The 144179-nt window shown below is 41.4% G+C and overlaps 2 protein-coding genes across 4 annotated transcripts; one reads left to right on the top strand and one right to left on the bottom strand.

Annotated features, from left to right (window-relative positions):
* Nucleotides 1-30918: 30918 nt before the first annotated feature.
* On the bottom strand, nucleotides 30919-52310 carry LOC118665145 (APAF1 interacting protein). Its single transcript, XM_036326247.1, has 7 exons — nucleotides 52144-52310; nucleotides 43667-43767; nucleotides 38627-38675; nucleotides 37252-37369; nucleotides 35833-35968; nucleotides 31845-32012; nucleotides 30919-31223 (listed from the first exon to the last, which is right to left on the bottom strand). The coding sequence occupies exons 1-7, from the start codon at nucleotides 52198-52200 to the stop codon at nucleotides 31124-31126; spliced, it is 729 nt and encodes a 242-aa protein (XP_036182140.1). The 5' UTR covers nucleotides 52201-52310; the 3' UTR covers nucleotides 30919-31123.
* A 201-nt stretch (nucleotides 52311-52511) lies between these two features.
* Nucleotides 52512-109606, top strand: PDHX (pyruvate dehydrogenase complex component X). 3 transcript variants are annotated; one of them, XR_004970553.1, is made up of 12 exons: nucleotides 52512-52721; nucleotides 62259-62339; nucleotides 72326-72426; nucleotides 78656-78855; nucleotides 79141-79239; nucleotides 80735-80909; nucleotides 83925-84072; nucleotides 86723-86781; nucleotides 89477-89635; nucleotides 92329-92393; nucleotides 106143-108220; nucleotides 109293-109606. XR_004970553.1 is itself a non-coding variant. In XM_036326245.1 (11 exons), the coding sequence occupies exons 1-11, from the start codon at nucleotides 52562-52564 to the stop codon at nucleotides 103235-103237; spliced, it is 1287 nt and encodes a 428-aa protein (XP_036182138.1). In that variant the 5' UTR covers nucleotides 52512-52561; the 3' UTR covers nucleotides 103238-103252. The 3 variants fall into 3 exon arrangements, 2 of the variants coding, with proteins under 2 accessions (XP_036182138.1, XP_036182137.1); XM_036326245.1 differs by lacking the exons at nucleotides 106143-108220; nucleotides 109293-109606 and adding an exon at nucleotides 103198-103252; XM_036326244.1 differs by lacking the exons at nucleotides 106143-108220; nucleotides 109293-109606 and adding an exon at nucleotides 93166-94017 and having other exon boundaries at nucleotides 52513-52721.
* Nucleotides 109607-144179: the final 34573 nt, after the last annotated feature.

Genomic DNA, 144179 nt, shown 5'->3' with positions numbered 1-144179 from the left:
AGCTGGGGCGGCCCTGTGGAGGAGCCCTGAATTAAGGCAGAAGAGTTGGGTCTTTGCATCCCCATCTGTCAGTCACTGGCTGCAGACCACCCCTGGGAAGGCATGACCTTGGGGGAGCTGTTTCCAGTGAGGAATGCAGCATGTGATATTCCCAGATGCTGGAGATGGAGACAACAGCTCTAAAGAGGAGGTCTGGACAGATCACTATAGTATCCACCTAAGAATCTGTTCATAGAGTAGTATATGTGAATCTCTCTCTCTCTCTCTCTCTCTCTCTCTCTCTTTGAGGATTGTGTGCCCCCACATGTTATACTGTAGGTCATGACTTCCAGAAAATTTGAAGACTATTAATTTAGAGCTGGGGTACCCAATTAATAAAAGGACCCCTTTTTATCAATTCACACCCACACTTCCATTTCCATAGGAGTCCCATGTTTCAAAAAAGGTCCTCTCAAACTGCTACATTAAGCAATGCATGTCTTTCCCTATTTTGAAAGTCATAAAAGACAAAAACAATGGTGGGCAATGGAAAGCAGGACAGGGAACAACCAAATCCCCTCTGATTTGGACTTCTGATGTGACTAACTTTTAGTTAATACAGTTGTTAAGAGTCTGGGTTTGGAGCCTGGCTATCTGGGTTCAGATACCAGTTCTACTACTTACTATGTGAACTTGAGCAAGCTGGTTAACTCTCCTCATTCCTGTTTTCTCATCGATAAAACAAGAATAACATAGCACTTACTTCATGGGATTATTGTGAGGATTAAGTGAACTAATGCATGTAAAGTGCTTAAGACAGTGTCTGAGACATAGTAAGCATTCAACAGATATTACTCAGTATCATTAACCTATGTGGTTTTTCACCAGGGAAATGGAGGATTTGGGCTTTTGAAACTATTGTGGAGTCCCTTGTATTGGTTAAGATTTGGGTTAACTATGAGTGATTAAAAAAAAAAAAACTTGAAGTAAGAGGTACAAGTTTATTTCCCTTTCATGGTATGCATTTCCAGCTAGTATGGCATCTCCAAAGAGCAAAAATTCTTTAAGCGTGTTGCATGTTAACTTCAACATGAAGATCCTACCGCATGGCCCAGTCTGGCTGCTCCAGCCCCAGCCATCATGCCTGCATTCTAAGTCAGTTGGAAGGAGAAGGGAATGCTTCCTGTCTTTAAGAACATTTCATAGACATTGCACACTTGCTGCATTCATCCTTTGGGCTAGAACAGCACTTCTCAACCTGTGGGTCGCGACCCCTTTGGGGGTCGAAGGACCCTTTCACAGGGGTCGCCTAAGACCATCAGAAAACACATATATAATTACATATTGTTTTGTGATTAATCACTATGCTTTCATTATGTTCAATCTGTAACAATGAAATTGGGGGTCACCACAACATGAGGAACTGTATTAAAGGGTCACGGCATTAGGAAGGTTGAGATCCACTGGGCTAGAACTTAGTCTCATGGCAGAGCTGAGCTGCAAGGGAGGTTGGGAAATGTAGTCTGAGTAGCTGAGTAGCTGCAAGTTCAACTAAAATGTGGAGTGGGGACCTATTGCTTCGGAAGGAGGAGAGAAGAAATATCAGAGAACAATTAGCAATTTCTGCCAAATGTCCTGACTTTGCTCTTAACATCAGAAGGGCAGGAAGGCACAGCCCATTGCCCACGATATTTCACTGATAACTAATGGTGAACTCAGGAGGATATAAAGAACTGCTCCTTCCTGTGTCTGAAGCTGACCACTGTGATCCCTGGGGACCCACCTTTGTCATAGACTCAGGAATGCATCCTGCCTGAGCCATCATTTGAAGGGCTTCTCCTCTCCTGGCCCCTCAGTGAACCTTTCTCCTCTGGAGGCATCCAAATCATTCACCCCCCGAGTCCTGGGACCCCCTAAATCCCATCTTTTCCCTTCCTTGGCCATTAAGCTGGTTGTTCAGCGACTCCTTGTCATCTGATTTCCAGTGTTGTGGGCATTTTCCCTCAGAGACTAGAGGCCTTAGGATGACTGCGCTCCAGGACAGGAGGGGGAGGAGGTAAACTTGACCACAGGCACCAGCTCTGCCCAGACTTGTATTAGACACAGATGTGTTAGCCGCACAGGGACTGCCTCGTACAGCCACTCCTGTTGTTATTCAGGGCCATCTCAGCCTCTTGTCCACCTGGGCATACTTTTGACACAAGTCCCTCTCATTAGCATGCCGGGGGTGGCTGCCCCAGAAGGAGTTGGTGGTGGGTTCTCAGCTGGTCCCATCCTAGGACATGTCACCCACTGCCCCCTTCAGGGACCACTGAGGATTCCAACTGAGAGCTGTGTATGGCACTAGCAGAGTCGAAGTTACTCCTGTAACTCCCAGGGGGCAGTAGACTTTATTCCTTATCAAGGCCCAGACAATTGCCCAGCCCTGCCAACCCTTGTATGACCTTTTACAATAATTTATTACTAAAGGGACTAATAGTTCCTGGGTATCCACTATGTCCCAGGAACTCTGCCAGGGACATAAATTAGTTCATTAAATCCTTCAAACAGCTTTTTGAGTTGGGAGCTTTAGCTCCATTTACAAATGAGGAAACTAAAGCTCAGAGAGGTTGAGTAATGACCCCAAGTTTATAGTTCTTGAAAGTTATGTGGCGTGGCCTGGACTAGAACTCAGGTCTGAGTCCCAGACTATGTTCTTTATCCTGTAAGAGTTGCCCCTCACTTAAATGCATTTGATAATTTGGTGGTGTGCATGGGGGTGTGGGGAATCAACAAAATTAATGCAGCAAATATTTACTGAGCCTCTACTAAGTGCTAGTTATTGAGGATATGAAGATGAATAAGACACAACCCCTCAAGGAATATTAGTAGAGCCAGGGAGACAGTCATAGATACCAGCTATTTTGAGTCAGGAGCAAAGATGTAACAGAATATGATGGATAATCCATATCTGGGGACGACAGTGGACTGCTGCAAACTTAGCCAACGAATACCCCCAGATGCAGCTGCTTTTTACTAGAAGAGACGAACACATCCTAATGTATATGGCAGGCAGCTCTCCAGTTTTAAGTTCCCACCAGAAAGGAGGTTCAGAAGGAGCTGACATATGTATGCCATTAACAACTATATACGTTCACAGTTTCATCTCAGGGCTGTGTTCTCTTCTGCCCTCTCTGTCATGATGCAGTCCAAAGGAACCTACACCACCTGACAATCATGCAGAACGTCCCCTCGGTCCACTGTAATGATGAGACCATGTTATCCAAACCTGATGAGAGGTGGCCAATTCACCGGATGCCTTGGCAACATACATGTGCTTCTAGGAATGGGAGATAAACACTACAAAGATTCAGTGACTTGCCCCATTGGGGCAGTTTTTAGGTGGCCAGGGATCCAAGGCATGCTGAATTATCCTCTCTAAAATCAAGGTCTATTTTCTTGTACAAGGGTTGAGCATTGACCCATGAAGCAGGAGGTCATGGTTCTATTCCTGTGAGGGCACATGCCCAGGTTGCAGGCTCAATCCCCAGTAGAAGGCATGGAGAAGGCATCTGATCAATGATTCTCTCTCATCATTGATGTTTCTGTCTCTTTCCCTCTCTCTTCCTCTCTGCAATCAATAAAAATATATATTTTAAAATATTTTTAATTGATTTTTTATAGAGAGGAAGGGAGAGGGATAAAGAGTTAGAAACATCGATGAGAGAGAAGCATTGATCAGCTGCCTCCTGCACACCCCCTACTGGGATGTGCCCGCAACCAAGGTACATGCCCTTGACCGGAATTGAACCTGGGACCCTTCAGTCCGCAGGCCGACGCTCTATCCACTGAGCCAAACCAGTTAGGGCTATAAAAATATAATTTAAAAAAGAAAGAAGCACAGTGCTTGATAGGCCTGTTTGGTTTAGGAGGTAGCATGCTCCACGCTGGGATACTGGTGGTTTTCAGGGTAACACAGAAGGAGCCTAGATTGAATGGGGTCTACAACACTTTTCCAATTAATCTCTTAAAGTAGAACTCTCATCTCAGGCTCTGTTCCAGGAAACCCGGACTGAGACAGGTACTTCTGAAGAGAACAAGTTGTTCAGAGCCAGGAGACAGAATGCCTGGGGTTTAGTTCTACTGAGTTTTCTTCTGGCTGAATGACCTAGGTGTGTTCTTTTGCTTCTCTTAAGCCTTCATGTTCTCATCTGTAAAATGTGGAATTTGTGTTGGTTCAGCATGTCTGCCATCAGATAACAGACATGACAGATAAGATCTACATGCCTGACACACTCCCAAGGGCGTGCCCCTGGGCACCCATAAGAGAGGCTGCGGGTTATGTGCACTTCCCAGCAGGCTGGCTGTAACCCCACCCTTCCCTCCCACTCAGGAAAGGACATTGCAATGGGGTAAGAGTGAAATGATAGTAGGATAACCTAGATGCTGTCCTAATACATTTTTGTAAAACATCCTTTGAAATCTATGGCACTTTCGTGTGTGTTAAACGTTACTGTTAATGCCCAGCTGGTGTGGCTTAATGGTTGAGCATTGACCTATGAACCAGGAGGTCACAGTTCAATTTGGGTCAGGACCTATGCCTGGGTTGCGGGCTCAGTCCCCAGTGTGGGGCATGCAGGAAGCAGCTGATCAATGATTCTCATCATTGATATTTTTTTCTCTCTCTCCCTCTCCCTTTCTCTCTGAAATCAATATAAATATATTTTTAAAAAATAAAATAAATAATATGATTTCTTTATTGCAGAACTTCTTAAAGCCTTTAATCTAGTCTGTTAATAGATCTTGTAAATCTCCAGGAGAAAAATTTAGTCTTTCCCAAAGATCTTGAAGGTAGAATCCATAGAACAATAGTTCCCAGGAAAAGACTGTAGAAAAGTCTGTCTGCCAGCAATACCAGGTTTCAGTGGTTCTCAGTGATGTTATGCTGAATATTCTGCAGTGATATCATGCTGGCTTACTCACCACCAATAGAATATGCTCTTCAGTGAAGTGCAGTGCTGTCTACTGAATGTGCTTCACCCCCTTCCTCATTACTTCCTTCCCATCTATAGTCCAGATTCCACAGAAGCAAACATACAGTGGCTCCACTCTACAAAGTCTATTGTTGCCCTTCTCAGGGACTGACAGACACTTGTCGGGTAATGGACCAGTGGTCAAAACACCCAGATCTGAACCTTGCTCTGGCACCTAGTAGAGAGGCAACCAGGAATAAGAAACTAAGATTTAATGAGATACAATAATTAAAATAAGAATGCTTATGTCTGTGCAATGAGCTGATAATTTTTTTTAATGTTGCTTATAGATGTATTTTTGGTTAAATAAAATAAAAAGCCTATAGTATTTCCAGGTACACAGTCTTGAAGATGGAAACCTGGAAAGTAATGTATTAATGGTCTCATTTATTAAACACTCTATGCTTGAACTGTGCTAATGTTTTACACTCAGACCTTTGCTCTCATGCTACTTTCTCAAAGAGGCCCATCCTGGCTGTTCTTTCTCAAATAGACTCCCTGTCACTCTCCACACCCTATCCAGGCTTTCTGCTTTATGGACTTTATCCCTGCCCAACATTCTATTATTTTTATGCTTATTGTTTGTTTCCCCAACTAGAATTTAAGCTCCGTGAGGACAGAGGTTTTATATATTTGATATATGCTGTAACCCTAACATCTAGAATAGTGCTTGGAACATTACAGGCCCTCAGTAAAGTATTCATACAAGAAAGGCATGAATGAATGATCAGGTGGAATCCTAACCACCACCCTATGAGCTGAGTGCTATTACTATAGCCATTTGGTAATTGAGGAGACTGGACCACAAAGAGACTAAGTCCCTTGCTTAAGGACAAAGTAAGTGGTAGAGCCTGTATTCAGAACTAGGTGTGACTTACAGCCTTAGCTAGCAGGCTATTCATGAACCCAGTGCTGCTTCTCAGAAGGTGGTATCTGGTCTCTGGAGGGACCAGTTAAAATGTAGATTATTGGGGTTCACTTTTATATATTGAAACAGAATGGGTGGAGGGACGGCTGGGAGAAATCATGGGGTAGGGAAAGGGAGGAGGAAGAAAGAGAAAAGAATCATATCTATCTCAGATATCAGTTCCCAAACAGACCAGTCTGACCCCTGGGGACTCTTGTCTGATCCCTCCCAGAGAGAGGCAAGAAGGAGGTGTTTTCACAAGGGGGTCCGTGAGAACCGGTATGCTTTGATGTCCAGGTGAAAAGATAGTACCAAGTTGGCCCCTTTCTGGCTAGCAGCTCGGTAGCACCATGAGACACAGCCTTGACCCAGACAAAAGGTTTGTCATGGAGACCATGGGGGGAATCTTGGGAACCAGACATTGTCAGCGCAGAGCTAGAATGGAAAACAGCCAGCTTGTATGTAAATGCCTATGGAACATCCCAGCAAACCTTGCAAAGTGGGCAGAATTTTCTAGAGTCTGATGCCTCGTGTTCATGTAAGTGTGGGCAAGTGCTAGCTACTGACATGTGAATTGTTATTGTTATAATGATTCCACTAGTATCTACAAATATTTTTTTCCTCTTTCAAGATGCCTGCTTTCCTTGGTCTGGTTGGGCCTGGGTGGTTCTGCTCCCTCAGGCCATGCTGGCCTATTGGGCTTTTATCCTGGCATGAGCCAGAGGGCAAGACAGATGGGCAGCATTGATCTTTTCTTCTCTATAACTATCTATAATTCTCTGCTGATTTTATTTTATTTTTTAATACATTTTTTAAAAATTAGTTTTTTGTTAATCCTCACCCGAGAATAATTTTCCATTGATTTTTAGAGAGAGTGGAAGGGAGGGGGAGTGATAGAGAGAAACATCAATGTGAGAGAGACACATTAATTGGTTGCATCCACACACATCCCAACCAAGGGTCAGGGATCTAGCCTGCAACCGAGTTATGTGCCCTTGACTGGAATTGAACCTGGGACTCTTCAGTCCTCAGGCCGACGCTCTATCAGCTGAGCCAAACCTGCTAGGGCATCTCTGCTGATTTTAAATAGGGAAAAACTAAGTCCAGAATAGATACTACATGGGAGGATTCAGAATCTGCCCTGGAGTCCCACCTCCTGGCATCCCATCTCTATGGACATGGGTGAGCTCCTGAGAGAGAAAGGAACCCTTTGTCCTCCCCTTGGTACAGGCCCAACTACCTCGCTGTGCCTAAATTCCAGTGTCACAGGATTTGAGTGAAGTTTCCCTTGATTTCTGGTAGCTGAGCTTTCTGGAGAGGCCCCTCCAGTTTTGAGCTATTCACTCACCACTCCTTTATTTACATATAGTTGGGTGAAGTACACCCACTCAGATTGTGAAACACCATTCATTGTTTTTGGCGAGTTGCTCTTTAGGTGTAGTCAAGAAGTCTTATTCTTAGGGGTTCAAAAGTGTTTCATAGCAATGTCAACTCCGTAGTTATGGCCTTAAGTAAAAACCTTGACCTGAGAAATGAGGAAAATCTGCCAATCGGTGAGGTAAGTGATTAAGCAAAGGACTGGATTTTATTGTGTAAATTACACCACATTTACTGTGACGCTAAACTTCCAATAACCCTTATAAAGTCCTCATGGGTAATGACTGAACCATGAATAGAGATCCAGGGCTGCAGAACAGAACACGTTTGTCCTTTAAATGCTATTGGGAAAGAGAAACTGGATTAAAATGGAAAACAGCAGTGTTCCCAGTCTCTAGTCATTGAAGATTTGGCTTGGGTTCAGGGGTGGAATCCTGGTTTTCCCCCCAAACCTCCCCAGTCCCGGGTTATGCAAATCTTAGGTGTATCAAGAGTTGAGCATGAAATCGGTTGCAGTTTGGAATGTTTGTAGCATACACGCCACTTGGTAGAATATTCTCCCTCTCTTCTCCTTGGCCATTTTGCTCCTTATTTCCCTGGAACTGAGAGGCATGTGACCATTGCTTTTAGAACCACAAGGGTTACTTCCTAAATATGGAAATTGTGTGCACAACTCCAGGAAGCACCATGACCTTATGTGAATGTTGCCCCCTAGAGTTGTGCAAAGCACCAACCCTGATTCCTTTATAATGGGGCCATTCATACAAGTGCCTGCAAAAACCGTGTTCATGTCCTTCTGGATATTCCGTTCTAGTGTTCTCGTCCCACCACCTGGTTCAGGTTAAATGATGTTGCTAGTCTCAAGTCTATTTTCACCTTTTCCTGTTCACCCTTCATAGATGGGTCCTTTCATCCATGTCCACGACCAAGGGTTGTAATATGCAACATCTAGCACAAGGGAGATGGGGGGATGGGGAGGGGGATGAAAAAGAGAAAAAGTCCTAAGTGGCGCCAAAGAAGCTGGAAAACGTGTGAGAATTTGTTCTGGAAAAGATGTGATCATTGGCTTTGTGATAGAAAATAGTATTTTAGACCCCATAGCTTGTGTCTGGTGTTGAGATGAAATGAAGGGCATGGCGTTGCTGGCAGATGATGAGAAAAGTGATGTATTCCCCTCACCCCCAGGTCCCTTTTTCTTGCAGGAAAGCAGGTTTTTTGTTCTTTTTGCAACGGGTGCCTACTTACAAAAACAGCTGGTTCTCTTACGAAGTATGCATCCGACTAATCTTCCACATAAATACTTAGCCTCAACAGAGAAAATAAGTTTGCCACGTTCAGCATAAAACTTGATTGCACTTGTCTCTGGGCCTTTGAGCAAACAGGGCTACTTTGCCCATTAGGCACTATAGGCATAGTGCCTAGGCTGGGGCCCAAGAACATTTCAAGAGCCGATTAAAATACCTTAGACCTAGGAGGAAAAAAAAAAGAGAAAGGAAAAGGAAATGTTTTGCTTCCTAAATATGGAATTGTGAAATAAGAATTTTAAAATGTTAATGGCATAGCTGCAAAGTTATAGCATACGTCATCTTCATCAGTTATTAAGTTCAATATTTATAAGCATCACGTTATAATTAGAAATAATTTGTGGGTTAGATTTTCTTAATATTTCTCATGGGTATCCAATGATTGCTGAGAAGGCATGATCTAGTGTGAATCAAAGGAATTACTCATAAAAAATAATTTCAAGAAAGTCAAATTAGAAAATGCTTTTCAAGTTTTTTTTGTCCCAAAATTATGGTGGATGTGGGTATATTGAATGTGTTTGATAAGATATGGGTGGCGCTGCCTAATACTAAAGAGGATCTTCAAGTGGCTGGGTGGGTGGGTCGTTTCCCCTCCCTGGGTTTAATTGTCTTCTACAACCCATGTTCTTTGATTTAAACGTTTAAAGCAGCGGTTCTCAACCTGTGGGTCGCGACCCTTTGGGGGTCGAACGACCCTTTCACAGGGGTCGCCTAAGACCATCGGAAAACACATATATAATTACATATTGTTTTTGTGATTAATCACTATGCTTTAATTATGTTCAATTTGTAACAATGAAATTGGGGGTCACCAACATGAGGAACTGTATTAAAGGGTCGCAGCATTAGGAAGGTTGAGAACCACTGGTTTAAAGGAAACTCCCCAAGAATGTTCCTTTGTTCTGTTCCACTGGTCTCCTTGACTATTTCTTTAGCAATCACACATTGAAGGGCTTTGTGTTTACTTGTGTTATAGACCCCTTACCTTCCTTTATTGTTATTTTTGAGGGCTTTCTTACATTTATTTTATGTATTTATGTTCTATTTAAACTAAAGTGAGAGCTTTGAAAGGGAAAGCATTTATTCATTCATTTATCGATTCAACGAAGCTACCACGTGCTGCTTGGGATAAAGTTGAGGGAAGCACAGTGTCTGTCCACTTCCTGCGAGACTTTGCAGTCTAGGAAAGAAGGTAGAAAAGAAAGCAGGTAAATTATAGCATGGCCGCCTCCTGGAGGATTATTCTCTGTTGCTTGAATTGGCACAGGGCTCAATATGTTTTTATTTATTTCATAAGTGTTTTGTGTATCGGGTACTGTTCTCAACAAGGTGCTATTTAATACTTTTGCAAATATTAACCCATTTAATTCTCAAGGCAGTGCTATGTAGCATTATCATTATCCCCATTTACAGATGAGGACATTGAATGATACTTGAATTGCTTTGTATGAAACGGGATTTTGCCCAACAGATAAATTTGAAGTATAGGATGAAGAATTGCATTCCAAATAGATAGAATAGCCTATGCCATAGTCTATAGGTATAAACAAACGAACAGATATGATGCCTTGTTTCCAAATAATCTACATGGCTGGAACTTGATGTGCTGGGAGAGGATGTGCAGAGATCAGAGTTGAAAGGAAAGCAAGAAAAACCTAAGCCCTTGGTTATTTTGAGGAGTTTGCCTTTTAGTCAGTTTTGACTTTGGTGGGTTGAATGTTAATGGCCTCCCCCAGCTTCTACTGCTTTGAAACCATGAAAGAAATGCTTACTAAATTTAATTATGCAAAGGAAGATTTTTAGTATGCAGGGAAAGAAATGACACAAAGTCAAAAGTCAAACAATAACTTAGGTTAAAATATTTGCTCTGCACAATACAGTCAATCTTTCTTAATTTACTAAGTGTGTTTACAAGTCAATGAGGGAATTATGTGTGGTGATGGATGTTAACTGGACTCATTGTGGTGATCATTTCACAACACTTACAAATATCGAGTCATTATGTTGTACACCTGAAACTGACAGAATGTTATAGGTCAATTTTGTCAAAAATATATAAATAAGGGGGAAAAAGACCAACAAATTAAGAGACAAAGGACGTGAACAGATAGTCCAAAGAAAAAGCATGTAAACATTTCTGAAGGTGTTCTATATAATAAGAGAAATGCACATGAAAATAAGAGTAAGATAAAATTGTCACTGTTGGGTTTGGCAAAGGTAAAAGGTTTGATGACACACTAGCCCGGCCGCGGTTTGGGGAGACATCCACTCTCATACGTTGCTGGTAGGAGGGTAAATTGGCTCAACCTCTGTGAGGGCAATTGGGCAACATCTATCAAAATTACGTATGTGCACACTTGTTAACCTGACAGTTTCACTCTCAGGAGTTTATTCTGCAGGGATACTAACACATGGACATGATGTTGTACATATAAGAATATGTCCTTCACTAGGAACTGGCTAAGTCCATACCACTCCCTAGAATTCTTCGATGTCTTTAAGAAGAGCAAGTCTGTGCTATATGTACTGATGAGGAAGGAACTATATGTCTTTTCAACTACATGTTTTTTCAATATATAGTGAAAAAAACAAAGTACACAACAGTGGGTTGGGTTTGTTACCATCGTATGTGCATGTGTGTTTAAGGAAACGTATACGTATAGGCTTGAATATGCATTAAACACTTCTAGAAGAATCAGAAGAGCTGATACTACCAATTGCCTCTAGGGAAGGAAACTAGGTAGCTGTGAAATACTATGAAGATATACTTTTCATAGTATGATTTTGGTGTCTTTTGAGTTTTTTTAAACCATGTTTCCTTTTTATTTATTTACATATTTTAATGTATTTTTATTGATTTCAGAGAGGAAGGGAGAGGGAGAGAGAGATAGAAACATCAATGATGAGAGAGAATCATTGATTGGGAGCCTCCTGCATGCCCCCCACTGGATATTGAGCCCACAACCCAGTCATATGCCCTGACCAGGAATTGAACCATGACTTCCTGGTTCATAGGTCGATGCTCAACCAGTAAGCCATGCTGGCTGGGTGATGTGTTTCCTTTTTAAAAAATTTTTTGCCATGTGTTATTTTATTTTTAATTAACTTTTAAAATGTTGGGTTGACACGCCTCATCTTAAACCATTGCATTGTGATGCATTTGGTAGAAGGATCAATTGATACATTTCATAGATTTAATCCTATATAATAAAAGGCTAGTATGCAAATCGACCAAACGGCAGAACGACTGGTCGCTATGACACGCACTGACCACCAGGGAGCAGACGCTCAACACAGGAGCTGCCCCCTGGTGGTCAGTGTGCTCCCACAGGGGGAGCACCACTCAGCCAGAAGCCAGGCTCACAGGCTGGCGAGTGAAGCGGTGGTGGTGGAAGCCTCTCCAGCCTCTACGGCAGCACCAAGGATGTCCGACTGATGGCTTAGGCCCATTCCCCGTGGGGGTGGGTCTAAGCCATCAGTCAGGCATCCTCCAAGGGCTCCCGCACTGTGAGAGGGCACAATCCGGGCTGAGGGACCCCTTGAGTGCCTGAATTTTGTGCATTGGGCCTCTAGTTTTTTATAAAACTCTAAATTAAGTTATGTCCTTGAGGAAGGGAGAGGAGAGAAGGGTGTGGCCATGATAAGCAGGAGCCTCAGGTTGAAGTTGGCTTGGAGAGGTGGCTGCTCTGTCCACCTTCTGCTGTGAGGTTCGATCATCGGCCTCCCTGCAGGACCAGCCGGTGGGAGAGATTGTGCATCCAGGGAAGGTGTGCAGCAGAGATTGTTGGAGGACTTTTATTTAAACACCTTCCCAAAGGCTGGCTTTGTGGTTACTTAAGCCCAGAGATAAAGGTTGTGAAATCCTTCTGGCCTCAGTTTTGGTTACAGCCCTGGGTTTGTGCTCACTGACACATTCTGGCATGCACATAATCCTCGCTGACCCTAATTGCAGCAAGGCTCAGTGTGGCTGAAAGGAATGAATTCGTATATCTATTTTTAGTGAGTGTCTGGTATCAATCTGCGTTGCTCTAATATGCTTATGTAACCTCCCTGAAGGACTGATGCCCTCAGTTAAGAAGGGTGAGTGAGGAAGACCTGTGTGCCCATTTAAAGAGTCTGTGTTCAGACCTCTCAAGGTCTAATTTATAAAGAGAATAAAGGACCAAAGATTACTTCAACTGACAAGGGCAGGCCCTTCTAATTATGAAAACTGCCCAGTTGCCCTGCAATATTTTCTTTGCCAGGAGACAACTCCTATCCCAAAAGTTTAAGTGACTTCTTGCTGAGCTGGTTTCGGAGGATTAAGCTCAGTGTAATTTCATCTTTCCCAGGTGTGAGACGCTTGTGTGAGCAGTAATATGATTCTGTGCTGTCAGGGAAAACAGTGCGTCTTTGTCAGCTCTGCCTGACAGTGTCAAACCCCTGAATCATGACCTCACTCTCAGCAAGTGTGGTCACTACTTGCCCTTTTGCTGAGAAATGCGAGGGCTCAGCTGCAGCCACACGGCCACCCTGGTCAGCAGAGTGGAGGTGTGTGCCAGTGACCAGGCTGGACTTCAGAAAGCATTTCCAGTCCCATTCCTTTGGATTCAGATCCTAAGTGGTGAACAATACTATCTCTGTTTTCATCCAGGGTGAAAACAAAATGCTTAGTAATTAATCTGTGTTTGCTTTAGCTAGTCGTTGGGTCAATTATATCTCAGATGCTTTGAGTCATGTCCTCAATAATGGTTTCCTGCTGAATGTTGGCATTTTTGATAAATAATATGTACTCTGAAATATAAAATATTAGCTACCATTTATCTATAATAATAAAAGTGTAATATGCTAATTATACCAGACAGCCAAACGACCTTCTGGATGTCCTTCCGGATGTTCTTCCAGACAACCTTCCTGACAAAGCTACGGTGGCAGTGGCTGTGGCAGGCAGTGGCCGAGGCAGAGATAGTTAGGGGCGATGAGACAGGCAGGTGAGTGGTTAGAGGAGATGAGGCAGGCAGGCAGAGGTGGTTAAGGGCAATCAGGCAGGCAGCCAAGCGGTTAAGAGCCAGCAGTCCGGGATTGTGAGAGGGATGTCCGACTACCAGTTTAGGCCCTATCCCAAAGGGATCCCTGTGGGATTGGGCCTAAACTGGTAGTCGGACATCCCCCAAGGGGTCCTGGATCGCCAGAGGGTACAGACCAGGTTGAGGGACCCTCCTCCCCCTGCCACCCGTGCATGAATTTCATGTACTGGACCTCTAGTTAATAATAATAACGATGAACTGTCATTGAGGTATAAGAGTCATGTACTGCTACCATCTACATGGATTATTGCCTTTGAGACATGTCTCTACAATTAACATGTCCATTTTACAGATTGAAAAGTGAAATGCAGGTGATGCTAAGTAACCTGACCAAGGATTGGTTATAGGATTCAAACCCAGGAGTCTGAGTCTAGCATTTTTTCACATAACGACAAAGGTATCTACTTCCCACACCAATCGTGGGATACAAAGGTGAACTACCAAATGCCAGAGTGAGAGAAGGATAGTCAATGCAAAGGAGAAGGATAGTCAATGTAAAGTTAATGCAACAGTACGTGCCTGTCACTTTATAAGGTATCATGCCCCTTAAACAACAGCCCTTCTAAATGGCCCATTGGCTGTGCTGGGCTGTTTTCTGGAACACTGCCTCCTACTCAAGTGATCTAAATAAGATTCCTGGACACTAATGGGGATATGCCTTCCAATGACCTCTATGACATCAACATCTTTGGATTCTTTTTCTCTGATATTGACAAGTGTGACTTTTTGTGCTCTTTGAGATGTAGGTTCCAAGGTTTGAGTTTGTGTTTAGGAGTAAGAAAACCATGTCACCCAGATTTGGATATTTATGAGTCATCAGGCCAAAGAACTGTGATAATGTCACTGCTTATTAGCAGTTCATTACAAGGTCCCCATTGGGCTGGTTTTATATTAAACAAAAAAGAGTTCCAATCTTTCCAATCTTTTAGACATGTTTGCTGAAACAGTTGCAGATGATATGATGTCCATGGTTTGCTTCAAAATAATACTGAAGGAAGGGAAGATGGGCCATGAGTTTATATCAGTTGAACGGGATGATAGGTACTTAGGTGTTCATTATATCACTCTCTCTACCTGTATATATGTTTAAAATATTCTATAATAGCCCTAGCCAGTTTTCTCAGTAGTTAAAAGAGTGTTGGCCCACAGACTGAAGGGTCTCAGGTTCAATTCTGGTCAAGGGCACATCCCTCAATTATAGCCTCGATCCTGGGCCCCCATCCAGGCACATGCAGGGAACAACCAATCAATGTGTCTCTCTCACATCAATGTTTTTCTTCCTCCAATTCTCCTTCCATTCTCTCTAAAAGTCAATGGGGAAAAAATATTCTCATGTAGATAAAAAAAAAAGAGGTATCTACTTCCATAGGTTATATGGCAGACACATGAACACCCAGAGGGGTGGTGATGGTCATTCCCACTTTATAGATGGACAATAGGGTCTAAGAGAAATAAGTTACCCAGCTCCCGCAGGTAGAGAAAGGTTAATGCTAGTGAGCTCAGATCCAAATCTGAGCTCTTAACTCACAAATTATCTGATGGAGAAAGGTGAATCTATTCTTATCTTGTCCACATGGCGCCTAGCACAAGCGATGAGTAGAAAGATATGGGCCATATTGCCACTTGTCTGCACCTGTCCATACAGAGAAGCGTTGGAAGTAAGCTGGGGATTATAGAAACTTGTTACTCTGAGTCTTGCTGCCTTACTCTGAGTCTTCTTATAGCAAAAGAAGAGTCTTGAAGGGGTAGAACTTTAAATATCATAGGTCAAACCCCATAATTTCACAGATAAGGAGCTACCACTTCAGAGATAGAAAGCAACTTATGCGAAATCACAGAGGAAATGTTAGTGGCCTTGCTGGGGTTAGAGCCAGAGTCTCCTGACACCCGGTCTAGTGATCTCTCTTTTACACCTTTTTGTTACCACAGAGCTTTACTCGTATCGCGAAAGTATTATTTGGGCGTGGTTTCCTATTGTGTAGTTTCGGGTCAGTCCTGTTCTTTAATATCACACTTTAAAGTTCTTTATCTGAAGTCTCTATACCCAAAGCCCGAATTTGCTGCTTTTATGGTACAAAAGATTGAATATAATCAACTTCTTACAATTCTACCTGATAGTTTTTAATTTAGCAAGTACCAACTAGTATAGACTGCCTGGAATTTAGTAAATCAGGAAAGCATGTTCTTGCCCTCACTGGCTTGGCTCAGTGGATAGAGCATCAGCCGGAGGACTGAAAGGTCCCGGGTTCAATTTCAATTAAAGGGCACGTACCTCGATTGCAGGCTCGATCCCTGGCCCTGGTTGGGCCCATGCAGGAGGCAACCAATCGATGTGTCTCATATTGGTGTTTCTCTTTCTCTGTCTCTCTTCCACTCTTTCTAAAAATCAATGAGAAAATATCCTCAGGTAAGTATTAACAATAACAACAACAACAAAAATAATAATAGAGCATGTTCTCTTATTGGATCACTTCTTCATCCAAATACATCGCCTAAACCTATGTGGATGCTTTCTAGTCTTCCCTGTCCATCCAGAGGAAACATTAAACAACTCAAGAAGAGTAGAGGAGGGGCACCATCGCTAAGACTTTCCCAAGGTTCCCAAGTTTGATGAGTTGGGAATGTCCTCTGTGTTCTTGGCAATTAACTTTGATATTCCTTAACTCCATCATCATGACCACCAAAACCAGGTCAAACTTCTTCATCTTATATTCACATGGCACCCCATAGCTCTCTTTTGCAGCATTTACACTTTTCTATTGACTTGTAAAATGATTTGACAACTTCTTCTGGCTCCATTAGAGCAGGAACCTGACCGGTTTTGCTCATATTGCACTTCCAACACTTCGTACAGTGTCCAGCACATAGTAGGGGCTCAACAAATTCAATGTTAAATGAAGAACGAACAAAAAATAAAAACATAATGCTTTGTTTTATTCCTTCCCTCACCACCCAGTAACCTAATATCAGAATGTTTTGTTTAAATTGAACAATGAAATCTGTAGAACAAGTCCATCTTATCACTTTGAGAGATTTACCTGCCCCATGCCAGCCAATGAACTACACCCAGTATCAATGTACTCACAAAGCAGCTCTGGCAAGGACTCCACTTGAAATTTCTTTGTATGACCATGAGGTGAGTAGTACACAGATTAACTTAAATTTTGAAATCTCAAGCTTTAGGAGGCTTTAAAACCCATCAGCCAGACATCACCATAAACATTTGGTCATTACGCTTTCTGACCATTCTGCCAATTTCCCTTACTATCCTGGCTAGCATATATGCACACACAGCAGATCAAAGGCAGACCCATGTGGACACAGGCTGGTAGAGCCACTCCTCCTAACTAGGGCAGGGATTGGAAGTAAGAGGAGCATAAATGGAAGGTCCAGTCTCCCCGTGTTCACTAGGGGCTAAGTTAGGACCATTGTGACACAGTAGAAGCTGCTCAGAAATTGATTTGAATGGGACAGGGGTCTTAAGAATGTTGAATCAAACCATAGTCTTTGACCCCCATCACCGTGCAGTCCTTCTTCGAGAAAGTTATCTGACCCTAGAGTGATTCATAGCCTGTCAGTAACTGGGAAAGCTAAATCCGCACAGATGACCTAGTTGTTGCCCTACGTGCATCCCGGAACGTGACATGAAACCTGGTGTTACTGCAGAGACTAGAACTTTTAGTGATTGCTTTATTTGTTTAAGCCAAGGCATAGAAAGAATGATCTCTCCCCAGGTGGAAAAAGGACAGTGTGACTTGGCACCTTAACTGCTCTTAAATGCTTTGCAATCTTCTAGTCAAGATCATTATCTGCAGGCTGGGTGTACCAGAAAGTAGAGTCGTCTCCATTGACATCTCAGCAGGGATTATGATCCTTTCTGCTTATGGAACCTGAGAAAGCCAGGCCCTGGGAAAGAGCCGAGACAGATTGCTTGCTTGAGAAACCAATTCATCAAACAGGACTTAGTTTAAGTACATGGTCTAAGCTTAGGTCAGGGGTGGGCAACCCCTGGCACGCGTGCCACACATGGCACGCCAGTAACTTTTGCTGGCACGCGAAACGCTCTCTTATAATCTTCCATTTACAGTTTTTTTCTTAATATCGACATTTTTATTTTTCAGATAAATTCAATGTAGGTGCATCTTAGATAAATAAATAATTTTCTATAACAAGTTATCTTAAAGACCATAGACATGGATTGACGAGAGAGGGGAAGAGCAATTTCTATGCCTCTGCCTTAACTCTCCCTGCCTTCCTAGATCTGACCAGTGTTTTGGTTTCATCCACATATGCTTGTGAATCTTTGTTCTCAGTGATGAATTTTGTTAAGTCTCATAATAGGAGTAGCCTGACGGATGAAAGTAGTAGCTCGTGCATATCTCTGAAGGTCACGAAATATAAACCTGATGTAAAATCTCTATCATCAGTGATGCAGCAGCAAAAGTCCCATTGGTAATATCAAACCGAGTCATAAAGTTTTCTGTCGGACTATCATGTACATGTATACATTAAAAAATAAATGTATTTTCATCATCATATACTGTGTTTTTGTCGCTCAAATGAATTTTATTATTTCTTCAAGGTTCTTCACATACATACACCTTAAGAGATATCAAGTAGGTATAACATGTTCTCAAAAAATTAGGGTTGGCACGCAGAAGAATTTTGAGTCAGAGATTTTGCTGGTTTTGGCACGCACTCACAAAAAGGTTGCCCACCCCTGGCTTAGGCTGAAGTTGACAGTTGCACAGTCGGAATTTCCTGTGTCTCTGTATTTTTACTACCAAACTTCTCCAGTGAGTGGTCTGTGCATACGTCTCTAGGTCTTCTCCTTTACCCTCTGACATCTGGCTTCCATTTTTCAGTCCTCCCAAGCTCAGCCATCTCCCCCTTTGGATCTGGGTTTGCCAGGACATTCTACAGTTGCCTCTGATGTTTCTCTTAAAGGTTCCCTACTACTATCCCTTCCTCTAAGGTCCAAGTAAGGGCAAGAGGAAAATGGTTTGTAGCCTTCTCACTTGGCTGACTCTGATGATTGATTGATTGATTTGTATGCTGTGGAAGACAGAGTCAATTCAGCCCCAAGTTCTGAGTTTTGAGAGCCTGAGTATCTATTTTGCTTACGTTTCCAGCTGTGTGGCTGACCACATGCTCTCAGCGAAAAGTTTGAGGCATCTGGGCACTAGTTGGTGGCCCTAAATTACTATCAAACTTTCCCCTTTTGCCCTGACCAGTTTGGCTCAGTGGATAGAGCGTCGGCCTGCAGACTGAGGGGTCCCAGGTTCGATTCCGGTCAAGGGCATGTACCTGGGTTGCGGGCACATCCCCAGTAGGGGGTGTGCAGGAGGCAACTGGTCGATGTTTCTCTCTCATCGATGTCTCTAACTCTCTATCCCTCTCCTCTCCTCTCTGTAAAAAATCAATAAAATATGTTAAAAAGAAAAAAATTTCCCCTTTATTTTCTTTCTTCTTATGTCTGATCAGAAGGGTGCGCAGCGAAAGGGTGCATAGTGAGATGCATAGACAGTGGCAGGTTTTACGAACATGTTTGTTGGATTTTAAAGACATTAGGCAAATTTCCTAGGATTCACCAATTCTCCTTTTTGCAAATTCAAAGGTGCCCCCCCAAACTTAAAAAGCTGAAAAACTAAACCTCTATTTTTGTATATAATCTCATTTACATAACCTTATTGGAGGCATTTTCATCCCCATCAAAATCATATCAACAATCAGTGGTGAAGGTAGGACTCATAGTTACGTTTTTCTGAAGCTATAATCCATATTCTTAATATTATACTATACTTTTCCCCCCTCAGTCATACTCTTGATTTTTTAGCAGTAGGTGATATTTTATTTTCTTTCTTCCTTTTGAAACTCTCACATCTTAAACTAAATGTTATGCTCTTCTAGTTTTCTACCTATTTCCTCTTTCTCTACTTCCTTTGCTGGTTTATTTTCTCTTTTTTACATGTTAGAATGTGCCCCAAAGCTTAGTGTTTCTTCAAACCTTGGAAAGATTGTCTATACTCATAGTTTCAATTAACACTTTGACAATACCACCAGATTCTAAATACCCCGATAAAAGAGACCAGTTCTGTCATATTCCCTGGAAAATTTTGAACATCTTGCAGAGTTCCTGACATATAGTAGGTAGTCAACGAATATTGTTGACTAAATAAATGGCTGAATGGATGGATGAATCACTCATTGGCTGAGATACTGTTTTTCCCAAAGTCTAAACCCATATTTTCAGCTATCCACTGAATATTGCCACCTTAGTGTCCTGCCCTTGCTATGAAATGGTAGTAAGAGTTTGGTGGAACTACTGGGGGTTTTAATAATTTGCTGGGGCAGCCACACCAGTTTAACTCTTTCATGTTTTCCTTTTGGAGGAAGCTGTATTACCAAGGTGGATTATAAACCTCCTACAGGAAATACCAGTAATAGAAACCTGGTCCCTTCCAATGACATGAGTTTGAGCTCCTTAGGGAGTGTCTCAGTGTAGCTACCAAATGGCATCCTTGCTAAGTAGACATAGATGGAGAATATTTTCTGCATCTTAAGCAAATGGTAGCTCGTTTGAGGGTGGGAGTATCACCACTCTCAGTGGGTAAATGCAGCCTAATGTTGAGTGCCCAGGGAAGCTTAATTCCAGGGCTGAGGCAGAGGTGGTTAGGAGCGATCAGGTAGGCAGGCAGAGGTGGTTAGGGGTGATCAGGCAGGCAGGCAGAGGTGGTTAGGGAGAATCAGGCAGGCAGGTAAGTGGTTAGGGGTGATCAGGCAGGCAGGCAGGTTAGCGGTTAGGAGCCAGCGATCCCAGATTGCGAGAGGGATGTCCGACTGACAGTTTAGGGTGCAGGCCAGGCTGAGGGACCCCACACCCCACTCCATGCACAAATTTCATGCACCGGGTCTCTAATATTATTAATAAAAATGCTAAAGCAGTTAGCTCTCTTCCAGTGTTTGCTCTTAGTATTACTGTTAAGCATTTACTTCCTTATAATTACATCTGAAGCCTCCTTCATAATCCATTGTTCTATGTAGTTGGGGGGGGGGGGGCGGGCGGGGAGAGGGGAGGAAGTTGTCTTCTTAGTGTCTTCATCCATGGCTGTTCCAGACAGCTCAGCAGAGTGAAAACACCGAGGGCTTGCAAAGTTACTAAATGAGCCTTTTTATTTATTCATTTTGTAATGAAAAACTGCAGATGTTCAGCTCCCTGCCCCAAGGTTTCCTATTTTCTTTTCTTTTTCTAAAATAAAGTCTGTTTTTTTTGTGTGTTTGTGTTTTTTTAAATATATTTTTATTGATTTCAGAGAGGAAGGGAGAGGGAGAGAGAGCTAGAAACATCAATGATGAGAGAGAATCATTGATCAAGTGCCTTCTTGCACACCCCACACTGGGGATGGAGCCTGAGACCCAGGCATATGCCCTGACCGGGAATTGAACCCTGACCTCCTGGTTCATATGTAGATGCTCAGCCATTGAGCCACACTGGCTGGGCAGGTTTCCTATTTTCTAAAGCTTTCTCAATTGTGAGAGCTTGCCCCAATGGCTCTAACACAATGTGCTGAGAAAAAATGTGTATGAACCCACACCACTTTCAGTGATGCCAATATATCAACATCATTTATCTATTTACCAATCCTGTATGAAGTGCCTAAAATACTGTGGTCTCATCTACATTAATGTGAGTTAGCCTTTTATTTTGTGTAATTGAATAGCATCTATTAGTTGGGCTTTTCTATCAGCTAAGACTGTTAGGAAAGAACCCATCTTGAAACAATAAGTCAAAAAAAAGCATATTTGTTCATCCCTTCTGACTCAAAGGCTGAAGGTGAATTCAAGGGCTTGGCTGGATCTAAGTACGGAACGTCACTTTTTCCATAGATACTTCTCTATTAGAACTCTATTTCTATAGCAGCTTTTCCTGCTTCTCTTTGTGTGTTGGTTTCAATCTCTTCAGCAGGAGACAGGTTTCCTGTGCCTGGCAGTGTGGGAGAAGGGCCCTGACAGCTCTCTCTGAATCAGGAACCTCATACTTGAAACTATCTCTGTGGGCAGGGGATGGGTGTGCCATGATTGGCCAAGCCTGGGTCATGTGCTTATACCTGCATCCAGAGGGCAGGCAGGACATTGTGATTGACAGCTATGCCAGAACTTCATAGAATAGGAGGTTGGGTGAAAGTGGATTCAATGAATGAGGGGGAAACAACGATTTACTACTACATAATACCAATATGTATAATAATACGAAGTATAAAAGAAAAATAGCTGAAATTAGGAATTAAAAGATCCTTAGGAAATAGCCAAAAAAAAAAAAAAAAGAAAGAAAGTTTAAGTGATTCTGCTCAAGGTCAATGCAAAAATACTCAAAGTGCTAATGTGTTAAGAATATAGGTGTCAGGAGAGAAAGTATGCCAGGGCAGAAAGATAATAGTAAAAAAACAAAAGATATATGTTTAAAGAACAAAAAGAAAGAGAAACAAGAAAAGGCAAAGGGAGAAAAAAGTAATAAAGCAATAAATAAAATCACCCTAATTAAGAATGGATGAGCAGAAGGAATTGGTGAAAAGGAAACCGAGTAGGAAAACCTCAGTCATGGGGTGTGAAAGCTTTGTTGTTGTTGTTGTTGTTGTTAATCCTCACCCAAGGATATTTTTCCATTGGTTTTTAGGGAGAGGAAACGAGAGAGAGAAACACAATCGATTGGTTGCCTCCTGCAGGAGACCTGACCAGGACCTGGGCCATGGAGGAGCCTGCAACTAAGGTACATACCCTTGACCAGAATCAAACCTGGGACCCTTTGGTCGGCAGGCTGGCGCCCTATCCACTAAGCCAAACTGGCTAAGGCATGTGAAAACTTTAAAAAAAGATTACAAGCGATAACATACTTTAAGGTAATGTGGATATGGTTTACAGTAATGTTTTTATTTCATATTGGAACTATAGGTGGTGATTTGTTTCTTAAGTAAATAAAAAAAATGCCTGAAGAATATGTGAATGCCATTGAATGATTGAAGATTAACAGCTAGAAGTAGTTAAGGCCTGGGTTAAAATCACACTTTTTTGTAAGCTTGGTGAGTCAGAATGATTGTAAGTGCTAAATGGCAATTCTTATGAAGTTCCCTGGGGCAAAAGTAATATCTTTCACAATGCCAGCTTTCACAACATAAGGTTTTAACCATGTCATTGGAGGTTGGGAAGGGAGATCAGCCACTTGAAGTAAGTGGATCAGAAGAGGCAAGGGAGAAAATTACAATAGGTTCTGAAACTCAGGAAAATGGAGGAAAGAAGTCTTTTTCAAAGAATTGCTATAAAAAGCACACATGGATTGCTGAATATGACATTAATGAATGTCGATCAAAATGAGTTAATTCATTCCATTGTGTGATAAGATCACTACTTAGAGATGCCAAGCAATTAAATGAACTGCAATAATTGCTAAACACCAGGGAATTTAAAGGGAAGAATTATACCTGATATCCTGTAAAAGGAATGGCTTTTTTTTTTTTTTAAGTGCCATTGGAAAGTGTCACTTAGGTGCCAAGCCCGTAGAGGTTTGAATTGAAAACAGAATCAACACATTTCTAGTTCCATGAGGCAGAGGTTACCAGGATTCTCCTAGCCATGAACAACTACTAGAATCCAGTGGAAAGACAGGGATGTGCAGGCTCATCAGCGTGTATAAATAAGCTCATTCTTAAGAATTGTAGAGGGAAGTAGGGAAATAATTGCTTCTTTAATAATATCCTAATACTCTAACATTTTGATGTTATTCATCTATATAAGTATTGTTAAAATGTTTTATTAAACACTAGAGGCCCAATGCACAAATTCATGCATGGGCAGGGTCCAGCTGGCCCACCCCGATCAGGGCCAATTGAGCCAGGCTGGCGGGGGGGAAGGGCCACAGGCAGTTGGCTGGTGGCCCTGCCCCCTGGTCAAACTCCCAGTTGAAGTACTGGTTGAGGGAACAATTTGCATATTAGCTTTTTATTATATAGGATATTTTAGTTTTATATTAAACATACTTTAGTTTTAGTAAAATGTCAGAAAGAATATACCCAAAATTTATATAAACAATGAAAATAGATATATCAACCTGAAAATGTCCCTGTGTACATTACCTTGAACAATTTAAGAATTAACCAATCAAATGCATAGATCAGCATTAGCTGAGATAGTTGCTTATCCAGGTTGGGCAAATGCCACAGAAATTAGAGCCAAAGACCTGAAATTTAGAGATAAATCCCCACCTCTACCACTTATAGGCACTGGGCAAGTTAATGTTCATGAACCTACATTTTCATTTGTAACTTGGGAATTTATTCAGAAAACAAATATTTCGATTGTCTGCTATGTGTGGGCACAGGTATGGAAGTTGATAAAACATTGCCGCCTGGTTCACCAGATGCTTATATTTTTTTGGCAAATGGTGATAACATTATAATCATGGGTTTGTTGAGAAGTTGATGAGAAGAATCAATGTGTTTACTAAACTATAGATTTTATCTAATTATTATTTATTATTAAATATAGTTAATGAATAGTGACTCATAGTTTGCTAATGGAAAGACTAAAAACATAAAGACATTCAATAGATACCAGATAAGCTTTTTTTCTCTATTTAATAATCCTATTCTTCCCTTCCTTTTCAATGTAATATGTTATTGATTTATTGATTTATAACTTCCCCTCCTAATTCTGTCCTAAACAGGGATTTAAGACTTTTCCAATGCTATTCCACTCAGCACCATGACCAATTATGTCTATAATATAAAAGCTAACATGACAGTTATTCTTCCCAGGCTCAGTTCTCTCCATATGGAATTGGGAGGTGAGGCAGACATTCCATTTTACTTGGAAGAGCCATCTGCTTTACTATTGCTGGGAGGCCAGGAAATATTCATTCAACTTCTACTGACATCTACTTACTATCCTAGGTTTGCAGCTATCATTTGAAGGGTAAAGGCTCCCTACCCGGGAACATTTAGTGCCCTGGCGATGTCTACGCCATTTTTTCTTGCTGTTGTATCCTTGTGGTTTCTTTTAGAACATTGGCATCAAACCGATAAGTTTACAGATGGTCATCAGTGCTTCCACTAGCGAGACTTACATTTGACACCAACACAACTAACTGCCTGCTTCAAGAGACTACTTGTTACACTAATACATTGTATTTCCTTGGGGTAGGGCATTTTGCTTTTCAGATTTTATAAAATAATACTAGCCTAAATGAACATAAGATTACACACACACAAACACAATCTTTTTATGTTCAGAGCACGGGAAAGAAAAGTTTGTTAATTGGAAAGTTCAACCATGCATGAGAAAAGAGAAATAATCTTAGCTAGTTAGTGAGTTCCAATCACAGTGGTATTGAATCATGTTAAAGTAACTTACAGGGGTTCTATACTAGGACAATATCCCTTTTTCCTTAATTATATTAAATGTGATGGATGCAATTAAGTGTGAAACCAATAGAAAAATTGTGATTTTAAAACACATCACTTGCCAAAACCGGTTTAGCTCGGTGGATAGAGTGTCGGCCTGCGGACTGAAGGGTCCCAGGTTCGATTCCGGTCAAGGGCATGTACCTTGGTTGCGGGCACATCCCCAGTGGGAGGTGTGCAGGAGGCAGCTGGTCGATGTTTCTCTCTCATCGATGTTTCTAACTCTCTATCCCTCTCCCTTCCTCTCTGTAAAAAAATCAATAAAAATATATTTTAAAATAAATAAATAAATAAATAAATAAATAAATAAATAAATAAATAAAACACATCACTCAAATAGTAGATAAGTGGTCAATTATGGCTTCATCTATACCCTCAAGAAAGGAAAAAAACTATTATTAACTGAGAGCCATAGATAACACTCCTGAAAGAATGAAAGGAATTAGGTTAAATTTACAAATCACATATATAGTACTGCACTGTATGGGTGATTTAAAGAATTTTTTATGGTACTTATGATTATTGAAAATTTATACTTTACTGGTTAACTTTCAAACCTAAGATGCAGCTGTACTATCCTATCTAATAAAAGAGAAACATGGTAATTAGCCGTACATCTGCTACCCTTCCCATTGGCTAATCAGGGTGATATGCAAATTAACTGCCAGCCAAGATGGCGGCCAGCAGCCAGGCAGCTTGAAGCTAACATGAGGCTTGCTTGCTTCAGTGACGGAGGAAACCAATGTTCCCCGCCTGCCTTGCCGGCCTCTGATTTTGCAGTTTGAAACATTGTTACAAATATAGAAGCTAAACAAAACCCCAGAAACCTGCTTTCAGCCAGTCGGGATCTCAGAGCTGGAGTTGATACAGTGTTTCGATTGTAGAACCCAAACAAACCAGATACCTGCTTTCAGCAGCAGAGGCCTCAGAGCTGGAGCCAGAGCTAAAGCTGGCCCAGAATAAAAAAGAAAAGAAAAAAAGGAGCAGTTGGGAGCTTCAGTCACCTGCCAGCCTGAAAACAGCCCTCAGCCCCTCACCCAGACTGGCCAGGCACCCCAATGGGGACCCTCACCCTGAAGTGTGTGTGACCAGCTGCAAACAGCCATCATCCTCTCATCCAGGCTGGCCAGGCACCCCAGTGGGGACCCCCACCCTGATCCAGGACACCCTTCAGGGCAAACCAGCTGGCCCCCACCCATGCACCAGGCCTCTATCCTATATAGTAAAAGGGTAATATACCTCCCAGCACCGGGATCAGCGGAGCCACATGGCCTCCCAGCACTGGGATCAGCAGAGCCAAGAGGCCTCCCAGCACCGGGATCAGCGTGACAGGGGGCAGCGCCCAAATCCCCTGATTGCTCTGCGGCTCTGTGTGTGACAGGGGGCGGGGCCACAACCTCCCTATCTGCCCTGCTCTGTGCGTGACAGGGGAAGGCACCCCAACCCCCTGATCAGCCCTGCTCTGTGCCTGATAGGGGGGAGCTCCCCAACCCCCTGATCACCCTGCAGCTCTGTGTGTGACAGGGTGCGGCGCCTGAACACCCCCCCTCCCCCACGGGCCCTGCTCTGTGTGTGATGGGGTAGAGCCATAACCTCCCCATCAGCCCTGCCCTGAGTGTGAGAGTGGCGGCACCCCAAACCCCTGATTGGCCCTGCTCTGTGGGTGATAGAGGGCGGCACCACCCCCCCATGGGCCCTGCTCTGTGTGTGATGGGGTAGAGCCATAACTTCCCCATCGGCCCTGCCCTGAGTGTGACAGTGGCAGCACCCCAACCCCCTGATCCGCCCTGCTCTGTGTGTGACAGGGGGCGGTGCCCCAACTCTTCTATCGGCCCTACTCTGTGAGTGACAGGGGGGAGCTCCTCAACCCCCTGATGGGCCCTGCTCTGTGCATGACAGGGGGCAGCGCCCCAACCCCCTGATTGGCCCTGCTCTGTGCTTGACAGGGGTGGCGCCGCAACCTCCCTATCTATCGACCCTGCCTTGAGTGTAACAGGGGGCGGTGCCCCAACCCCCCAATCAGCCCTACCCTGAGCGTGACTGAGGGTGGCATCGCAACCTCCCAATCCGCCCTGCTCTGTGCATGACAGGGGGTGGCGCCCCAACTCCCCAATCAGCCCTGCTCTGAGACCGACCAGGGGCTGTACCTAGGGATTGGGCCTGCCCTCTGCCACCTTGGGAGCAGGCCTAAGCCAGCAGGTCGTTATCTCCCGAAGGGTCCCAGACTGCACAAATTTTTGTGCACCGGGCCTCTAGTCTATATATATAAAAGTCCAGCAACCATTATTGCGGAATGACCGAAACGACCAGAATGACTGGTTGCTATGACACGCACTCACCACCCGGGAGCAGACGCTCAACACAGAAGCTGCCCCCTTGTGGTCAGTGAGCTCCCACAGGGGAAGCGCCACTCAGCCAGAAGCTGGGCTCATGGCTGGCGAGCACAGCGGTGGTGGCGGGAGCCTCTCCTGACTCTACGGCAGCGCTAAGGAGCAGCAAGCCAAGCTATAAGGAGTGAGCAGGTGGGCGGTAAGGAGTAAGCAGGGAGGCATTTAGGAACAAGGGGTCCTGGATTGTGAGAGGGATGTCTCACTGCCAGTTTAGGCCCAACTGGACATCCCCCGAGGGGTCCCAGTAGGACATCCCTTGAGGAGTCCCAGATTGCAAGAGGGCACAGGTGGGCCGAGGGCCCCTGCCCACTGTGCACAAATTTCGTGCATTGGGCCTCTAGTTTATAAAAAGAAAGTCCGTGGTTTTATTTGCAAAGATATGGCCCTCATTGTAGTAAAAAGTAGTATCAAGCCCTAACTGGTTTGGCTCAGTGGATAGAGAATAGGTCCGAATACTGAAGGGTCCCGGGTTCGATTCCAGTCAAGGACAGGCACCTCGGTTGCAGGCTCGATCCCCGGCCCTGGTCGGGGCTTGTGTGTGAGGCAACCAATCAACATTTCTCTCTCACATTGATGTTTCTTTCTCTGTGTCCCTCCCCTTCCCTTCCACTCTCTCTGGAAAAATATCCTAGAGTGAGGATTAACAACAAAATAGTATCAAGTAGGAAAGTAAAAGGTACTTAGTAAAATTATAAGTAAAATAACAGAATTCTATATATTTAAAAGAATAAAAATTAATCATACAGTTCAATAATAAAAAGAAACCTAATATATCACCAACAAGTGGTCTCCAAAGAAATTTTGGGAAACATTCGTTTGGTAAAGCCAAAGTTGCTTCTTTGTGGACATATCAAAAATTCTGCTGGAGCCCTAAGTCCCTAATGCCTGTCTCGGAACCCACGTATGCTCTAAGACAGTGGGTGGCAAACTGAGGCTCGCGGGCCACATGCGGCTCTTTGGCCCCTTGAGTGTGGCTCTTCCACAAAATACCACGTGCGGGCGTGCATGTACAGTGCGATTGAAACTTCATGGCCCATGCGCAGAAGTCGGTATTTTGTGGAAGAGCCACACTCAAGGGGCCAAAGAGCCGCATGTGTCTCGCGAGCCCCAGTTTGCCGACCACTGCTCTAAGAGGACATTCTCTTTACACCCATTAGAGCAAATAGTATCATATTGGTGAGGTAAAGCTGAGCTAATGCAGGAAAGTGCAGAGGGCTCACTGAGTGACATTGGTAACATTTAAAATTTTACTTGGGTAATATGACTTCTGAATTTCCTTTTCTTCATCTGGAAAATGGGGTAATACCTTCAAGCGTTATTATAAGAATTAGATGTAAAGGATTGTTTTTAAAGGTCTTTACTACAGTGTGTGGGCTCCTAAAGAACAGAATGCTAGGATGACCACAATTACACCCGGCCTGTGCGAGGTGCCGATCTAATGACATAAATTCATTTTACCCTCTGAACCTTTAACTACTTCTAACTCAGAAAGTTTCAAGAACCATCATAGAGGAGACTGATACAGCATTCATGATAAAAACTGGCTTGCTTATTTTCTGGCCTCTAGAAGTCTGATAATGAAAACCTTGCAGAAATTTAAACAAGGAGGAAGTAAACAGACAAAAACTATACATAGGCATTCGGTCAGGTATAATTTTCAGGAACTATACTTTCAAACAATAAAATCACACCAATAGAACTGTAAAAGAGATGAGCACTGCTTTTAATTTCTAATCACAAAGGACTCCTATTTCAGTGATTATCATCCAAAACGTGAGGATTCAGTGATTAGAAACACAGATCAGGGAAATAAAAACCAACTTCCCGCTCTCGTGGCCATGTTTTACGGCATCATGGTGGGAGAATTTGAATTGCTTCTTGAAAAATGCTATAAATGTTTCTAGTCCCACATTTGACCCCCTGACTAGAACTGCTGATGAAAGCTTCAGTTTTCTTCACCGAAAGGGAAATCGTTGAGCACACAGAAATATAAGATAAAACTCGCTACAAGGTCACGACCTTGCCATTCTGGTTGCGTGGGACATTCTCTGGGGAACTATATTATTTTGAAGTACATCCAAAAAAAGAGACCTGGGAGGGAACAGAGGGCTCTAAAATCATTTCAGAAACAACTGACACGAACTCTTGACTGAAATATGTTAATCCCTTATTCAGTCTGAGAGAGGAATGTCCTGCACTTAATGGAATAAAAGTGTTTGATCTAGATCTCTTACCAGTTTAATCCTCCATTCATAACATTTCCCCTTATTTAAAGAAGGGGACTGACCCAGAGAACAACAGTCAGAAGGGCATGGGGAGAATGCCCGCTGCCCCTTCCACAAACACACACTGAGCACCATGTGCCAGGCACCGAGAATAAGCCCTCCCAGGGCTGTGTCTGTATTCACCTTTGGACCTCAGCTCCCAGCAATCACAGTGTGGAGATCACTTTCTCCTGAATAAAAACCCAAGTAGCACATAGACTGCCACCTGCCATTCCCTCCTCCCCCACCTTTAAATCAGGTTTTTGTAAAATCTGCATTTTCAGGGAAGAAACATACAAAGGTGTTTAAATGAATATTCTTTCATCTATGCTATCCCATTCATGAGCTCCATTCTAGAAACAAGGAAAATGAGATTCTTCTCCGATGAAAAGACCCTCCACCAAGAACCCAGGAGACAGGAATTTACTGAGTGGCTTACGATGTGTCAGGATTTTCCTCAGTAATAGTGAACAAAACAGAGGTCTGTGAGAGGTTTTTGGCACTTGCATTCAGAAAAGGTTTGGAGGTGACAGGTTATTGGTTTATAGGGAAGAAAAGTCAACAGCATTGTTTTAGGCACTGGCAGGTTTAAAATTCCAATTAGGCATCCAAATGCTGAGAAGTAGGAGTTGGAGAGAAGTCTGGAATGTAGGGATATCTGGGCCGGGGCTGAAAGCTGCCAGGCATTAGCATATAGATAATACTTAAAGCTAGGACACTGCATAAGATTTCCTCCGGGGGTGGGGGGTGAGGGGGGGGGGGTGGGGGGGTGGGGGGGAGTGTAGATGAAGACGTGGCTAAGGGCAGAGAGCCCTGAGGCCCCCTAACATTTCGAAATCTGATAAAGGAGAAAAATTCAAGAACCACAAAGCATGTGTGAGGGAAGTAGAAAATCACAGTGTCATGGACGCCGAGAGAAAAATGTTTCAGGCGGGAGTGATCACTAGTCATGCTACTGTAAAGTCAAGTAAAATACAGAGAACTGACCACTAGTTTTGGCAAAAGCAATGTGCTCATCTCATAATTAAGTGGAAATTTCCCAATGAATTCTATTATTACCAGCAACTTTGAAGAATAAGAGGAATTCTTTGGGAGTGTATATAAAAAGGGGAATTAATTTAAAGGGAAATATTTTGCTGTTATGGATTTAAAAATAAACAGAGGCATTCATTATAAAATTTTTATTCTACTGCATTGTCATTTAAAATGACAAGAATTTAAGCAAATACCATCCAGTGTCAGAAGATATTCAGGGTGGTCATCTGCAGTAGTTAGTGGCAAATTAATGACAGCAGGTTCAATTTTTTAAAAGTCAGGTTTCATTTAAGTAACAGTTAAGATAAGGTCTCTGTATATAAACGTCCATTTGGCTTATACAATCCCATTTTCTCCAACTGGAAGCTGTGTAGGATCCAGTCCGACTTTCTTCATTGATACGGCGATATCAAACAAATAGTCATAACACTCACACCTATGAAGGAAAAGGCAAAAAGGACTTAAGGTCGATAGAGAAACAGAGTTATTCAAACCCAATCATCACACTTCTCCTCTCCATAAGTTAACCCTGTTCCTAGCTGGGTTAGAAATTTCTCTCAGTTTCAAAAAGCTACATTTTTCTTATTTTGCCCCCACCATTGTTAAAACATGGAAAGGGTCAATCTTGAACCATGCAACCATATTAAATAATTCTCAGGATATAAAAGGAAATTTTAAATATACCACTTATATAAATTTAAGTTTGTTACTATGTGCCACTTTTTGAAATAAATGTAGCAAACCATTATATAACTTGGATTTGTTCTGTTCTCCCTTCCAGCCTTAAACTCCAAGAACAAGATCTGACTCCTTTTTTGTATCAAAGTGCATAGTGCCTTTCCAAATAATAGTTCATCCAATAAATATTCCTTATTAAATGAATACACAATGCAAATCAAATATCTAGAAACGATAAAAAAATATTTAAATTTAAATCAATTTGACCAATAACACATAAAAAAAATCACACTTCATTTGAAATCTTAAGACATAGTTTGTTCTCTTTCACAGTTAGAGTGTGGTGACTTGAACCAAATGTTCTCTGATTTATGCTTACATGGTTTTAGCCTTCTCCCACGTTTCTCCCCAGACATAGACTCCATGACGTCTGACCAGTACCGCAGAGGAGTCTGGGTATTCATTCATTGCACGAGCCATTCGTTCTTTGAGGTCCTTCTCCTCAGGCGTATTCTCAATAATGGGTACCACCAACATATCATCGTATCTACAGGATGAAACAAGCCGTTTTTCCCTCCATTAAAACAAAAGCATTCACATGTAAAATTTACAGTTTTTTCAAGCAACCAGTTAGACGTCCTCTTTGTATCTGGAAAGCTACTCCAAGTTATGAACAAGATGCTGCATGTTAATTCTTTGTATCTTGCACAAACATCTGTATCAAAAGATGCTTTGGGAATTTAGCAGGCATTATTCCAATCCCAAGACTAAGTGGCAGAAATTTGTATAGGTTACCAAAACCTTACAAAAAAAATTATCAAGATCATACAAGTATTTCCGTGTAGCAGAGGCAATCAAAATATATTCAACAGGAAATGGGAAATGAGAGATTTCAGAATCAGAACTGAAGGAGGGATTAACAATTGAACTACTTATGAAATAGGAATTTTTCAAAGATACAAAACATTTTATTTAACTCTGTAGGACCCGAAGTGTCTCAGACCAATAAATACAGGTGTGGTCTGTGGCACTGGGTTAGCAAGAAACTTAAATAGTGCACTATTAAAGGTCTGATACCATTTCAGAACATTCTTAAGAACTTCATTTATTCCACCTTGTTTAATTAAGTACATACATGTAATGAAATTAGAATGTGTGTTTCTTTCTATTCATGTAATAACATTTAAGCAAATAACTTAATTACTGTAAAGTTTAAGCCTATCCCTGAGGTCATTTATAACCAGTCGAAACTCAGACATGTTTCCTTTTTACATGAATTTCTCTTGCCTTGGTAATAGAACATCTGCTTTTTCACTCCCTCCGTAATGGCTAAACTTAATCAAAAAGCTCTGCTACAGCATTAACAGAAATTGCTACGTTAGGGCAGGCACAGGCTAAGTAGCTGTCGTGTGTAACTTGGCCAACCATTATTATTAACAGTATGGAGTTGCTCGTTACTTCATTTAAGTAAAGTAGACGTAGTTATAAAATATCCTTCAATATGGAAAGAATGAATCCCTAGTTCCAAATCTTTCCTAATATTAGCCAGGAAAACCACAAGCTTACATTTTCCTCTAGCATATACTGAATAGTCAGACATATTTTCAGGGGCAAAATTATTTCACAGCAAAAGAAGACCTGAAAGCTAATTCAAACCAGGCCACCCACTTTAAAGCTGGAACACAAATCCTTACCAGTTAAATGAGGGACAGAGCAAGGTTAGTCCATGATCACCCAACTGTGTTCTTTCCATTCTACCATATACATGCATTTGCTTCCAAAAGGAAAGGCAAGCAATTTAAACTAGAGGCCCGGTGCACGAAATTCCTGCACTGGGGGGGAGGGGGGGAGGGAGTGGTGGGAGAGGGGGGGAGGTGAGGGGCCTGTGCCCTCTCACAGTCCAGGAACCCTCAGGGGATGTCCGACTGGCAGTTTAGGCCTGCTCCCCAGTCGGACATCCTTAGTGCTGCCGTGGAAGCGGGAGAAGCTCCCACCACTGCCACCGCACTTGCCAGCTGTGAGCCCAGCTTCTGGCTGAGCAGCGCTCCCCCTGTGGGAGCGCACTGGCCACCAGGGAGAAGCTCCTGCGTTGAGCGGGATCAGGCCGAAAATGGCTCTCCAACATCCCCCAAGGGGTTCCGGATTACGAGAGGGTGCAGGCCAGGCCAAGGGACCCCACCGGTGCATGATTGGGGCCAGGGACGGATGCAGGAGGTTGGCCAGCTGGGGAGGAACCGCGGGAGGGCTCCAGGGCATGTCCGGCCCACCTAGCTTAGTCCCGATCAGCCAAACCCCAACAGCAAGCTAACTTACCAGTTGGAGTGTCTGCCCCCTGGTGGTCAGTGCATGTCATAGCGAGCAGTTGAGCAGCCTTAGTATATATCATTAGCATATTACGCTTTAATTGGTTGAATGGACAACTGGACGCTTAGCATATAAGGCTTTTATTATACAGAATATGGTAACCTCCCCTGATAAGAGCTGGATATGTGAAATTTTTTTTTCTCAAGATGGACTTTTAAAAATAGAGTAGAGAATATCAGAATCCTCCTTTCTTTCTTCATCCATGTTCCTTTGCTCCTTCTTTGGAAAACTGGACTCTCAGGATTCTCCCCAAACTCTGATAAACTATCACTCCCCCTTGAGCTGCAATAATGACTATGTTACTGATTTCCCAGCCAGGCTCACATAAAAATCACAAAGGACGTCTCAAAAACAATTGTATTCTTTAAATTCTGAAACATTCACAAGAACATACTAAATGTGTATGTTACAATACATAAGACATGGCATCTTTTAAAAAAACTCATGTCTTTTTTCTCTCACAGAATTCAAAAGCTCTCTCTTGTGTTCTGTTCCTCTACCCACCCTTTCATGTTCTTTTATTTTTATTCCTTCACCAAAGCAACCAAATACTGATGAAATTGATATCACACATAATGCCTTTCCTTCAAGACTCAGATATGGAAAAGGCAGCTATACTTTCTTTAGTATGTATACTTTCATAATATAAATATTTAACTTTTGTAAATAGGTATTTCATGGTGCTGAGGAATGCTCTAGGCACACAATAAATATTAACTACAATCAAATAAAATTAATTTCTCAGCACACTAGTTTAAACATGTACTTTCTATTACATGCAGCAACAATAAGATATTGCTGTAAGGACATTTTATAAAAACTGGCACCCCTTTTCCCTAAACAAGGCCCTTTAGGAAATGAAGACTCAGGAGTAAGGATGCCGATACATTCAAATAAAATTCTGAGCTTGTACCCAAGCCCCAAGAACATGTTTCCTCATGTCACTATATTCTAGATGTATGAATAACTACTACATTTTTGTGGGCTAGTGAATTTATATGATTTTATCTAGGCCTTTGTTCTATACTATCTATGCCACTTTCCAGACTGAAAAATTATAAAAATATGGAGATCTACTTAATGGAAATAATTATAAAACTTTTATAAATATGAACATACTAGATGCTCAGTGCACAAAATTCCTGCACTCGGGGGGGGGGGTTCCCCTCAGCCCAGCCTGCACCCCTGAGTGCAGGAATTTTGTGCACTGAGCATCTAGTATGTTCATATTTATAAAAGTTTTATAATTATTTCCATTAAGTAGATCTCCAGATTGTGAGGGGGCACAGGCCAATCCAAGGACCCCACCAGTACACAATTGGGGCCGGGGAAGGACATGGGATGTTGGCCAGCCGAGGACGGACCGTGGGAGGGTTCCAGGGCATGTCTGGCCTGTTTCACTCAGTCCCGATCAGCCGAACCCCAGCAGTAAGCTAACCTACTGGTCGGAGCGTCTGCCCCCTGGAGGTCAGTGCATGTCATAGCAAGCAGTTGAGCGGTCTTAGCATATCATTAGCATATTACACTTTGATTTGTTGAATAGCCAACTGGATGACTGGACACTTAGCATATTAGACTTTTATTATATAGGATTCTAGAAATACAAAATCAAATAAAAATGAAGTGAAAACTTTTGCAGGGGCTGACACTTCCTGCAGACATAGTGAAGGTGGGGATACCTTGCTCTCTGGGTGCTTCAGTGTAGGGACATAATCTTTCCATCTCTACAGAAGTCTCAGCCAAGGTCTTGTCATTTCGCTCTGACAATCATTTCATTATTCATGTTGCTAATCATTTACCAAGGCTGCAGTGAAAGGGGTTGGGGGAGGCATCTGATCTGTGTCACTAAGAAGAGATCTGGAAGTATAATATCAAGTGGGGTATTACCGAACACAGATTCCACAACATCTCATTAAATGCATTAAAAAATCAGTAGCCTGTTTATAAAAAAAAAAGGAAAAATGCTTTTCAAATTTTTTCAGGAAAAGTAGAGAAGAAAATACCTATAACACCCTCCCGAGGTACACTTCCTTATTCCTTTTATCATCTCTTGATGTGTAATTTTAAACTCCTGTCCTGGAAAGAGAAGGGTGGCCATGACCGCGGCTTTAGAGTGGGTGTGAATCACTGCGCCTGCTCCTGGGGAGGAAAGAAAAGTCACATGTGAGGTGAAAGCTTAATTATACCTTAAAATTAAGAAAAAATACACACATGCACACACACACACGCACGTACAAACGCACATTTATATATGCACTTGTTGTTCTAGGTATGGAATAAGGTGGCAGCAGGTAGTAAGGTAGGAGGGAGGGAGGAAAATAGAAATACTAATAGAGGAGTCAGAAAGCAAAAAAAAATTACACTTTCCCCAGCCTCAGAACAATTCATTATATTTTACATGTGCCCATGAACTATCTCTTAGATGCTCTGAAGTGCAGCTATAATGATCATGGAGATCGCAATACTACTATCACCTACTTAGGACTTCCTATGTGCCAGGTACCTACTTAGGGATCCCCTTTTTATGTTATCTCTTCGCATCATCACAATTACCACAGAGGTCACCATTTAATGGTCAGTGGAAACTCGGAGAAGTTAAAAAACGTGCCCATGGTTCATGGACAGTAGGAAAAACACTTGAATTTGAACCCAGGACCACCTGACCCCTGATCACCAAGTTAGGCCTCATAGCACAGGACGTACCTTGGTAGCATAAGGGTTGACTTTAAGGCGTAGATGTAATGAAATTAGGTACAAAGGACTTGTATCTTATAAAAGTCAGTAAGTTTATTTAGCTTTTATGCTAGGAAAGCTTCACGCTGTGAGAAGCTACTCCTTCAGCTCTATCCTCTCAGTCAGAGCTGACAGTGTTCAGGAACAGAGAGCAAGGTGGCTTACTCAATGCTGATTTCATTAAAGCAAAGTTCTATGACTTGACTGCTGTGGCTGAGCCAGTACTTCAGTCATAATTTCCTATTTTCACAATGTCCTCTACGTTCAACCTTTATAGGCTGTTTTCTATCACAGCTTTGGGGAATTAAAATAAGACTCCTATTTTTATCACACAGTACATTTTTCAAAAGGAGATTTACTTCTACTACAAGTTCCTGGAGGTATAACTCCAAACTGAGAGTGGGAACCTGATTGCAAACATAATCTTTAGTCAACTTGACAATCTACTAGAGTCCCACAGATCTGGGTTGGAATTCTGGACCCAAAATGCTCACTAGCTGTCTTCTCATCAGTAAAATGGACTAATAATAGACCTTCCACATAGGCTGCTGCGAGGACTGAAGGGGTTAACACATGAAAGTTTGGGTATGTAGTAGATACCCAAGAAATGTTAACTGCAGCAATAATTGGCATTATTTAGGGGAGCCTACTCTGGAAATATTCTTTATATCAAATACATTTCTGCCTACCTCTCATAGTGTAAGCATTCATAAAAAGAGGAGTACACTGGCTTTTTCTTAGATTCTTATATGATGGAGGTCCGCTTATGTCACGTTCATTGATGTCACAAACAAACATGTCTTCAGGCTATTTACAGAGAGCAAAAAAGAAAAAATGTTTACACAATATCATCAGAAATGTCCCCTTTCTTATGTATACAGGGGCGGGGGAAAGTAGATTTATAGTTGTGAATATGAAAAAGAGTTTATTCTTGTATTATTATTTATTAATTATTGTACTATCTTTGTATTATAAATGTAAACCTACTTTTGCTCATTCCTGTATATAGTATACACTCACATGCAGAGTGATATAATTACACATATTCAACTCATAATTTTAAATATTCATATAATTGTAATTTCTCTCAAAAATTTTACCCATTTTAAGAATAAAAAATATTTTACAGTAATGAAAATATTCTAAAGAAAGCTAAAAAGAAAAAAATCTCCCTTGAAAATCCGAAGAAGAAACTGATATGGAATATTTAACATGTATGCAATGATGTTGCTGTCATTTCATCAATTTAGGTGCTCAATTTAGCCCTGTAATTTCACAACTATATTTCAGAGAGACTATATAAAGAAACCATTATCCTAAGATGGGTGTTATAATTTCATAATATAAAAAAAAGAATACTACAGAGTAAAATTTTCTTATTCCAAGATGCTTAATAGGCACTCTCAGATGTTAATCTCAATAAGGTATATTATTCTGAAAGTTGTAAGGAATTATGTAGGGCCACAGACATTTCCTAGTAATGTGTGCATATTTCTGACTTGTCACTTTCATTTTCCAGGTGTATTACAAACTACAAACTACAGGGTTTGTTACAAATGTTTTATTAATGAAGCATTATGCCACAGACAGATGTTAAGTATTATGTGGTTGTTTTAAATAGATTTTAGGTATTATTCTAGCATTAATACTTTTGAAATAAGTTTTACGACTTTAAATTGGAATAGCTTTGCCATCATTAAATAGAAATCAGCTTCATACATTTGAGACCATCAACCTGATTATCCTACTAGCCTGATAAAGATGGTGTTATAATGCTACAAAGTTAGAATACCTTTTTATTATATGACTTAAGATTGTGCTATTCACTTTTGCCCTCTAGAGGTTGAATGAGGATTCAAACCATACTGATTGCATGGAGGACACTTGGGACCTTAAAAAAAATTAATGGCTACTCAACAAATGTTTGTTGATTAGTTATTTAAATTATCATCATATTACCATCTTTCAAAACTAACATTTCTTTTATAACTAATTCCATTTCACAAAACAATAGTTAGTAGAGAAGAAAAGACGTCTGGGTTTAAAAAGAACCCTTTGCCATACCTGAATCCGTTCCTTTTGCACTCCTGAAGGAGCAATGTAGATTTCATTGCTGGTAACACAAAATATAGAAATTGGTATTTAATTAACTCTATTGCTCTGCTTTTGCACAAAGAAAAACGTATCCTTGCAGTCCAATCATTAATGTTCTGCGTAAATGAAGTCATACAAGTAGCAGCTTGATTTAATTAATGGTATAGGCCATATAGAAAGAATACAAATACTTTAATGCTTTTGTAATGCTGGTGACAGCGTAAAATGTTGATAGTTGCGTTAGTCTTCTATATTTTTTATGTGTATTTCTTTCCATGGGGCAAAATCATTGGTAATCAGGCTTTCATCTGGGTTGGAGAAATACAATCTGAAAACACAAGTCTTAATTTGAATCTTGAAGCATGAATGAGCAGAGTTTATCCTAGCATACGTGGAATGCAGTTATTCTGAAGTCCAATCAGGGGAAACATGCTCACTAGGAGCAGCTGTCCCTCTGGCACGCTCTCATTAGAAAACATGAAGCTCAGAGACCTCTGCTGGGCAGTTCGTTAAATTACAGTTTATTAAACTGCAGCATTAACAGGCTACTTTTGGGGTGGAACAGTATGCTTCCTGTTTGAAAAACACATCTACCTTAAGAAAATATTTGGAAATAAAAGCTAAAACAAGTGCAAAAGTTACAAGTGTAAAAGGCATGGCTACATCTGGAGATCGCTCTGTTATAGGATGTTGTGCTATACCCTATCCTTCACAAGGTGCTCTCAAATTTGATTTGGAAATTAATCTCAAAGTCTTCTCTAAATTCTCTCCCCCACTCAAGAAAGATCCTTTGGCTCATTTATCAGTTTCAGTGGCTTCCAGAGGGTATCAGAGTGGCCAGACATACAAGCGAAGGAAACACATGCATGTTCTAGCTCAGGGGTGGGCAAACTTTTTGACTCGAGGGCCACAATGGGTTCTTAAACTGGACCGGAGGGCCGGAACAAAAGCATGGGTGGAGTGTTTGCATGAACTAATATAAATTCAAAGTAAACATCATTACATAAAAGGGTACGGTCTTTTTTTTTTTAGTTTTATTCATTTCAAACGGCTCCTCTAGCTTCTGCCCCTGAAGCATGGACACTGAATAAATACTGTTTCATAGTGAAAATGAGGACGACAGCCTCTATTGAATCCAGCTGTCAAAGTTGGGGTCACTAGTAAACCTATAGACTTGGGACTGATGAAGATGTAAGGAAATGAAAGGTTTTTTAATGGCCCACTGGTAAATTAAGGTCTAGGAAATAAAGCCCTGGTTTGATCATGGCAGTGAAATCCAAAGCACATTCAAACATCTGTTTTCACCAAGTAGCTAGTGCTTTAGAGCTTCATTGCATAAGAGAACCATAGAGTGCCATTCCTCTAGAGCAGCGGTCGCCAACCTTTCGGACCTCGAGGACCACTGGGACCAGTGGTTGGCGGTTGGCGACCGCTGTTCCAAAGGTTTCCTTAAACCAGCGGTCGCCGATCTTCCGGACCTCATGGACCACCAGTGGTCTGCGGACCACCGGTTGGCGACCACTGCTCTAGAGCAGGGGTGGGGAACATCCAGCCCGCGGGCCTTAGAGAGCCCGGGAAATCATTTGGTTTGGCCCTGCCAAGGCATGAGGGGTGAGTTAATTAAATGTTTGACCAAGTATAGTAGGCTAGTTTTTAAGTAGATAATTTTGTATGGCCTGCAAATGATGTCATAAATATCCAAATGGCCCTTGGCAGAAGAAAGGACCGCCCCTATCCCTGCTGTAGAACTAGTGGGAGTGGGCAGGGGGTGACAGAGTTAAATGGGGCCCTTTACAACTACCAGGGATCCAAATATTTTGTCCTGTGTCACATGGAAGAAACTCTAGAATCATGCGTGGTATGGAGTCCAATGACCCCCAGTGGGAAGTGGACTGGCAGGTCTTCTTATGTGGGAGAAACTTAGGCAGTCCTGGGAACAGAGCCAAGTAAAGTACAAAACAGTCTGCTGGTAAATAAAACCCATCCACAAAGTAGGAAAACCCAGGGTATTTATCCTGTTTATTCAAGTGATTTGGTACACCAAGCCTGTTTTCAGTACTGCCTTTGTAAAAAGGAAATTAGTTTAGACTTTGGTCAACATTGTTCATTAAAAGATTAGGTAAATAGATTTTAGAAAAAAATATTTTTACACCTACAAAGGAGATATCTGGATAAAAATGCAAAGATGACAGAGCTTTTATCTTAGGAGGGAAATATGCCAAAGACTAAAAGTGAAGTATTTACCTGGTGCTGTAAGCCACAAACAAAAAGCATTTTGAATTTCAAGGTATTAAGTTTTGGAATTTACTTCTCTAAACTCCCTGCTCTTTCTTAAGTGTAAAGCAGACAGACAAAACTCGAGAGTCCATAATACATCTATTTTTATTTATTGTCTAGTCATTTGAATCTTACTATGCCTTAATTATTTTGTCCATATATGGGTTTATCAACTTTAAGTCTAATAGCATGCAACAGGATTAGTATCTCTGACATATAATATTACAGCCGAGAAAACAGGAAATGCTAAATGTGAATGGTAGGACCCAACCTAAACACAATGGCTTCTGAGTATCTTAGGATTACCTTGCTCACTGTCATTTTCTTGGTCCTCCATTTCCTCCTTCTGATTTAATTCTTATATGTGTCTTAAGCTCTTTTACATACATCTTTTGGTATCACACATCAGTAGCATAATCTGGAATAGTATCAGCCAAACCTTGGAATCAGTAAATAATTTTATATTCCTAAAGAGCTTATTGTCAGTATTTTTGTAGAAACATAATCTATTGGGTGTGTATTTCATTCCTAAGCATCAGACAAAGAAAACCAAACTTTCCCTAATAACATGAGAATAATATTGCTGACAAAGTAGTTGATGTGGGCTTCTGAAGTCATTTAAGTATCAGGAAAAAATGGAATATTTTTAGTACAAATTACTTATTTTACTATGTAAGGCACAAATTTAATAAGATTCCAAATACAGGGCCAGAAAATTGTGGCTGTTTCCACTTACGAACCCCAGGAGGAGCTCCTCAGCCATTAAGAATCTAAGACAAATTTTCACGACGCAACTTTCCTACAAATAGACTGTAGTGCTATAAAAGCCACTGAATTTTTAAAAGATGTGAGTATTTTAGGGTGAGAACACAACTCAGTATATGGATTAGTAAAATTCTTCTAGGAAGAACATAGTCTTTTATGTCTATACTAGAGGCCCGGTGCACAGATTCGTGCACTGGTGGTGTCCCTCGGCCTGACCTGTGCCATCTCGCAATCTGGGACCCCTTGGGGGATGTCAGAGGCCCAGTGCACAGATTCAGTCCAATCCCCGCAGGCCAGGCCAAGGGACCCCACTGATGCACGAATCCGTGCACCAGGCCTCTAGTATGCATATAAGATCTTTGGTTAATCTCTTCCTGCCTTCCCCCTTCCCTCTTCCCTCTGAGATTCATCAGTCTGTTCCATGTTTCCATGCCTACGAGTTGAGTGTCTGCCCCCTGGTGGTCAGTGTGCGTCATAGCTACCAGTCGAATGGTCACTTAGGCTTTTTAATATATACAGGTATATATTTTTAAAACCCTCTTTAGATTTGCAGTGACCCTTTATCTGCATTCTATTTTTAACTTTTCTTTCTTTCTTTTTTCTAAAGAGCCAGTTAAAAATGGTTATTTTAGCTCAGTTTGGTAGAAAGCTCTATTTTGTTCTATGCCCATGAACAAATATTACCATGAACACAAACTACTTCTGCCTATACAAATAAAAAGTAGTTAACTAAGGGCAATGCTTAGAATAATACAGCTGAGAAACCAATGCTAGGACTCAACTCCTAACTGCATGAAATAAGAACAAATGTTGTTTTCATAGGACTTTGCTAGAATCAGGTCATCTCAAAAGTTTTGGCAAAAGAACCCAAAAGCCTGCCCAATGCTGACTTGACACATTGGTACTGGGTTGATGGTAAGGAAAGAGGCATAGATGAATGTTCGATGCGCCACACGGAATGTGACCTTCCCGGACCGAGTGCGTCCCCCACACAGAACTGTTGACTAAGACCCCTGCTGTTACTTCCCACACTTCAATTACTATTTCATGAGCTCCTCGGTAATTTGAATCAGATGAATTACAATGGCATCATCTCATCTTGCAGTGTGCCATAAAATCCCTTTTGTTCCAAATGTCTTGACTATATTTTACATCTCATTTCTTTCACACAACACAGTCTCCTAGTAATGCTATATATACTCAATATCATATAAATGTTGTAGTAATCCAATTTTGTTAAAGTAAGTGAATTATGGTAAAAAAATAAATCAAGTTACTCAGTTTAACAGTCAGCCTCCAGACAATAATATTCTTAACCATTTCAGGAGAAAAAACACTTGAGAGAATGAGATTCCTTAACCTCTCTTTTCATTGTCAGTAAGTTGCTTATTTCTTCATCCTCTTGGAGGAAAGACACTGAATAATCGAATGAAGTATTATAAAATATTCATTCCTCCTGTTTCTGGTTCAGAAGCTCTTGTTTTGTCCTGCGCCTCATGGACCATCAGGTGCTACCTCCATTAATAATGATACATGTGCTTGGAAAGGCATATTGCCTTTCTTTTGACTCAATAACATGTAATTTTCAGGATTTCGAGTTAGTAATCTGTATTTAAGTGGCTTTAAAATATGTATCTGGACCTTTAAGACACATCCTGTCTACCCTGGCAATTCCAGACATAGGAACATACCTGGCAGCATGGCATTTACGGTTGGTACTCCAAACACCGAGGACCAGATTATTCTGGTTAGAAACTGTGTTCCCAAATCCTTAGGTATTTATTATATTACAACCTGGGCATACTTGTTCCATTCTGTTACGCAAATATCTACTTCTCCAGGTGGAAATGAAATACCTTCAGTGTCACATAAAACTGCATCAGTTGTTCTTTGGACATATGTGCATTAGGCTCCCCATGGTCTACTTCTACGAGGAATTCCCAGAAATGAAACCAGCCGAAAACTTACCCATGCTTCAAGCTAATTCCTCCTCCAGTCCCAGTGACCCAGCCCAAATGGTAAAACTGTTTGCACAGCTCTGGGATCAGGTATCTTGGGTGTTCCTTGTCCTTAAAAAGAGGAACATGATTTTTCAAATAGACATTATTTTATCAAGTCACTATTGTAGCTGGTATCTCTATTAATAAGCCAATTTAAGGAAGTTTAAGAAAAATCTACCACAGAGAGGGAACTATCAGAGAGAAAACTATTATAAAACATGCTTTGTTTTTAGTTTTCAGAAAGTGGATCTATTATATTATTTGGAATTATTCAGAATAAGGCCTACAGTCCATTACTGAAACAGGCTGCAAGAACAAAGTGGGGAAATGTCCAGTATACAGTATATTACGAAGTGTCTATTGAGATGGCTGAAATTAAAAAAAATCTAGTGTTGAAAGGAACATGCTTGTCATCTAGCGAATTTCTTTACACAAAGCAATTCAGGAAGGCCCTATATATAGGATATACTATAACAGCTATATGTTCATATTCTGTGTGTTGGTTCAATTTTTTTATTGACTATATTATTTTCTCTTAGTATAAAAACAATATATACTCATTATGAAATATAAAGTCAAGAAAATAACATAGAAACCATTTACTCAGAAACAATCACATTTCTATGAAGATAGGTGTGCTCAGGAAAATATATATGTTCAATTGGGATGACTGAGCCTTATTTATTTATTTTTATTGAGGTATAACTGATATACAACACATTAGTTTCCAGTGTATAACATAATTACTTGATATTTCTATATACTGTGAAATAATCAGCACAATAAGTCTAGTTAAAATAAGAGCCTTATTTTTATATAAGTCTAATAATTGCTTTTTTAGGGAAAAGCACACCAATGTTTCCCCCTGTTTTTAAAAGTTAAAATTAATGAAACAAAAATAAAGAAATACAATGAATCCCATTTTTGGCAGCATGATATACAGCCTTAACTTTGAAAACAACTAAAATGCTGCATAAATTATTTTTTAAAATATTTCAAAATAAATTGTTGAGCTGTCAAAAAAGTAAGGTCTCATACTAGTAGAGGCCATAAAAGAAATGAGAATACCCTGGCTGGTGTGGCTCAGTTGGTTGGGCAATGTCCTGTGCACTGAGAGGTCACCATTTCGATTCCTGGTCAGGACCCATGCCCAGGTTGCAGGCTTGATCCCCAGTAGGGGCGATAGATGCAGGAGGAAGCCAATCAATGTTTCTTCTTTCTCTCTCAAATCAATAAAAAATATATTAAAAAAAAGAAAGAAATAACAGTAAGTCTACCTGAAAGGAAAGTGAGTTCCAAAGCCATTATTTCCCTGAAGGTATTTGCAAAACTCTGGTGACCTTGAGCTTCAATTTTGATAGCTAAGCAAACTGCTAGAAACGGATAAAACCTAGGGCATGCCCAAAATTCGGCATCTAACAGAAAATTGCTATATACACAAGAGACTCCAAGGGGTTATTCCCTCTATCTAAAATAGACCCACTGAGCAGCAAAGCACAGCTAGGAAGCTTGCCTACAAAATCTTGGTACTGGGTAAAAAGGATGAAAACATCTTTGAATCCAAATTATTGTTGAACAGACTGAATTTTCAGCTACTTAACTGGATTTCTGAAATCATAGTTTTTCACACTCACCTTTTAATATTAGATATACACATTTTATTTTAGGTAAGTATTATAAACTAGAGGCCTGGTGCACGAAAATTCATGCACTGGTTGCGGGGGGTGGGGGGCCCCTCAGCTCGGCCTGTGCCCTCTCACAAGTCCAGGAGCCCTCAGGGGACATACTTAGCACTGCCACTGAGGCTGGAGAGGCTCCTGCCACCGCTGCTCTGCTTGCCAGCCATGCGCCTGGCTTCTGGCTGAGTGGCGCTCCCCCTGTGGAGTGCACTGACCACCAAGGGGCAGCCCATGTGTTAAGTGTCTGCCCCCTGGTGGTCAGTGCGTGTCATAGCAATCAGTCGGTCTGACGTTTGGTTGATTTGCATATTAGCCTTTTATTATATAGGATGATAATTTGATGGAATAGATTCAAAATATAAAATTAAGAACATGGGAATACTGACATTCTTTTAAGTTCTGATCCAACATATGTCTTAGGAGTAAATGGACATACATTCAAATCCACCTTACATAATTTTATGCTTACATGACTTTGAGTTTCAGTTTACTGATCCATAAAACGAGAACATTGTGAGAGTTAAAATGAGATCAAATGAATATAAAGCACCCAGCACAATATGTGACAGTCAATGTTAGTTTCCTTCCCATTTTAATGAGTTAAAAATTCTTGAATTAAAATGAATAGTCAAGCGATGGTGGTTTTTTTTACATCTGTCCTTACTAAATCTAGCCAAGTTATCCATACCCTGTATAATTTGCTATTTCCTTTTTTAGAGATACAAATGTTATTTTAATTATATAGTAAAGTACAGCTAATGAGAAGACTCCTGTAGTTTTCCAATCCTTAGAACCACCCATTTTCACAGCAAGTTACAAACATTATAGAAAATGGTCTGTTATTAAGGGTCTCCCTTTGCCCTTTTGTCTTTTCCAGTACTGAGGTATTATAGCAATTAGCCAGCTTCGTTCTACAGGAATAACAATGAGAAGCCAGCTGTTGTTAATGAAATTTCATTTAATCGTTCAAACCCACAAAATTACAATTTCAAGAAGAATAAGCACTTAGCAGGGGGAACCAACAGAGACATATTTGGTAAAAATGCAATCATTTAAGTTGTCCAAAGTAAAAATCACAATATATATTTTTAACAAGAATTGACAGAAAGGAAAGATTTAGTATTTAGTTTTCCTCTGAATGTCAATGACATAACTTGTCTATTATTGTTACATCTGGTTTTCAAGTAGAATAAGAATTTAGAAGGACATATCTTAAGATGGATTACAATCAACTGCTTATAGTAGAGGTCCTACTCTAAGCGAGGGAGGAACATTTACCAGTATACAGTGTTTTGTATATATTAAAGACATTAAAGTCTAAGGTTTCTGAATCAGTATTTTCTTTTTCCAATTTTTCAATCTAGCTTTTTAAGGAAATCAGCCTCAATTGTCACTGAGATACCTGACAGCCAACCATGGCTCTAATCCCTTCCTCTACTTTTTGTTTCAATCTCAGCATAGTAGAGGCTTGTATTGCTCAGACAGGTTTTCTTGGGGACTCTAATACAAATGTAAAATAAACCTGTGTTAAGGATATTATTTAACTCATCAATTAATGAGGGAACCAGAAAGATGTCACAACTGCTATCACAATTCAACTTTCATCTCTATGAACAATAATCATCTGCACTGCTGTCAGTAATCTACAATTCAGAGTTGTAAAATAGCTCAAAGATGGCCCCAAGTCAGCTAGCGATCTCTTTTGCTCATTTCAGTCTTTCACAATTTTTCCTGACACTGGCCTCAGGAAGGGACTGGATGCAGATAGAGCAAAACTGTCAGCATTGTTTGTCTCTGGTTTTTGCTGCTTTCTGCACATTTGTTTCATTGTCCTCTATGTGCATATTGGTTTTCTTTGCAACATCACCTTCACTCAAAGCCCGTTGCCACACTTAAAAACTCTTCTTCACATTAGACAAGCCCTAACTAGAAATCAGAAGACCCTAAGGCAAGTCAGTGACCCTTTCTGTGTATCAGTTTTTTTATATTAATAATTTGGACCAGTGATTCTCAGACTAGTGAGGTTCAAGATCAGTAGTTGTATTTTTAAATTTTAGGGACTGAGATAAGGTTGCCAAGTGATAGCATTAATTATACTTAACAATTACTATCACCTTCTTTCAAAAATAAAGTACATTTTTTAAAATGTATTTTTATTGATTTCAGGGAGGAAGGGAGAGGGAGAGAGAGATAGAAACGTCAATGATGAGAGAGAATCACTGATTGGCTGCCTCCTGCACGTCCCCTACTAGGGATCGGGCCCGCAACCCGGCATGTGCCCTTGACCAGAGTCAAACCTGGGACCCTCCAGTCCACAGGCAGACGCTCTATCCACTGAGCCAAACCAGCTGGGGTAATAAAGTACATTTTTAACATAAGAAAAGTAGAAAGGATAATCTCAGAATGAAAGCCAATCCTTGAAATGAAATGCAATTAATTTTGTGAACTTCACTCTTTCAATGTCCTTATTTTGGAGCAGTTGAGTAAAAATTCTTTCAGAGACTGATATCTGGGGAGGATTAAGATGATCTTTTCCTATTTGGTCTCCTTGCCTACGATTTCTCCTTCTCCAGCTTACCCTTCACTCTACTATTAGTACTAAAATAATAAACTATTTTGATCATTGAACTCCGCTCCTTACATCATCAAATGGCAAAACACTACCTTTTTAGTCTAAGTCCTTCTGCTTTCTTGCCCTAATTTAACTTTTCAAATATTTCCACTTTTTTTCCATAAATCTCCCAGTCTTATTCAACCTAGCTGTGGATGTCAACCATCAGGAAGGCTCTTAAAGACCCCCTGGTGTTCACACCATGGTATATAGTTCCTCTCCTACACTGTACCAGGGTTGGTCTGTATGCCCAACAGACTACTGCCGAATGGTACTATATCACTTGGGATTAGGCTATAAGACTATAGCTTCCATCTTGGTTGTCCTCTCTCCTTCAGTTCACTTGGTGCTCGAGATACTCAGACAGACTATGCAAAGGCCACGTGGTGAAGAACTGAGACCTGTGGTCAAAAATCAGTGAGGAACAGAGGCCTGCCAACAACTACATGAGGGGCTTGGACACTCACTCTAGCTGAAGTCAAGTCTTGAGATCAACTGTAGCTCCAGCCGACAGCCTGGCTCTCAACTCATGACAGACCCTGAGCCAGAACCTCAAACTAAACTCTCCTGGATTCCTAAGCCTCAGAAATTGGGACACCCAATGTTTGTGTTTTAAGCTTAAGTTCTGGGATACTTGTTATGCAGCAATAGGTAACTAAGACATTTTCTTGCCAGCCAAGAATACTTTGTCTTTGCACTGTTATTGCTTATGCTGGATCCCTAATAATCCCAGCTCTAACTGCCAGATTCCTGCTTGTCAGCCTTTACACCAGGCCCCCTACCCACTTCACCTATATTCCTTCTCTCATGGTAGCAAGGATCACTCCTTCCTTGGACTCTGTGACACAGCATTTGCTCTATGTACCTTTCTTTTGGTATTAATTATGGAGCCCTCTCATTCATTCATTCATTCATTCATCCAGCAACTTTTACGGAAGGCCCCAAAGAAATGAATACGAGGAAAATAAAATTCTTACCCTTGAGGAACTCACAATCTGGTAAAGAAGTTAACAGTTATGAAGTGACAAAGCAACATACAATACAAGCTGGTCCTGGGCATTGCGGGAGCAGAAAGCTCTGGGTGGGAGGGAGCAGTAGTTAGGAAAAGCTTCATACAGGAGGGGATGGGTGTGCTAAGTCTTAATGGACTGGGAATAAGCTGGGTAGGTAGAGAGAAAGGGCATTTCAGTCAGAGAGAACTCCAGTAGTTGGAACTGGTTCTAAATTAGGTTCTATGGAATGGAGGGGAGAGGGAGGCAGATGCACAGGAGTTTGGACTTTATGTTATAGGTACGTGAAAACCACTGAGCAGTTTTAGATAGAGGCCCTGACCAGATCTTGGGTTGGCAACATTTCTACAGTGGCAGTGAAGCATAGTAACCTCCATCTTGTATAAAAACTGCTGTTTGAAATTCTCTGCTATTGTTAGATAGTCCCTTGTTCTGTAAACTCTGTCATTTTCAGACAGTCTCTTATTCTATGAAATAACTGTTTTAGTTTGAATAACAGAAAAAGATAAAAACTTAACTGTCTGACCTTGCAAGCTAGCCATCTAATGTAATGGACTAATACTGATAATAATTCCCATATTCTTATGCCAAATGTTTGTTCTTTATGCATCCAAGATTACCAACTGCCTGTAACAATAACTCACACAGAGCTCTTTGTAAAATCTGCAAAGAAGCTCAAAAGATATAAATGCAGGAAACTTCCTGTGTGACTTCGCTCAGAGATTTGGAAGAAACACCTCCCTCCTAATCAGTTGGCTCATTAAGGCGTCTGTGTCTCACTCGCTGATTTACGATACAACATCAGTGGAAAGAAGAGGATGAAGGTGGTGACCAAGGAAGCAAGAGACCAGACCAGTAAGGAAGCCGTGGAAAGAGTTTGTAAAGGAAATTGCAAGGAAGTGATGGTGGAGATGGACTTGGAAGGTATTTTAGAAGTTAAAAAGAAAGGATTAACTTTGGGTGAGAACACTGAAGAAAACTCAGGGTCATTTGTGAAACAGGCTTGGGGCAGAGGATGAGGATAGATGGTGAGGTTTGGGGGTAGCCACTTAGGGGGACGTGAGAGGAAGCTCCCCAGAGGCCCGCCTGAGGTGCTCAGAGGCTAGCAGTAGGACATCAGAATACCTGGAGAGAAACGTCAGGGGTTCAGAACAGGCCTCCCCAAGATGTGCCACGTTGGCACCAGAATAATTTTGAGCGGAAGCCAATCGAGACCCTGCAGACTCAAGAGAAACATTTATTTCTCCCTTAGAGAATTTAAAGTTGGGGCCTTACCCATAAGCGTTATTACCAGAAATAACTTTTCATGACCTGTTTATAAGGCAGGGTAAGCTTCTAATTACAGTGGGGCCTTGACTTACGAGTGTCCCGGCTAACGAGTTTTTTGAGATACCAGCTGTCTCTTGGCTGATTTTTTGCATTGAGTTGACAGAGTAATTTGAGTTTATGAGCTCCTTAACGAGCTCAGTCTCGGAACGAATTAAACTCGTAAATCAAGGCCCCACTGTACTTAACATCTGCTCTTCTTATTCTAAGAATGACCTTCCTCTACACTCTGAAGCTCCATGGCATCTTACCTCAACTCAGAAAGTCATCTCTGCCTCATTTTACCTTTCTGTCTCTGAACCTCTCGTGTATGGTGGGGGAGGTGCTCTGGCTCTTATGTATATGGGGTTCCCTTATGTACTGCGTAATTTAATTTGGTTATTTTCTCTTATTAATCTGTCTCATGTTAATTTAATTATAGGACCAGCCAAAAGAACCTAGAAGGGTAGAGGAAAATCTCACCTCCCCAAGTATTTCACAAACTCTCTGGCTGGTTATTACTTTTTAATTGGGACCTTCAGCCTTAAGAAAGAATAATGGGGGAGAGAAAGGGGGGCTAATTTGATCTCTGCTTCATAAGCAAGGTTTCTCACAATGTATGGAAGTTGTTTATTTGCCTGGTATTCCTACACCTTAGGCCAGTGGTTGGTAAACTCATTAGTCAACAGAGCCTAATATCAATAGTACAATGATTGAAATTTCTTTTGAGAGCCAAATTTTTTAAACTTAAACTATATAGGTAGGTACACTGTTATTAACTTAATTAGGGTACTCCTAAGGCTTAGGAAGAGCCACCCTCAAGGGGCCAAAGAGCCGCATGTGGCTCGTGAGCCGCAGTTTGCCGACCACAGCCCTAGGCCATCTGTCTTAATCATCACTGCACCAATGAGCACATAGGTGCTTCATAAAACTGTTGCGTGTGTCTAAGTAAATGAAAAGCATACACAGGCCCAGGGTGGATTTTTCCTTTGACCTCATTTAGGGAAGAATCGTGTCTATGGCCATCCCATCATCACTCTAAACCAGTGGTTCTCAACCTTTCTAATGCCGAGACCTTTTAATACAGGTCCTCATGTTGTGCTGACCCCCTCAACCATAAAATTATTTTCGTTGCTACTTCATAACTGTAATTTTGCTACTGTTATGAATCGTAATGTAAATATCTGATATGCAGGATGTATTTTCATTGTTACAAATTAAACATAATTAAAGCATAGTGATTAATCACAAAAACAATATGTAATTATATGTTTTTTCCGATGGTCTTAGGCGACCCCTATGAAAGGGTCGTCCGACCCCCATAGGGGTCGCGATGCACAGGTTGAGAACCGCTGCGAGTCTAAACTGAGGCAGAAAAACTGCTCAGAGGGAAGGTGCTGGCTACTGAGGCACAGCTCCAGTCCAGGCGAAGGTTCCCCGTGTGCCTAGGCCCTAGGGCGTGCTTTGGGAACATCGGGCTGGTCGCCATGGCGCACAGGGACGCCAGAGAGCTCAGTCTTTGCTCCAGTTCACTTCAGGGCTGCAAGTTTCCTCGACTGGCCTGTCTTCCTGATGATAATGATAAGCTGCTTTGAAACACACACTGAAGGCTCTCCTCCGTTATTTTTCCTTTCCTTAACGTTTCAGGTGCCCAGCTCCCGCTGTGGGACACAGCCCAGCCACGGGCGCGGCGCGAGCCTGCAGGTCGCCCGGTAGAGCGTGGGCTGCAGCGCGCGGGGGTCGCGTGGGGATTGCGCCCCAGCCGCCCGGAAGCCTCCGCCGCGTCCCCCCCATCGCCTCGCCTCTTCGGAATAAAAGGCACTGGCGGCCCCGCCCCTACCTGCGCGCAGCTTCGCCGCCGGCAGCAGTCTCCCTCCTGAGCGGGACCGTCAGACATGGCCCAGACTAAGGGGACCAGGGACCTTCAACCAATATTCGCGCGCCCTTGCTCCCAGCGACCCGCCTGGACGACCGAGGCGAGATCTGAAATACAATCAGGCGGATCTGAGGACAGCACAGGGGCGGGGCGAACCAGGCGAGGGGCGGGCCTCGCTGACTGGGGAGCCTGCGGCGCTGCAGCCTGGCCGGGAGGCGGGGCCAACGAGGCTGGGGGCGGGGCTAAGAGGCTTTAACGGAGACTCAAGGGCGCGACTGGAACTTAGGGGGCGTGGCTAGAAGGGTGAGAGGCGGGGCCTGGGAGGGGCTTGAGACTGAGTGAGCAGGCAGCGCCGTGGGGAGCCTGCGAAAAGGCCGGAAAGATGGCGGCCTCCTGGAGGCTAGGCTGTGGCCGGCGGATGCTGCGCTCTCTCCTAGGCTTCGGCGCCCGGCGAGGCCTGGGGCTGGTTACGGGGGCTGCTGGGTGGCCTGCCGGCGGCGGGGCTGCTTGGAGATGGCTTCACAGCACGCAGTGGCTGCGGGGTGAGTGGTCGCGGCTCGCTCGGCTTCTCTGTGGAGCTGAACGCTGGGCCTGGGTCAGGCAAGGGCTGTTCCTTGGAGGGCCTGCATTTGGGTGCGGAGGGACTCGGGCTCTCTGTTCCCTACTCGGGCTCTCTGATCCCTGGGCCTTCTCTCGGGACGGGGGTCAGCTGACTTGGCCGCCTGGTAAGTGCATGCCCCGAAGGGCTTCCTTGGGAGCTGGGAGAGCCTGACTGTCTGGGGCCCCCGGGTTGGTATGGCTTCCCTTGACCTTGCCTTGGAATTTGGGTGTTTGTTTCTTTGGAAAGGCGCGAAGATAAGTCCCAAACGCCCTTCCCTCAGGCCCCTTCCCAGTCGCGGCTCGGGTTCCTTTAGGGTCGTCAGGCGTCCCCGTCAGGGAAAAGCTGCCGAGGTTGCTGAGGTTCAAAAAGCCACTTTGGGCTGTCGTTCGTTCTTGCGGCGCTTGTGGAGCGGGAGGTCTTCTCTGCTAGGCCCTCGGGTTGCTCCGCGCGACGCCGGCAAAGGACTTGGTTTGTAAACGCCTCCCGCGCCCCGGCCATAGGTCCGGCCAAGCGTGAGCGTGAAAGAGTGAAAAATTAGGCGGGGACATCAGATCATGAAGTTTATTATAGGAAACCCGCATTTATTAATGATGATTGACATAATTAACAATTCTTCCGGTACTTAACCGTGTATGCATAAGGCATTATTTTTTCTTTACACGTGGGTGGGGCGGGGTCCTAGGACTAACATTTTTTGAAAGTCATCATTCTGGCGCTACACAGAATGAATTTTAATCTAAAAAAATTAGGTGCAGTAGATATTTGCCTACATTCTGGGCTACCCTAGGCTCAGGGGGGTAAAAAAAAAAAAAAGTTACACAAAGCGACACGGTAAGATGAGTACACTCAGATTTCTAAGGATTTGGTGATGGGAACGACTTATTTCAGTTTCTTCAGATTAATGTTTCATAAAGTACTTAGAACAATGTTTTGTTTTGTTTTTAACTGTGTCTAGACTTTTCTTTCCTCCCAGTTTATTAACTATTGAACTTTTCCTACAGCCCCCAGAGAGATGTCTGGGGTTGGATGAGTTTTGATGTTTTGTGTTGGTGTTTGTTGGGCTTACACTTTGAGACGGACTCACTGCCTTAGAGAAATCATGGACTAGTAAAAGCCCAGGGTTGGAAATAACCTGGGAAGAGTGTGTTTAACCTTGTCTGTAAAACAGATCCTTTTGAGAATGGTTTGGATGCTCTAGTCCCGATCGTCTCCACAGAGAAAGGGGCCTGTGTTCATGCAGGTTCAGAGGTGTTCCTTGAGCCCAGCTGAAGGACGCATGCCTTCAGAAACTCACTTAGGCGATCCTTATCTGATGTGTGGTGACATTTGACCCTCCCCCTACCCCCCACCCGGTGAACACTACCTCTGCTTGAGCATCCTCTGTAAGGAACAGGACGCTGCACCCCAAGGAAGCTGTATTCTTTTCCTAGGCCGCCCTGTTGCACATATAAAGACCCTTGTGGTTACATTGGGCCCGCGTGGGTAATATAGGATGCTTTCCGGTGTCAAGGTCAGCTGTTGAGCAACTTTAGCTCCTTCTTAAACCTTAACTCGCAACCTTAACTCGCCCTTGCTGTGTAACGTAACATATTCACAGGTTCTGGTTGTTAGGACCTGGCCATCTTTCATGGGGTGGCAGTGAAGGGGGGCTGTGGACGTTGTTCTGCCCACCACAGAAGCTGATTGTGTTGTTGGGTAGCTCCAAGTTATTTGAAGTTTTGGATTTTCTTTTTTTTTCCCTCTAATACTGAGCCAAAATTTGTCTCCTACCTTTTCACCTGCATGCTTTTGTTTTGCCATGCTCCTGGAGCTGCAGCCCTAACTTCTGTTACAGGCCTTATTCTTAAGGTGGGTATAGTCTTCTTGGGGAAGTAAAGAATAATGGTATGATTTCAATAGTGTGTGTAGTGAGCTCTGAGAGGTAAGTTGAGGATAGTAAGGGAGAACATAAGGCTTCCTAAAGGTGGCAGCCCTCCCAGGCTAAAAGCACAGCAGATGCAAAGGCCCAGATGCCAGATGTGTATTTACATACGTGACATAGCATCTGTAAACAGGTTTTCAAACTAGTCTAGGCAGTTAATTTTGAAGAGCTTCCATCGCTGCCCTTTTAGACTGAATGGCATGATTTTGAATTTAATTAATAACTAAGATGTTAATATTGGTTTTAAGTTCTTCCTGAGGAATACATGTTAAATTTAAAATAACGTGAGGAGAAAAATGAATGAGGCTCAACCTTTGTAGTGCTTTTGCCTAATATATAGCTACAGGCCTTGCGTATTTTGGGTGTTAAATAAACATCTAGGGAAACTAAAAATCTGAAAAGTTATAAAAGAATACAGAGCTCCACACTATGATTGCAAATTGGCAGCCAATGAACTGACCTATATCATTTTAGGAGAAAATTAAATTTATTGACAACATTTACAAACTAGAAACTTTGCCCTCGCTGGTTTCTCAGTGGTTAGAGAGTCGCCCTCAGACTGAAGGGTTGAGGGTTCGATTCCAGTCAAGGGCATCATGTACCTTGATTGCAGGGGTTGGTTCCCAGCCCCTGGTCAGGACGGGTGTGGGAGGCAACCAATCCATGTGTCTCTCTCACATGGATGTTTCTCTCTCTCTGTCTCTTCCCTCCCTTCCACCCTTTCTAAAAATCAATGGCAGAAAAAACATCCTTGGGCGAGGATTAATCCCAGATAGATAGATAGATAAAATAAAAAATTTTTATGTAAAAATCTAGATTTTTGTCTTTTCTTGAAAATTTAAATTTAGGGTCTATATCAGTGATGGCAAACCTATGACACGCGTGTCAGAGGTGACACGCGAACTCATTTTTTTTTTTGGTTGATTTTTCTTTGTTAAATGGCATTTAAATATATAAAATAAATATCAAAAATATAAGTCTTTGTTTTACTATGTTTGCAAATATCAAAAAATTTCTATATGTGGCATGGCACCAGGGTTTTTCAAAATGCTGACATGCCGAGCTCAAAAGGTTCACCATCACTGGTCTATATGGTGACAGTTAGTTAAAACTGAGTAACGATTGTTCTCTTTAGGTAGTAAATTACTTTCTAGTTTACCACCTTCCACTATTACTTCCCAGCCAGCAAGGCTGTATGTGCCTTGGTATATGTCATCACCTCTAGTTGTCATTTCTTTCTTGTATCTTTATCTGTTGTAGAAAGCAGAAGACAAAAGGTAGACCAGGAAAAGTAGCAGAGGACAGATACTGTGTGTATAGAAGGGAAGAGAGTTTTTACAGATTTAATATAAACATAAAGCATGTCTAGATCTAAAGAAAAAAGCATTAGATGTTGCTAGCCCATTTCTTTCACCTGATTATTCCCTGTAGCCGTGGTTGGCAAACTTCGGCTCGCGAGCCACATGCGGCTCTTTGGCCCCTTGAGTGTGGCTCTTCCTAAGCTTTAGGAGTACCCTAATTAAATTAACAACAGTGTACCTACCTATATAGTGTAAGTTTAAAAAATTTGGCTCTCAAAAGAAATTTCAATTGTACTGTTGACATTTGGCTCTGTTGACTAATGAGTTTGCCGACCACTGCCCTGTAAGCATCTGAGTTTTTTTGTGTGTTTTTTAATATATATATATATATATATATATATATATATATATTTTTTTTTTTTTTTTTTTTTTTTTTTTTTTACAGAGAGGAAGGGAGAGGGATAGAAAATTAGAAACATCAATGAGAGAGAAACATCGATCAGCTGCCTCCTGCACACCCCCTACTAGGGATGTGCCAGCAACCAAGGTACATGCCCTTGACCGGAATCGAACCTGGGACCCTTCAGTCTGCAGGCCGACACTCTATCCACTGAGCCAAACCAGTTAGGGCGGCATCTGAGTTTTTGATAGCAGTTCCGTGACAGGCAGATTCTTTGATAAGAGTTAATGGTACAGTATTTCTGCCAAAGCATGAATACCATTTTAGGCCTGATCCTTATTAAGTGCTTCTATGCTAATACTGATAAGACTGATACTGTTCTTTGAATAAATGTGGCAACAAACAGAATAGCTGAAGTAAAAATAAGATTTATTATAAGGATATGGTAGCACATATATGAAGTGCTGCTGGGCCATGGGGGAACTATGATGATTTCATCCATTTCTTCTATGGTTCCCAATGTCCGTCTTTCTCTCTTTCTTTGATTTACTTTGTTTTTCTTCGTAAACTTGCGAATCTGTTTACTCATGGCTTTCCTTTCTTTATAATGTCAGCTTGTCTTGCCTTAATGCTGATTCAGGCCCTATGCCGCACGCTCTTTCAGTTTAGTTTAAGTGGGCACTACCTCTTTGATCTAATTCCAGATTCCCTGGAGTGAAGCTGTTGACCCAATGTAGGCTAATCGTACCAGAGCACATAGAGCAGATTCTTTCAAAGGCTGTGGTTTGGACATTTTCTTTTTAAAAAGGAAGTATGAGTTGGGAATCACTGATTGGCATGTCTGTTACTATGACAGGTAAATTAAAGTACAACAGTAGTGAAGTGCTTCTTAATTTTAATTGTTTCTAGGGTAAGTAATGGCTAAGTATGATCATCTAAGCAAAGCAAATCTAGGCTAGTCAGTAGTTGAGAGACGCCCCTTCTTTTCTCCCTGACCTTGTGGGTTTGTGTTTAAAAATAACAAAAACAAAAGTAAACTTTTTTTTAGATGTTAGATAAGTTTGGGGAGAAAGTGAAATTAGGTAAATTTATTGTAGAAAGTTAACATCCTATATAATAAAAGCCTAATATTCTAAGTGTCCAATCGGCCATTCAACCAAAGCGTAATAGGCTAATGATATGCTAAGGCTGCTCAACCGCTTGCTATGATGTGCACTGACCACCAGGGGGCAGACACTCCAACCGGTAGGTTAGCTTGCTGCTGGGGCCCGGCCTATTGGAACTGAGCTAGACAGGCTGGACACGCCTGGAGCCCTCCCACAGTCCCTCCCCGGCTGGCCAACCTCTCCGGCCCCAATCATGCACCAGTGGGGGTCCCTCAACCTGGCCTGCACCCTCTCGTAGTCCAGGACCCCTCAGGGGATGTTGGAGAGCCGGTTTGGGCCGGTTCCCACAGGCCAGGCCAAGGGACCCCACTAGTGCATGCATTCGTGCACCAGGCCTCTAGTGTAGGCTATAAAAAACAAAGGTAATGAAAACCACTTAGAACAGTGATTCTCAACCTGTGGGTCGCGACCCTTTTGGTGGTCGAACGACCCTTTCACAGGGGCCGCCTAAGACCATTGGAAAAGACATATATAATTACATACTGTTTTTGTGATTAATCACTATGCTTTAATTATGTTCAATCTGTAACAATGAAATTGGGTGTCACCACAACATGAGGAACTGTATTAAAGGGTCGCGGCATTAGGAAGGTTGAGAACCACTGACTTAGAATAATATCACCATCTAGATATATCTATTATTGTCATTTTGGAGTATATCCTTTCAGTCTTTTTGTACAAGCTGAGCAGGTAGTAGAAATTAGATTATGCCATATATACTGTTTGGGGCATCTCTTACATGTTTTTGTACCATGCCAAGACTTATAAATGCTATTTTCATACAGACTGTTATGCATGCATTTTCTATTGTCATCCATTGATATTTTCAATGTGTTTTTATTACCCCTATACTCCGTTCTGCTTTATTTTATTCAGCCTGCAGGTGGCAGAATTGTTTTCTTTGTATGGAAGTTTTAAAGGTTCAATTAAACTTAATGAGTTCTTGCCTTGAAAAGAGAGGTAATTAAATGAGCAGTATCTCTCCCTATTAGAGAAGCAAATTAATGTTAGGAACAGGGAGCCATACTAAGAAAGTACTGGGTAATTTCCTTCTTCATTGGTCTATCTGCATTTCATGATTTTTGTGTTTGGATTCTAGTGGTATAAACGGGCCAGAATAACTCTCGAGCTGTACCCTGTATAAACTGCTGACTTCCTTAATTACTCTAGTCAGCATAATGGAGCTAAGATCTGCTTCATGTTAGCCATAAAGCAATTTGATCTGCATTTGTATGCGTATATTATCTTTTTTCCTTTTTTTTTTTTTTAGTCTGGAGAACTTTTAGAACTGATCTAGATCATCAATTTAAAGCTTTGATATACACGTAATTGATTTTGCCTTGAAGTAGAAGTGTTTTGCTCTTAGGGCAAAATAAATACTTTAAGGAATAAGAAACTAGAATTTTATCCGTGTACTGTATTTGATGTGGAAGGCAGAATTATGCTGTAGAAAGATTGGAAGAGCAAATTTGAAGAAATGTAAGAATTGCTTAGAGAGCTGCTATACAATTCAGTGATTGAAAGATTGCTTGTGTGCCTGATGTAGCAGGTAAAGCAGCAATATGCTAAGCAAAACAGTTTAATTTTTTGTGTCATTCATTTGATGAAAAAGAAAAAAGATTAAGACAGTTTGAATGACTTCGGAGACTCTACTTTTAAAATCAGCATATAGCCCTGCTGGTGTGGCTCAGTAGTTGTTGACCCAAGAACCGAGTCGCCGGTTGCATGCCCGGGTTGTGGGCTCAATCCCCAGTAGGGGGCGTGCAGGAGACAGCCAATTAATGTTTCTCTCCCTCTCCCTTCTCTCTCTAAAAATCAACGAAAATATATTTTTAAAAATTAAAAATCAAATCATAATATATATTTAATTTACATATAGTCTGAAAATGTGCATTACTGTAGTTACTTTGAATATTTTTTAAATTGCTACAGAAGGACAGACTTTATTAGCCATTAGTGTAGTTTGTTAGCTTGATAGAAAGGAATAGACCACTAAAATGACTTCAAAGGGATTAAATTCTAACAAAAAATTGGGGGTATTTTTTAAAGTTAATTGTGGCGTTTTTACTAATTGAAATAGCCTGAATGACCAGCAGGAGGGGGGGAGACCACACTTCCTTTATTCTTACCCAAGAGTGTGCCCAGTTTTTCATAGGAAATATAACTTGGTGCACATTTCAAGGCCTCCTCAATTTGACAGGAGAAGGGTAGAATGTACTGCTTACTGGGATGAAAAGGGAAGCTATATTTGATTTCTATTGAGATTAAACAATATTAGGTATAGGTTAAAATTCTGAGAGGCCTAGAAAAGCCCACATACTATCTCTGGAATTTATGGCAACCATAAAGGGCGGATATTAATTATGTGCAGCTCTGTCACTCAAAGCCGATATTATGCTTGTATAATTACTTTTCCACTGGAAAAATACATTTGAAAAAGATGTGTATAATGTTCCAGTTGAAAGAGGATATATATTAGAATGAAATATGTACCATTATTGATAAATTAATGCTTATGTTTGAAATTATTTTCCAACATGACAGTTTGAGGATAGATTAGTTAGATTAATCAGAAAATACAAATGGAGGAAAAAAGGAGACATATATAATAGTTTAAACAATAAAGAATTTTTAAAAAAGTAAATACATTGCACATTTTACTTTCCATAGTAAGCCAGTATGATCAATCAAAAGATATTACTGAATAATGGAGATGTCTAAAATGTCTGTCTTTGTTTTTTGTCACCTTCATTTCAGAATAAGGATAGTGATTTATTACACAATTTTTATATTTTATCGTTATTATTCAGAGAAGCAATTTCAATTCATCCATGAAGGCTGGCTGTATTAGGAATGATTATATTCTTTTTATTTTAAAATATGAACAATTTTGTGGCTTTTGATGTGGTAATTTTGAAAACAATAATAAATGCAGAAGTTTTATAATATAGTCCTTAATGTCAGGAATAATGGAAATGTGAAGGTCTGTTAGGTGAGAGATTATAATGGCAGAAAAAATCATAAAACAAATATGAATTGTATCACGGCAGCTAGAACCAAGATGTAAAAATATTGAAGACAGACTTTGTTTTGAGAAAATTGATTTAGTGTTTGTCATAAATTAGAATCTGGACTCAGAAGCAATGAGGTCCATTTATTTTGCTTCTTTGAAGTGGAACTCTATTTGATATAAATTTAATATGTATGTGCCTATGAAATATTCTCTCATAATGCCAGCCTTGACCTTTTTCTTAGAAGCAACAAACTGGGATTTGTTTTAAGCTGTCTCTTTCAAGGAGAGGCTGGCCTCTTATCATGGTGCTATTAGATTGTAGGTTTATTTATATTGGTTTTCATTTTCAAAACCTGATTCTCAAAAATTAAATGCTCAGGCTTAGGCTGGCTGGACATTCTGTAGGCAAATGTGCTTGTTTGTTTTTCATTACGCCATGTAAACATTTTCATTTCATGTAAAAAGTGAAAAAGGTGATATATGTACCTAGCGGTACCCCTCCAAGTAGGCAGTTCTTAAAAGAAAATGAGGAAAAGACAAAGGCAAGTATTCACTCAGGTCTTTTTCCCAGACCTTTAGAGAGGAAGGGGTGAAAAGGGACAAGGACAGAAGCTTCCTTCCAAATGCTTCAGAGGAATTCCTTTATCATGAAGCTGTTGGAACTCTTCATTTGAAATTATAGTAAAATTCCTTCAGTTTCCCAAAGAAAATAATTAACTTCATTTAATATTAGCGGTAAAATATTCCACATTTGAAATATGGTAGATACGCAGTTGTGTTTTGATTGCTGAATAATCTGAGGAGAGAATAGGTTCTATGAAAGATTTCATGGACTATAATTTGTTACCATGGCTACTGCTAGAGCTGGAGCATGCTGTTAACAATTTTATTAGTATAAACTTTATATAAATTGTGATCTTGCAGCTGTGTGCTCTATGAACATGGTCCTGTTTAGTGGGTGACTATTGGGAAGCACATCTGGGCAAATATATAGGGCATCTCCTTTTCTGATATCTAAGGAAAAGCTGTGCTTCATTGAGAGGTCACCCTGGTTTGAGTCTACCTTTTTGTATCCCCAGTTGAATGGTGGTATGGAACACAATCTGAGGTTAATTTAACTAACCACTTAGGTTCACTTGCCTGGTCAAGCTTGACAAAGCATACCTTTCCTTTCACATATACTAGCAAGAACCTTTGATTCTTGAATAATATAATATTAGAGGAAAATAAAAACACAACTAGTTTGTTAAAGTCTAATCTTGATTATTTTTTGTAGGTTATCAGAACCCTAGATACTTCTTCTTATCTTTCTCTTTGATCATTTTATTTGTAAATATTTTTTTGCATCAACAAAAAGGGATGGAGAAAATGAAACATAAATCAACTTTTCTATTTTTTAATCTTATAAACATCTGGCTTAAAAATATGCACAGAGTACTGGGGAACTATGAGAAAGGAGTTGAAAATAATTCAAAAAAATTTATTTTTAAAAAGTTGAGAATTTCATGTTTCTATACTATTTCCTGGATACTTAGTTTGACCAGGTGGGAGTCTTTTCAACTTTGGAATATTTTCTTTCTCAAATTGAATTTGATATTAATTTACTTGAACTTTCTATTGATGCTTTGTAAGGTGCATTGTATGTTTGTGGCTAATCTTTCCTTTTTTCAATTTTAGCTGATCCTATTAAGATACTAATGCCATCCCTGTCTCCGACAATGGAAGAAGGGAACATTGTGAAATGGCTGAAAAAGGAAGGTGAGCAAGTACATTACTACTGTCTTGTGTTATTTGATTATTTTTAAAAATCAGAGGCAGAGCAACATCGAACAGACTGTCAAACTACAGCGGGAAGGCTGGGGAAGGTTGGGGGGTGGGGGGGTAAGAGATTAACCAAAGGACTTGTATGCATGCATACGAGCATAACCAATGGACACAAGACACTGGGGGGCATGGGAGGCTAGGGGAGGGTCCAGGGGAGAAAAAAAAGGGAGACATATATAATACTCTTTGTAATACTTTAAGCAATAAAACAATTTTAAAAAATCAGTTGTATTACATAGTACATGGTAAATGCAGTAAATTGGGTTCCTCTTCTAGTTAAGTTTGTTTAAACAAAATTTTTCCATGTTAGTGTAGCAGAAGTTTTCTGGGTTCAGCCTATAACCTTCCATAAGCTGAGAATGGTAAAATATTTTAAGGTTTTTTTCCTCCCAAGTTTTAGTCCTTATACTTAACTTTTAGTTTCCACATTATAAATTTGTTTCTAGAATTTGAGAAAGACATGTCGTATAATTGAAACAGCCAGTGCTTCAATAGGAAGAACATTGAGTATTTGGCTCTGCATGGCTGTTGCCATCATTTAAAATTGTTATCAGTATCTAAGAAAGTTTCATCTTTATAAAAAAAAATGTAATTACTTGGAATCTATTTTTAAATTTCCTTTTCCTGATAAATTGCAGAGCTTTGGCTATTTCCATGTTCAGTATGATAGAGTGTTGGTATCATTAAATAGTAATTGAGACAAGAACAGCCTTTCAGGGTTACTATAAAAGATTAAATTTTTTCACACTTTGAGAACTGATAGGCAAGTAGATAAGAGGATTCTTTTGACCACATTTATCTCTCAGACTTCTAGCTCACTGGTGATCTGATAAGTTATTCACAACCATTATATGGAGAGTATGATGAAGAGCCAAGAGCCAAATTGTCTCATCATTCTGTTCTTTTTTCCTTTTGATTACAATGTGCGATTTTAGATAGGACAAGCCAAGATGTACTTTAAGCCCATGGAGCACATTTTCAAGGAGATTGCTCTTAAAATTCCATGTCCTGTTAACTGAGGAGGAATGTTTCTTTGCTAATACACTACAAATAATTGAGAGCAATATTAATCCTTGGTTCTCAATAATTCACTGGCTTCTTTTTTAAGTTCATCGCCTTTGTGATTTAATTGAGCATAATTTGCTTTTAACATTTATGTGCTGTACACATGGGTATGATTGTATATGTCTAAGTATGTTTAGAACTTGATAATTTATAATAACTTGGTTCAGTCATTCTGTATTCAAATCATTTATTTTCTGGCAGCAAACTTTTTACATACCTTTTTCTCTTAATAGCTATGTGTTTAAAATTTATCTTGAGTTCTTATTAATGTATGATCACCATTGTTTAAAACAATGAGTTTAGACCTTTAAATGTTAAGAGGATTGAAATTTTTTTCATGAAAAGGAAGTGTTGTATCTAATTATGAATCTGATTTGTTTTGAAGAGAAGGTTAATGTGGTGACTTTTAATGGATAGCAGTTCAGTCTTTAAATTTTCTTGAAAATCTGAGACTGTTATTCACAGCTACTATTACTAAAGTCGTGTGTGTGTTTTAAGGCAAGGCAATAGTGTGCAGTGAAAAGAATGCTGGCCTAGAAATCGTGGTTTGTCTTCTGGGGTTCCCACTCTGCCATGAAATATCTGGGAATGAATTGAACTAGATGAGATGTAAGGTATATTCCTGGCTTTAGAATTCTCTAATAACTTAATTTCATTTTCTTGTTTTTTTAAGTCACAAAAACATGCAAATAATATAGCATATAAATTATTCCCATCTTTGTTGCTCTAATGACTGTTTGAAAAGTAGTTTTAGAATGAGTGTTAGAATAATTCATTTCCATCTGAGGATTAAGTAAAGAATATGCATCATAAAATTAGTAGAGATAACACTTCAGAAGTGGTAGGTAACACAGCATCTCTTGAAAGGTGAGTTGAGCTGTATGTAATCCCACAAGTTTGTTATTGGGGTGGAAAGTGTGCTTCTGACATTTTCGGTTTAATTAAAGGTCAATTTTGTTAAAAAATTTTTTAAAAAAAGAAAATGTCCTTGTTGCCCCTTTGGTGAGAGAATTTTTGAGTGGATGAAAAACATTATTTTCTTTCTTGAGATATTTAAGAGCATCTTATGAAACACTGGCACAGAGCCAGGCTGAGACAATTACATGGAGAACTTGGCCACGTGGTGTCTGGAACACACGGAGTGTGCTTCTTCAGTGCTGGTCGCTGCTGCTGCTCTCACTGTTACCTCTCTTCCGTCATTTATGTGGCTATTCCTTCTGACATGGGACTGGGAATGTTTAGGTAGTGTTGTGTTCGTTGTAAACTATAATATAGTGTGTAAAACTTCAGAAGTAAAGCTGTCTTGAAGGAGTTTGTCACTGAAGTGTTATCACTCGGTACCACTAGAAGTTGTATGGGTATCTGACATCTGCTGCTAGAAGAGGCTTTGATTTTTATTTATTTGGGGTGTTTTTATAAATGTGTTTGTGGTGCTAAAATGGAAATTTTTTGAAATGGTTATTTCCCAAATATCAATTTTTTCAGTATACTTCTATTTTAACACAGCTTTATTGAGGTATAATTTACACAACATGACATTTACCTTTTTTAAGTGCACAATTTAATGACTTTTAGTAAATCTATAGAGTTTTGCAACCATCATCACAATACAGTTTTAGAATATTTCCATCACCTCAAAAGATACGTATTGCCTGGTTGCAGTCCCTTTTCCTACATCACTAGACTTAACCCAGAGCTGCTTTTTGTCTCTAAAGTTTTGCTTTCGGGACATATGTAAATAGAATCTATATATACTACGATAGATAGATAGATAGATAGATAGATAGATAGATAGATAGATAGATAGACAGACATATAGATAAATAGAGAGAGAGAGAGATATAGTCTTTTGTGACTGACTTCTTCCATTTAGCATGATTTTAAGGTGCTTTCATATTGTAGTATGTATCAACAGTTCATTTCTTTTGTTAGTAAATAGTATTCCATCACTGCTTTTTTACTCCTGTTAGTATTTCTGTTATGTCGTTATTTTAGAATTGGTGAATGGAATTTTGGGTTACAGTATTATTCAGCAGAACTTTTAGTGGTGATGGAAATGTTCTTGTCTGCATCATCCAGTACAATAACCATTCACCACGTAGGTCAGGTACCTGTAATGAACAGTGCAATCTATAATAATAAAAGCGTAAAACACTAATTACACCGGACAGCCAAACAACCTTCCAGTCGTCATACCAGACGAAGCCACAGCAGTGGGGGCCGAGGCAGAGGCAGTAAGGGGCGATCAGGCAGGCAGGCAAGCAATTAGGGGTGATCTGGCAGGCAGTCGAGTGGTTAGGGGTGATCAGGCAGGTAGGCAGAGTGGTTAGGGGCCATCAGGCAGGCAGGCAAGCAGTTGGGGCCATCAGGCAGGCAGAGTGGTTAGGGGCGATCAGGTAGGCAGGTGAGTGGTTAGGAGCCAGCAGTCCCAGATTGAGAGAGGGCGCAGGCCGGGCTGAGGGCCTCCTTGACACGCCCCTCACCGCCCCGCCCCCCCCCCCCCCCCCCCGCACGAATTTCATGTACCCGGGCCTCTACTAAAATATAAGAGGTCAGGAGAGTGTAAGGGAGTTATCACTTTACCTAGCCATTTCCTTCTCAAACTGCTACTCATGCCCTCAGCCCTCTAGGCAGAACCTCAGATGGCCTAGGAGCCAGATTGCCTGGGGTCTTGGGCCATGCAAATAGTATCTTGTGTCTGATTAAATGAGAAGAGTTGGCAGACTTGCTTACTGGGGGCTGCTCCTCTAGCTTCCCACATTGCTGTAGGCACTGATTGGGTGGAATTGGCATTGCTGCTTGTTTGTTTTTACTCTTCTTTCCTCTGATTAGGGACTTCCTGAAGCAGGTCTATTTTTTACTGAAGTGTCTTATACAATGTCTTACACGTAAGAGCAATTAGTAAATATTTGTTGAATAAACAGTTGAGTTACTTTTGTCTCTAATCATGGTTGTCATGATGGTTCAACATAGCACAAAAGTATTTTTTTTCTTTAATGAACATTAAAGTAGGTTTGATTTACTTGGTTTTACAGATAAAAACTAACTCGCCCCTGCCACAACTACTACACACATCTTTTTTTTTTTAATCTTCACTCAAGGATTTTTTTTTTGTTTTATTGATTTTAGAGAGAGGAAGTGGGAGAGAAACATTGAGGTGAGAGAGAAACATCGATCGATTGCCTCCCATATACACCCCAATTAGGATTGGACCCAAAACCTGGGTTTGTACCCTGACCAGAATCAAACAGGTGACCCTTCAGTGCAAGGAATGATACTCCAACCAACTGAGCCACACTGGCTAGGGCTACCACACACATCTTTTAAATGAAGACTTTTATTCTTAATTTTTGTCAGAACAAAGTTATTTTATAAAAACCACAGGATGTGTTTCATTAATAACATAAACACCACCATGAACTGTGTTTCATCAAAACTCTACTTCCTACCCAGACTGTTTAAAGAGAAAGGGAAGCCTCTTTATACTCCGTTCCTCAGCTCTGGCAGCTACCCATCGGGACAAAGGAACAGGATGATGACGCTGGCTTCGGTGCTGGGGAGCGGCCCCCGGGCGGGCCTCTGCTCTGGCCCCTCCTGGGGCCCGCACTCTTGCTCCGGGCCCGCTCCACCTCATCTGCACCAGGAAGAGTTGGCACAGGGACACTGCAAGGCTGTCATCTCTTTCTGCAACCAGTCAGCCATCAACATGGCTGCTGAGGAACCGCCTGTCGCCTCACACCGACCATGGTGCTCTGTCCTAGCTTCTCATCTTCTCTCGACTATTAACTTATGGACAGAACCATATCTTACTGTTGTATTTATACCCTGTGCTTAGTATAATGTCTTGTACATGAATATTTGTTGACTGATCTGTTTGAAATAATAGGGTATGGACTAGGGAGGTAGAATGAGTCTTGGTTTTTGATGGTTATTAATAACACACCTAACATTTTCATGGAATGATGTTGCAAAGTATTATTTGAAAATGTGTGTGAAGAGTTAACATAACATTTCCAGTTCTGTGATTTTGTTTTTAACATAGCTGCACATTCAAAACTTTTTTGAGAGTCAGAGAGATTATGTAACTTGGTCAAGAGCTTAGACTCAAACGTGTCTGAGTTGGAAGAGTTCCTTGTAACTACTCTGCTTTGCAGCTTTTCTAATTATAGTGCGAAATTGTGGGGCAAGGCTGCACTGAGTATATTTGGAATCTTCCTGGCTCATTATTGGATCTCAGAATTTTCTTTTGGCATTTACATTATGTTTGGTTAATTGGTAGATTGAACCTTAGTTTCATGATAAATTAAGAGTACTGTGCTCTTACATAATAAGATGCTGTTTTAAATGCGACAGTTTGCTGTATACCTTCTGAGGAAATGAGGATGTGTGAAATTATTGTAATTTTTTTTTCTAAAGTGTTTTAATCTCAAACTCATTATCTGTAAGGTACTAGCCTGGGGAATTAGGTAGACTATAAAATACTTAAGATGTGTCCTGTTCCTATTGTGAAGATGCCCATAGTCTGCTAGTAGAGGGAAACCTAATTTTTTTAAAAAGTAATTAATAATAGCAACATAACATTTTATAATGCAATTTCTGATTCATTGCAAATAAATTACAACTATAAGAATTCAGGAACAGGAACAAAATCATTTAGGTTGATCTATGGCTGAAGTAGAGTTTATGGGTGATTCTTAAAGGATATTTAGAATATGGAATAGGTGAGCTCAAGTGATAAAACATTTTCTCTTTTTCTAGGTCTCTAGAAGAAGTATTTAATTGCTAGGTTGCCTGGTTCAGTTTTTTTCCATGGTTACAGCAGAAACATAAAGGTGTGATCTTTTCCTTTTGAAGTACAGTCTATTTTAACTACTAAAACATCTGTCTTATAAAGAAGTAAGAATGTATAATCTGTTGCTGTAGCTTTCTTTGTATAACATGTAACTAACAGTCTTCTTTTAGCTGATTCCTACTTGCCTGACCATCCTAATATCTCAACCCTTCTCAGGTACTGTTAGGAAGACCCTCCAAAGTTCTCTGTTTTCTTTTGCCTCCAGGACTTTGGATATGTTGTGCCTTCTGCCTGGATTACTGCCCATTTACTTCATTATCTCCCCTTCATCTTTTAAGGCTCAGATTAGATGTCCTTTACCTTCCAAAAATTGAAATAGATGCCCATTCTGAATATACCCATAGCATTCTGAGTTCACCTAATCTTATTGTAATTTCCAATTAACTTTTCACTAGAAAGTAAATAAGCTTCTTGAGGCCAGAAATCTTAACTCCTCCCCCACCCTTCAATTCTTTATCTTCAGTGCACTAATGCGTTTTCAATAAATATTTGTTCATTAAAAAAAAAATCTCTTTGGAGTCAGACCAAGCACCTTTTCTTTTAGGGTGTTCACTAAATATTATCTAACAGATGAGTTTATTTCATCAATACAGTATATATTGGTGGTTCTGAACTATTTTAACTAAGGTATTATAACCACCTCTGTGAAAATTTTGGTGTGCAATGAAGTAGTTTCTGTACAGTGAACTTTCAGGGTATATTTGTTTTCTTAGTATTTTAGATTTATCTTCATGTTCTTCTGTTGAGTATGCCTATTAATAATGTTGTACCAACTGTTTTTTGGTGTGTGTGTGAGGGGTGTGTGTTAGGGTTTTGGCTGGTGATATGGGCTGTGAAAGAACTCCCAACTGAGAGAAGAGATAGTAAGAGAGAGGGAGTTGATTTTACTTTCCCCAAAGGGGAAAGGGCCAGTGCATTGTTAATTAGTACAAGGGCAAGAAAACAAAGGGCAGCCTCCTTTTTTAAGCCCTGACTATTGCTAAGCAACAAGGAAGGAAGGATGGAAGGAGAATTTGGGACCTGAAATTGAGCAGATATTAGGGGGAGCTTGTGGTTTGTTTTATTTGTTCTTCAGGAGGCAGCCCTTACAGATGTTCTAGGGAGGTGTCATAGCAGTATTTTTCCAAGCCTGTAAAACATGCTTAGAGCAAAAGTTATGAGGCTTTCCAAAGAGGCTTGTTTGAAGTGCAGTGGGAAAGGGAAGTTTGTACTAATTATCCCTGAGTTGTAAAAACAGCAGGGAGGAGGTATTTGCAAGCATGTAGCCTTGAAAGTAGCTTATCTTGTCTTGCTATTTGAAAAGAGGGGCTGTTTGAATCAGAGGAGCTAACAATCTTTGGGTTTAATTACCAGATACTTCTCAAAATTGTGGAAAGCCATAACAAAGAAAAAGCAAGCCCCCCCCCCCTCCCTTTTCCTAATAGGTGATCTGTATGTTACATATTTCTTTTGTTCCTTATTCTTTATTGTTTTTGTTTTAGGTCTGTTATAAGCCACATTTATCATATTTTTTTTTAATTCATTTTGATAACCTCTGCTTTTGGTAGGTAGTTTTAATCAATTTATATTTATTGCTGACACATTTGAACTTATTTCTACCTTTTTGTTTTTATTCTTTTCTGTTTTTCTTGTCATGTGTCTGCCTTCAGTTAGATGTTCGTTTTTATTATTTTCTGTTTCTTCAGCTTTTTGAATTGTATAGATATTTCTATTTTTCACAGTTTTTGGTGTATACTATTAAGTTTTTAAGGAACATATTTAATTAAATGTTGCCAATAAAGTCTAGAATTATTTGGTATTTTTTCCTCCTATCTTTATCAAATTCTTAGCATGCTTTAATGATAATCTGAACATTCCTTTATTCATCTTATTCCTTTTAAAGTTTTCAGCTTTACACATTTATAAACACTCAGAAATAACCTTTTAAATGATTAATAGTTAACATTTTTATCAACTTCTCTGCTAATTGTTTCTTGTAGCCCATGGGTTGCCTCTGTGTCCACTTTTCTTCTTGATGAACTATAGTTTGTAATAACTCATCAATAGGTGATAAGTTTTCTTAGCCTTTATATGTCTAAAGAATATTTTTTCTTCATTCTTAAATGATAGTTTGGCCACATGTAAAATTCTAGACAGTTATTTTTTCTCAGCTTTTTGAAGATATTTCTCCATTTTCTTCTGACCTCTATAGCAGCTGCTGAGAAGTGTGCTCTCAGTCTGGCATCCCATTGAGGTAATCTGATTTTTTTCCTCTGAAAGCTTTTATTATTGTGTTTTTATTGTTGATAGTATGCAATTTCTCTACAGTGTATTTATGTGTATTCATGTTTATACACTCTAATACTTTTTTTTTCTGTTTAAACTTTTATCAAGTTATTACTTGCCAGAAAGCATAAGCTCAGTTCATTTTTACATATACATATATTCAGCTAGAGCAAGATAGAGAATATTTCCAACAAGCTGCAAGGCTCCCGTACCCCCTCCCAGTCTATACACCATAGATAGCCATATTCTAAACTCAGTCAGGACTCTCATTTTGAGGGTACAAGTCTCTTCATTTCTGAGAAATTCTCAGTAGTTATCTTTTCATATATTGTATTGCTTCTCCACCATTCCCTCCAGTCTCTTCCCTTGGAACTCCATTAAACAAACATTGCAACCTCAATCTATGTCTAATGCCTCTTTTCTATTTTTTATCTTCTTGTCTGCCTATATTAAGTTCCAGGTAGTTCTTATGCTATCTATAATTGACCACCAGCTCACTTCACTATGTTCATCCAGAATACACCCCATCGATTGTTTCTTTTTATTTCACTGACTATATTTTTCATTTCCAAGGTTTCTAATTAGTGTTTTCATTCTACCTGATACTATTTTATTTCTGTACGTTGTTATTTTTTCTATTTCTTGTTTTTTTGATGGGTCTTTTTTTTTCTTTTATATCTCTGAACATCCTCAAGATACTTATTTTAAAATCTTTGGTGGGTCTCACTGAACAGATTGCATCTGAAATGAGTTTCTGTTTTTATGGTTTTTCTTTCTTAGCATTAAATTTCTTCATATGTTTTTGAACTTTGTTTTGCAACCTACTTTTGAGTGAAAGGTTTTGTGTTTTAATGTCTTCCTTACCTGTCCCCTACTCTTCCCTTCCTCTATCCTCCAATCAGGGATTTTGCTATTGATATTAGAGATATTAGCAGGTATAGTAGTGGAGCCAGAAGGTGGCTTGGCTCTGTTCCTGGTATTGAGGCAGAGTTTTTGTTCACCCACCTTCCAAGACCCACAGTTCTCCTTAAAGCCACAGTCCTAGTCGGCAGGCGATGATCGCCTCTGGTATCAGCATTCTATTATAATGAGTAGAAGGACCCTGACCCAGTCCTAGCTTTAAGTTGAGAGTGTGATTCGAGTCCCCTGGCTTCATGAGGCCACTTTTAGTTCCCTTTACTCTAGGAGCAACTACTACACTTTACCCCCAATCTGCTTCTAGATCTAGAAACCAGTCAGTCAGGTCCTGCTCAACATTTTTGAGTTTCCCTGTTGTTTCTGTTGCACAGAAATGTTTCTTATTTGACCTCATTGTATCTTTGATTATCTCTCTTTTTGCTTAATATGATTTGTACATTTATGCTCTGTAGTGCCAACAGATTTTCTGAACTCAACCTACGATGTTAACCCAGAAGTGCTATTAATTGTAAAACTTTTCTCTTCATGGATTAATAGTCAAATTATATTATAAAGGAAGGAATATGGGGTCTGGAATTGATTTGTTCAGAGGAGGATGTGCATTCATTGCTATTCACTGTATATTCATATATACTCTTACACACACACATGCAAACACTCATACATACATGATGAGAATTACTTGTAATTCCACACCCTAGAAATAAACACGGAATATTTTGGTATTTATTATTCATGTTTTACAAACATATACACACACCAACTCACATACTAAAATTCATATTTTAAAAAACAAAACAAACCCAGTCTTGTTTTGTAGGTGAAGCTGTGAGTGCTGGAGATGCCTTATGTGAAATAGAGACCGACAAAGCTGTGGTTACCTTAGATGCAAGTGATGATGGCATTTTGGCCAAAATAGTGGTAAGTTTTTATTTTGATTGCTTACAACAGATGAAGATTTCTTAAACGTTAGGTTCCTTGAAATAAAGTTATCTTTTATTTTTACCTCTTTATTTATAGTGTTCTATTTGCTGCATAATTTTAAATTCAGGTGTATAAAATATTTTAGTGGTAAGATTTAATAATAGCCCGTGATGATCAGACCACAGAGAACTGTCTCAACCTCAACAATAGTACTTGGTGTTTGGGTTTGTGCTAGAGGGGAATGAGAAGCATTCTGGCCTGAGTGCTGAGAGAAGGCTATTTGAGATGGAATTTGAAAAAAAAGCAATAGGGTAAAGCTTAGAAATAGCAATTTCGAAGTTTGTAGTTGGTAAAATAAAAAAGAAGGAATGTTTTACTCTTATCTCAGGAGAATGATAAATCCTATCTTTATTGCTCCCTGGGATGCCCAGGACTGCAGGTATATAAAGCTGTCATCTGCTCAGCTCCTTCCTCTAGACAAGACTGTTTAAAATGTCCTGGGAAGTCTTGTCCATAGGTTTCATAGTCACACTCACTGACCATTCTTAACTCATTCTCACAATTTAGACACTTTTATAATTTAAAATACATATTTATATAAAAATGTGGGTATAGAAGAGTGATGGCAAACCTTTTGAGCTTGGCGTGTCAGCATTTTGAAAAACCCTAACTTAACTCTGGTGCCATGTCACATATAGAAATGTTTTGATGTTTGCAACCATAGTAAAACAAAGATTTATATTTTTGATATTTATTTTATATATTTAAATGCCACTTAACAAAGAAAAATCAACCGAAAAAATGAGTTTGCATGTCACCTCTGACACGCGTGTCATAGGTTCGCCATCACTGGTATAGAATATTTCACATACTTGAATATAATTGAGTTGACAGTCTTTTCTGTTGATACTGTATGTTCTGTTCCATGAGCATTTTTATGGAAAATATGCTTGTGGATCCAGCAAGACCAGTCATTTCCTTTAAATCTAAATCTATATCCTATATAATATATAATATGCAAATGGTTATTACGCTATCACGGATCAGCAGAAGGGTGGGGCAGTGAGCTACAAGCAGGCGGCGGAGAACTACAGGAGGGGGCAGGGCAGCAAGCTATGGTGGGGGGGGGTGCCAAAGGGAGCTACAGGAGGGTGGGGCAGCGGATGGAGAGCTAGAGGAGGGCGCAGCGAGCTTCTGGCTACCAGCGGTGGCGGAGAGGTACAGGAGGGCAGCAGAGAGCTATAGGAGCGGGCAGGGCAGCCAGCTATGAGGTGGGGAGCTACAGGAGGGCAGGGCAGCGGGCGAAGAGCTACTGGAGGACGGCAGCGAGCTACTGGTGCACAGATTTTTGCACAAGGCTACTAGTCCTATAAATGAAAGGCTAATATGCAAATAGACCGAATGGCGGAACAACCGAACAACTGGTCGAATGATGTGCACTGGCCACCAGGGGGCATGCATAGAACATGGAGGGTGTCGGCCGTGGTGGGATGGTGGAGCAGGTGAGTGGGGGCACCAGACCAAGGCAGGGCACTGGTCGCTGTCATCAAGATGAGCCTCTGGTGGTTACTGAAAATTCTTTGCTTTTTGCACCTGCTGCTGGCGCCAGCCCCACTTGCACCCATTGCCAATGCCAGAGCCGCTGCTCACACCCGCTGCCAGCGCCCAGCACTGGCCCCAATCACTCAGCACCATCAGCGGGTGAAAGCAGTGGTTGCCGGCCTCGATCGCCCCTCAGGGCTTCTCCATCTCCCCCTGCTCCTGAGGGACAATTGGGGCTGGCAGCCAACTCTCACACCCATTGCCAGTTATGGCCCCACTCACACCCACTGCCAGCGCTGGCTGCAGGTGAAAGCGGGGCTGGTGCCATCGGTGTGTGTGAGTGGCAGTGGCGGGAGTGGGGCTGCCGGCATACAGGATACTGGGGGCAGCAGCAGGAGGGGCCGGGCAGGGGCGTGAAGGATGGGCCGAGACCTGCCTCTGTGCCCACCGCAGCCTCTCGGCCCACAGTTCCTTTCAAGGTGCACAAATTTGTGCACTGGGGCCCTAATAAATAAATATATATATATATGGCTAATATACAAAGTGTCCCCTCGGGAGTTCAACCAGGAGTTCAGTCGCTCGCTATGACATGCACTGATCACCAGGGGGCAGCATGGAACAAAGGGAGGCCCCTCCTGGCAGCAGGAAAGCCCTGATTGGCCTGATTGCCAGCCAGGCCTAGGGACTCTACCCATGCATAAATTTCGTGCACCAGCCTCTAGTTTAAATATATGCAGTTGTTTAATAAAAACATTTCTAAAAGCTTTTCTAAAAGAAAGGATTTGCTGAGCCAAATTCTAGCCAGAAAAAGAGCCAGGTCCTATGGCAGAAAGTCTGAACCGCCAGCAACAGTGCTGGATGAAGACATGGCAGCTGTCCTGGAGTTGAAGGACAAACAGTTTGGGGAAGAAGATATACATTGTTTTGAAAGAATTTGCTTTGGCTGTAGATAAAAGGGGTGAGGGACGCTCAAGAAGAGCTAGTTCTGAGCTAAATACATAGTCCCTAAGGAAGAAGTGTTTGTTCCTGTGGATTGGTTGTGGGTCACAGTCCAGCAAGTTCTAGCATCAGCAAGAAGCGGAGGCACCGGTGTTGGGCTATTTGGCTATTCTCTTTAAATAATCCCAGACATAGTCACCTTGAAGTTCAGTCAGTTTCAGTGCACACTCAGGAATGTAAGCAGTCTTTTGTTTTGCCCGGCAGTAACCTCTCCTGTTTCTTCCTTCCACCCTCAGGCCAGTCAGGTTACTTAGCTCATCTCCACTAACCACTGCGCATGCTCCTCAGTACTCACTTAGGAGTTCTGAAGTGTTCTACTTTTAAACAGAAATATATTTAAAAAATTGTTAAACTTACTAATTATATTTTAATATCAGAATCAAAACACTGTATTTACTAGAACTTAAGTGTAATGAACTCCCTTACACAGTTTCCCTGTTGGAAATACTGCTGCTGTTACTGTGTCTCTTGACTTCACCTACTGTCCTTGGGTACATGGATGAGGGTAGGTGGCTGTTTTGCAGGTGATTTACGTCAGCCTACAGAGATGTCTCTGGTAAAAAGGCCCTTACTGGGGTTCATGTCTTGGGACAGAATTCAGCCTTTGAGTATTGTGGGAAAATAGTTTACCACCTTTGTCAGAAGCCTTACCACCTTTGTTTCATATGTTGCTCTTTACTCTTCGGTTCTTCCAGCCTTATTGATACTGGACCTTAAGGCGTGAATTTCCAGCCTCTGCCAAAGGACACTCCTCTGCAGTCCAGTCTTGATCCATGTTGAGTATATTTTTTATTTTAAAAATCAGTAACTTGCCCTAGGTGGTTTTGCTCAGTGGATAGAGCGTTGGCCTGCAGACTGAGGGTCCCAAGTTTGATTCCAGTCAAGGGCACATGCCCCAGTTGTGGGCTCAATTCCCAGTGTGAGGCATGCAGGAGGGAGCTGATCAATGATTCTCTCTCGTCATTGATGTTTCTATCTCTCTGTCCCTCTCCCTTCCTCTCTGAAATCAATAGAAATATATTTTAAAAAATAATAATAAAAAAATCAAAAACTTGAAAATACCAACACCATAGTAGTAATAATAATAATAACAACAACATCTCTTATATTTATGTAGTGGTTACTAGATGTCTGGCACTGTTTTGTATCTTATTTCAAAGTCATTTATTCCTCATGACAACTCTGAGTAGCTACTATTATTATTTCCGTTACAGATGAAGAAAGTCATGGTGAGACAACTTTCTAAGGTCACCTAACTAGCAAGTAGCAGAGCCAGAATGAAAACTGAGGGAGTCCCTAAAAGACTGGAGGGAAGGCTAATACATTAAATGACAGGTTCCAGATCCAGTATTTCAGTATTAACCAGCAGTTTTATCAGGACTAAGTATAAAAATCCTATACTTCATATTAAGAGATCAGTGACACGAGAGCAGGAGAGAATTTTATCCAGTAAACGGGTGCGTGGAAAAAGAACTGGCTGATTGAAGTGTCCTGGAACTCCAAATGCTCTGGTGGAGTGGAGCCCATCCCAGTGCTAGCCCAGAGGGAGCAGTAACAAAGGCCACCTTGTTTGGTTTCTAAGCACTTTGGAAAGAGCATTATTTACTCTTCTTTTACCGAGTCTGCACCAATTTTAAACATTTGCCGACTATAACATAAGCACACTAGTCTACAGGAAGCTAGCACACTTCTAAAAGTTCTCTTATTTCTCAGGGATAAAGCAAGCCAGAGAAATGATTTTAACTTCACTTAGTGATTTCCATGACTTTAAATGGAACTCTAATAGATATTATTTTAACTTCTGTTATATATTCAAGTTGTGTAGTAGCATACACTTGTCCAGTATATTTGGGTATCATGCTTCATGGTGTCATTTTTTAATGGGAAAAAAAATGTGAGTAGTTAAAAATAAATTCTATTTGATTTTTAGATGTGATAAATGTTGGAATGATACTAAATACTTATTGCCTACTTGTGAAGGTATCCATTGGTAGGGTATGTATGGGAACCATTTATATGATTTATCATAAATAAAACAGATGAGGTGTCAGTTTTAGATTTAATATCATGTCTGATTCAAATGTTAGAAATCTATAGATATTTTTCCAATACAACTTTCCTATTTATTAAAAAATACTTTGCTTTGGAGTGATGTTCTTTGCACTTGAATATTGATCCTATTTCTGGTACAGTTTTGATAGGAATTATCATCAAGTGGACTTTATATCACTTAGTGCTTTTTTCTATCGAGTTTTAAAGAATATTAGTCATCATTTTACTTTGTGATTCTTAGTTAGCAATTCATAAGCAAATAATTAGGCATTTTTAGAAGATGCAAAAAATAACCTAATAATAATCTTAACTCATCTTTTTGACGTAGTAAGGACAAACGAGCAGTCCAAAGAAGTAAAACTATTTAGTATGTGACAAAAAACTAAAAAAAAAAGTGTTCTTGGGTTTCTTAGTATTTTTTCACAGCTTGCAGTTCTTTAAACATTCTTACTGAGTTTTAAATACCCATTTCTTATATATATTTTGCCTTATCAAAGCATTGTTCTGTTTCTTCTCCATCAGTAATTAGTAAATTAGAAAGTGTCCTTACTCCTGGGACTTAAGCCCTATTCTTTTAGGAATAGTGCACATTACTGATCAGCATAAAAATTAGAATCTCTCAGAAATGTCAGCCTCATTTTAGGAGTTATGCTTTTACTTATAATTACTATGTTAGTGAATATCCTGCAGCCTGTCATTCAGTTATTCATTAAATTACATCTGAAATGAACCTTACTTATAGTAATTGAAAGGGAATAATAGAAAATGTTAAAGGAATGACATTTTCTTCTATTATTGGGCTTACAAAATATTGTCATTTGAAGGTTCTCTAGGGACTTTTTAAAAATAAGTAAATAAAAAACTTTTAAAATAAATTAATGCTACTGAAACGTTTAAAATATATTTAGCTCAAGCTTTATCTTCAATCTTACACTTTTAATTGGCATTGTCTGTGGAAATGTGTTCGGTTAGTTGAGACACCACCATGTTTCTGATGTACTTATAAAAAATTCATGCGGTTTTATTTCTCAGGTTTGTAAATAGATATGTAGAAAAAGGTGGGAACTACACTTAACATTAACCAGAGTTGTTAATCAATTCTATCTATACAGTGGGATGTTCTTTTTTTCTAGATTAAGGTTACTGAAAATATTTTTCATTGAATTAATTTTAGTAAAGTAAATAGGACCTATTGGGGGAATTAATCTCTTATGAGTTCTTAGAATTCCCTAAGCCATTATATAGAACTCTGAGAAAGACAAACAGTTGAGATATATAACCACAGTTTTTTGTTTGGGATTTGTACTGATTGAAATCAGAAGGAAGATGGTCATAAATATGTCTCATATATATAAAGACTGTCAGAAAAAAGGGAGATTCTAGATTTTCCCTTTATTTCAGTAAATAGCATTAGTAACTGGGAGGGGAAAAGTGGTAAAGGAAGGTATTAGTGGGGGAAGGAAGCAAAGGAAGGTCATGAGTGGGAAGAGGAGGCAGGCTGTCTTGGAAACGGACGTTAGCTCAAATGAACTGATCTTTCTAACTGGCACAGAAACATCCAACAAAGGAATAAGCTTATTCATGAGGTCGTGAGCCTTTCCATCTCTGCAGTTACTTTCTTTTTAAAATATAGGTTGAAGAAGGATCTAAAAATATACGGCTAGGTTCACTAATTGGTTTGCTAGTTGAAGAAGGAGAAGATTGGAAACATGTTGAAATTCCCAAAGATGTAGGTCCTCCAGCAGCCGCTTCACAGCCCTCAGCGCCTCGCCCCACCCCAGGGCCACCGACTCCTGTGCTTCTCAAAAAGGAACAGTCACCAGGGACATTGCAGTGAGTATGTTTATTTGAATGAACCATGTGAAAAGTAGAAGCTTTCTCTTTGTGAATGTTTACCCTTTTTAAAATAATATTTTGAAATAGTAACTAATTAAATTTGTGTGAAAATGTGTTGATAATAATAGAAACAAGATTAGAGCAGATTAACTTACTTGTAACTGTCTATTTTAGCTTTATGTTTTCATTTTTTTTAATTATCAGAAAAACTTGACTTTAGGGTATATTTGAATCAAATATGCGTATTAATTGATCCCACTAATCTTCATGTTTTCTCCTTAGGCTCCGGTTAAGTCCAGCTGCCCGTAATATTCTGGCAAAGCACAAACTGGATGCCAGCCAGGGCACAGCCACTGGCCCTCGGGGGATCTTCACCAAAGAGTATGTGTGTGCTTTTCGTAATAACCAATTTCATTACTTATCATGATCATTATTCTCTCAAAGTACTTAAAGAAGAGCTTATTCAAGCTATGATTTAAAAGAAAGTACACTGTTCCTTTGTGTTTTTAATTGCTTTTGTCTGAATAAAATTGTATGCTATGCAAGGGTTGTTTTCTGAATAATTGCAGCATTACTGAAGAACAGTTCTAATTTGGTAACTAAGTGAGATCCTTGGAAATGGTGATAAATGCAGAAAATTAGAGTTCAGGAGAGTGAAACTGTGTTGTTTCACGTTTGTATGAAATAAACATGCAATCACATTTAAATTTCTAAAACATGGAAATATACTTTTAAAAACAATTTTATTCTTATCCGTTTGGATTTTATTCACTTTTGTATGTATCAAAGTAATTTCCAGATACAGTTGGGTCTCTTTTTAGATTTTCTTTTCTATTTTGTCTATGTTTTTTTAATACTACACTCTTAATTCTTCCAAATGAATTTTAAACAATTCGTCTAGCCCCCTGGCAGGGTTTGGCAGGGGAACCTTGGTGTTTGTATTGGGATTGTGTCACATTTTAAATTAACTTAGAAAGAACTGGCATCTTTATGATGTTGAGTCTTCCAAGAACACTGATATGTCTTTCCATTTGTTTAAATTTTGTCTTTCCCTCATCTATTGAAATTTATTCTAGTGGGGAAGACAAAGATTAGTCAAATAGGCATATAAACCTAATATAAGGCTGCTGTAGTTATATGTGCCACATTTCTATGGGCAGTAACAGTAAAATTTTTAAATTGAGTTAATGTTTTAAAGCAATATGCTTATTTAAAAAATCAAAGGCTTGACATATTTAGTAATTTCACTATATCCTTTTAAAAAACAAAGATACCTTTATTTTACACAGTAATACAATGGCAAGTTTATTACTAGTCTATTTTTTATCCTAAATGATGTCGGTTAGGTTTATTACATTAGGTTGTGCTGATAGCCTAGTGAGCAAAATTAACAGTGGTGTGATTTTCTGCCATAAACAAGGTAATTAACACTAAGCAGTGATTTAGTAAATATCCTAATGAAAATCATAGGCACAATACACTTCATAATTTCTAAGTGTGAAAATTATTTCACAAGTATAAAGAATGAGGGTGTGGTTTAATTTATGAATTGCTCATATTCCAAATGATAGCCCCTCTCCCCCCGGGAGAGAAAAGACTAATTTCCTTTTTAAAAATAACTATCTATAGCCAGTATGTTAATAAATTTCTAATTCTTTGGGTTTTGAAACTGTACAATTATTGTACTGATTGGACAAATAATATGAATCAGCAGACAAGACTCATTTGTCTAGATCAAATAATTCCTTTTGCATTATATATTTCTGACATGTATATATTTCTGTATCTTCCCTCCACATCTCCCTTCCATTTTTCTAAAGGTTTTATTATAGTTCTTATTGCTCATCATGGTTATCTAATCCCCTCTTATCTCCAGGGATGCTGTCAAGCTTGTCCAGTTGAAACAGACGGGCAAGATCATGGAATCCAGACCGACCCCAGCCCCTCCTGTAACTCCCACTGCACCTTTGCCCGCACAGGCCCCAGCCCCGCCATCTTATCCCCGGCCCATGGTCCCACCAATTTCAACTCCTGGACAGCCTAACGTAGCGGTAATGTCATCTAAGGAGATTTTTTATTTTTCAGATTTAAGTGGGAAAGAAAATAAGCACCATTACTGTATGTTTACAAGTACTTTTTGCGATCTATTTTAGTAGCAGCTAAAAGCGATAAAGACAAAACTCTTCAAGTGCTTTGTTTTGCAGAGTTCCTATCACAAACCAAATTTATTTGTACAGTTCTGACTTCCAAAAGGAACACCAGAATTATGATTCCATTCAAATTTTTTTTTTTTTCCAATATATTTTATTGATTTTTTACAGAGAGGAAGGGAGAGAGATAGAGAGTTAGAAACATCGACGAGAGAGAACCATCGATCAGCTGCCTCCTGCACATCTCCCACTGGGGATATGCCCGCAACCCAGGCACATGCCCTTGACCGGAATCGAACCCGGGACCTCTCAGTCCGCAGGCTGACGCTCCATCCACTGAGCCAAACCGGTTTTGGCGATTCCATTCAAATTTACTACAAGTTCCACAACTTCAGTACCATGTACACTCTCTGTAATCCCGAAACTTTGCATGTCTTGTTTAGCTAATAATTAGTGACTGACATTTGCTCCCTTTTGTGGACATGGTTTAATTTTTGACTAAGGAAGTTGGTAGGCTCACTATGACAAACACACAGACTAATCACGTTTTCTTCTGAGGTATATTCAGTGTAACAGTCTTTTTGTTTTCAATTTGCTCCATTTTGCCTCTCTCTTCCTTTCCTAGGTTTCATGTCATTTCCTCCCATCAGAAGAAATGCAGAATAATCAGGCTTATTTAAAATTGAATGGGCACTTTAAATATTAACAGGCGGACAGAGAGACAAACCTTTGCTACGTTTTCTAATGGAGAGATATATTTAATATAATATTTTAGAAGAATTGAAAATAGTACAAGTTTCATAGGAAACATTTTTTTTACTGTACATTAATGACATGACTACATATACAAAAATTTTATGTGTAATCAAATCTTAATTTCTTTAAAACCTAAGTTATTCAGATTAGAAAGATAAACCTCACTTTCAAATTCTTACAGTCTATAGAGAGCATTTACAGTAGGTCCTCAGGTTACGTCAGAGATCCGTTCCTACCATGCAACATAACACGACTTTCGCCATAAGTCAGAACCCACCTACATAAGCACCTACGTCACTCACATGGAAAACATACACAGCAGTAATGAAGTGAAACAGTAAAAAAAAATTTAAAGAAAGATAACAATTCTGGATCTTTACTTGTGGTAAATAAATAATAAAAAACATAAAGCACATATGTACATACGTCCAAATGACGGAACTTTTTCTTTTATATAAATAAATGGGAGATGGCGACGTAACCAAGAAACAGCGTACATCAAGTCCGACGTAACCCGAGAACTGTCTATTCTGTTTGATCAAGTACTTTGTTAACCTAAAATGTTTAATTCTAGGTTGCATTGGTGGTATAGTGGTGAGCATAGCTGCCTTCTAAAATGTTTAATTCTGTAAGAGAGCATTTATCAAAAAGGAAATCAGCTGTACTTTCTGCTTCTGTATTATCCTGAAGTGATTGTAACCCAATCCCAGGATGATGTAAAGGACAAGGAAGGAATTAGATGTAATTTAAGTCCCATGCTTTTGTTAGAAGTTCAAGGAACAGAATGGAAAGGCTACAATAAAGTTACAGGAAGATTTTATTGCTCATTCATACTCCACATTTTGAATTTCTAGGATATAAGGTATTCATGTGATTTAAAAAAAAAAATAACAATCTGAAATACAAATAATTTGATAGATTATCCAGTATATTGGCTTATCTTTTTCTACTTTATGCCATTTTTTAAATATGTTTTTATTGATTTCAGAGAGGAAGGGAGAGGGAGAGAGAGACAGAAACATCAATGATGAGAGAGAATCATTGATTGGCTGCCTCCTGCACTCCCCCTTTTGGAGATCAAGTCTGTAACCCAGGCATGTGCCCTTGGCTGGAATTGAATCTGGGACCCTTTAGTCTGCAGGCTTATGTGCTATCTTCTAAGCCAAACCAGCTAGGGCTACTTTATGCCGTTTTTATAAATAAAAATTGCTTTTAGTTTTGTTGATTTATTGGCTGCTTTGAGTATTATTAACACATTAAGCACCAAGCCTGTTTTGTCTTCCTTTCCGTTTTGCCCGCAATATCCGATTTCACCGATATGCTGACCGGTCTGGATGGAAAGTATAGTGTCAGTCACTGGTGACTGATATAGTGCTTAATGTGTTAAGAAACTAGAAGCCCAGTGCATAAAATTCATGCACGGGTATGGTACCTAGGCCTGGCCGGCAATCAGGGCTGATCGGGGCCTTCTGGCTGCCAGCTGGGGCTGAGGCCTTTCTTCATTCCACACCGCCCCCCTGGTGGTCAGCACATGTCATAGCGAACAATCAAACTCCCAAAAGGACACTTTGCATATTAGCCTTTTATAGATATAGATGATGTTTATAACAATAATTGCTTATAGGTAGTACCTCTGGGGTGTGTGTGTATACATGTGCATGCACACACACATCCATGAGGAATTTTTCATGATTTGTTAGATATTTTAAAATCACCTCAAACATAGTAACATAAGTCTCATTCATAACTGAAACTTGAATTTTTCCACTTTCTTCTATACTCATATACTACAAAGTTTTTTTCTACAGTTTTACACTCCTCAGGTTTCTTACATTTTTCTTATACTAAGACTTTTTTTTTTTTTTTTAATCTTAGAGAAAGCAAGAGAGAGAGAAAGACTTCGATGTGAGAGAAACATTGATGGATTGCCTCCTGTACACGCCTTGACCAGGCATTAAGCCTGCCACCTTTCGGTATACAGGAAGACATTCTAACCAACTGAGCCACACTGGCTAGGGCACTAAGAATTTTTAGTAGTACTTTTTCTGTGTTAATCTTTAATTATTACTATAAGTAACTGAGACCTGATTTCTGTTATGAAATTTATTTTTCCCCTTTCATTTTACATGGTTTAAAGGACAAATTTCTATTCTTGTGCAGGGCACATTCACTGAAATCCCAGCTAGCAATATTCGAAGAGTTATTGCCAAAAGGCTGACTGAATCTAAAAGTACTGTACCTCATGCATATGCTACTGCTGATTGTGACGTTGGAGCTGTTTTAAAAGTTAGACAAAAACTGGTCAAAGGTTAGTAAAGTTGAATTTACTTAATGCAATATGCATGTTAACTATCATAAAATCCTTTATAAAATCCACATTGTGTAGCTTTTTATTTCAATTTCATCATCTTGGAACATATTAGTGCTAAACAATTGGTTTATTTCTTATAAAAAAATAAATTGATTCCAGCCCTGACCGGTTTGGCTCAGTGGATGGAGCATCGGCCTGCGGACTGAAGGGTCTCGGGTTCGATTCCGGTCAAGGGCATGTACCTTGGTTGCGGGCACATCCCCAGTGGGGGGTGTGCAGGAGGCAGCTGGTCGATGTTTCTCTCTCATCGATGTTTCTAACTCTCTATCCCTCTCCCTTCCTCTCTGTAAAAAAAAAAATAAAATATATTTTTTAAAAATTTAAAAATAAATAAATAATAAATTGATTCCATAGTATTGCGTAAATCATACTTTTTGATATGATCCTCAAATAAAGCTATCCTTAGCATTTTAGAAAATATAAAATTTAAAACTGGTTTTAGATTATAAATGTCTTATGTATCAGTTTTCTTGATACAAGTTTTAATTTTTTAATTTCTCCTTCAAAGTGCATTTTAGGTTATTAAATTTATAATGTTTCTCCCAAAAATCAATTAAAGCTCAGGTTGCTGAGACATAAGAATTTTTAGCATAAACTAATGTATCATTTATTTCCAATTTGTATGGCTCTTATTTCTTTTTTTAAAAAAAATATATTTTATTGATTTTTTTACAGAGAGGAAGGGAGAGGGATAGAGAGTTAGAAACATCGATCAGCTGCCTCCTGCACACTCCCTACTGGGGTTGTGCCCGTAACCAAGGTACATGCCCTTGACCGGAATCGAACCTGGGACCCTTGAGTCTGCAGGCTGACGCTCTATCCACTGAGCCAAACCAGTTAGGGCGACTCTTATTTCATTTTCTTGCCTTATTGCGCTGTTGAGGACCTCTGTCACATGACGAATATAAGTAGTAAAAGCAGACATTCTCACCTCATTCTTGATCTTGGGAGAAAGTATTGAGTCTTTAATATTAGCTGTAGGTTTTTATAGATTTCCTTTTTCAGACTGAAATTCACATTTGGATGGATGTTGAATTTTGTCAAATGCTTTTTGTGTATCTTTTGAGATAATCTTTCCTTTTCCTGCCTATTAATATGGTGAATTTTATTGATTTCCAAATGTTGAATCGACCTTGTTTATATGAGTGATTACTTGTAATGAGTGAATAAAACTCATTTAATCATTAATTTTTTCATACTTGCTTGATTCCATTTTCTAAAATTTTGCTAAGAATCTTTACACTTATGTACATAAGGAAATTCTGACCTGTAAGCATTGGAAATCCATTTTTATTTCTATTCCTAAAGGGATTTTAAAGAAACAGAAAAGTAGTATGTTTCTGAAAGTCTGAATTAGAAGAGCTGTGAATTAAATGAGCAGCTGACAGTTACCATGACAGTTTGGCAGTATTTATGTTTATGGTAATTCATCTGCTCTCTTTCTGAAAGCTTCAGCATGCCTTTGGAATGAGGTCTTGTTCACACAAAATTCCATGATACTATAATAACAGGATTTGTGATTCCTGCCACATATCATTGACTAGATCTTGATCTTCTAGAAGCTCTTGCAATAAAGAATCAAGTGTAGTTTACATTTTCCAACACTTCCATACCCACTGGGAAAAGCAAGAGTATAAATCAAATGCTTTAGTTATAGCAGCTCTGTGGAGAGGGAGAGGACCTCAGCTTTATCTTAAAATCATCATGTGGAAGGAAATTAATTCAAATGTACTCACCATAAAACTGGACAGAAAACTTCATTTTACTTATTACACTAGGACGTACACCAACATTGTCTCATCTTTGGCATTTGCTGTATCCTGTTTTGTTAAGTTAAAAAGCAGATCTTACCTAATGCAGTGGTCCAAAATTTTTGTTGTATACCCCATTAGTGAAAAAATTTTGAATATCCCCGAGATATATATTTATTTTATAAAGTGACTGTGTGCCACAGTTCTAATACAGTCAGTATATTTTAAAGCATATGCAGAAAAAGGACATTTGAAAAGGATGAGGAAAAAATGAATCATTCTGTTTATATACTATTATATCTTAGACCAGCCGCGGGCAAACTACAGCCCGCGGGCCGGATCCGGCCCGTTTGAAATGAATAAAACTAAAAAAAAAAAAAGACCGTACCCTTTTATGTAATGATGTTTACTTTGAATTTATATTAGTTCACACAAACACTCCATCCATGCTTTTGTTCCGGCCTCCGGTCCAGTTTAAGAACCCATTGTGGCCCTCGAGTCAAAAAGTTTGCCCACCCCTGTCTTAGACCATTTGTCTCTTCAGAGACATAGGAGTTGATTTTCTTTCTGCAAGTTCTTGTATATCATATCTGAGCAATTTAAAAGAATTATAATCAAGGCCCAGAAATAAACTTTTTATGGTTAATACTCGTTCAGGACCTCATATAATACAAGTTTTTCTTATCAGAGAATCTTATTGAATAAGCAAACAAATAAAACCTGTCATGTTTTTTACTATTGCTTGTCAGTGTAGTAATTTACAAGTTTGAAATCCTAATGGTCAATGTTAAAGTTTATTATGAATGTTAATTTTAGTTTGCTTGTTTTTCTTTCAGATGACATTAAAGTGTCAGTAAATGATTTTATCATCAAGGCAGCAGCTGTTACCCTTAAAGTAAGTAGCAAATCCCAATAATTTTGACTTCTAAAGTAATGTCACATCTTTGGATTTTTATAGATAAACAAGGAGAAATTTCATGCCATAAACTAAATAAGGATGTTAGGAGATAGAGCAAATTAAGATTATATACAGTAACTAGTAGCCCATCGCGCAATATTGCACACAGTAGGCTGCCCACTGCTTCCGCAGGAGCCGACTGGCTCACTCAACTCGTGCATGAATCGCGCACGCCTCCCCCGTGTTGCTTATCCCGCGGCCCGCCTGAGCCCTGTCTCCCGTTGCCCGACCTACTGACCGACACCCCCCACTTCTTCTAACGCCACTTCTTCAAAATAGACTCGCCCAGGCCGAAAACCGACTTCTGCGCATGGGCCACAAAGTTTCAATCGCACTGTACGTACGCGCCTGCGCGTGGTATTTTGTGGAAGAGCCACATTCAAGGGGCCAAAGAGCCGCATGTGGCTCGCGAGCTGCGGTTTGCTGACCACTGGCCTAGAGTCACTTAAGTTTGCTTATAATTATGTTAATGTCCTCAGTACCTGGGGGTTTTCTGAACTCTGCCTCGCTTTTGTATACTTACAATCACTCCCTTTTTATTTTATTATGTATTCCTTCACATCCTCAGGTTTATTTTGATAAGAGATATTTTCTTAGAAAACTTGAATCTGTAATTCATTATGATTATCTTTTATTAAGATTATTTAGGTTTATAAATTTTTCTTCAGGTACAACTTATGTCCCGTAGGTTTTTGTTTACGATAGCTTCCTAACTAAATTTATTTGCCAAGTGGGGGGTGGTTTTATCTCTTTTATTTTACCATTATCTCTAAAATATTTTAAATCTTCTAAGAGGTTGGGACTTCCTTGTTTATTTTGACTTAGTGGCATTGTTGAATGAGTGGGCAGAGAGAGCCTCAAAAGATGGAGAAGTGAAGAGTGAGGAAATGGAAATGAGCTCAGCATGGCAGGGCAGGGCCTGAGGGACTTGGGAAATTCATCTTAAGGGAATGGTCAGAAGTAAGATTAGGTAGGTAAGAGGAATTGTGTTGTGGATGGCTATGTTTACATTACAGAAGAGAGGTATGGATCTTATTCTGTAGAAAGCAAAGAATTGCTGAGAAGAGATTTTTTTTTTTTTTAATATATTTTATTGACTTTTTACAGAGAGGAAGGGAGAGAGATAGAGAGTCAGAAACATCGATGAGAGAGAAACATCGATCAGCCACCTCCTGCACATCCCCTACTGGGGGTGTGCCTGCAACCCAGGTACATGCCCTTGACCGGAATCGAACCTGGGACCTTTCAGTCCGCAGGCCGACGCTCTATCCACTGAGCCAAACCGGCTTCGGCGAGATACTTGTTTTTTATGTCTATTTTTCAGCATCATTTTCTTCTGTGATACTTGACAACATATCAATTCACATTGTTTCCAAGTATTTAACCATTTCATCTGGTTTTTCAGCCTCAGTGTATTGTATGCATATTAAATATAGACCTGCTCACATGTAGGACATATATGTTTATGAAGCTAGAAAATCTCTCTTAAATAAGGAAGTCATTTATGAATGGCCTGCTGGTACCTCCCAGGGCTGTGCTAGAAAATCAGGCTTTCTTCATGCCTCAGGAGTGAGTGGGTAAATGTCACCATTCCTCTTCCCTGTCTACCTTCTCAAGGTCATGTTGGTCAAATGTTGGGGCAGGAAGTACAACAAACATTAAATACTTTATAGCAATCATGTTGTTAACGTAAAAAAAAATAACAAAAAACGATTGAAACCTGTAAAGAATTTTTGTGAGTTTATTTGAGCCAAACTGTCGACATATGCCGGGAAGCAGAACCTCAAGGAATTGAGATAATGCTCCAGAGAATGGCGGGTTACATCTGTATTTATACTTTGCAATCAAAGGAAAGAAACGTAGGTGGGTTACATGAAATCCATTGGTGATAGACTAGAGAGGCGGGAGAAAGCAAAGGCTGGGGGGGGGGGGGGGGGGGACGGACACTCCTGGGATTGGATAAAAAGTAAAATGATGGCCACATACTTAGGTGGGTACAAGAATGACTAACATAATGAAGGAATTTGAGGTGTCTGTCCTGGTGCCCAGCACATTAGGTTGTGCCCCAAGGGGTCCGGAAAAAGGGAAGTTACAAGTTACCTAGACATTTCAAAGGGTATGTTATCATAGATGCAAAAAGACAGGCTCAGTTAAGGTAAATGTTGACTTGACCTTGTTAGTGAAAATAGCAGCCAAGGAGGTGACTATCTACCATAACTGCTTTTAGTTAAAGTTTGATTTCAGACCATCCTTTGTGGTTACTTTAGGTCTCTGAGTCTGCAAGACTGCTATGCAGGCCTCCCCTGAGCCTGTCAGGTTAGCATGTGGCCCCTTCCGTCCACAAGGTTTAACAAAGGGAGCCTTTTTTAACCATGATATAAAGGGATCAAAATGTGTACAGCATCAGAATTTCCTCAAGCTTGCTTCAGAAAAGATGGTATGCTTAATTGTTCATCCCAGATATAAAAGGTATTTAACACAGAGATCCAAACCATTTCTTAAACCAAATTTTTATTTCCTTCTGTCTAGCTATATTCACTTTCCAGTGAGCATAATAATTTAGTTATTTTTCTACTCAACTTGGTCTGAAGCTGCTTCTTTAGTAACATGTATTTCTGTTTCTTATTTCTAGCAAATGCCAAGTGTCAATGTAAGCTGGGATGGAGAGGGCCCAAAGCAACTGCCTTTTATTGATATTTCAGTGGCTGTGGCAACAGATAGAGGTTTAATTACACCAATCATAAAAGATGCTGCAGCCAAGGGCATACAGGAAATTGCTGACTCTGTGAAGGTAGGCCTTAAATACTGTGCTTTCAACATGTTGGAATTTACTTCCTGATAAAGCGTTGACATGATCTGGTCACTCGATGATTGATATGCATATATCTATATGCAATTATTTGTATTTGTATATGCAGTTGTGTTTGTGTGTATATTTCCAAGTGATTGTCATTTGTGTATATGGAGTTTAAGTTTTTATCCAGATATGATCCATTTATTTATTTTTATTATTATTTTTAATCCTCACCTGAAGATATGTTTTTATTGATTTCCGGGAGAGAGGGAGGGAAGGAGGGTGGGGAGAGAGAGACAGACAGACAGACATCGATATGAGAGAAACATCGATTGGTTGCCTCCCTTATGTGCCCCAACTGGGGATTGAACCTGCAAGCTAGGTATGTGCCTTGGTAGGAAATTTAACCCACAGCCTTTTGGTGTACGGGACAACGCTCCAAACAATGGAGCCACCTGGCCAGGGCGCAGATACGACCCATTTTAAGAACATTTAACATTCAAAATTTCAGAAATAACATGCAGATAAAGTAGGATCAGTTGTATTCAAGTTATAGATGAATGATTACTTCCCGAAGTCTAGAATTCAACTTTAAAGATGATAGTTTAGATAGTTAAAGCTGAAACTATATTTCTAAAAAAGTGGTACTACATAGGCCTCACTATTAACATCATATTAATTCTTAAAAGTTCATTCATTTTCTTTTTAGAATTGAGACCACTAAAAGTGCTTAGTGTTCTAAAAACAAAAGTACTTCATTTTTCCTGTGTTTTCTTATAGAAGCAGTTCTGTAGCTCTAATGTAGAAGAATCTGATTTCACCAAAAATATTCCATTGAATAAGCAGGAACACAGGCAATAGGTCAGCTTTGACAACCTCAGTAATTTCTGTGTTTTTGATCAGAAATATTATAGTGTCAGCATTGACAATTTCAGATTCTTTTATATAAGTGATCCTTTTTTTCATTTACCAAGGAAATGTTTGCTGGCCATCTTGTATTATATTGTTCCAGCTGTCTGCTTAGAGTTGTTACCAGCTTTGATTTTTAAGTTCATATTTTCAGACTACCAGGAAAATCCAGTGAGAATTCTTTAGGAATTTTTAGAACCACCAATCCTCCTCAGATTCTATTTTTATTTTAGGTTCTTAGAGTTCACTGATAGGAATATCCTGCTGATGTCTTTAGAGTGTACAGAGTTTTTTTAGAAGTGTATTATGCATGCTTGCAGCCTAGTTTTTAAAATGAATATGCTTTTTATTTGTGTTAGTGCAATAACTCATCAGGACATGTGGAAATCATCTGCCTTTAAAGCAGTGCCTCTCAAGTCCACATGACATGTGTCTGTGCAAGTCATGTGAACCGTTGTATCGCTTCAGGCAGCAAAAGCACATCTGCAGTTCGCTCTCTCTGCTTCTGATACTCCACGGGCTGCACAAGTCTAAGTCTCTCTCTTCAGTTTTCATTTTGGTTTCAAATGGCTTCATAAGTAACTGTATCCAAATAAAATAAATCTGTAGTTGTTTCAATTGCATTAAGTCACAGTAATACATTGAGATTATTTTTAGATTTTTAAAGAATGTTTTATTTTTCAAAGTGGAAATCATTTATGGTTTCAAATAAAGCAGTTATTAATGGTGATTGTATTTGTACTTATGTTAGCTGTATAATACAGAACATTAAGTAAGCCCAGGATTTATTTTATCAACCCTTCTCATAAAGTAAATTCATTATTAATTTTTTATTATATATATTAATAATGACTGAGCCTCTGTGTCTGTGCTTTGGAAGCACTGAAAAATAAAACTTAAACAGAAGTGCAGTTAACTGCAAGTCCAAGTAGAGGAAAATTTAAAGGACTTTTCTTAAACTCACTCTCAGCGTGTCATCTAAGTTTTTAGAACTCAGTATTATCAAGAGTGATATAAAATTACTATATCCTTATATGTTTTGTGGGGTGTCAGTTAGACTAGCTCATCCAGGAAATGTTTCAGCTGTAGGATGAAGAACCAGTAATGTCCACTTTCTGGGGCTTAGTAATTCCACTTCTGAGAATTTATATGAAATCATTCAAAAGAAATCAGTGAACCAAATGATGACACTGGGGAAATGACTAAGTAAATTCTGGCAGATGCAGTGTTTAGAATGTTAAACAGACATTTGAAAATCATTTATAAAGACTTGGCAACAAGAAAGATGCTTCTAATATGGGAAAGTGAAATATAAAGTTAGGGTTTTGTTTTTAACAACTGTCTGAAATTACATATGTGTTATGGATAAAAAAGAGGAAAAAGTGAAAGATGAAAACTGGTATGTTGGTTCCAGGTTTGTTGTCATTGCATAGTTCATTTAAAATATTAGATTAACAAGAATGTCTTCTTCGAATATCTTATAAGAAAAAAGTTTTATAGATAAGATGGAAAACACCAAAATATTTGGTGTAGTAGTGGTGCACAATTTTTCAAGGAAAGTGCTTTTTCTAGAGTTTTGATTTACATCTTTAACTTCTTTAGACTGTATCCTATCTTGTTCATTTTAAAATTTACTTTAGAGAAAAGTACATCTACATCTTATAAAGTGAAAGCAAAGCATCTCAGAGATAAGACTGTACCCTGTGCATATATTTCAAGTGACAAGTACCCTGAATTGTGCATAATACAGTGTTGTTTGACATGGTCTGCATTTTTCTCAGACTCTATCGAAGAAAGCAAGAGATGGGAAATTGTTACCTGAAGAATACCAAGGAGGATCTTTCAGGTAAAATTTAAACTCTTAGTTATAAGTAGCATCAAACAGCTGTCACCTGTTTTATTTTTTTTCTGAAACTTTTTAAAAATTTAAGCTAAATATCACATACTCTATTTAGATAACAGATTGTGTGAAAATATTCTTCAGACAAATTTTTGTGTCAAAGCTAGTAGAAACCCTTTAGGGTTAGCTAGTTAACTCATTCAGGTGTTCATAGAGTGACATCTGGAGTTTGTTTTTGATATCTAAATATATATATAAATACAATAGATTTACCTCAGCAATCTTAATTTATCTTTATTGATATCAGAGAGGAAGGGAGAAGGAGATAGAGATAGAAACATCAATGATGAGAGAGAATCATTGATTGACTGCCTCCTGCACAACCCACACCGTGGATCAAGCCTGCAACCCAAGCATGTGCCCTGACCGGGAATCGAACCATGACCTCCTGGTTCATGGGTCAATGCTCAACCACTGAGCCACATTGAGCAGGCTCCTTGATATTTTTGATATTATTGTATATGGTGTTCTTAAATTTTATTTTCCAATTACAGCAACTTGTTTATAAATAAAATATGAATTTTAATATTGACCTTTTTATCTAGTGACTTAGCTAAAGTCACTTACTAATCTGACTAGTTTATCTGTAGAGTCTTAGATTTTCTATGTATACAATCCGTTTACCTGTGAATGACAGTTTTAAAGTGAAAATGTGTGCTTGGGGAAAGTCTTCTTTGATTGGCGACATGCCACCTTCAGAGCTTTTTGTTTTCTCTAGTATTTCCAACTTGGGGATGTTTGGCATCGATGAGTTTACTGCAGTGATCAACCCTCCTCAGGCCTGCATCTTGGCTGTGGGGAGATTCCGATCTGTGCTGAAGCTCACTCAGGATGAAGAGGGGAATGACAAACTGCAGCAACAGCAGTTCATCAGGGTCACCATGTCAAGTGACGGCCGAGTAGTCGATGACGAGCTAGCCACCAGGTTTCTTGAAAGTTTTAAAGCAAACCTGGAGAACCCTATCCGACTTGCCTAGTTCTCCAAGATAGAACTGTTACCCAGGAACGTGTACTATACGGAAAAAGTTAGGTATTCAAATATGAGGTGGATGAAGTGTTTATTTATTTAAGGTAAAAGTTTCACAAGAGTTCAGTGTGGGCTTAATATTGTAGAAATAAATAACAAACTGTAACTAATAAAAGAAAGAGAACATTTAGCTAGATCCATTTTTAACCTTGGTGCTGTACAAAGGGGGTGTTAAACTAACTGTAAATTACACTTGGCTCTTTAGAGCATATTCAAGAAATTGTTACAATTATATTTAATTGTATTGACATTGGATGTGTTCAAAGAAACACCCATTAAGTTAGCAGTGGAACCTCACTTTGACAAGCACTGCTCTAGATATACTTGAACAATTAATATGTACAGATGTTCATTCTGGACAGTAGTAAGTAAATACAGATCACATTGTATTAGGGGTTGTGACAACATTATTGAATTTTTATGTATATAAAGCCATATGTTTTAGAGTGCTTTCTACCAGTCTTGTTTTTTACTCCTGTGACACTGTGAACTTAAAAGGAACGTTTAAAAAATCAAAAATAAAGAAAGAAAGACTCCAAAAAATCTGTTTGTTTCAATGGTAAACTATAGTTTAGATATCTAAACCTCAGAAATAATAACTGCTCACCTTCATACTAAATTGGAATACGTATATTAAATTATACTGTTTTCTAACCAGACATTTTAAATTAGTGTTGATTTGAACACAAAATGTTCCTTAGTGCATTTTGATCAGTTTTGTATTGTGCAATAGGATGTGAGAAAATGTAAAAGTGTCCATTGTATTCTACATGTTGGACATACAAGTTTAGTGAAACCTTGAAATGCACTGGTAATTTCCCTGGAACAGCTCAGAGGGACGCTACAGGAAGAAAGGAAGCATTTAAAACCAATGCATAAGGGAAATAATGGATTTGGAATGCAAAGAGGGTAGAGAAGAAGGCTTATGAAGTGAGAACTATCCTTGTTACTCCATTGATGATATGAAACTTTACTAATTATAAAGGTTGGAAGAGTTTATTTCTTTTAACAACTCTACTATAACTGGCAGGGTAGTCCCACCAAAATGGGATGGTAATTTGATTGTCCAATCACCGAGGCTCCTGGTGGTGTCTGCTGCCATGAACCCCTGAAAAAAGACTGTGAGTGCGGTTGTGGGTGTGACATGCTGAGCTCCTCACGCTCTAAGAAAAGAGCCTCCAAAACAATTAGAGCCCCAGTCCTGTGTTAAGAAAATGCTTAATCCAATTACTCCGTTTGAAAGTTGTGGCCGAGTGCTACTTTTAAAGAAACTTTTATATTTTAAATTCTTTTTAGTCAGTTTTAACTGAAATTGTTTTGGTTTTTTCCTAATTTGCATATCTAAGGAATAGAGCACTGGACCGCCAAATGCCCCTTGGCCTCCTGCTCCATGGGCTGAGGTGCATAATCCCCAATTCATCTGCTCCCTGTGGGGGACATGGATGTTGATCCTCAGCCCAGCCTGCCTTACGGGGCTGTGAACTGTACGGGAGAAACCCTATGTAACTTACGACATTTCCGTTCATGAACATCACAACCAAGCTTTTCACGTAATCAGTTGCTTCTCATGGTTTGACTGACTTCTCAGCTATTGGTACAAATGCTCGTTCATGCTGACTAATATTTCTGTACTGCTTAGTTTTATATAAGGAAATGGTCGTTTCTGCAGAAAAAAGATTCCCATTTCAGTGTGAAGTCAAGGAATCATGCTGATTTGAGAAAGGCCTGTGGTTTGGATCATGTAGAGAGTGTGCTGCCCGAGCAGCCTCTTCCACGTTTTATATAGATTTTGGTGCTGGTAGGCATCACTGTGGGAGGAGAGAAAAGTGAGATTTTAGCCCTCGTCATCCTTTTTCTCATTTAAACAGGGAACATGACTAAAGTATTGAGAAGACTTCTAAGGAAAACCACACCTTCCAGTTTCCACTTGGGCAGGGAATATCAGTGAATATTAGATTCATGTCAACGCAGCCCTCATCTCCCTGACTGCAACTCCAGTTAACTTTCAGGGGCACAGTCTGTGCACTGACTGTTCTGTGTCAGATTGAAGTTATTAGTATGTTGCTGGCCAGACCACTGGTTTGGACATTACTAGGAAATGTATGTGTACTGGTATAAGCATTTTATATATATTGCCATATGGAACTTGTTTTTAGATATTTTTTTCTTCTTTGCATTTTGAGCCTAACATTCTACTTTGTATAGGCCAGCCATTTGGGCATTACACTAAAAAGTAAACCTAGTTTCCTAGCCTTTTACTGAAAGGTAGGTGGTGCTGTGAGTTAATATATTATACTTGGAGTATGGGAGAAAAATTAAATGGCATTTAAGTCTTAGTGTTCACAGCCCGGCTAGCATTGCTCAGTGGTTGAGTATTGACCTATGAACCAGGAGGTCACCATTCGATTCCCGGTCAGGGCACATGCCCGGGTTGCAGGCTTGATCCCCAGAGTGGGGCGTGCAGGAGTCAGTGGTTATAGGTTCTCTCATCTTTGATGTTTCTCTCTTTCCCCTTCCTTTCTAAAAATTGATAAAAATATCTTTTTAAATAAAAATCTGGGTTTTCATGGAAAACCCATTTGCCTCCGGTGAAGTGACTAAATGAAAGAACCAAATTCGGGGCAGATAAGAACGAACCATTAATTTAAATGTGACATTATCAGTGGGGAGCATTTGTTGGTCTTTGCAGAAAGAAGTACCAATACAGAATCTCTTTAAGCTTCGTCTGGTCAAAACGGAGAGGGCAGCAGTCAGGAACCAGCTGCAGGCTTTTGCTACATGAAAGCATGAGTTGTCATGACGCTGCACTAGGTCAAGTGGCTTTAAAGATGAGGAAAGATGAAGAGTATTGGCCGTGTCAGTTTGCTGTGGTGGGTTATGAACGTAAAGGTGTGTGTGCTGTCGGGTAATGCAGCAGCAGGGATGCAGTTGCTCAAACCAAACAATACGCCACGGCCCCCATCACCATGCAAACTTTATGTACAGCCAGTGGTATATTTTAGAAGACATTTAAACTTTATAAATGGCAGAAGCAGTAGTCTTCCAATGAAATTTTTAAAAATGGTTTTGTGGATTTATTTTCTACTGTCTCCATTGATTACAAGAGATGAGCACAAGCAGGGTTGGAGGGAAGGTATGGTCTAGATTTGTAAAATTGAAAACATTTAATTGAACTTATAAGGAATAAAGAAGTTTTTTGAGAACTTATTATTAGCCTCAAATAGTGGCTATCTTTTGTTTATCATATAGTGTTTACTTTTACATTTTTATCATTTACTTACATCTACTGCAAGAAATCCTAGCAGCCTTTTTCTTTCTAGCAAAATGACTATTCTTTTAAAATTCTAATTTAACCTCTAGTATCTGTGATAGGTACAGTTAAGGGACACTTGGACTTTTATTAAAAGTTGAGAACTTATTAGCAAATTCAATAATTGTTATGATTTCCCTTTTTCCATACCTTAAAAAATTTTTTTTAATTCTCACCCAAGGATAAGTCTTAATTGCTTTGAGAGAGGGAGAAACGTCAGTGTGAGAAAGAAACATCAATCGGTTGCCTTTTGTACGTGCCCCAACCAGGGATCAAACCTGCAACTAGGTATGTGTTCTGACCAGGAATCGAACCTGTACCCTTTTGGGGCACAGTATAACACTCCAACCAACTGAGCCACCCAGCCACAGCTAAAATAATTTGTTTTTTTCCTGATATTTTTTAGTTTATGAAATTTTTTATTACTCCTATCACTAAAAAGTAGGTCTTAAAATATATAGCTGTTGTGATCAAATTAAATGATATTAGACATAGCAGTTGATCAAGCATAAAGTATTACATAAATCTAAGATGTTACTTTTTATTACATAAATTGTACTTATTCTGCACTTTTTCATCAGTAGGCTCACCAGCAATCTGGTAGGGAATGGCATTTATCAGGAAGTTAGTTATAGAATGGTACGTAGTAAATTACCATCCTTCTCAATAGAGCTACTGGCATTTAGTGCATACTTTGTCTCCCTAGCTTGCTTACTTAAATCAAGAGTCTTTTAAGCACTCTCAGTAAACAACTTATTTCTGTGCCTCAATACGGTCTTAGCTATAAAATGAGGAAACAGAAGGAAAAACTAATCACAGTGGTGTTTGTTTATCATGTTTAGAATTGAGATTAACTCTGTGAGGTAAATATATCCTACTTTACAATCAACATTGCAAGACAGGATAAGGAAACAAACTCCAAGATTATGTAATTTGGCCAAAGGCACACAGCTCAGAAGTGCCACTCCTGGGATTTGAACCTCGGTCTGTGCAGTGCCAAGATTCAAACACTGCATTGCAGAATACAACTTCCTAAGTTGTGTTGCTGCTGCTGAGGTAGTTCTGTATTAACAGATAGCATTTTCCACTTGAAATAACTGAAAGTCCCTATTCTTCAGTAATAACAGATGTGTTTATACACGAGCACTCAAGTCAATTCGTATGTTCCCTGTATTGGTTCTCTTTGTGCCGCTATGATAATTATATGCAGAAAGTGCTAAGGGATTTTTGTTTCCATTATAGGCAACTATTCTTAACCCGAAATCCTGAAGTTAAGTGTTAACACCTTCTACTTCTGAATGGCGGACTTAGAAAAGTATTAGCTTTAAAAATGTAAGGGCTTAGTTCCTCTAAGGATAAAATCATGATACAGAACATGTTCCTTTTAATAAATATCTTCGAATCTGGTCAAAATTTAGAACCAAAAGTAATTACCTGAACAGTTGCCAATATATAAGCCTGGTAGCTCCAGGCTTATATATTGGCAACTGTATCAGTGTCCAATCTGTATTGACAACCTTATTAGTCAGGGTCCAATAGTGACAGCCCGCTGGGTGGCAGAGATCTGTCTGCAGTGGCCAGGGAATATGAAGCCCCTCCAGGGCACGGTCAGCCTCAGCCGCCAGGCCTGTGCTCTGGGGGTCAGGGTGCCACTGCAGTGCAAGGGTGTCTGTTGGGGGGGCCATGGAAGACACCTTACAAAGGTGTGACAGTCTATATTATACCTGCTTTGCAGGTAGAAAACTGCCTAGACTACAGGTAATACTGAGAATATTGTCACTTTATTTCAAATAAATCCTCCTATTTGGTAGGTTAGATGATTTTTTCAAATGTTAAACAAAAGAAAATGTTGAAATACATTATTCATTCAACAATGGTAAGTATCTGTGCATGGCACTGAGTGTTTATAGCTAAAGGCCCTTACCCTCAATCAGCTTAAACTGGTAAAATAAACATTTTTTTAAAGTATCATTTGGGAAGTTCTCTACAAGACTTCTATTTTTCTAGGTAGATATTTTAATATTTTTCTAGCTCAGCCAGCGTGGCTCAGTGGTTGAGCATCAGCCTATGAACCAGGAGGTCATGGTTCAATTACCAGTCAGGATACAAACCCGGTTGCAGGCTTGATCCCTAGTGTGGGGCATGCAGGAGGCAGCCAATCAATGATTCTCATCATTGATGTTTCTAATCTCTCCTTCTTTCTTCCTCTAAAATCAATAAAAAAATTTTTTTAAAAAAGGATGGTGTAGCTTTTAAAAATATGTACCTATTTTTTAAATATATTTTTATTGGTTTCATAGAGAGCGAGGCAGAGGGAGATAGAAACATCAAGGATGAGAGAGAATCATCAATTGGCTGCCTCCCGCACTCCCCACACTGGGGATCGAGTCCACAACCCAGACATGTGCCCTGACTGGGAATCAAACCTTGACCTCCTGGTTCATAGGTCGACGCTCAACTACTGAGCCACTACAGTTGGGCCATATATATTTTTCTAGTTATTGAATTAGTTCTCAATAAGTACCTGGGTTTTTTTTCTCTTCAAACTGTGTATATACTCACGTTGGAAATATAATAAAATAATACGATAGCAGTAGCTAACTTATTGTGTTCCAGACATTGTTCCGAATGCTTTGTATGTATTATTAACTCATTAAGTCTTCAACACATAAGATAGGTATTGGTATTGCCAGTACTTCACAAAAGGCTCCTTACCTAACTTGTGTAAGATTACACAGCCAGCAAGCTGCAGTGACAGGATTCAAGGCAGGTAGGCTGGCCCCAGAGCCTCACAAGAGATTCCTCTTTTAAAAAACATCAAATTTTAAAGTTTAGTACATTAAAAAAATGTATGGGTTGAGGAAATGCCTCTCTGTTCATATAGTGAAAACAGTTTGTTGAACTCAGTAGCACCTCCTTTAGGAATCTATATGTATAAAAGGCTAAGTCACTGTGAGCGCACTGACCACCAGGGGGCAAACACTCAATGCAGGAGCTGCCAAGTGACAGCAACTTTGCAGAGTGCCCTCTCACACTCCGGGACCCCTGGGGGATGTCACACTGCGGTTTCAGCCCAATCCCTGCAGGCCAGGCCAAGGGACCCACCTGCCAAAGGGACCCCGCTCTGCAGACGCCCTTCGAGCCCCAACGCAGCCCCAGGTGCAGCTGGCCAGGGAGGGACTGAGGGAGGTTGGCTCCAGGGGTTATTTGGCCCGTCTGGCCCAGTCCCACCCCACCAGTCACCTTCTAATTAATTTCCTTTCAATGTGCACAAATCTGTGCACTGGGCCTCTAGTCTATATAATAAAAGCCTAAGCAGCCATTATGGCAGAACGACCAGTCACTATGAGCACACGGACCACCAGGGGGCAGACACTCAATGCAGGGGCTGCCCCCTGGTGGTCAGTGCACTCCCACAGGGGGAGCACTGCTCAGCCAGAAGCCAGGCTCACGACTGGTGAGTGCAATGGCTGTGGTGGGAGCCTCTCCCACCTCCATGGCAGTGCTAAGGAACAGCGAGGGATCTCAGATTGCGAGAGGGATGTCCAACTGCCTAAGCCAGCAGGAAGACATCCCCTGAGGGGTTCCGGACTACGAGAGGTTTTCATGCACCAGGCCTCTAGTATAGAAATAATATAGAAACAAGTCAGGCTAAAGCCGCAGTAATCTGACATGTAGTGTCCTCTAGGTTTTAATACTAATGAATGATGTATTCCTTTAACCTTCTGATTCATGAGTGGGTGGCAGCTGGTGTGGATTAATAATTAAAGGCCAAATAGAGAAACACCTCAGTTATTGGGTGATGACCAGGGAATTTTTTTACTTTGGAATAACAAGTTATAGAAAAAGAAATGTCTAATAAAATATTTTTTAAGTTAATAAATGTCTTTGTGGTTGAAAGTACAGTTCTTTCTATGCAGATAGCAGAGCTTGGTAAGTAGAAATATCTCCTTGATTTTTCTCATATTGTTTTCTGTGTTTCTTGGATGTGTTTTTGTTAGAAACACCTCACTTCTCCATCCCGTGTTACTATCACCAACACAATTATTAATTCATAAAAGATATTAACACATGGCTCATACCTTGTAGGTTTCTCCCACTCTTTCCCCTCCAGACCCCCGTAATGTGTCAGCCTGACATCCACTAAACATATTTCTCTCCTAAGGACCTGAGAGCAGTTCTGTGCCTGAGTTTCGAGAACATACCGATTAAGTAAAAGTGTTACCATTTGTCAAGATTAGCTTCATGCTTTCTGTAAGATGTTCTGAAGCCAGTTTCCTTTTTGCAGTGGGTGGATATGTCAACATTTTATGATGGTAGCATTGACTCATCTGTTATTTGGAAGACAGAGAAGTCTTTTGTGCACATTATAAATAAGACAGCAAAAGCCGCTTACCTGAAGACGTATACCTGCATCAATCGTGCTTTCTCATTAGTGAAAAATTGCACTACTTTTAATTGGGGGATGACTGTTTAGCAAAAGGTTCTACTTCATGGTACTCAGAGAACAACAGATATATAATGACCTTTTGCTTCTTTTGTGTTTTTTAAGAGAAAAGTCATTAAGGAGAAGGTGAGGGGGAGGATAAGACTAACAAGTAGAAAAAAATTATGGTATTGAGTAGATGCCTGGACAAGGAAGAACACAGAGTAACATGAACAGTCAGAAATCTGATATGAATAGAGACAGGTCTGACCTTTTTGTTTGTTTTGTTTAAGAAAACTTTGAAGTTTCATGTCTTTCTTCCCTCCTCCTCCTCCTCCTCCTCCTCCTCCTCCTCCTCCTCCTCCTCCTTCTCTCTCTCTCTCCCTCCCTCCCTCCCTCCCTCCCTCCCTCCCTCCCTCCCTCCCTCCCTCCCTCTCCCTCTCTTGCATTAAAGGAAATTCCTTAGTTGTTAGGATTGGCTAATGGCATTGGCCTAAAGTTACCAATCAAGACTACCAAGTAACACTATTTTACATCCCTATACATCTTGGTTTGGTAATTTTTATTTCACCTTTAGAAAGACATTTTAAAGTCAATGACTATCCTATATAATAAAAGGCTAATATGCAAATTGAGCAGACAGCAGAACTATGATGCACACTGACCACCAGGGGGCAGATGCTCAACCAGAAGCCGGGCTCATGGCTGGCGAGTGTAGCAGTGGTGGCAGGAGCCTCTCCTGCCTCTGGCAGTGCTAAAGACCCCTGACTGTCGGCTTAGGCCCACTCCCCATTGGACATCCCCCAAGGGTTCCCAGACTGCAAGAGAGCATAGGCCGGGCTGAGGGGCCTCCTCAAGTGCACGAATCTCGTGCATCAGGCCTCTAGTGTGTGTGTGTGTGTGTCTGTGTCTGTGTGTGTGTGTGTGTGTGTGTGTGTGTGTGTGTGTCTGTGTGTATAAAACCAGCAACCTGAACATCAGTATGACCGGTCGCTATGACACCCACTGTAGCCAGCAAACTGGCCCAATTGGAGGGTGGGGCCGCAGGGCCAGCCAGCCAACCTCCTACAGCCCCTTCCCCTGGCGGCCCCACCCCAGATTGGCCCAAGGCCCCTCCCCTCAGCCAGCTCCGCCCCCAATCGCCCCCCCCCCACACACACACACACACACATACAAACACGCCAATTGGGGGTGGGGCTGGTTGGCCATCCTCCCCTGGCCCCATTCATGGGTGGGGCCAGCCATCCCACTGCCCACAGCCCCTCCCCATGGCCAGCCAATCACCTGTGGCCCCTCCCCCCAGTTGGCTCAGTCCTAATCAGGCCCTGATCAGGGTGGGCTGGCCAGCCAACCTCCCGCCGTCTCCTCCTCCTGACAGGCCTGGTCCCAATCTGCCAATTGGCACTGGGCTGGCCGGACCCCACCCTTGCACAAATTCGTGCACTGGGCCTCTAGTTTAAAAATAAATGTGTAGGAACCCCTGATGCTCATGTTCATGATCTTTTGTCATGTACCCCAGACATATTCCAGATTTCACAGGAAGATTTCGTTGTTCCTACTTCAATGCCTCTAGCCCCCTCTCCTCTGCTTCCAAGGAGTCATCTATGTGGATTCAAGGAGGACATTTATTAAGTTATGATGCCTATAGCTGTCCTTTTTTGGAGGGCAGCTTTCTTAAGAAAGGCTGGATTGACCCAGCCAGCATGGCTCAGTGGTTGAGCATCGAGCTATGAACCAGGAGGTCACAGTTTGATTCCCGGTCAGGGCACGTGCCCGGATTGCAGGCTTGATTCCCCAGCGTGGGGCATGCAGGAGGCAGCCGATCAATGATTCTCTTTCATCATTGATCTCTCTCCCTCTCCCTTCCTCTCTCAAATCAAGAAAGGCTGGATGGGGCAGATTATACCAGTATGCTTTGAGTTTTCAGGAAAATATATTTTTCTTTTGGTTTGTGTTCTTGTACAATTACTTGTAATTTTCTTGACAGAGGAAGAGTAAACTACGGAGCTAAGGGCATGGACCTGTAAGATAGAAGCCAAGGAGGAGCCAGCCTCTTCTTGTTCTTGGTTTAGGCAGCGGTGCGCTGGTGAGTGCTTTAACAGCCAGCTCTCTGAGACAGAAATGTCTGTTGCATATATAGTCTGTTAGGTGTAAGTCTGTTAGAAATTGTACTGACATACAAATAATAAAATACACAATTCACTTAATAGAATAGGCAATACTATTAAATACAATAAATGTGCAATAGAGTAATATAATTCAACAAAATGTATTATTCACAAATCATAATGGAATATGCAACACTGTTTATTGTGAATTTTACAGCTCACTGGCAAGAGTTCATAATCCAAGCCAGCTCACCAGGATCCGCTATATCAGGGTTTGAGGCTGGATTCCCATTAACAGTGCGTCTTTTCTTTTTGTTTTGCCTGGGCTTGTTCTCTGCTGTTATTGGACCCCTTGGCAATCTCATGGCGGAGAAGATGGAATGGGGGCTGAAGATAGAGAGTTCCCATGTTTGAGACCTTGGGACTCAGCCACTTTTTCTAACACCCTTAATACTATCTTAGCATCACTACTACTGTACGGAAGTAGAAACCAAACCAATTTCTCAGTTCCTAACCAGAAATTGGACTCTTCCTGAAAGACCAGGGAAAAAGCAGAACTGGACATGAATGTCTGTGAGCTAGTTAGTTGGAACCATGAGATCTTATGCTGGGCTTGTCTGCTGACTCCGGGGAAGTTTTCTGTTCGGTAGCCCACATTTTCAAATGCTGTTTGCTATTTAGGAAAGCGTAACAGCAAAGCATGATTGGCTCTTGGGTCGGTGTGGAGCTTAACTCAACAAATGGAAAAGACTGGTGGCCTCCAGCATTTTTTTTTTTTTTGAAATTTGAAATTAATTTATGAAAACCTAAAATTAGAACACATGAAGTGGGGAGTGATGTTGTTTTTTTCCAAAAGGGCTTTTGCCTTATAAAAAGAGCTACAGAAAGTTACCTGAAAAAATCCTCTTCAGATAGTTTTAAATGGTGCTTACAAAATCCTCATTTCTGTATATGCTTGCAGAATTACACCAATTGCATTTAACATACTGAACCTACATTCATAGGACAGTATCCAGAACCTGCCTTCTTACATCTGTAAAAAATAGGAAATATGACCCAAGTTGGGGTTGGGAGTATCGGGGTTACATGCTAGCATAAGGAGATGCTTGGGGAAGGGAGAGAGAGAAACATCAATCGGTTGCCTTCTGTACATGCTCCAATGGGATCGAGCCCGCAACCCACGTATGTGCCCTAACCGGGAATCGAATTGGCAACTTTTCGGCACATAGGATGATGCTCAACCAACTGATCCACTCCAGCCAAGCCAAAAACCTTTTTCTTCTTTGCTAGGCTGAGAGTCACTTGCAGTCAACGTGACCGAGCCAGCAATTTTGAAACTGCTTTTGTCTCTGTAACACATCCTGGGCCAGTGAAATTCCTAATAAAAGCAGAAACCTTAGCTTGAGTGAAAGTTTTAAACTTTCATGTTCCTGGAAAATGTCTCCGTGAAACATATAAATGAGGGGAAAGTATGGGTTTTGGAGCAGGGGCCAGTGTGCATGAAATGAGATAACCCTACAAGTTCCACACACTCATAAAATTCCGAATTAAGTTTACCCAAACTGTCTCTTGGAAATTGTAAAAAGCCTGTGTCCAGAAGAAAAAAAGAATCGTTCAGGCATCATTAGGAGTCAGGTTCTTTTCCTGAGCAGTTTCCAGATCCTCTGATGAGCCTTAAGTGAACGTGAGCTATGCTACAGATGTGACAATAAATGATTAGTAGGCCTTCGCTTGAGCCTTAAACAAAGTAATTACATTTCCATCTGAAAACTCCCTTAAGCTCTGTGAACTCTGGATTTCAAAGGGAGCATGTCTAACTGGGCAGGACAGGCAGGCTGCTCGTGGGCATGGAGAGCAGAGATTAGAAACAGAAGCAAGCCAAACCATGTGATTTGTCTTCTTAACTTGCTATTGCCTCATATTTGTGCTGAGACAATTTCTTTCTACCTTAGCTTCTCCAACTTGGAAATGTGTGATCTTCTGTGCAGCAGTGTTCTGATGAAACGGGGAACCCAGGGATCTCCTGGCCCCTTTCACCACATTTCCCACCTCCTCCCACCACGTGGGGCTCGAGGGCTTGTGTCTCCACCTCTGTGCACACGCTCTCTTCCCAGCTACAGGTGCCATTTCCACTGCTGTCCATTATCTGGATCCCTCATTTCATGGCCTTATGCAAAGAAGTCCTTCCTATTCTAGGGAAGTTTCCAGGATGGCCACCATCCTGGAACTCTCTGCAAACCAGAGGACAGGTGGTCACTGCTGTAAGTCTCCTGGAGAGGTAGGCTGGGGCCATGAATTGGCACGAAGCTCCGATCAGTCTCCCCATGCACTGTATGCAGTCGCTGGGGCCAAGTCGCAGTGTAAAATGAAGTAAATGGAAACATACAGTCTTACTAACACACAGTGTACACACAGTGTACGAACGTAGCAGAGATTTTGTCCTTTGATTCATGATACCATTCTATATTACAGTCCTGCTGTCTCTTCCCTTTGGGGGCTCCTGTCTACTTTTAAGATACAGTTCAAATGTCTTAGCCCCAGGGACAAAGCCCTTTGTGCCCTAGCCATGACTCTCCAGCCTCCCTTTGTCATGTCATTCTTCCGCATCCACATCTGTCCATCTGTTGTTTGGACTCCTCCCGGAATGACTGCTACTTGTCCTTTAAAGTAAAAATTAGGTCAAGCGTCACTTCTTCTTGGCTTTTGGATGGATTTTTCTGGGATCTTCCAGGTTGGGTCAAGCCCCGCTCTGCACTCCTACAAGGATCTTTCCTTGGAGCACTTCCTGCTTTGTCTAGTCATGACCTTTCTTATCTCATTCAAGGACAGACCATCTTCAACTTTGCCCCCAGCATCCAGCAAAGTGCCCAACACAGTAATTCCTCGATTAGTGTTTGAAAGAAGGCATGATCTGTTGCATTACCTAGAAATAAAATAATGAATATGAAGAGAGGAAAGAAAACAAGACAAGAGATAGTCTCTGACTCAACTAAAGAAATCAGAATTTTGACACCGTTCAGTGACCCATGGGAGAGAAGAAAGACACAAAAATCTGTGCCCCTGCCTGTGATTGATGAATGCTGGAGCTCTGACAGCATGTGACTCAGGTATTCCTAAGAACATAAAGCCTTGGAAAAGGGCAAGCATACTACTCAGGAAGAACTTCAAATAAAAATTATCACTAAGCAAACACTGAGGGAGAGCTGTCTTCAGTAAGAAATAATGCCTTAGGAATGCACCAGGATTCAGAACAAATAAATCTAGAGAAAGAAGAGATTGTATCCAACGGAACCTGTTCTGTTAGCTGGAAAGTTAAGAGGGATGACTCATAGCTCTCCTGGGTCACATAGTACAGTAGGTAAATCAATGACATGGTAGCAAAGAATCTACCGCTTCTTAGTTCGGTATGCTTTTAGCTCAGGGGAAGAGAGGTATTTCATTCTATGACAGCCAGTATGCCACAGAGCTATTTGGTTGATAGGGTCAAAGAAAGTATCAATATAGAGAACTCTCCAAGTTGGTTATAGTACATAGCAGTGACAGTCTGAAGCTGTATCGCATTGCACAGCTGTGTTGGTGAACCCCCTAAGGTGCTGTTAACTTGTGGAGTGCTGGTTTATCAGGATCCCTGCGGCCAGGGTTATATTGTTCCCAGCTCAGCCCCACCCTCCTCCAGGAGGATTAATGGTGGAAAACCCCCGACGGGCACTGAACTAAACAACACTCAGTAATGTTTCCATGAAACCTCTACAGTAAATGAGTATTGAAAGGAGGCCGTGTTCAGAACCTTGGGCCCTGGTGCAAGGAGCCGAGAATCCAGATAGCATACATTCTCATCACTGTCTTTCTGCAGGGAACAGACAAAAGCTTTCCTGCCAGAGAGGCTTGTTGGGTTTGAGGGTTTCTAATAGGCCTGTTTTCAAAATGAACAAACACGTGTCTGTTCCTTTGCAAAGATCTTGCTGGCCTAGAGGAGGCCAATGCTGGGGCATCAGAGTAGGGCAGTCAGGACCTCAGTGGCTGTATTTTGAAGACCCTGGAGGCTTATTTCTTCTCAAAACCAGATTTGAGTGGCTCTCTTTGCCTGGCCTCTAGTGTTCCCTCATCCAGCATCATTGGAACATTTCCTGCCCCAAAACACATCAATACACTGACAAGGTGGCAAAGAGACCCCAAGCTGATAGTTCACCTCGAAGTGATTTTGGGCTTTGCTGCCAGAATCATCCTCATTTACACTATTGCCACTTGTGTTTTGTTGTTGGTAAGGAAAGAACCCAGCAGGTGGTCAAGAGTGCATTGTCTGGCTCTAGTCTGGGTTCTTTGTAAATGCAGTTAACTGGCCGATTAACTGATTCTCACACTTCCTCTCTCACCTTCTAAGCATGCAAACATTAGGAGGCTCAACCTCAAATCTATTTTTCTATATTTCTGGTGGTTCCTGAGTACTTCCCTTAGAGCCAGTCTGCCTGAGTTTATGCTACTTCTGTCGGACACAGGCCACGCTGTTCAAGCTCTCTCTATGCCTTTTTCCTCACCTTAAAAATAGGGGGTCATAATTAGAATACCTACCTCATGGACTTCTAGAGAGGAGTAAATGAGTTAACACGTGTGGAATGCTTAAGTGTTAGGTGCCATAGTTTTTAAGCCCTTTGGCATGCACAGATTCTCAGATTCAACCTTGCAGTTGCACAGCATAGAACATGTAGCTGAAAGGGATTGACTGTGTGGCCAGCTTTTTGTTTTTATAAAGGAGACAACTGAAATCCAGAGAAGAGATAGGTCTTTTCCCAGCATCACATGGCTGTTAGAGACAGAGCGAGAAGCAGCATCAGAGCTCCCTGCCACTTGAAGCATCTTTCTCGAGATCCCTGGCCACCGGACAGAGGATCAGATTCTTACAGAGTAAGTTGGCTACTTCCTGCATTAACTAGCCTTGCTTAGGCTTTGCGAATGGGCATAAAGTTGAGGACTTCATAGTTTAAGGATATAATGCCAGATTCTGAGTGTGTGAACTCAGGAGGAGAGAAGGATTTCAGAAGACAAAATTACGAGTGGCCAGTGGCCAGAGTTCCCATACTTCGAGGGCGATGGAAATGTGCTTTATCTATAGCTGCACAGTGGCCAAGTGGGCTGCATAGGAGGAGATGGACATGGATTCTCTAATTGGGACTAAAAAAATTTAAAACTAATTTTTTTTAAACCTGTGTTTTATATACATTCAGTATGGCAACACAGTAATGAAATTGGCTTCATCAATCAGACAGTAAAATGCCTTTATAGTCATGTCTCATGTATTATCTACAGTCTCCACCATCCCTCCCTCAAGGTCATGACTATCCTTGTCAATCAGACAATGTAGGCATCATGGCCCCTCCTTACTGTCTCTCCCCTCTTCCCACATTGGTGGCTTCTATAAATCTCCATATACCGACTGGGGTGAGGCATAGTGTGGAATGATAAGACAGGAAGAAAAGAATTAAAAATCACCCTTAGAATAAAACCAGTCCACAGGCCCAACTTGTAAGTGAGTCAAGGGTTATGCTTTCTTGTGGGCAACTGTCAACCTTGGTGGTCAGATGGTTTCCTAGAGCCAGGGACACAGGGGAACCCCCAGAACAAGAGGACAGTTTCTCTCCAAACGTGCAGAGCTCATCACCCCTTCACTTTTGTTGTGTCCAGATAGTCTTCATTCCCTGAAGGTTGAGGATACCTCTTCCTGTTTGCCTCTTGGGTTCTCAGGAACGGGGAGTTACCAGATTTTGTCAGTTAATATTCTTAATTTATGCTTTATGCCTCACTGAGCCTGACAGGTTAGGAAGGAAATGGTGTCTGTTTCTAGGATTGAGCCTGCTAAGGTTTTGAAATAGCCTAGAGTAGCCCTGGTGTTGGCCACCAGGAAGAGGTACCTAGAAGTTCTCTCCTTCTCAGTGTGGGACAATGTCCATTGACCTGTCTCCCCTTTCCTTCCGACCAGGAGGTTGCATCTGAAGGCGTGGTATGAAAATGAATAACCTGAGAAAGCACAGCAGGATGTGAGTAAATTAAAGCATTGGGGATTTTCCCTTGGGTTTTTAGGCAAAGAGGACCTACCTTCTATAAAAACTTAAATGAAAAAAGTACTAACATAAGTGAACGTAGGGGCAAGTCCAAAGCCAAGATGCCATTTTTGCTCTAAGTAAATTCACTGAGGGAATTTCCCCCCTGAAAGAAAGAAGAAGGAAAGAAAGAAGAAAGAAAGAAAGAAAGAAAGAAAGAAAGAAAGAAAGAAAGAAAGAAAGAAAGAAAGAAAGAAAGAGAAAGAAAGAAGAAAGAAAGAAAGAAGAAGAAAGAAGAAGGAAGGAAGGAAGGAGAAAGAGAGAGAGAGAGAGAGAGAGAGAGAGAGAGAGAGAGAGAGAGAGAGAGAGAAAGGAGAGAAAGAAAGAAAGAAAGAAAGAAAGAAAGAAAGAAAGAAAGAAAGAAAGAAAGAAAGAAGGAAAGAAAGAAAGAAAGAAAGGAAGAAAGAAAGGAGAAAGAAAAAGAAAATGAATGATTTGGAACCACTGCTTTCACTGTTCTAATTTCCCACTCTTCTGAGGGGGCTCTTGGAGGTTAATCAAGGGGAATACTGTCAATGGGTTGGATAGTTGTGGAAACTAATGAGTTAATACTACTTGCAGCCTTTATTGAAAAGGAAATCGAACTGGCACAATTGACATGGGTCAGAGCACTTGAATGCAACGCAAGGGTGACAAATGATAATGAGGTTGCAGTGAGGGGAGTATTCTACCCTGTTACCAATAGGCGTGGTGACCCTGGTTTCTCTGAGGTAGAGGGATCTGGCTTTGGCATTGCCCGTGTCAGGCACCCAGGGCATTCCCCTGCTGACTCTCTCCTGAGGGGCAGAACTTGCTAAATATCTCACAAGCCCAAATTCCGGGTCCCTGTTTGTTGCAAGAGGTCAGCCAGCATTCTGACCCGTCTCAGGTTCCTGGTTATGGTGCTTTGAATTGGGTGGCTCAGAAATCCCCAGAGATTTCACTGTCTGATTTCTGGAAGTTCATTTAAAGTGAAACTCAGCAACAGGATCCCCAAAGAAAATAGAAAAATTAGCACGTTCTAGGAGTAGCTTCTTGGTTGCGGGGGTGTGTGTGTACAGGTAGCCAGCCCCATTGAGAGCCATACCCCTGGCCATCATTTCACAGAGAGCAGCACAGCTTCTGCCTTCCCTCTGAGGGGGGCCTGCCTCACAGAGAGGTGGCTTCTTTTATTGTTGCTTTGAAACACTTATTGTTGTCTTTTGTTTTGCTGTCACCATGGAAACTAATAAATAGAGAAGCGTGATTTCTTCATCGTCTCCAACTTCAGATGCACTTCTCTGCCAGGGTACCTGAGAGCATACAGCTGTTGGGGATCAGCAGGAGAGGGAGAGTGAAGGCGGGGTATGGGAAGCACTGGTCAGTTCCAGTCGGGGCTTTATGTCTGGGAAACAATGTACTCGCATGCCAGTTCCTGGCATCTGGTGTGCTTTGCAAAAGGGTACAGTGTTTTGGCTCTCTTTCATGGAGCTTTCTTTCGGGGGCTGTTTTCTTTAACTTGGGCATGGTGTCACACCGACTCACTCCAGTGGAATCCCATTAAATGTCCCTAATGCGTTTGCTCCAGCTGTGGACATGTGTTTTGATTTACATTGTGCTTGGATGGCCTGTGCGTATGCTTCATTCCTATGGAAGACATAATTTGCAACAGAAGACTTGGAATAGCAGCATCCTGCCTCCAAAATCATTGGAACAAGAAGAAAAGACTCCCTGATTAATTCCCAAATCTCAGACTGCTCTTCAGAGAGATACTATTTTAAGTGGTGAACTCAGTGTGATTCTCAACCCTGGATCCATAACAGCCTCTCCTGCATGGAACATTAACTACTCATACCCTCATCCTACCCATCCCCATCTCTCCCAGTCCCAGAGATTCCCAGCATATCTTGGGAGGTAGCCTTGGGATCAACAATAGATAGATAGATAGATAGATAGATAGATAGATAGATAGATAGATAGATGATAGATAGATAGATAGATAATAGATAGATAGATGATAGATAGATAGATAGATAGATAGATAGATAGATAGATAGATAGATAATTTTTTACACAGAGATGAATTCAAAGATCAGCCATAGTTGAGAACCACTGAGTCCATGTGGTCTTTTAAAGGCAATTTGCTATAATGACAAATCATAGGTACACCTAAGGATAGGGAGAGGAAGAGCTATGCATGGACATAAAGACAGCCAAAGAATGCACATGGTCACTAGGGGGCTTCATGGTTACAGCCAACTGCTCCCTTACCTCATGGGCTAATTTGGCTTTCTGTAAAGGTAAGTGTTACAAAACTCTGTAGAAGTGTCATGGTTTAGAATCAGAGGCATTGGAAGGTTGCAGAAGGGGCATGCATGAGTGAGCCCACAAATGAAGAGCCATTCATGATCTGCACCATGTGTGGCTGGTTCCCGGTAGATATTCTTCAGTTGGATGGGGCTCAAGCTTTTGAGGGTTGTTTGGGACATCTGATAGACACACAAGCTGGTAATAACCACCTACTATGTGCCAGCTACTCATCTAACGCTTTACTTACATGACCTCTACAAGGTAGGCATTATTATTCCAGTTCTATAAACGAGATGGTAAAGACCCTTGCCCACATTCATTCAGCTGGTGGGAAGGGTTGGAACTCAGATCTGTGGTGGTCCCAAAGTCAGACTGTGGCCACTCCATCACCCAGTCTCATCACCTACCCTATGGAGGGAGCCACACTGGAAAACTGAAGACCATGGAGCTGAAAGCTATGCAACCACTTCAGAGAAATATGTCAGAGATTTACATGCAAGGGTATGTTCATAAGACATGTCCTAGCCAAGGGCCAAATATTCTTGTAAATGTGGCAGTGATGACTGAAGAGTGTGATGACAACCATATTAAGCATGCATAGTGGAGTGTTAACCTCCGTTCAATCTGGGTGGTTTTATTTATCTGTTTTTCTGTATGTTTGAAATATTTCATTGCTAATCATTCTTGGGCAAAGGAACATGGGAGAAAGTGGATAAGCTCTTCCTCATTATGAATTATTCAGGTGGTTTCCCATAAGTTGAAGGGCAGATAATTGCTGATATGACCTCAACAAAGATAAGGTGGAGAAAGAAATGTTTGCTAATTAACTACAAAGGAAAAAGAAGTGTGAGAGATGATTAAATCCGCTGCTCCTGTGCTCTGTGCTCCCCCAAAGCATCACCCCAGGACTGTCTGTCTCTTCCAGCTTAACGACTGAAAGTAATTAGCCAGCAGTATACTCAAGGAGAAGAGATCTTTCTAGTTTTGTGTAGGATGCCCGTTGTAAGTATATATTTTTTTCCATAGATTATACTAGAGGCCCAGTGCACGAAATTTGTGCACAGAGGTGGGGTCCCTCAGCCCGGCCTGCACCCTCTCCAATCTGGGACCCCTCAGGGGATGTCCAACTGCCTCTCGCAATCCGGGACCGCTGGCTCCTAACTACTTGCCTGCCTGCCTGCCTGATCGCCCCTAACCCCTCTGCCTGCCTGCCTGATCCCACTAACCACTTCTGCCTTCCTGTCTGATCACCCCTAAATGATCATCTACTGGCCTGTTCACCCCTAACTGCTCCCCTGCTGGCCTAATCGCCCCTAACTGCCTCTGCCTTGCCCCACACTCAGGACCCAGGATTCCTTCCTACAGCCAGTTGCAGCCACTCAGGACCCGGGCTGGCTTTGCCCAGGCCAGCCACAGCTGCAGGGGACTGTGGGCGGGTGGCTTCGCCTGGGCTGCAGCTGCAGGCACCCAGAACCACGGGGAGGGCAGCTTGTCCCTCTCCCGGGCCGGGCTGCAGGCACAGCTGCTGTCACCCAGGATCTCAGGGCATGTGGCTTGTCCTTCTCCTGGGGTGCAGGCACAGCTGCTGGCAACAGGGCCTGCAGAGCGGGCAACTTGTACCTCTCCTGGACTGCAGCCTGGCCAGTTCCCATTCCTTTCTGGAGAGCTCATTTGTGCCTGGCTGGTCCCCATTCGTCTCTCCCTAGTTTGAGTGTCTGAGCAGTTACAGTGTGAGGTTGTGATGCCATGAGGGCATGACAACCATTTGCATATTGCTCTTTATTATATAGGATGAGTGCTCGTGAGCTGGGATTGCTGTACATTAAACACTCAAAATTATGAGACCAACCATCCCCAGGGGTCACTTGCTTTTGGAGTGAACCTCAAAGGCAGTCCTTGCTAGGAAGAGATTCTCCCAGATTCCAGTAGTTTTTGCTCAAAAAGCTTTCTTACACTGCTTTCCAGGTTCAGTGTGACACAGAAGGTTGTGCTTCGATTTTTGACTTGGGATTCATGGAAGTTATCAATGAAGTTTAATTTTCTAATCTCTCACTTCAGAGCAGCTGTCACAGCTCAGCCAATGTTTGTTGTGTGTGCAATATAAGGAAGGAGTCACCATTTATTTCCCAATGCATTTTGGCTATGAGACACTCATGTATACGTCTTAGTGGGAACCATTGATTTGAAGAAAGCTACTAATATAAATAAGCTGTGACAGAGAGAGTTCATCCAAGTTTTAATGAGACATCTCATCTCTCCTGCTGAGTTAAAAAAAAAACTTCTTTGACACTTTAATCTCCAGGAAGAATGAAAGCAGAAAGGGCAGTTTAAGACACACTTCTTGCCCATGTCAATCATATTAATAGGGGGTGTCCCAAAAAATGTATACACATGTAACAACTGATAGCTTGGTTGATGTTTCTTTCTTTTCAGATTTAACCTGTTGGAATTAATAAATTATTTAAAGTGTGTTTAATACATTTTGGGGGGATACCCTGTATGTAAGAAATCAAAACCACATATACAAAAATCACTTCACTTTTGTTTGAAAAATGTATAAGTACAATTAAATAAGACTAGAAGAATATACAAACCAGCATGTTCATAGTGATTGACTTTTCTTAAAGATGATATTATAGATGATTTTTATTTTATTTTATTTTTCTTGCATTTCTATGTTTTCAAAATTCTCTCTACCAAGCCTATATAACTAGTATAACAGGAGAAAAATACAATAAATGTTTAGGGCCAAGAAAGAAATGGAAAAGAAGCGAATATGCATGCTACAAGTGGACCTTTTCTAGTGAGGGGACGTCTCGAGCTGCAATACTCACATGCACCCCACCAGGGGCAGGGATTGGACCTGCCACACAGAGCCATGCCCTAGATTGGGACTCAAACTCATGACTCTCCAGTGCACAGGCCAATGCTCTAACCACTGACCACATCAGCCAGGGTTCCTGGGAGTCTTTTTTTTTTTCATCTTTATTGTTGACATTATTACAGATGTCCCTCTTTTTTCCTCCCATTGCCTCCCTCCGCCCGGTTCTTGCCTGCCCCAGGCCTTCGCCACCCTATTATCCATAGGTAAGGCATATATGCATATAAGATCTTTGTGTAATCTCTTCCTCCCTGCCCCCCACCCTACCCTCCTTCTCTCTGAGAATCATCAGTCTGTTCCATTACCATGCCTCTGATTCTATTTTATTCACCAGATTATTCTGTTCATTAGATATCTTATTTATTTTGATTTTTAGATTCAATTGTTGATAGGTATGTGTTTGTTGCCATTTTGTTGTTCATATTTTTAATCTTTTTCTTTTTCTTCCTCTTCTTAAAGAATACCCTTCAACATTTCATATAACTTTAGTTTGGTGCTGATGAACTCCTTTAGTTTTTTCTTGTCTGTGAAGCTCTCTATCTGACCTTTCATTCTAAATGATAGCTTTGTTGGGTAGAGTAATCTTGCTTGTAAGTTCTTGCTTTTCATCACTTTGAATATTTCTTGCCACTCTCTTCCTGCCTGTATCATTTCTGTTAAGAAATCAGCTGACAGTCGTATGGGCATTCCCTTATGGTTCACTAACTGCTTTTCTGTTGCTGCTTTTAAGATTCTCTCTTTGTCTTTAGCCCTTGGCATTTTAATTATGATGTGTCTTGGTGTGGTCCTCTTTGGGTTCCTCTTGTTTGGGTCTCTCTGTGCTTCCTGGACTTATAAGTGTATTTCTTTCGTCAGGCAGGGGAAGTTTTCTGTCATTATTGCTTCAAATAGTTCTTCAATATCTTGCTCCCTCTCTTCTTCTGGCACCCCCATAACACAAATGTTGGTACATTTGAAGTTGTCCCAGAGGAGCCTTACACTATCTTAATATTTTTGGATTCTTATTTCTTTTTGCTCTTCCGGTTGGGTGTTTTTTGCTTCCTCATATTTTACATCATTGATTCGATTCTCAGAATCCACTACTCTACTGTTGAATACCTGTATATTATTCTTTATTTTAGTCAGTATAGGCTTAATTTCTGACTAGTCTTTTTCCATGTGTTTGACCTTCCCACTAAGATCCTTGAAAGTCTCAATAAGTCCCTTGGAGGTTTCTAGAAGATTCTTGAGTAACCTTATAACTGTGGTTTTAAATGCTATACCAGTAGTTTGCTTTCTTCCATTTCTTTCATTTGTGACATGTTTCTTGGTCTCTGCATTATGGCTGCTTCCCTGTGTTGGTTTCTATGTATTGGGTGGAGCTACTATATATCCTTGAGTTGGTAGATTGGTCTTGTGTAGTAGGTATCCCCTATAGGGCCCATTGGCTCAGCCTTCCCAGTCACCTGAGCTGGGAACTCCAGGTGCACTCCTCTGTGGGCTATGAGAACAGTCTTGTTGTAGTTGAGATTTGATTGCTGTTGATGTCACTGGGAGTAATTGACCTCCAGGCCAATTGGCTGTGAGGACCAGCTGCGACTACAGTGGGAGAGCTGCTATGTGAGAGACATCCCTATGGAGCAGAACTTGCTTCAGTGGGTCTTTGGTGCTCACTGAGTCTGCCCCTTGAGTGTGTCACTTATGGATGTTTAGAGTTATAATCTGGTATGGTCTGCCACTGACCACTGGATACACTGGCTCTTGGGTCTCCAGGGAGGTGCAAAGTCAGCCACTGCCTGGGGCCACCCAGCCAAAGCTACAGAGAGATGTGCAGATTCCTCCTCTTTGTATACGGTTTGGAAGTGCCCAGACAAGGCCCAGCTGTGAAGTAAGGCAGGCTAGTGCTGGTGCCAAGCCTTGGCCTTTTACTGATAGGTTTGGTGCTCCTTGACCCAGCTGCAGCTTGTTTGAAATTTTCAAAGACAGGCCATTCATATGCAAAGGCTGCTGCAGGCAGCTTGGGTGGGGTTGTAAATTGGATGAGGCGGGGTCTTAGGGAATCACCAGGGCGGAGCAAACAGAAATGGCTACCAGTCACACCTGCAACCAGGGGAGGTCCCAGCACAGGAACAATGATCCCTGCGACTACTTCAGTCTGGGAGAAATCCTCCCTCAAGTTCCTGCCCTGATGCCAGACAAATGTGACCTCCAGAGTCTTGCTGGTGCTGGAGTTCAGAGGAAGCAGGACCTTGTAAGTTCAGTTCATGATGCTGGCCTTTTAAGAGGAGCAGCTGGGTCCCAGCAGCCTCTGTGTCACTGAGCCCCAATCCGCACTGGTTTTTACAGCCTGTAGTTATTGGGAATTCTTTTCCCAGCTCTGGGACCCTGGGCTGGGGATCTGGTGTGGGGCTGGGACTCCTTGCCCCTGTGGGCGGTCTCCACAGAGACAATTTCCCTCCCAATTAAAAAGCGGTCCACTTGGGTGCCAGACCAACCTGTTCTGCACCTCCGTGCTTTCATCCTTCCTTCTCTAGTTGTAGGACTTCCATTCAGCCAGCTTTCGGGTGGTTCTGGAGGATGGTTGTTCCGTATTTTAGTTGTAATTTTGATGTGGTTGTGGGAGGCAGTGAGTACAGCATTTACCTGTACTGCCATCTTGGTTCCTCTCTCTGGGAGTCTTTTTAAATGCAGGTCTCTGAGTGTTACTCTCAGAAATTGGGGCTCTGTGTTCCCTAAGACCCCATAGACTGGATTGTGGGATCTACTTTAGGACAAATATTTTCCTTTTACAAGCAAGGGAACTGAGTCAGTGGAACTGACTTTTTCTTTATTTTTCCCACATTATGCTGGGAATTCTACATGAGTCTTATTTTCCTTTTTCAAGTGTCTTCCTTCAGATACAGCATGGTGGTTCATTGCCTTTGCTTAGAACATTGCTGTGGCTCCTGTTTTAAAACAATAAGCTTCAAAAGCTGCATTAGGGAGCTTTCCATTCATCATATACTTTCATTAAAGATTTCCAATGGCTTTTAAATGAAATTCAATCAAATAAATAAATAAAAATTCAACACATGTAGGACACTTAGGTTGATTCACAAAAGAATAATTCAAAGGTTTAAAAATGTCTAAAATCTGATTGCTTATTTGAAACAAGGAGATAAAGCTCATATCACTATGACAAGGTTTTTTTTGTTGTTGTTTATTTCATCATTAGCCTTGTCACAAAAATTTGGTAGTTGAGTTATTTAGTTACTGTGTGTGTGTGTATAAATTCTGATAACTCTAGCTTTTATTTTTATTAGTAAAAGAGTATTGTTTGTTTGTACACATCTATAGCTTATGTGTGTACCAAACCAACTCTAAGTACAGTTCTGCTCCACTGTTTTCATTCAGTAGGAACATTGTTTTTGCTTTGTGGCTGTGCATCACCAAAATTTGCAGTTAGGCGATCAGTGGAAGAGCAAACACGTTTATCATCACTGTGAAACATTTTACTTAAATTTATGGTAACATTTAAAATTAGGCCGTATTTCACTTTGGACAGGATGAACTCCCAAAGCTTTCCTGGGATCCCATGAGTTGGATTTTTAAAACCACAAATCCAATTTTAGGAAATAATTGAGCTCATTTACTAGTTGAAGTATCAAGTGACAGTGGTATGTAAAATTGGCCCTTTTGGAAAACTGTTTGCAACAGTCCCCATTTGTTAATAACGACCACTTACTTCACTTTGTAAGTTGGAAAGAAGCAAAATTAATTGAGCATATGCAGTTGGTCTTCATGCAAAGCCATTGTTTATGAAGGGCTTTGTAAATGCATATTCCATAGCTGCCGTCATTGTGGGCACATTCTTCTTTAAATATCCACTGACTTGAATAGATGCTGATGCTTCTTCAGTGGCACACTTGTCCCTTCTGATTGTCAAGTGGTTGGTGATATTGCTGTGACACCCTTTAATAAATAAGGGATATTTACCCTTGGTAGCAAGGGATTTGGATACTAAATGCCAAATCTATTGTGTGCACATGACACTTTCATCAATTGTCTTGAGACACAGAAGGTTAGTACCTAATTTTTCATTAAACATACACTTTTAGTTCAGTTAAAAAAATTTTGGGCTCATTGTTGCCTAAAGGATTTGCAAAATAAAAGTGTTGCCAAACAATAAAATATACAAATGTTTGTACATTTATACAATATAATTACTGACAAAACCACTGCATATGACTACTGTACTTCCCATACACTCTTTCCAGTATGATTGGGCAGAGTCTGTGTACTGCACATAATTTATAAACATCTAGCCTGTGATTTCCATTTTCCTCTAACCCAGTGATGGGCGCCTGGCATTTTCATCAAACTCAGAGGCTGGTACAATATTCAAAAATCAATAAATGTGATACACCATAAACAAATTGGAAGACAAAAATCACATGATCAGATTAATTGACACAGAAAAAGCATTCAACAAAATCCAACATGCTTTTTTGATAAAAACTCAGCAAAGTGAGCCCTAGCCGGTTTGGCTCCCTGGATAGAGCTTCGGCCGGCGGACTGAAGGGTCCCAGGTTTGATTCTGGCCAAGGGCACATGCCTGGGTTGTGGGCTTGATCCCCAGTAGGGGGCATGCTGGAGGCAGCCTATCAATGATTCTCTCTCATCATTGATGTTTCTATCCCTCTCCCCTCCTCTCTAAAATCAATAAAAATATATTAAAAAAAACAAACCTCAGCAAAGTGAGAATAAAGGGATCATACCTCAACATGATAAAGGCCATATATGACAAACCTATAGCCAACATCATACTCAATGGGCAAAAACTAAAAACATTTCTCCTAAGAACAGGAACAAGAGAGGGATGTCTGCTTTCACCACTCTTATTCAACATAGCACTGAAAGTCCTAGCCACCGCGATCAGACAAAAAGAAGAAATAAAAGGCATCCAAATTGGAAAGGAGGAAGTAAAATTCTCATATTCACAGATGACATGATATTATACATAGAAAACCCTAAAGACTCCACCAAAAAAACTACTAAATTTAATAAATGAATTCAGCAATGCAGTAGGATACAAAATTAACACCCAGAAATCGGTGGCATTTTTTATACACCAAAAATGGATTCTCAGAAAGAGGAACTAACAATACAATTCCATTTTATATTGCATCAATTCTTTTGGGTATATATCCAGAAATGAAATTGCTAGATTATATGGTAATTCTGTTTTTAATTTTTTGAGGAACAGCAATACTCTTTTACATCCTACCAATGGGAATTTGCAACATGACAGCTTTATTTTATATGTGCTGGATTTTCTCAATCTAGCTTCCATATTTTCTATCTATTTATTTGTATTTGCCATCTGTTCTCAGTGATACATTCTAGGTAGTTTCCTCAATTTTACCTTCCAGTTCACTGATTTTCTCAGCAGCTGTATCTTATTTACCACTCCTCCTTTCTTAAAACTCCTTAATTATTTGAAACATACTTATTTGTTGTCTTTTAGAATGTTATACTAAATCCAGCTCTTTGGGTGCTAACTCTTTAGTTCATGATGCCTCATGATTCTTTCTTAATTACTGTCATAGTTTATTATTATACTACTTTTGATGATGCAGGAAGCCCATGTACTATGGGTTTTAGAAGTCTATAAAGAAATCATTTGTTTAATTTCTGCTTCTAGGGCTTTCAATGGTTCTACACCATTTTTAAAAAATATATATTTTATTGATTTTTTACAGAGAGGAAGGGAGAGGGATAGAGAGTTAGAAACATCGATCAGCTGCCTCCTGCACACCTCCTACTGGGGATGCTGCCTGCAACCAAGGTTCACGCCCTTGACTGGAATCGAACCTGGGACCCTTCAGTCCGCAGGCCAATGCTCTATCCACTGAGCCAAACCGGTTAAGGCCTACACCATTTTTAAGTTAATTCCTTGGATAGGATTTCCATACAACATAGGTAGTATAAATTCCATCACCACACCAGTGTTTTCTACAGACTTGGAGTATTTATATTTCAAGTGCAATGTTTTTCTTCACCTATGACCTTAGCAGATAGCAGACTCCCTTTCTTCTTTTGCACTTTTATAATAAATAAATTCTTGAAAATTTTCATGGGAAAAAAGTCATACTTTCAATGCTATGGTAGATGCTTTCAATAAGTAAGTTATCATTTCAAAATTGCCCAAGAAGTAGGGTGTTATTTTATTTTTTAAATCTTTATTGTTGAAAGTATTACATATGACCCGTTTTTCCCATTGACCCTTGCTAGCCTGCCTCTGTCCCCACCCCACTCCAGGCCTTCACCACCCTATTGTCTGTGCCCATGGGTTATGCACATACGCATACGAGTTCTTTGGTTGATCTCTTCCTACCCACCCACCCATCCCCGCCTTCTCTCTGAGATTCCCGGGTTTTCAGTGGGAACCCCTCACAGCTGAGATATCCCTCCAGAACTTCAGCTGCTGTCTGTGGGAACCCGGGCAGCCCTCTCGCACCTCCACACTTCCTACCAGTCTCTATGCGTTCTCCACTTTCTGTCCTTGGTTATCGGGGTTCTCTCCAGCTAGTCTTCAGTTGATTAATCAGGATGGTTTTTTCTGTATTTTAGTTATAATTCCAGTTTGGTCCTGGGAGAGTGTCAGTGAAGCTTCCGCTTGTCCTGCTGCCATTTTGGAACTCTCTAGAGTGTTATTTTAAATTTAATTTTATATTTCTGGTTAACCTACGATTGAAAGTGATTGGACCCTCTTGCTATATCCACCACCCCCTGGACTTCTACAGCAACCCCACACAAAGCAGGAAGTTCAGCCAAAGTTTGAATGTTGTCCAATGATTCTCAGCTGATATTTAATGATAGAAATTCACTGAAAAAAATTAACTAAGCTCTTGGGTTTGCATGTGAATTCGAAGGTAGCTTGGAAGTTTGGTGTTCTTTTTTAAACTGTGGTTTCCCCCAAGCCCTTCTTTTGGTGGTACTGACCGGTTCTTATGAAAAGTCAAGCCTCTGCTTTGGGTGTGGCTCCCAAATTTGCTTTTGTTAAGTAGTGTGACTCATGTGTTGGGTTCACTTAATATAAAGTTGTAGGAAGTTGTGGGAAGTGAGCTACATCACAGGAGAAAAATATAGTACTTTGGGGGTTTCTAATGGCTTTCCTGAGACCAGGTGTCTGCTGAGCTGAAACAGCATTAGCACTTTGAAGGGCGTGTTCTGTGCCTGACCAAAAGCCTGAAACTAGAATCATCCGACGACTTCTAGTCAGAAGGAAGGAAGCTAACCATGATTGGATACCCATCTTAATTGGGTTCTTGAACCTGGTGCTTTGCATGCATTATTGTGGGGTTTTTTAAATCCTCATAAAAGTCCTATTTTATAAATAAGCTGGACTAAGGTTCAGAAAGTTTGACTGTTTCATTAACAGTCATATTAGCTGTAAATTGGTAATGGAGCTGGGATTTTAAAGCCCATATTCTTTCTGAATCCACCAGGCTGTACAGTAAAGTCATAAATTCAGGTCACTGCTGGGAAAGGTGTGAAGGGCTTAAATTAGCAACTATAATACCTTATAAAATGAAAGAGAAATTGTATTTGATGAAGGGAACTTTTTTTCTAGTAAAAATTGTTATCACTTTGTCTGTACTTCCTGTATCTGATATTCTGTTTTCATGGGGAGGCTGGGCCCAGGATGTAGAAAGATTCCCTTGTGTTCCATGAATCTTACTCGCCTCTGAGCTAGTCCTTCGGACCTTGTAGGAGACTGAATTCTGATGCCCAGAATGAGCCTCAGTAGACATCAAACTGGTGTGTCGTTTTATGAGTGAACACTTCAGAGCTAACTCCCAAGAGCTGTGACTCGCCCAGTTCTAATTATAACTTGTCCTGGCTTCTCTGATCATGGGTTTATATCAATGGTTTCCAGGGACAGATGAGGTCAGCAGTCCTCTATCATATGGTTCGTTGGTGTTTAGCTAACTCGAGCTGTTCTTTGTGGAAGTGGAGAAGAGAGTGACCTGCCATCAAGAATTTGAGTGATGCTTCTAAAGTTTTCACAGTCATTTGACACGGCTCTTAGTAAGTGCTCTCGGGGTTCAGAGGGCAGAGGGTGGCAGCCCTGCTTCAGGTTTCAATGCTGGAGTGCACATATCCTTAAGAGGCTTTGACATCATGAGGATATGCTTACCCCACGGCTGTGATGGTGGTGATACATGACAGACTTTAGACCCCACACAGCAACTCAGGTTAGTCACAGGAAATAGCAGTGGATGAAATAGAGGGCAGAGCCAGAGCAGGAAAGAGAGAGAAGATGCCATCTGACCTGTGGAAACTGACAGAACTCCTGCGAGTGCAGGTGGGCCACCTCCTGGTGACTCTTGGGAGTAACTGGGGAGACACTGGCAGCTAGTAGTCCTGCAAAACTGGTAAGAACAAGAACCTCTGAAACACAGGCTACATGGACACAGAATGCTGGACTGAAAGGGACTGAGGTTCTACATTTCATCAGCACACTTCACAGCCCAGCCACAGCCCAGAGAGGCCCAGTGATTTCCCAGCATTGCGCAGCCACTTAGAACCCACTACTTTTCAACCCCCCAATTGCTATCTTCAATGCACAACAGATATCTAAGTCTTTCCTCCCAAACTGAAAGGTTTTCTTGTGTTTTCAGTTTCAATTACTAAACTCGAGGGGCTTTTGGGGTCCTTTTAAATGACATGGATGTGTGATTCAGTAGTATGTCTCCAGCTGCAGGATCTTTAGAACCTGATACCACATCTAAGGCTCTGGATGGTACTATTCACACAAACATTTTTATAGAGGGTTCAGAGCAGATTCTGAAGGTGAATCTGCACCAAGACCTTCCCTCTTCCATCCTATTGCCCCTACTCTAAACCCCCCCCCCCCCCCGCCCCACATGCCTCATCCACACTGACTGAATCACTGGTCCAGACAGCTTATGATGGGGTGGGGAGAAGAAGGAACCAGAAAAAGGGCAGAGGGACCTGGGGGCAAATCTGAGCCTGAGTCACACTTGAAAGAGAGCAAGACCATATGCTGAGTGTAGAGAGTAAGAGTCAAAGCAGAACCAAACTTGGAGCAGGGGAGGGACAAGCTTCTAGGAAAAATGGATCAAAGGAGGAGGATGTAGGGAAGGAAAAGTAGAAAGATTTCCTTTTAAGCGCTAACACTTATCAACTGACTAGAGGCTGGGTGCACGAATTCGTGCACAAGTGGGGTCTGGCCTGCCCCAACCCCAATCAGAGAGGGAGGGGCGGTTGGGGCAGTGCTGGCTGGGGGGAGGGGCTGCCGACGGTTGGCCAGCCGGCCCGCCCCTGGTCGAACTCCCAGTCAAACTCCTGGTCAAGGGGACAATTTGCATATTAGCGTTTTATTATATAGGATGGGAGTGGGTCAGGGATCAAGCTTTGTGGGGTTGTTCAGTGATGGGCCAGTGGTATCTGCTCTGGACAACAAAGGGGAAGTCAGTGCCCTGCATATTTTCAGCACATGACAATATCACCAAATGGTTCATCAAACTCAATTTCTCTTTCATTTTTTAAGGTATTGGAGTTGCTCATTTAAGCCCTTCACAGCAGCAAATTGAATTTATGACTTTACATCTGCAGACCGTCTCATCTCCACCCCATATGGCTGGAGACCTTGGATAAGTCCCTTATTTCTTGAGTGTCTCATTTTCTCAATTTGTAAAATGGCATGAAAACCCATACAGATTTTGTGAACATTAAATGCAATAACGGAGGAACGTTCCCTAGAACCATGCCTGGGACACAGGCCGCATTCAGTAAATGTAAACTGTTTATTACTCTGCTATCCCTGACCTTGGACAATAGCCAGGAACAGCTTTGGGGTGTCCATGATGTGTAAGCATGAGGATCAGATTTAAAAGGCCGTAGCAAACATGGGGTTAATTGGACAAGTCCTCCTTTTCTGACAAGACCTGTAAGGTGTTTTTAGTCTGAGTATTTAAAATAAAACTGTAAGGTCTGTTTTGAACCTAATTGCTGGGGAGGGAGGGATGCTCTCAAAAACAATGCGGATTTCATAAAAACAGCCTCCACCTAATCCACATTGGCGCTAAGTGGGGGCTTTTGTTTAAACCATGGTGCCACTTAATGGCCTTGATCTATGGTTATTTTTAGTCTGTAAACTTTTGAAAAGCCTCCTCTATTCTGGAAGTGGGAATGGCGGGGTGGGGGGTGGGGTCGAGGCGGGGGAGAAGAGGAAAGGCTTGGACCAAGCAGGCATTGGACCTCATATCGTGTAACAGACTGCTGTGTGCAGATGGGGAGGAAGGTGGCAGAGGGGGGATGAAGGTAGCAGGTGCCCTCTTCTTTGAACTCCACCTTGTTGCCTTCCTGGGACCTGGCAGCCTGTGAGTCCACCACTCACCTCCAAGCCTCTCAACCAGAGGCTCTTGATTCACTCCTACCCTTAGTACTTCAGGTCCAGGGGAAGTGGAAGTGTCTTATGGTTCCCTCCTATCCCTTTAAGATGTATGCTCCCTTGTAACTACTCTCTCTCTTCCGCTCCCTCTCTCTCACTCCCCCATCCCGCTTCTCAATGCCCAGCCTGCTGGTCAGACCTCATTCTCTGAGGACTCAAACCCCTGCCTTTCTCTCTAAGTCAAATCCCGTTGTCATTCAGTGACTCTACTTCCAGGTGGACACTTGTCCAGCTCCTTAATTCCTTGGTTCCTTGATCTGCTCATGTTGTCCCCTCTACCTCAGCCACCCACTCATCTATTCATTCCCTGGACACTACGCTCTCCAGAAAGTAGACGACCTTCAAAATCTAGATCTCAACACCCTCCTCTCAGACCATCACCTCCAACTTCATTTTACCTCCTCTATCATTTTACTTTAACTCAGAGACAAAACCTTTGACGCCCACTACTCTCTCCCCACACATCAGCCCCATTTTTAAATTTACATTCCATCTTATCCCAGCATGGATTTCATGGCCTACCATTATAATCATTCTCTTGAAAATACCCTCAACTCCCTCATCTCCTCCTGTGTCCTATTCACGTGGCAAAACTCCAACTCCTTCAGGAATCCAACATCCTGCCTTCTATCTTCTCTATTCTTATATCTGAACAATTGGACATTGTAGGAGAAAAATCAAAGACTGAAGTTCACTGGTTTCAGTTAAAATTCATAATCACGAGTCTCAAAAGATGTGTAGCAGTCACACCACTTCCCTCTAACAGCCCAGCCTTCCCAGTTTCCAAGGTGACAATTCTGTACTCAAAACACAGTCTCTTCTACTCATCTCTGGGCGTGTCTCCCCCCGTACTCCACTCAGGAAAAAAGTGACCAAACATGAACTAACTTCATTTCATTACCTTTATTTCCCTAAAGTAAAAACTGCAAACCTCGCTGCATGCTATTCACCTTCGACTAGCCTCCTGTTTCAAAGCACTGAGTGTCTCTCATCTAACCCAGGGCTACTCTGCCCTGTCTCTTCTCAGCCTCTCACAGACTTTGATACTAACTCCTTTCCCTCCTATATCTCTAATGTTTCCCTTTCTACCATATTATTCCCATCAGAATATAAATAAAGGGGAAAATATTCCCATCTTTTTTAATTGAGCAATCCTCCACCGGTTCTTACCCTGTATTCTGTCTCACATCTTTTTCCATTTTATCTTCAACTCATTTCAGTCTCACTTCCATCCCACTCCTTAAAGTAAACTTGTTTTCATCAAAGTCATCCATGACCTTGAAGTTCAGGAGATATTTTTTGATCCTTTCAATCAATCCAGTTGAGCATCCCCTTCTTGAAATGCTTCCCTTTCTTGACTTCCTCTGACATCACTATTTGGGTGTTTTTTCTCATCCCTCAATATTCTACCAATAGTGTGCCAGGGTTCAGTCCTGGGCATTGTCTCCCTATGTCTACACATTCATCTCAGAGCTTTAAATGCCATCTCTGTTGGCATAGTCATCTCTGTGCTGATGGCTCCCAAATTCACATGTCCCACCTTGATAGCTCTTATGAGGTCCAAATTCTAATAATAATATTAACAATAATAACAATAACAGCAACCAAAGTAACTTACACTCAACTATTCACCACATACCAAATCTACTTGAAGCACTTTACGTGACTGAGTCATTGATTCTCATCACATATTTTTGAAATAGGTGCACCATCATCCCACTTAATAGATGGAGAAATTGAGACACAAATCGCCCATGTATCTTTCAACCCACAATTGATAAATAGTAGATGTAGAATTTTAAGCTAAGCAACTGAGTCTCTACTACACCAAAATCTTGATACCTATTCATCCAACATATTTTCATGATGTGCTACCCAGGACAGAAATCTGAAAGCCACTTTGTCTTATTTTTTTTCTCTCCACATTTAAGCTCTTTGGAATTCCTGGTAATTTCAGCTTAAAAATGCATCCTGAATCCAATTACTTTCCATTTCTCCTACCACAACCTAGTCCAGGGTTTTCTACTTCAGCATCATTTGACATTTGAGGCTGGATTATTCTTTGTTGTGTGGGGCTGTGGTGTAAGTTTTTAGGATCTTTAGCAGAATCTCTGGCCTCTACCCACTAGATGCCAGTAGCAAGCCCCATCAAGACCAGAAAAATGTCTCCAAACCTTGCCAAGTGCCCCCTGGAGGACAGAGAGCCACTAACTTAGTCCAGCTCTCACTATCTCTTGACTGAACTACGCTAGTCTCCTACCTGGCCTTCTTGCTCCAAATTTTACTTCTATTTTTATTTTGTTATCAGCAAAATAAACAGAAAATGCAACTAAGATTATTATTCCTCTGTCTAAAATGGACTGTTTCCTACTGAATTTAGAAAAAAAGTTTAAGACATAATATCAGATTTTTTAAAGGTTTGAATGATCTGGCTCTGCCAAATTCACCAGTCCTGTCTCATATTGTCTTCCTCTTTGCCTCACCCACATAGAACTCTTTCAGCAACTTGAATCAGTTGAGTTTTCTACCAATTCACTCCTCCCTCTGCCAGTAAAGCTAGTGCTTCTCCACACACACCACACCACATACATATATCCCACACACCACACCACATACACACATCCCACACACCACACACTCCACACCACATGCATACATACATCCCACACACCACACACCACAACACATACACACATCCCACACACAACACACACCACACCACATACACATACTCCCCACACCCACAATACAACACACACACCATATACCCCACTGACACCACACACATATCCCACACATGCACACACACCACATGTATACACACCACATACCTCCCACACCTGCCATACATACCACATACATCACACACACACACGACACACCTCACACATACCACCTACACATACACACATTCCAAACATGCACATGCACCACATTCCCCACTTACATAACACACATACTACATACCACACATACTCCCACACCACACAAACACACATACACCACACACACATACCACATATGAACACACCTCATACACCCATACACAACCCATATATATGCCACACACACCATACACACATGCACACATGCCACACATATACACAGAGCATGCATGTTACTCCAACCTGACCCTGCATTTCATATACTTGGCTCCTTGTCATCCATTAGGCCTCTCCTTTAACATCACCTTCATGGAGAGACCTCTAACCACGCTACGCAAATATGTTCCCCCTTGCTCCCTCCCATTGTTCTCCACCATGCCCTGCACCTGCTTCCTTTCTCATGTCACTTGTAGGTACGGATTGATTTGTGCATTTTCTCTCTCCCACATTAGACTGTCAGTCCCATGGGTGCCCGGGCCATGGCAGTGTTGTTTACTGTGATGTTCCCGACCCCTGGCGTGGGCCTGGCACATGGACACTCCGTTCATCACTCAGTGGAGAGGCTGGTAAGTGCCAGCCGGTTAGAATGGATGAGTAATTTCTGACTCCCCAAACCCCTCCCGACTAGCGTAATGCAACCTCGGGAATAATGATGCGAGTAACAAAGGAGATGGAAGCCATAACCAGGCGTATAATCAGAGCCCACGTGGTTTGTCTTGGAATAAAGGAAATCCTAGCTGGGCTACCACTGTGCGTTCTTAAGCTGTGAACTGGTCTCTCCCAGGTCAGGCTTGTTATTTCTGGCGCCAGTTGCCCACCACTGGCTAAGACCTTAGTAGCCTGGTTTTCACCTTTTCAGTTTGTGGTTAGTAACTTGGGGGAAGTACCCCATTATCAGTTGTCCTGGGCCCCGCATTCAGGATGTTAGGAAACAGAAATTAATTATAACTCTCTTGGGGCCTTTTCAACAGCTGTGGTTTCTGAGGAAGTTGGCTCTTTTAGAGCCAGTGTGAGAGAAGGGGAGATGGACAGCAAGGAGAGTGTTCTGTGCCTTCCTTCTTGGAGCACATGTGCAGCAGCCCCTGGGGCATGTCTACGGTGCATGTATGTGCTCACATGTGTACACATGTGGGTGTGCCTGTGCATACACTTGAGCCCTGTGTGGACTTGTCATAGCTGAAGCTGGAAGAGTCTTTAGGTAATATTTAGCCCAACCTTCTCATTTGATAGCAGGAAGGTGAGGCCCTGAGGAATTGGACTTACCTAATGTCGTTCAGCCAGTTCATGGAAGAGCTGGATTCAAAGATCAAGCCTCTCTTCCACCATATCTCACTGTCTGGAAGGTTCGTTTCAAAATGAAACATTTGGGGGTTTTTTGATTAAAGAATAATATGTAGCCCTAGCTGGTTTGGCTCAGCGTCAGCCTGGGGACTGAAGGGACCCAAGTTCGATTCTGTTCATGGGCACATGCCCAGGTTGCGGGCTCAATTCCTAGTAAGGGGGGTGGGGCGTGCAGGAGGCAGCCAATCAATGATTCTCTCTCATCATTGATGTTTCTATCTCTCCCTTCCTCTCCCTTCCTCTCTAAAAATCAATAAAAATATATTTTTAAAAGAATAATATGTAGATGAAGATTCAGAACTGCCATACTGGGTGCCCTGGACTTGGTTAACCCAGAGAAGGCACCCCTTCCAGATTTCCTGATAAGAGCAGCGCTTGGCAGAGGCCATTGTCAGAAGGGGCCCATCTGTAGATGAAATCCCAGCCTTGTCCTCTGACCTCAACCCCATCCTTGCCTCCCTACCCTGTTGGTTTCTTTGGCTTCAGCCATGACGTACCAACCACCACCTGGCCTGCTGGGGTTCCTCCTCCAGCCCCTTGATGTGGTCCTGCCTTAGCCACTCGGCCAATCCCCAACATGACTCCGGCCTAGTTCTTGCTTGTCCTGAACACATATTAGCCACGCTGAATACCTATGGACCCAACCAACCCTTCAGCCCTTTTCCTAAAAACTCACCCATCAGCCCAGAGCACCGCCTTCACCACCAGAATACAAGAGCCCACGCTGACCCCACCTTCCTTGTTAGCCCTGCTTCCTTGGAAGTACTGAGAGGAGTGGCCACCGCCCAGAGGCAAGGGCATTTCCCATAGGGGCACGCTGGTTTCCATTTTCCACTGACCTGTTTTACAGTGTGTTAAAAGGAGGCAGTGGCTACACCATTGGCAGTATCCACAGCATGTCTTCCTAAGATGTGATTTGTTGTTGTTAATCTTCACCTGAGGATATTTTTCCTTTGATTTTTAGGGAGAGTGGTAGAGAGAGGGAAAGCCAAACAGAAATATTGATGTGAGAGAAATGCTTTGATTGGTTGCCTCCTGCATGTGACCCAACCAGGGCCTGGCCCAGGGAGGAGCCTGCAACCAAGGTACGTGCCCTTGACTGGAATTGAACCCGGGACCCTTTGGTCTGCAGGCTGACGCTCTATCCACTGAGCCAAACCGGCTAGGCCCTAAGATGTGATCTTGACAGTTCTTATTTCCTATGTCCCTGGAGCTGCTCTGGCCTTTGCATTTTCCCAAGCCTCACTCTCCTGCCTTCCTGTCTGTTCTGTGAACTTCTCTAAACCCTTCCAATAAACTTATTTTCTACTTCAGTTAATCCAGGGTTGATTTATGTTGCTTGTGCTTAAGGACTTTGGAGCATACAACATAGGTGAGGTGAATTAACCTTCCTCAGAAGTCTTCTGTATGGGATATAGAAATTCTCAATGGCTCACTTAAGCCACTGGTTTTAGGAAAAAATGGGGAGGGGGGCTGCAGAGGAACTTATATAATCTATGTGCTCCAAGGAAGTAAGAGGAGTTGTAGGTATTGATGACTGTTTACTAGTATCCTCAGATCTGCATGACTACATACATAATATTGCTTGAAAGAATGAATGAATGCGTGAATAAATGAAATCTTCAAAGAAAAGTTGGCTCACCTTGGAGTTTCCTTCCCAGGTGGAGAACATAGGCTGCAAATGACTGTACCTACTTATCTGTATATCATTATGATATAACTAAGAGCCTCAGAGTCTTAATTCACAGCCAAAATACTTTTTATCTGATAAATGTTGAGATGGGAAGATAATTTGATCCTGGAAGTCCTGATTCCTTGAGCTCTGCTTCCTTCATCAGTTCTGGAAGGAAGAATCCGAAGAGGGATTGATTTGCCTGTGGTCTCGTGAATCATTTTTGTTGTCTAGCTCTGGGCCACATCATCTTCATGGCTCAACCCTGAAAGAGGTTTCCGTACTCCTGAGAAACTCCTCCGAGTTAAAAACTAATTCCCAAGGAGGACTGCACATGTTGCAAGGCATTAGGGGATCTGCAGGGCACCATCAGGAAGCCCTATGCAAAGCAAATTCTTCTTTGAGACCTGCAGTCTAGGTAAGCAGGCTTCCCCGGGGCCCTGTCCCAACAATCGTCCCACCAGCATCACTACAAGCGAAACATCATTTTATCCACAAGGAACTGTTTCACACACCCTCTGTTTTGTTGTTGTTGTTGTTTGGTCTGTTTTATGCCAGCGGTCTTGCAAGGGGCAGGCATGGGTATCCCTTCTAAAGCCTATAGATAGCATTTTCTCTGAAGTCCAAATCAGGACATGAAGAAGTTCCAGAGGACAAGAAGACATTCCCTCTTCTGGAAAATGGACGAAAGAGTTTCTCAGTGAATTCCTCCGCGCAGGCTGGCACAGAGCGACGCATAGGCTTTGTAGAGTTTTAAAGGCACAGGCTGCTGCACTTGCTTCCCTCTGCTTCCTGAATCAAAAAGCCATGCACATCCTGGCAGAGGGGACACCTGAGGGCGTGCGGGGGTCGATGCTGGAAATCCACAGGGAACAGGCTTGGTCTTGATGAGAGAGGTAGGAGTGTGGGGGAGTGTTCTACATTAATTCTGAGTCACTGGGAAACTGATTTTTCCAGCTGAGGAATGATCTAAAGACTAGTTCCAGAGGGGGTGGGGAGATGGGGGAACTTATATGCATATATGCATGGCCTGTGGACACAGACAATAGTCTGGTGAAGGCCTGGGAGGGGCGGATGGGGGTAGCGGGGGTCAATGGGGAAAAAAAGGACATCTGTCATACTTTCAACAATAAAGATAGCTTTTTTTAAAAAAAAGAAAAGAAAGAAAAGGATTGATCCAGAGAAAAGAGTGTTGGGAGGTAGGAACACCCAGGGCAGGCTGCTCAAAATAGGAACTTGGGAGTAGTAAGAGAGCAATCTGATTGGTTTTGATGAATAGCATCTTTCTCTTTTGTAATTCATCACCTTCACTTTTGGGTCTTCAATGTGCCGCCTTGCATGGATCTGATAAAGAGATAAAAGTACTTGCACTTAACATAGAAATGTGAGAACTGCTCACGGGTAAATCTCATACTGCTTCTTTCTGGGGCTGGGAGGACAGGAGTAAAACTCACTTAGCTACCAAACTCAGAGAAAACCGTGGCTCATCCTTATAGCTCATCGTTAGGTTTTCCCCTTCCTGCCCAGGTGGCAAAGCTAAGATGACCCTGACTGCTGTGGTCTGTTTTCCTTCTTCAGAGCCATTTCTCTAAGGATCTTGAGTCTTATTTTCATAGTGGACATGTGTTTTCTTTTGTTAACCAGAAGCCTGAGATACAGGAAAGAATGGATCCTGAAGGGCCTCAATTCCTAAAACACTGCTATCTTCCGAATGTTTGAAGACCAGGCATCAGAGGAGTGATAGAGACGTTAGGAAGATGAGGAGGGAACCTCCTAGTAAGAGCCTGTTTGCATACCCAGTGGCCCAGACCAACCAAGATCTGGGTAGAGACAAGGGTAAAATAAGACTGTGTTTTGGAAACTGTGGTAAGAAGGAGGCAATGAGTCAGTCCTTACTCTCCCCAGAAAAATACATTGCTCACTGGGGAGGCCGTGGGGCAAAGCCTGCACATGTATCTGGAGGTGGGGTGGGAAGGGCAGATCGGCACATGGGAATTTGGAGGGAATGGAGTTGGGGTAGGGGGTTGTGGGGAGAGAATGTGAATGAACAAGAGGTGGGAAAACACATTGGGGAAATGGTACTGAGAGTGGGTCTCTGGGGTGGAAGGAGCTGTCAAAACAGAAGCAGAACTTCTGCGCTGCGCTGATAGTGAAGGGAGATTTGCAGATTGGGTGGGAAACCCACAGACTTTTTTTATTGTGTGCGTGCTTCTAATTTTAATTTCTTTTTAATTCAATATGTGTGAAACAAATGTGGTTCAGAGCAGTGTTAGTCTTGGTAACTTAAGGCTATAATTAATGTCCAAGTTTAGGGTTGACCGCACATAGCATACCTGGAAACAGTCCTTTGTTTATCAGCAGCTGAAATAGAAGCTGAGTCACAGAAGTGACACAAACATAGCGGGTGCCTGTCTCAGACCTCCTGATTCGCTGGGGGGTTAATGACTTTTGCCTTTGCTTGCTCAGGCCTGGAGATCTCCTCTCGGATGATATCCACCACTTTGCCCAGGGGTGATCCTCTTAAGGGATGGTCCTTCTCTAGTTATCTTCCCAGATACCAGTGACTATACGTGTATGTCTGACTGACTTTCAGAGTTGAGCTATAGGGCATTTCATCAGCAGCAATGTCAATAATTCCACTCACTGTTCTAAACTGGTGATTGAAGAGAGAGTTCAGTTTTGAACCCCCAGATTTGCTTAAATTGCATTTCATCTGTGCTTGAAGGGAAGCGTGAGGAAGACTCCACCTGCTTTGGAAAAAGACATGTGAGCTTTTCCCACCTTGTAGTAAACAACTACCTTCATTATCCACGCTACTCCCAGGCCCGAGCCCTGGTAAGAGTAGGAAATGGGCTAAGTGAGGAGTACTACAGTCTCAGTGACTCAAAGGCCATTAAAAACAGATGGATTTAGATCTGCGAGTAATGGCAGGCCATCCCCCTATTCTCCACAGCCTTTCTGTCACAGATAGGAAAGACCACGAGAATGCCCTAGTGAAGGTGCGCCTACCTCAGGGGAAATCAAGATGAGCCCTTGGGTGCAAGAAGAAAATAATACAGTCTCTATTATGTTTATTTCTTATCCTTCTAAATGTTCTATTTTTGTGAATATGTGTGTTTTATTCACCTATCTATCATATGTCATCTATCTATCCATCCTTCTAGCAAGAGGCCCATTGAGCAGCACTTTTGGAACTACAAATCCCTGAGAGATTTTATTTCAGTAGTTTTCAGGGGAGTCTAGGAAACCATCGTTAAGTGACTCATTTATTTTCATTAAGGAACCTTTTCTTAAATAAACCTGACACAAAATTCTAACAGGTAAAACAGCTAAGATGGACTGCTCTAGCCTTGGCTGGTGTTTCTCAGTGGTTAGAGCATCAGCCCTTGCACTGAAGGGTCATGTGTTTGATTCCAGTCAAGGGCATGTACCTGGGTTGCAGGTTTAATCCCTGGCCCTGGTTGGGGCATGTGCAGGAAGCAACCAACCAATGTGTCTCTCCCACATTGATGTCTCTCTCTCTCTCTCTCTCTCTCTCTCTCTCTCTCTCTCTCTCTTTCTTTCTCCCACCCTCCCTTCTAGTCTCTCTAAAAATCAATGGGGAAAATATCCTCAGGTGAGGATTAACAAACAACAACAACAAAAAGATGAGCTGCTCTTTTGAAGGAGGACTGGAGACAGGGTAGGGGATGGCCCAGCCCCCAGGCTTTCCCTTTCATTTGCTCTCCCCTCTGCTCTCCAGACTTGTGTTAACTTCCATTTGGAAACCACCGTGGTAACTTATGAAACACATCTTTGAAGATGAACTATCTCATGTCTGAAACCAGACCGACAGGACATGGCCCCGTTCTCAGGTTTGATCTTGTATTTTCCACTAGCTGGTCCATCCCAGCCTCTTCTTCACGCCACGTGCTAAACACCCACTCGCAGCCCAGACTAAGAGAAGGGACTGACTCCCTCCTCCTGAGAGAAGCTGGCTTTCCCAGGCCATTTTCCACCTCCCCGTGGCTGCTTCATTTTCCTCAGCAGTGACTTCCCAATAGTTACCGGTCAATACTCTCTCCCTCAGCATTCCTGTTCATTGCAGAGTGTGACCAGACCTCCGCAGCAAGCACCTCTCATCTTATTGCAGATGTGCAATTAGAGATTTTTCTTAAACTAAATGAAATCCCACATTCTAGGCACACCTCTTCCTTTAGCTAATGCAGTTATGGTCATAATTTTCTTTCTGATTTTGCTGGTTTAGAGATGGCCTATTTCCCAAGGGCTCTTCACACTGTACTTTATAGAGTTATGTTACCTTCATGAACTACCTTGAGGGGCAAATATTCTCCTAGAATTATGGGGGAATATGGGATGTGGCAGATAGAGATAGATCACTCCAATTGGCCTTCAAAAGGGACTCTGCCCAGCTACTTGGAGGGTAGCTAGCTGACAGCCTTCCCAGTAGCAATTCTTGAACCAGACTCACCACAGAGGAATCTCTCATGGGAAAGTAAACATCTTGGTCCATAGGTGATGCATAGGCCATGGTCACATGACCTTGTCTAACCGGAGAGGAGAACAGGATAAAGGCAAGCACTAAACATGTCTATCACAGCAGCCTCCCAGTGTGCCAGAAAATTTCATTAATTATTGTCAGGGTTCAAAAGTTCTCTTACAGCCCTGACTGGTTTGGCTCACTGGATAGAGCGTCGGCCTGGGGACTGAAGGGCCCCAGGTTCGCTTCCGGTCAGGGGCATGTACCTTGGCTGTGGGGACATCCCTAGTAGGGGGTGTGCAGGAGGCAGCTGATCAATGTTTCTCTCTCATCGATGTTTCTGGCTCTCTATTCCTCTCCTTTCCTCTCTGTAAAAACATCAATAAAATATATATTTTTTAAAAAGTTCTCTTACAGTATTAATTGATTAATATCCATTATCACCCAACAGAATATAAATCATGAATTAGTTTGTCAGTGTTGGTTTTGTTGCTAATACTTTGAAGGAATGAAAAGCCATGGGGGAAACACACTTTCAGATCCCTTCTTAATAAAAAGTGGCCCAGAGACTTGGCCAGGCAGGACAGGGCTGTGTGGGAGAGGCTTGGGAGGCCCCTCTCTGGAGATGGATGGCAGGTGGGGCGGGGAGGGTCTGAAGGAGAAGACCTAAGGCAGCGGTTCTCAACCTGTGGGTCGCAACCCCTTTGGCGGTCGAACGACCCTTTCACAGGGGTCGCCTAAGACCCTCCTGCACATCAGATATTTACATTACGATTCATAACAGTAGCCACATTACAGTTATGAAGTAGCAACGAAAATAATTTTATGGTTGGGTCACAACATGAGGAACTGTATTTAAAGGGCCAGAAGGTTGAGAACCACTGTTCTAAGGGAAAAAGGGCATCGACAGATGGTAGAGGCCACCCATGACCGACTTCCGTGAATTCAGCACTTTGCCCCCAGCTGCTCAGGTGAGCACAGCATCTTTCAGATGTCTGTGGGTGTCATTTGAATGATACCACGTCTTATCAAACCTTTGATCTTATGTTTGTCTCCGATCTGCCCTCCCTTTTCACTCCCTCCCCACCCCACCCCCACCATACTGCTTTGAAAATGTTAAGTTGCTTGCGTAGACGATTGGGTTTCCTGTCACACTTTGGTGTCTGCCATGCTATGGAGACCGACAGGGCAGAGATACACAACTGTAGAAGGAAGTCACGCTTGGGTTCAGTGCAAATTGACTTATTAGATCCTTGACATTTTCTAGGCTGTTACTTCCGGCAGCCTGGCACATGTGGGCTGGCTGGGGCTGGGAGCTTTGTTAGCATTTTCAAGTTGAGTGTTTACCCGAGCCCTGTAAGCCATCTGGGTCTGTGGAATGGACTTAGACCCCTTTTCCTTTGAGTTCTTCCACCTTTTCATTCCGAGCTGAAAATATTTGTGAAGAGCCACTTCTGCCCCTCGTGGATATGGGATGTTTACTCTCGAACTGAGAAGTGTTACAAAGGGGGGTCGGATTAGAACAAAACGAAGTCTAAGGGTCTGGCCAATTTACGCTGTTAGAATTTTTCTTCAAAAATGGGCGAACAGACATGTGGCTTTCTGGTCCACTGCATGACTCCAGTCAGACTGCTTGGGTTCATATGCTGACTCAGCCACTTACTGATGATGTGGCTGTAGGCAGATTATTAGCCTTTCAGAACCCAAGTTTCTTTAACTGTAAAGCAAGGACAATTTTATCTACTCAATGTGTGTGTGTGTGTGTGTGTGTGTGTGTGTATGAATCTTCACCCAAGGATATTTTTTCACTGATTTTTAGAGAGAGTGGAAGGGAGGGGGAGAGACAGAGAGAGAAACATCGATGTGAGAGAGAGACATTGGTTAGTTGCCTCCTGCACAAGGCCGGATCAGGGCTGGGGATTGAGCCTGCAACAGAGGTACATGTCCTTGACCGGAATCGAACCTGGGACCCTTCAGTCCATGGGCCAGCACTCTATCCACTGAGCCAAACGAGCTAGGGCTCATCTACTCAATATTGAAGCCTATAAAGAGAACTCAATACAATATGAACTATTCTTGTTTTGTTGTGCTCTAAACAGATTTGGGGAGAGAGATCTGCTAATTTGACGTTGAAGACTAGCTTTGTTATTGTCAGTAATAGTCTCATACCATCAAGTGTGATGGACCCGCGTGTACTTCAGTTTCCATATCCATAAAATGGGACTGATGTTGCTGGCCCTTCTTTCCTTACTGGATTATGAGATGCAGCAAATGAAGTAAGAGATGCCTTGGAAAATAAAGATATTGTCCATGCTGTGTGAAATCATAGCAGCAATAGCTGTAGAGGTAGAAGAGTGTCATTGTTCATCCTTCTGCGATATTTGCTCCTGCCTCTGTGTAAGACTGTGAATGAGGAGCCGGACTTTGCTGGGGCGGGAGGGGCCAGCTCTTCCTGCACGGCCTTGGACAGAGCATCGCCTTTTGACCACCATTACTTCCATCACGGAGTCAGACGCACTTCCGTTAGGAGCTGCCTGTCTTTGAGAGGTGGATGTCGGAGCCTGCTTTCCAGTTCAGGAACCAGGGGAGGAGCAAAGCCAGCAGCAATGCTAATACACCGGACCTGGGCAGTGGGCAGGCCCTCAGCCCTCTCCCATCTGGAGGGTCCCTATCAGGCTGAGGTTGCTTGGCTGCCCCTGGGGAGCAAATAGTAAGAGGCATGCATTCGTAGAAAAAGGAAGGAAGAAAAAAAAATCCCCAGTGCTTTCATAAAATGCAGCATCTCACACTTCCTGTTTAAGAGGGAGAATTCATTTTCCCCTACGTTGAAAATCTTTAGGTCTGTGTGAGCGTGGAGGGGGAAGAGGAGAGGAGAAATTGCCCTTCTGTCCAGACCAGGCAGAGATTTGCATACACATACACACACACACACACACACACACACACACACACACACACAGAGTGAAATATGCTTGGTTCTCATTTTAGAGGGAGTTCCTTGGTTCCAAGTAAATAAATAAATAAATAAATAAATAAATAAATAAATAAATAAATAAATAAAAAAAACCCATGTTAGCTAATTTAAGCAAAAAACAAACAAAAAAACTACACACACATGTCAGACCCCACACACATGCATATTAGAAGGCCACAGAGTAGCTCACAGAATCAAATAAAAAGCTAAAGACTCTGGCTTTGCACAGGACAGGAAACTGGGGACCTCGGAAGAGACTCTAATGGACTCCCCACCCGCCAGGAGTCCCTGTGTCGCCTCACTCAGGACTGCTCTTCCCTGAAGAGAGTTCATTGGCCTTGCTTGGTGATGGGCCAATTTCTCGACCAGCAGAAGATGTGGCACCCCCATCCTGGCTCTGTTAGGAAGTAGATGTCAGCCAGAGTCCCTACTCATCACCATCCACCTCTTGGTTATAATTAGCACCCAAAACAGCCTGGATTGACATTTGTCCAAAGGATGTTGATGTATTTCTGCTTTATAGTGTCTTTGATGAACCAGGGGAAAAGTGGGTTACGGTCTTCCCACCTGAGACAAGATCTCTACCTTGTCTTTCTGGTCCCTAGAGAGAAAAGGTGCCCCGGCCTTCCTGAGGAGGGAGGTGGCTTCTTCTCACTCTCTCGGTAAGAGCTCCATGCTCTGGATTCTGGAAATTGGGGCCCCAAGGCCCCCGGTTCCTCACCCTCGCTCTTGCTTAGACAGCAAACTAAAAATAAGTGTCTCCAGAACCGTTTGTGCTGGTGACGACGGTTGGACTGCCACCTCACCACAAAGGCGCTTGCCATGTGGGGTTTGGAAAAGGGAAACGCTTAAGTGCTAGTTTATCAGCCGAAAGGAGCTGCGACAGAAAACACACAATACCCGTCCCACCCACAGGCTCTGGTCCGAGTATCAGCTTACAGGAGAAAGCACAGCCACGGGAAATTACAGACAGAGGTGTTGCTTTATTTACACATGTGCGGGGGAAGGGGCAAGATGTGGGCCCTCAGCGGCTGCCTCCTGGACGGTTCGGGGAAAACACTGAAAGAGAACAAAAGTGTTTTTTAAAAGTGTTGGGACCTTTGTATGTGTGTGTGTATATATATACTACTATATATATATACTCTCTCTCTCTCTCTCTCTCTCTCTCTCTCTATATATATATATATATATATATATATTAGAGGCCTGATGCATGTGCAAGGGGCTCGACCCTCACAGCCCCAGCTGCCTCAGCTGGCCCTCTCAGCCCCTCCCAGCCTTGGCCGGCCCTCAAAGCCCCGGACATCCTTCCGGACGGTTGTCCTGCTGTTTGGTCTAATTAGCATATTAGCTCTTTATTATATAGGATATTGATTTCAGAAAGGAAGAGAGAGATAGAAACATCAACAATGAGAGAGAATCATTGATTGGCTGCCTCCTGCATGCCCTACTCTGGGGACTGAGCCTGCAACCCAAGCATGTGCCCCAACTGGGAATTGAACTGTGACCTCCTGGTTCTTAGGTTGATGCTCAAACACGGCCACACCAGCTGGGCAAGTGTTAGGACATTTGAAAAATACATTGGAACAAAGAAGAAAAGCCTGCAGGGATGCCCAGTATTAATATCAGGAAGAAGAGCGTAGGGGTCGATGGTGCTGCCCCTGGTTCATTTCCAAGCCTCCTCTCCCTGTCTCACTTGGGAAAGCTGTGTGAAATGAAGTGATAGTTTAATCACTGTCGCTAGTACAATGGCAAGTTTTAATGCATCCCAGTCACAGGCCTCCTTCATTCACTTGATATTATCATGTAAGGCTTGCCCCATGTTTTAAAATTGCTTTGCCAGCATTATTTCAATGGCTTTTGGATATTCCATCAAATTTTCCATAGCTCACTGACGCAGCCCACAAGCAGTAGACCTGGGATATTGGGAATAAGGCTGGGATGGGCATCTTTGTGCACAAGCCAGGGCACCATCTGTAGAAGAAGGCTCCAGCCTCGCAGCTTGTTGGATGTGAGGTCTCCACACCATCACCTTTATCTCTGTTATAAAGCAGCTCTTAAATGGACAAGGTCCATAGCTTATTCGAATCTAACTTTTTTTTTCACTTGTTTTCCTCTTTGCCTGTTTCTGGAAGTCATTTCCTAGACTGTTAGCAAGGATACTAGAATATGAAAAAGAGGACAGACTTTGTTTTAGGTACTTGTTGCTAAGTCATAGAAAAAACTTGATGGGAGACTGTTAAGAGCCAAGGTGAAACTTACTCAGGAAAATCAATCAGACCAGGTCTGGGCACTGCTTTAAAAAACATATGCAGTGTTCTTATATTTTTTCAAACTACGTATATTGCTATGGTAAAACATGCTTCCACTAGGCATGTAGTCATTGTGTGTGACAATAATAGCAATAACTTTTTTTAAGGCAAGAAAGAATGTACAAGCCCACAGTATTTTCCCTCTAAGATTATCTTACCTTCCCATCATAGAAGCTCCTGGGCGTCCCGGTGTTAATATTATTCCTCTTTCCTATTCCACTAATCTAATCCCCTAGATAGGCACTGTGGAGTCTCTACTAGAACAACAATGGTCAAAGCAATAGCAAAAACTAACATCAATTGAGTGCTTGCTGCATGCTAGGAGCTGGGCTCAGGCGTTGAATGGATGGATTGGTACATTTAATCTTGACAGAGGGAGAATGTCTAGTTCAGAATCAGTTGACATTTTTGAGGAGTTGATAGCCACGGACTTGGGGAAAGGCCCTGAGTGGGGTTGAGCATGACCTATCCCACCACAGCCAGGGATCAGCGAGACAGCAGGAAAGTGGCATCAAACCCAGCTGGGAGAGTATTTATGAGAGGATTAAGGTCAAATTCAGACCTTCAGAAGGTCATACACATCTTCTATTTGGAGACAGATTGTGGGGCAAAGTGGGTGTACACGGGAAGGCACTGTTGATGTAGTTGGGGCAATGGGGGAAAATGGGGTGGAGAGGCCTGGACTCAGGGGTTGCTGGTGGAGATGGATGGAAGTACATGGACTCAGAATTGACAGAATTTGCTGGTAACTTATATAAAGAAGGTAGGATGAGGGATAAACAAAGGCCAAGTCCTGGGTTTTTCATTTGAGTGCCTAGGCTGATGGAGCGCCATACTCTACGATGTGAAAGTCTGGGGGAGTAACTCCGGGGGAGGAACTGGGGAGGGAAATGGAAGGTTCTATTCTTACCTTGTCATTTGCCAAAATTGACATTGTGACCAAAAATAAAGGACACAAAACTAGAAGCTTTCACTCTTTAATCATTTTTGTGTAGTAAAAAGAGACCAGACGGACCTGGGGCTGGGCTCAGGCAAACGGAGGACTGCTGTTTGCAAGTTGCGCAACTTATCCCGCTTCATTCTCTGCTTCCTCATCTCTAAAGGGGAGTTCACATGCCCGCCCCACTCTTGTTGAGGTAGGTAAGGTATGTGCAGCTCCCAGCCCAGTCTCTGGCAGGCAGTAATCCCATGTCTTAAATGTTAGTGGCAGTCCTTTGAAATAACCTGCACAAGATGAAGCTGTTCTATGTAATAAATCTTCCTGTGTGGGTCCTGTATGTCCCTTAGCCTGGGTGACAGGGCATGACATGGATAAAGAGCATGTGGAAGGCAGTGGTTCCTCGCCCCCCCACCCCCCCAATCCCTGTTACTGGCTATCTGAAGTCCATATTTAAATGTTTCATTTCTTTGAGTGAAGGCTTTTTTTTTTTTTTTTTTTTTTTCTGAAATAGCACTGGTTTTGAAAAAAAGAAGAAATCGTTTAAAGCGTATTTGTCAATAATAGAAAGTCAGCATAATGTTCTGTTTTGGAGCGTGGAGCCTGGCTGCCCAGTTCTGAATTTCTGCTCTGTCACGTATGAGCTATGTGACTTTGGGCAAGTTACCTGACTCCTCTGTATCGACGTTCCCCCCTTTGTGAAATTAGGACATTAGTGATTCCTACCTCACAGGGCTGTTAGGAGATTTAGTGAAGCTAATACACATAAAACCATAAAATAATGCTCAGGGAAGAGTAACCACACATAACTCTCAAACAGGAATAGTTAAAGTGTTAGAAACAGATGATCCTGAGAAGGTGAGGGAAAGGCGAAGCTGGGGTTGGGGGGGGCGGGGAGGATGGCTAAGAGGCACTGGGCTCTGGAGGAGGGTCAAACACTATGGGTGATCACGAGAGGAGCTGAACACAGACATTTATGCTTCTTGGTTTTGTCTTGTCAAGCCCCCGAAAAAAGAGAATTCCCAAACATTAGAGCTACATTTCCCCCTCTTAGCAGCAGCCTTTAATCCAGGTTGGGCTCAGGCAAGGTAACATGCATCAAAACATGCATTTCTGCAGAAGCTCCCTCCCTGGAGTTTATAAGAACATGTCAAGTGTCCCCTACCCCTACCCCTACCTGCCTAATTTGGCTTGAGTGTGTGACTTCCTGTGGCTTATCAAGGTCTCAACTGAAATCCGGCCACAGCCTACTCCTCCAAAGCCTCCAGGGATGATCATCTTTTCTGACATTTAAAATGGACTGGGGTTGCCAGGAAACACGTGAGTTTCCTCTCGTGTCATCCTTTCTTAAAGGAAATTGCTTGGTGGGCCGTTATATCTGGATGGTAGTTGGCTTTTATACTTAATCTCCAGCTGAGGCAAATTAGGGACAGAGCAACAACCTTCTTTAAAAAAAAAAAATGGGGCAGGAGGGAAGCAGTTTGGTGGGGAGAAAGAAATCAGGAGTCCTGTCTGGCCGCATTCATGTTGATCTGTGTAATAGACAGCTGCTTGGGGCCACATATATTATACCATCTCTTTCTCTCCCCCGGCCAGTGCTCAATTAGCTCTGAGTTGGTTGGTCTTGTACATTCAGGTGTAAATGGAACAACGCATGGCAAGGTGGCTTTCTACAGGCCAACAAAGGGTTCAGATTTTGCATAACAGGAGCCTAGAGGTAGCAACCTGAGGGTGAACCTTACATGAGGGGAAATGAGAGTTCAGTGGGAGCTAGACAATGAAGTTGTTTCTTCCCTCTCCTATGGATAACTCAAAGGTACAATATCTTCAAGCAACTCTTTCAGAGAAGCTCCACATGCTGAGTGGACACAACTTCTGAGTGACCTTCTGGGACCTTCAGCAGCTCTCTGTGTGGTGAAAGCCTGGATGGTGATACAGCTCCTCACATCATATCACACCTTCTTTTGTCTTCTTTCCATTTTTTGCTACAGCCAATACCTTCCTCACCTGCCAATTAAACTGTTAGTATCTTAATCCTTGCCTCAGGCTCTGCTTTATAGAGGACCCAATTAAGACAACATCCAAACAGAGAGGGTGTGTTCTAGTTAAAGTCTAGAACTCAGAAGTCAGGGTTGGAACTTCTAATTTGGGAAACATCACATATGTGGTATTTAGGGTCATAAGACTAAATACCAGTCACTTAGAGAGGGTGGGTCAAGAAATATGGGTCAAGGAACAGATGTGGGGCACTCTAAAATCTCATGTGTAGGCAGAGGGGTGTGGGTCCAGCTGAGGGGTGTTGAGAAAGAATAGTCAATGAGGTAGAAGAAAATCTGAGGGGGTGTAGTGATATAGGCAAAAGAAGTGGAAAGTGTTGCAAGAACAATAGGAGTAACCAAGTGGGTAGAAGCTAGCTGAGCGGTCCAGTAATATGGGAGAGAGTGAAGACCAGTAGGTCCAGCAACATAGAAGTTGCGTGTGGCTTTGATGAGAGTAGTTTCAGTAAGGAAGTAGAGTTGGCGTTAGTCAAGGAGAGAAAGGGAAATGGGAAGTGAAAATAGCTAACATCATAGAT

The sequence above is a fragment of the Myotis myotis genome, unplaced genomic scaffold (assembly GCF_014108235.1).
Source record: "Myotis myotis isolate mMyoMyo1 unplaced genomic scaffold, mMyoMyo1.p scaffold_m19_p_10, whole genome shotgun sequence".
Lineage (NCBI taxonomy): Eukaryota > Metazoa > Chordata > Mammalia > Chiroptera > Vespertilionidae > Myotis > Myotis myotis.
The sequence above is the reverse complement of the archived record's forward strand: the minus strand, read 5'-3'. Positions and strand labels throughout refer to the sequence as shown.

Bases quoted from the DNA above. Each gene is read 5' to 3' on its own strand.
- LOC118665145 (XM_036326247.1), bottom strand. From the start codon at position 52,200: ATGTCTGACGGTCCCGCTCAGGAGGGAGACTGCTGCCGGCGGCGAAGC. The intron at 43,768-52,143 runs GTAGGGGCGGGG...CCTCTTTTTAAG, and splicing joins GGCGGCGAAGCTGCGCGCAG to GACAAGGAACACCCAAGATA. The intron at 31,224-31,844 runs GTAAGCATAAAT...TTTCCTTCATAG, and splicing joins TGGGAGAAGGCTAAAACCAT to GTGTGAGTGTTATGACTATT.
- PDHX (XM_036326244.1), top strand. From the start codon at position 52,562: ATGGCGGCCTCCTGGAGGCTAGGCTGTGGCCGGCGGATGCTGCGCTCT. The intron at 72,427-78,655 runs GTAAGTTTTTAT...TTTAAAATATAG, and splicing joins GCATTTTGGCCAAAATAGTG to GTTGAAGAAGGATCTAAAAA. The intron at 84,073-86,722 runs GTTAGTAAAGTT...TTTTTCTTTCAG, and splicing joins TAGACAAAAACTGGTCAAAG to ATGACATTAAAGTGTCAGTA.